Source organism: Pseudophryne corroboree, chromosome 7 (assembly GCF_028390025.1).
Source record: "Pseudophryne corroboree isolate aPseCor3 chromosome 7, aPseCor3.hap2, whole genome shotgun sequence".
NCBI lineage: Eukaryota > Metazoa > Chordata > Amphibia > Anura > Myobatrachidae > Pseudophryne > Pseudophryne corroboree.
The window spans coordinates 415,489,007-415,633,185 of record NC_086450.1 but is presented as its reverse complement, the minus strand read 5'-3'; the positions used below and the strand labels follow the sequence as shown (position 1 = coordinate 415,633,185).

The following is a 144,179-nucleotide window of genomic DNA, read 5'->3' as shown; positions in this document are numbered from 1 at the left end:
GAAAGCCAGACAGTTCTTTCTCTGCATTTAAAGAAGATGTCTTACAAATATTGGGATTCAACCAGGGCGACGGGACTGAAGATGACGGGGCATCAGGGAAAATTGACAAAGAAAACCTCCAGAGCGTCTCCCAGTACAAAAATGTGGATGCCTTCACCCGAATGGGGGCAGTCCTTCAACAGGCGCAGGCCCCACCAGGACCAGATCCTATCGAAGCCCTGAATTGCTAGATGGCAGACGTGATGCTTAGCCTGTCCCGGATGAGCCAGAGGCTAGAAGAACTCGGCAAAGAACCAAGTGGAGGCCGACGCAGAGAATGGCGTCAGGAGCGAAGTGGAAGAAACTGCCCTCGATGGGAGGTCGTGAGAGAGTCAGGCCGACGGCCTGCCGACCAGTTTGATTCACAGGGTCGGCCGATTTGTAGAGGTTGTCACCAGAGTGGACACATCAAAAGGAACTGCCCACTTGACCCTTTAAATGAGGGGACCCCGAAGCGAGGGACCGACCCTCGGGAGGAGAACCACTGACAAGTCCACCATCACGGGATTGGTGGCCCCAGTATGTTGGAGAGTGCCCCCATCTGAACATACCTATCAATGGGACCGAGATACCGGCTCTTTTGGATACTGGCTCACAAGTCTCTAACATCCAACTCATGGAGATCCTTCAGCGCTGGGATGAAGCTGCCATTGTGTCCCCACCCGATACATGGCTCCACCTGCTAGCCAGCAATGGACAACCCATCGCCTTTCAAGGCTACTGGGAAGCTGATGTGAAAGTAGGAAACGCCGCCTTAACCCACCAAGGATACCTCGTCACCACCGCGCCCAGTGCACACTTGCCACCCGTTATCCTGGGTATGAACATTTTGAGAAACAGTCCAGAGGAGCTAGTTGAATCCCTACGACACAAGATGAAGACAGCAGCCCCTATGGTACGAAAGACCCTGCAACAGACTGTCAAATTGCTAAAGGGCCAAAGGAAGTTTGTTGATGGTCAGGGTGAGATTGGTAAGGCCTGATACACTGACCGCCAACCTGTCCTACTGAAACCGAACTCCGAACAAGTGGTGTGGTGCAAAACGAGAATTGGTCCCGGGGGAAGAGACTACGAGGCTCTGGTGGAACCCTGTGACTGGGATGGACAACAGCCGTTCGCTGTGGCAAGGACACTAGCCAAAGTGGTACGCGGAAGGGTACCAGTCCGCCTCTTGAAGCCACACTCGTATGCCATCAGACTCTACAAGTACTGTCCTGTGGCGAAGGTCAGTTGGATCGACTTCCAAGACATCGTAGGACAGGGTGTAACCGCAGCTCAACAAGTGGCGGCAGTCGAAGAGACGTTGGCGACTAATGAAGAACCTCCATGGTGGGCCGAGATCCAGATCGGTCATGTTGACACCCCCACCGATAAACGAGACGGAGTACTGCAGATTGAGCAACGCAACGCTGCTGCATTCAGCCAACACCCTTCTGATTTTGGGCAAGCGGACAAAGTGTATCACCACATCCCCATGGGAACTACCCCTCCTATCAAGGAACGACACAGACCCCTTCCTCCAGCTATGTATCAGCCAGTGAGCAACATGATCGTGAAAATGAAAGATGCTGGAGTTATCCGTGAAAGCCATAGCCCCTGGGCCACCCCCTTGGTGATAGTTAAGAAGAAAGACGGTAGTCTACGTTTCTGCGTAGATTATCGCAAGCTCAACGCTGCAACCCACAAGGATGCTTACCCGCTCCCTCAAATCAAAGAGTCCCTGACAGCTCTAAAGACCGCAGCATACTTCTCTACACTGGACCTCACCAGCGGCTACTGGCAGGTCCAAATAGCCCCCAAAGACATCGAGAAGAAGGCTTTCACTACGCCAATGGGCTTATTCGAGTTTGAGAGGATGCCATTCGGGCTCTGCAACGCCCGGCCACCTTCCAGTGCATCATGGAGCACTGCCTCGGACACCGCAATTTCGAGATGGTCCTGTTGTACCTCAACGATGTGATAATCTTCTCGAAAAACTACGAGGACCATCTGCGACATTTGGAAGAAGTGTTCCAACAATTGACCAAATGCGGCCTGAAGCTTAAACCGAGCAAATGTCACCTGCTCAAGCCCAAAGTCCAGTATCTAGGGCATGTCGTCAGCGCAGAGGGCGTGATGCCTGATCCAGAGAAGATCAGAGTCGTTCAGGACTGGCCAGTCCCCAAGACCGTCAGAGATGTCCGAAGTTATTTAGGATTCGTGGGCTACTATAGACGCTTCATCAAACAATTTGCCACAGTATCGGCTCCATTGCACGAATTGCTCAGAGGCCAATCGGGTCATGATCGGAGAGGGTCATCTTTAGTGCATTGGGGGATGAACAACAGAGGGCCTTTCACCAGTTGAAGACGTCCTTAATTGAAGCCCCGTTATTGGCCTATCCTGATTACGAACAACCATTCCAAGTGCACACAGACTTTAGTCACTGAGGGCTAGGAGCCGTACTCTCCCAGATGCAGGATGGGCGTGAAAGAGTGATCGCATATGCCAGCCGGGGCCTCTGCAAGACTGAGCGGAATTGTGAAAACTACAGTGCCTTCAAGCTGGAGTTGCTCGCCCTCATCTGGGCCATCACCGAGAAGTTTAAACATTATCTAGCCACCACGCCGTTCGTCATCATGACGGATAATAACTCGCTGGCACTCCTGTATACTGCTAGGCTTGGAGCTCTTAAACAGAGATGGGTATCCCGACTGGCAAATTTCAAGTACACTGGCCCTCATTCCGAGTTGTTCGCTCGGTATTTTTCATCGCATCGCAATGAAAATCCGCTTAGTACGCATGCGCAATGTTCGCACTGCGACTGCGCCAAGTAACTTTGCTATGTAGAAAGTAATTTTACTCACGGCTTTTTCATCGCTCCGGCGATCGTAATGTGATTGACAGGAAATGGGTGTTACTGGGCGGAAACACGGCGTTTCAGGGGCGTGTGGCTGAAAACGCTACCGTTTCCGGAAAAAACGCAGGAGTGGCCGGAGAAACGGTGGGAGTGCCTGGGCGAACGCTGGGTGTGTTTGTGACGTCAACCAGGAACGACAAGCACTGAACTGATCGCACAGGCAGAGTAAGTCTGAAGCTACTCTGAAACTGCTAAGTAGTTAGTAATCGCAATATTGCGAATACATCGGTCGCAATTTTAAGAAGCTAAGATTCACTCCCAGTAGGCGGCGGCTTAGCGTGTGTAACTCTGCTAAATTCGCCTTGCGACCGATCAACTCGGAATGAGGGCCACTGTGTCCTATCGAAGTGGGAAGTCGAAGGGGAATGCCGACGCCCTCTCCCGATTACCCACCGTGGATGTCGCAGAGAAAGACAGAGATGTAGATGAGGACGTCAAAACCCCAGTGTTTAAAGCCTACCGAAAAGGACGAATGGTCACGTGAGACCCCCTATCAGTCACAGGAACTCCACTGTTGGGAAACACCCTACTTGATGCTCCCACAGTTGATTGGTGCGAGAGACAGTGAAAGAGCCCGATGCTGAGGGAACTCGTGGCCTTGGTGCATCAACCGCCAGTTAACCCGGATCCAACGGGCTGAAGCTGACCCGGAGCTGATCAAGTTGCTACGGCATAGGGAAAGCATTAACCTGGAAGGAGGTATCCTAGTGCGTACCAGTATAGATCCAAGTACTCACCAGCCAGTCACCGAGGTGATTGTCCCTAAATATCAAGCCACCCTTCTGCTCACAGCCTAACATGACAAATCGGGACACTTCGGCACCCAAAAGACTGAAGCCATCCTACGCACGTGGTATTTCTGGGTGGGCATGCGAGAAGATGTAGAAAGATGGTGCCGTGACTGTGTCCCATGTACAAAGAAAAGACAACCCGACGCTACTCAAAGGGATCCTCTGCATCCCATTAAGAGCCAACATCCACTACAGATCATTGCCCTGGACCATGTGAAATTGGAGTCGAGCACCAATGGGTATCTGTATGCCTTACGATAACGGGTCATTATAGCAATTTCTTAGTAGCCGTCCCGGCCAAAGATCTCACTGCTAAGCCCACTGCCGAACTGTTTTTGAAGCACTTTGCCAGACCCTACGGGTATCCAAACTGCATCTTGACCGACCAAGGCCCTGCCTTTGAGTCACAGTTGTTTCACGAACTTTGTTCCTACTACGGCTGTCGAAAAGCTCGGACAACAGCCTATCACCTGCAGGGGAATGGATTGTGCGAACAAGCTAACCAGACCCTCATCGGGATGCTCCGGAGCCTGGCGGCAGATGATCGCACCAAGTAGCCGACCATACTCCCTGAATTAACCTATCTCTACAACAACACTGAACATTGCTCTACAGGCTTCACGCTGTACTACCTCATGTTTGGCCAACGAGGCAAATTAACCCAGGACCTGGAATTGGCCCCTGCAGTGATCCCTCCCATCGACCCAAAGACCGACTGGGTCTGTGAGCATCAACAACAAATAAACTGCCCGGGAAATTGTAACAAAAAGAGTGGAGAATGCTCAACATCGCCAGGAGGTGAACTACAATGCCAATATCCGACCTGAACCATTGAAGACTGGAGACCTTGTCTGGAAGAAACGGAACCATCGCATCAGCAAGCTCGAAGCTATGTGGGAGAGTTGCCCGTACATCATGGTCAGTGTTTCTGTGGGCAAACGGTATACCTACGAGATCCGTAAGGGCCCAGAAGGTCCAGTCAGCGTTGTGCCGAGAGACCAACTCAAGCTCTGTACCGTAGAACTACCGACAAAGAGTGCAGACTCACCTGTGGCAGAGGGACAGGAGACCCTGGGGGGCATACCCTTGCACGATCCCATAGAGCTCTTAGTGTTTATGGGCGGTCTACCACCACTATGTTCAACACCATCTGTAGCTCCAGACCCGGTGTTTAACAGGCCTGTTGAAAGCCAGGATCGGCCTTGCTTAGTTACCACTCCTAGCGAGAGCAACATTTCTGTAGTCGAGACCAGAAGGTTGGGACGTAGCACAAAAGGCGTCCCGCCTTTAAGGTATAGAGAGTAAATTGTTAACTGTTTTCCAATGTATACCTGATTCGTTTGCACTTGCTTAATGTTATTTTTTTGAATTGAGAATGCTCATGTGAGAGACTTTGACTTACTACTAAACGCGTGAGGACACGCATTCTTCCACCAGGGAAATATGTGATACCCACGTTGGGGTACCCCTGCTTCATGCACCGCAGCCATAAGGGTAGCCAGCGCTGCCTGCACAGATTTATAGCGATTGGCACTGAGAGGGTTAACCCTCCCCCTAAAATCGGACACAAGGTCCCAGGGCAGTCCCGCCGTCATGTCCTGAGAGTGGGAAGTCCTGGACCCGCAGGATTGGACAGGAGCCGCGCGCCAAAGGGAGAGCGGGGAGGAGTAAGCCAGCAGGACGGGTGACGTGAGTGACAGAGGACCGCGATGTGAGGAGAAGCAGGAGAGCGCGCCCCGCCGCTACATGGTGAGAGAGGCCGGACACGCTGCCGCTTCACTGTTTACAGAAGGGAGATGCGTGGCGCTGCTGCTACCCAAGGCAATGTGAGAGAGGGAACACGCTGCGGGGGAAGAGCAGAGCGGCACAGTGGGAGCCGCCAGCCAGGGAGGAGCGGAGCACGTGAGGCTGCCGCTGATTACCGCCGCTGTGTGAGCACCGGACAGCAGTAGGAGTGCAGAGCAGCGCCAGACCAAAGGATTGGGGAGAGCACTGACAGCCACAGGTACTGCTATCTAAACAGTCTGCCAGCCCATGCATCCCCTTGTTCTGACAGAGGACATATTGCAGGGACACCAGAACTATACCCCAGCCCCATTGTGAAGTAGTGCCTCCGCAGTGGCAGCCTACAATTTGTGCCTGGTCTGCCGTTTTGCCACCTAAGACGCGCTGTACATCTTAACTGTGCTCTATAACCACAGAACCACCACAGTGCCTTGGCCAGTATAGTCATTACCCTGTTCAGGGCCGTTATATGGGCACACAACTATACATGGGCAGAGACACTGACCTTAACAGAGTATCTTTAATCCATCCGATTTGCCTTTTCGTGGATACAAATATCTTTCAGCACCGTTTTCATTGTTGCTGTGTTATATTACAAATAGTCCATCCTGCATACCTCCCTACAAATACTTACCTTACGTCCGCTGGCGTCTCCCCAGGAGTTCATTAGAAAAGTGCAGGTGTTCTTTTAAAATGAAGACACTGGCCTCAAACGCCAATTAAGGCGCAGGAACTGAACGTTACTGTATGAGGTGCAGCGCCACCCTATGGACAGCATAGGTAGTGCACCAAGATTACTGTCAGGACATTTCTTACTCTAAAATATTCAAAGTGGTTTGTTACATTTTAATGATTGCTGTTACACGTGATATATATGAATGTTTGAACAAGCCATTGCCTTTGAAATATATAAGCCGTAGTTGCTGTTATAGACATTAGAGGAATTGGGGTATTATAAGGATGTCTAACCTATGCAACTGTTTCCAACAAGAATTGAGTTACAGCGGTGACTGATAGCTTTCCGTTCAATAAATAGTTGTCACTGTCTCTCCGTGTGGTGGTCCTTGAGCATACTGTGTTTGGGTTATCCTCCCGGGGTCCTCCTTGTCCTTCTGTCCCAGCTATACAGGTGACGTGAAGAATAGCCACTGGTCTCGACATCGTTGAAGGGTGAATACGGCTGACCACGAACACGACTGAACTCCAGGTACGAACACACTCCACCAACTTTACCGTTACATCACAAATATACCAGCAATGGGACAAGTAACATGATGAACAATAGAAACGTCTTCACAGAACGTGATCTCCATCACAACGGGGTCATCTACCTTGCAGATAGAAGCAGTATCACCACTGAATGGATTGTTCATGGTCTACTCATGCTATCAAACACAAATAGGAATGTGCAGTAGATTGGAGTGCATGGTAACTAAAGGACTCATCATCAAATTCCAAGTGTATCATAGGTGGGAAGAAGGGTGGTAGCGGAAGTCACACGATTACTGCATTCGTACTGGTCACCTGGAGAGCTTACAGGAATTGCAGTAGTGGGAACAGACGAAAAATCTGGGAATTTAGGGTCTGAAACTTAGGGTCAAATTCAATTACCCATGGTAAATTAGCGTGGGTGAAAAGGGAGCCTCTGCCTTTAACGCCTGGGCTGTTCAATCCCTGCCTCTATTTCACCCAAAGCCCCTTGTTAACTCCCATCAACTTATTGTGTTAACGGGCGTTAACATGTGTTTACAGGGCGTTAACAGACAGAATCCATAAAAAATTTACGGATTCGCGTGTTAACATGCTCGCGGCACCCCCTAGTTATATGGGATTTTTTTCACGTCTGTTCAGATGCGTAAAATGTTCCCCGATAAGTGCTGCCGGTGGGCTCACTTCAGGGCTTATTGAATAGCACCAGGGCATAGGTGTTTCTACAATGGGTGCATGGGTCCAGGGGGGCGCACGGCGCACCCATATATTATACTTACCCCTCTGGAGTCCCGCGATGGCGGCCCTGCTGTGCGGGCACAAATCACTTGGAAAATGGCCACCGCTGCCATTTCCGAATGATTTGCGCATGCACACTGGAGGCTCCACAGGAACAAGGTATTATGCCAGAATCTACTGCTGCCAGAGAGGAGGGGGCCCGCAATGGAGGCTGCACACGGGTCCCCTCCTCTTTTAAAATGCACTTGCACCAGGGGAACAATTAGCCTGCAGGTAAATTACCCTCTTAATAGCAATTTGCAGAGTTAAAAAGAAAAAAAAAGTCTGTGCGATCTATTCGCAGTCATTTGCAAATCTCAACTCCCTCCCCTTGGCCGCAAGTCCCTCTTCTTGTCGTACTTGGGTTTTGGTTGCAGGCATGGCTTCATAACCAGTACAGAAGGTGATAAATATCGCAGCACACAAGAGAAATAGATTGAAGTTAGTGGCCCTCATTCCGAGTTGTTCGCTCGCAAGCTGCTTTTAGCAGCAGTGCACACGCTAAGCCGCCGCCTACTGGGAGTGAATCTTAGCTTAGCAGAATTGCGAACGAAAGATTCGCAATATTGCGAAAAGATTTCTCTGTGCAGTTTCTGAGTAGCTCGAGACTTACTCTTCCAGTGCGATCAGTTCAGTGCTTGTCGTTCCTGGTTTGACGTCACAAACACACCCAGCGTTCGGCCAGACACTCCCCCGTTTCTCCAGCCAGTCCCGCGTTTTTCCCAGAAACGGCAGCGTTTTTTCACACACTCCCATAAAACTGCCAGTTTCCGCCCAGAAACACCCACTTCCTGTCAATCACATTACGATCTCCAGAACGAAGAAAAAACCTTGTAATGCCGTGAGTAAAATACCTAACTGCATAGCAAATTTACTTGGCGCAGCCGCAGTGCGAACATTGCGCATGCGCAGTTAGCGGAAAATCGCTGCGATGCGAAAAAAATTAACGAGCGAACAACTCGGAATAAGGGCCATTGTCTGGAATTTGCAGCTAATAAGTACCCAAATGGCTTGGAGCATATGAATTGCTCAGAGAAGCACATGCAAATATTATTATTTATATATTTATTTATTGATTTATAATTTATTTTCAACAGTTATAAATGTATGCAGGCTTCGCCTTCAGCCTATTGTGCATGAATGAGTCTTTATACAATTGTTCCCGCACAGTGTAAAATTACTTTTTAAACACGGCTCCTGTGTCTTACTAAATTTGAATAAATGGGTGTGTTTTTCACATTTGTGACCAACCAATGTCGCAGTCATCATTAGCAGCTTCTCAGTCATCTCTATCAACGTCTACAGTTACACCTGGATCAGAGCTGATGCAAGCCAGACCCCTTCAGAATGCTCCGTTTGAGATGTTTCTGAGACCATGTTAGTCTCAGTTTGTGATGACAAGCCCACACCATGGCCGACTTTACTTTAGTTGCAACTGCACATCCACCTCCTGGTAATTCACACCCAATCCAGTTACATAAAAGCTAAAGCATAGTTGCCGACTTCCTGGCTGGCAGCCAGGTCAGCACAGCAGGGGGGGAGGGGGTGGCACTGCAAAGGTGGTGGTATGGGGAAAAGGCCTGCTATACAATGCAGAGATTACCGGCATTATACAGCACTAAATAAACCACCAATACATCTGAATGAGAGCACACATTCAAGAACAGAGAATGCAACACCTCATCTCTCAAAAGGGGAAGCCAACAGGTAGACAAAAGCAGCTGAAGAGGAAGTTTGGTCAATCCACAGCAACCAAACCTTTATAGTCACTGAACAGCCAGCCGGGAGAAAGGATATAGGCTGCTGTGGGATGTTTTAAGACAAGTGGTGAAGTTGAACATAACATAGGCTCAGCTGTTGAGAAGGGGTGTTGGAGTATAGCAACAGCTGTATGCTCATGATGACTTGAGAAGATATACTGGAAGGACAATAGGTGGCGCTGTGTCCTCACTATTGTGCAAGTGTACTCTATTATATATTCTTCCAGGTAATGTAGGGATGGCCATAAGTACCTTCCTCATCAATGGGCATTTTAGCTAGAATCATCGATGGTTAGAAACTATGCTACCTTTTATCATTGATGGTTCCCGCTATCGAATAACCAGCTTTGCTAGAGAAAGAGTCAGCTGGCAAAAGTTTCCTCTGCGCATCCACAGCTTGGAACCCCTGGCGGCTGGCTGTTGCTGTGCTCAGGCTGAGGAGGACGGTCACGAGATGGACCTCGTCTCAGTGGACTCGCCTATGCAGTTCTAAAGGCTTAACTTGTGCCAGGTCATTCCCTAAATGTTTCTTCAAGTTTTCAGTAACGCGTTTCTACACATCACTGAAGACTTCATCAGAGGCCTTTAGTGTTATTTCTCCAACCTCCCCATCATTTAAACTTACCTTTGAGACTAATCTCTCCACTAAAGCTTACTGCACCTCATTCTAACTATGCAGCTTCTGCATCCAACAACTTCCTCTTTTCTTTTAGAATGTGAGCCCTTGCAAGCAGGGCCCATTCCACTGTGTATTGTCTATGTAGTTAGGAAATCTGAGCACTCTATTTATGCAATTGTGTATATTTGTACAGTTTTGTGTTTATTATAGTTTGTATCCACCAGTAGCGGATTTTACCTATGACCTGCAGGACTGCAGCCTCCCCCCCCCCCCCCCCCCCCCCCCAGGTAAAATCCGCCACCCTGCTCAGTGAGCCAGATGCAGTCCGTGATACTACACTGGCTACACTGTGACTGGCAGTGACTTCCTATTGTCCCTTCGGGACTACCTGACCAGCCTGCGATTAGCAGAGAGCTGGCTTCCTGTAGGCAGCCACTCCCTGCCTTGTCAGCCCAAGGCGGCTTCTATGGGCGGCAGCTGATTCAGTCCATAGATACCGGAGTTTTGCGTATGTGCAGTATCGCTGCAGCTACTGCTCATGCACCGGTCTCGGCATCTGTTATCTACTACCATGATGGGACCCGGCTGGCGGTGGGAGCAAGCTGCGGGGCCAAAGCAGCAGGGACCTGGGAACACGTCCAGCGGCAGCCCCCCTTCCTCAATCAACGTAGGAGCCACCGCTGGTATCCACAAATATTTTTGTATGGTTCATTCCTATGTATGAACAAACGGAGTCCTTGAGATGCCATATAAATAAAATATAATATTATATTAATGTAATTCAGACACTTTTCATTTGATTTCAGCATTATTGCATTTCTTTGATTAAACTGTATATGTTATATTACCTTGAATCCCATACTGTAGATGATTTCACAAGGGCATCACTGGGGTCAGTGACACCTGGTGCACTATAAAGCCCTCCCAAGGGGGCAGACCGCACCCCCCTAGTGACGGCCCGGGAATTTACATACATACACACATGAATGTATTAAGTGATTATAAATAGTTTATTCCTAAACTACTGTAAACCTATTGTATGACTGTGCAGTATCTATAGACAAATAGACGTAATTAATGCACTCTCTTGAAATTAATCACAATCTATTCTGACCCACAATATATTAGTATAATAAATAAAATCACACCTTTTTACTAGGCTCAGTGGTGCAGAAAATGTGTTGATGGAGAAGCCAGTGGCTGGTTATGGAAGGAAATTGGTAACAGAATACAGGATTGGAAGGGAACTAAATCTGCCCTTGGGACAAAACTATTTGTGAAACTTCAGTTTAAAACAAACTATATTATGCAGCAAACGGTGCAGCTTATATTATATGTATCATCGTGAAGTCTTAAAGCAAACAAAAACATTGCTGAAATTTACTCATATCCTGCCCAGAAATCATTTACAGGAACAGTAAGGGCTCGAACACATGGATAACACAGAACACCAGCTAGTTACAAGCGCAGACAAAACCTTGCACTTTGTCCCCAGCATCGATGAACCCATCTCAAAGCTTTCCCGATGCATTACTGTGTATTTAAACAGAGCTCCCCTAGCGTACTTCATTATTGCTTCTAAACAATGCCTGTAACGTTGAAATTGGTGCAAACCAAAGTAAAGGGTACGCCAGTTAGATGGTGATATTCCATTCGCTAACATTAGTTGTTTAACTACTGCCATCAAAGTGCATTTAACTGGCTTTAACAATGTATGCTAAATTAAGGGATTATCCACGCGCTATGTGTGTTAGTGGTGCATTTTTCAAAAATATATAAACAATAAAAAAATAATAAATGAAAAAATAAAAAATAAAATAATAAAAATAAAAGATATTTGGATTAAATTCATTTTAAATTAAAAATAATTAAAAATAAATGCAGCTGTGAATATGAAAAAAAGAGGATAAGATAAAGTATACTGGGAGCAACAATAAAAAATAAATAAAAATATTTAAACCAAGATGAATTGCCTCAGTGTTTACAGCCCCTTAAGGGCGTTGTTAGGAGGTTTGTTTTTTTTGACACTGGGTGGGTATAGTACAACTTCCTGCTTATTTTAAAGTGCTGTCCCTGGCTTACCCTGTTACTGCTCCGTGTGCTTTATGCTTCAACCGGTTGAAGCATACAGCGCACGGAGCAGTAACCGGTCAGTATGAAAAAGTAGGGTAAGCCAGGGACAGCACTTTAAAATAAGCGGGACTCGTACTATACCCACCCAGTGTAAAATAAAAAAAACTCCTAACAACACCCTTAAGGGGCTGTAAACACCAAGGCAATTCATCTTGGTTTAAATATTTTTATTTATTTTTTATTGTTGTTTCCGTGTCCTTCTTTTCCACCATAACTTTTTCTTTGCTGCTCCCACTATACTTTATCTATCCTCTTTTTTCATATTCACTGCTGCATTTATTTTTAATTATTTAAAATTTTAAATTAATTTAATCCAAATATCTCATTTTCATTTTCATTATTACTTTCTCAAATTTTTATTTTTTTATGTTTTATTTTCATTTTATTTTTTTATTTATTATTTCTTTATTTTTTTTTATTGTTTATATTTTTTTCAAAAATGAACCACTAACACACATAGCGCTTGGATAATCCCTTCAGTAATCTGATCCCCCGATCACGAATCCTAGCAGCTCATCACAAGCGCAGCGGAATATGGTCGTTGGGTCGACAGTCTTTAGATCGACCACTGAAAGGTCGACATGCATTAGGTCGATAGGGTCAATAGGTCGACATAGTCATTAGGTCGACATGTACTAGGTTGACAGGTCAAAAGGTCGACATGAGTTTTTCAAATTTTTATTTTCTTCATTTTTTAGACTTTTTCATACTTGACGATCCATGTGGACTACGGTAACCTGTGCCGAGCACAGCGAGGCACTTTGCCTGAAGCATAACGGGCAAAGTGAGCCATGCGAGGAGACACGGTGCACTAATTGGGGTTCCCCGTCACTTTACGAAGAAAACGACACCAAAAAAAGTCCAAAAACTCATCTCGACCTTTTCACCCGTCGACCTAGTACACGTTGACCTGCCCATGTCGACCTTCAGTGGTCGACCTAATGACTGTCGACCTAAGTTGAGTCGACCCAACGACCCGTACCCAGCGCAGCCAGCTATTTAGCACCTTTTCAATGTGTCCATTTGTGCAAAATTTTTGGCATCACAGGATGCACATGTGCTGTAGCATTACAATTTTGTGGTTTTATGAGTGAGAAGCAGCGGCCGGGGGTAACCAGTCAGCACATATAAACACACATGTAACATACCTCACAACTTTTGCATTGAGGGAGTTGGGAATATTGCGCAGCGATCCGGAAAGGGGCATGGCCTCGGCCGTGGTCTCATCTGAGTGGGCGTGGTCACAGCAAAAGGACCGTTTTACAGCCTTTTGGGGGCGTGCCCAGCGCTGCCCGAGCAGATGGACAGCCCCTTGCTCCCCTTCCTGCACTGAATACATGCCGTGCGGGTTTGTACAGCATGCAGACCAGAGCGGCGGGTGATCAAAGGTTCCCCCAACTGCCCCCCCGCCCGTGGGACACTGCTGCCCGCAGGAGGGACAGCGGGACAGTGTCCGAATAGCGGGACTGTCCCACTGGAATCGGGACAGTTGGGAGGTATGATGTAATACTGGATGTAATACAGTATTGTGCTGGCTGCCTTACCCAGGAATCAGCAACCGCCGCTGTGTGTGTCAGGCACGGGAGATAGCACCAGTGTCGGACTGGAGTATGAAGGGCCCAACGGGGGAATTTAGTGGTAGGGGCCCATGTTTATGGGTGTGGCCAGTCTCAAGAGAGGGTGTGGCCAGCTGCCACAGAGGTTAGGCTAACCATTACAGAGTACATGCTCTGGGCCCCTTGATAAATATATACAGTAAATACTGTTAGTGCATGCATGATAATGTAGCAGATTAATAACAGCAATGCACTGTAGACTATACACCATAGTCCTGTGCAGTATAATGTAACATATGCAGTGCTCGAAATGGGCCGGTATACACCGGTATGGCATACCGGCACTTCGAACACTTAAGACCCTCGTCGCCGCCACAGCATTTCAAATTCAGCATTGTTCACTTGAACAGCGCTGAATTTGAACTGCTGTGGCGGCGGCGAGGGTCTCTGGAAGCAGCAGCCAATCAGCTGCAGGGAAGCGGACGATTTCAAATGGCACCGAATCGAAGGCCTCCTCTGCACCGCTGGCCGCTTCCCTCCAGGATCGTTACTGCCATGTGGGCAGATCCACCCACGATCGTGGAGAGTCTGCAGAGGAGCCAACAGCCGAGACCAGTGGAGGGGCCGGGAACTCTAGCCGCTGTACAGCAGCCAGGAGACATAAAGCTGGATGACTGCGGCGAGGAGAGACGCTGCCGGGACTGTGGCTCAGGTACTGCTGGAGAGCCTGCATGCAGCGGCGGTCAGCTGTGTTAGGGAAGCAGCCTCCCGGACTCAGCCAGGGTAGACGGTGGGAGTGGTGCGGGTGAGGAGGTCAGTGTGAATTTTGGCTCATGCTGGCTGGCATAATGTGAATTTTGTATTTTATCTCTCTCCACTTTATCACTGCCCAAGCCTTGATAAATCTGGGCCTATGTTTGGAACATTTAAGCTTGTAGCCCCCGTCAAGGGACCACATTTTTCTGCAAGTCCTATTCTATCACTCAGAATTATAAACATGGCAATTGCTATCACATTAGACTTATACATATTCGGGCTAATTGCGGTTGGATAGCAAATCGCAATCCAACCGGAATTATTACAATCACCCCGCACTTTCTTTCATGATTGACAGACAGAGTCGGTCGCCGGATGGGGAATGGGTGGGAACGCTCTGTTTCAAGGGTGTGTGTGTGTGTGTGGGTGGGGGGGGGGGGGGAGGCGGAGGACAGCACGATGGGCGGCCCCCAGCATGCTAGCAAAAGGATTGCAAATTCTGCCCAATATATGCTAACTGGTTTGAAGCTCAACTCCGAAGATCTGCCCTCACCATATATACAGATGAACCAGCCCTCAGCTTACAAGCTAATCATGGCCAACGCATGTGGTTTGCCGCGACTAACATACCCACGGATGTGCGCAGGCACTGCACACACCCCCGCGATCCATAGCATCTCATGGTGCATACACGCCTCGGGTCATAGGCTGCCGTAAATAATTGTAAACGTGGCAAATTCGCACCCTTGACTCGTTTGCGGGTAAGGTGAACGAGTGCTCATCTGTATTAGACACTCCAAGCTGTAACTAGTAAGCATGTGTTACTACTAATGTGATAGCAATTGCCATGTTTAGAATTCTGAGGGATACAGAAGGACTGACCAGGGAGACTTTGGTGCAGTTGGTGTGAGAGAGAGAGAGGGAGAGAGAGAGAGAGAGAGAGAGAGAGAGAGAGATAGATATGGGTGGGTTATATGGTTTCTGTGCAGGGTAAATACTGGCTGCTTTATTTTTACACTGCAATTTAGGTTTCATATTGAACACCCCCACCCAAATATAAGGGGCCAATCCTATTAACCCTTAATTGATATCGCAGGTGTGAGTGACCGCGGCAGCAGCCACAGTTTACGGCGACCCAAATTTGCACAAAAGTGTTCGCTGCCCCACAGGGATCCGCGCACTTTGGTGCAAACTCAGCAAAAAAAAACAGCCCACGAGATAGCATGCCATTGCCAACTTTAAACACCATGGCACATCGCACCCGTCGCAGGTAATAGGACATACTTACCTACTTTGTGGCTGCTCCATCCGGGAGGGAGCAGCCAGGTCACACAAGAGGGGGCGTGGAGGAGGCGGTACGGGGGCGTGGTGATGAGTTTGCACCATCATAGCCACGCCTCTGCTCTGTAATGCCCACAATATCGGTATTGCAGGGCAGGGGGCGGGGCTACGATGACGCGAATTAGCGCGATCGCATCATCACCCCGCCCCTTTTTTCTGTTTAACTGGCTGAAAGTGGTGGGGGGCGTGGGGAGCAGCGGGAGGAGAGCGTGGTGCGGCGGGGGGGGGGGGGGGGGGGGGGGCAAGCGGGATGCGGGAGACTTGCCCCCTTCCCCGGGGGGCCGGGAGTGCCACCCTAATTTCGGGTGCCTCCCGGCCTTTCCGGGAGAGTGAGCAAGTATGTAATAGGATCGACCCCTAAATCTCTCTGCACATGTTACATTTGCTCCAACTGCAGTGCAACATGGCTTTGCCCATTAGTGTGCTTTTTTGCTTTGCTAACAAACCTGAATCAGGCCTATGGATCCTCCTTGTGGCTCCCTCCCAGCTATCAGTCACCCCGTGTGACAGATCACCACCAGCTTAAATCAGGTGCGAACAAGGAAATCTGCATGTACTGGATACAAATGAGGAGGTCTGTATACAGAGTGTAGAATCACCAGCAGCAGGGAGGAAGATAAAGCTGCACTCTACTGTTACCGGCTGGACTCGTCTTTCACAAAGCTATTGGTGTTGCAGCTGCCAATAGGAATGGAGGGATCGCTGCAGGTATTGGAGATACCTGCTGCTGTCCCTCTGTCATACATTTGGGGGAAACTAAATATTTGCGGTTATCCCCCCCAAAACAGGTGTTTTTTGGGGAATAAGTTGCAAATATTTATTTACAAATGGACCCCATTAGCTTTTATATTATTTTGAACATCAAGTATTACATTTTATTTTGTAAAAATTTACAGTAACATCAGGTTGAACACTCATCTTATATAATAAAAGGCAAATGCTGCACCTCACCTTTATGGGGCCCTAACTGTGTGGAGTTTGTATATTCTCCCCATACTTGTGTGGGTTTCCTCCCACAATCCAAAAATATACAGTTAGGTTAATTGGCTCCCAACAAAATTATCCCTAGAATGAATGTGTGTGTGTGTACATGTGTTAGGGAATATAGAGTGTAAGCTCCACTGGGGCAGGGACTGATGTGAATGGGCAAATATTCTCTAAAAACCGCTGCGGAATATGTGTGCGCTATATAAATAACTGGTAGTAATAATAATAATAATAATAATAGGGGGAATTAAAGTATTTCTCTTACGTCCTAGAGGATGCTGGGGACTCCAAAAGGACCATGGGGTATAGACGGATCCGCAGGAGCCTGGGCACACTATAAAGACTTAAACTGGGTTTGTGCCCAGTCCAGGAGTGATGGGTCACACACTAGGGGAGCTCTACATAGTTTCTCTAAAAGACTTTATGTAAGGTTTATTATTTTCAGGGAGACCTGCTGGCTACAGGCTCCCTGCATCGTGGGAGTGAGGGGGGAGAAGCAGGATCTACTTCTTCTTAGTTTAAGGGCTCTGCTTCTTAGGCTACTGGACACCATTAGCTCCAGAGGGTTCGATCACTTGGTGCGCCTAGCTGCTTGTTCCTGGAGCCGCGCCGTCACCCCCCTCACAGAAGCCAGAAGAAAGAAGCCGGGTGAGTATTAGAAGAACAGAAGACTTCAGTGACGGCAGAAGACTTCAGTAACGGAGGTACAGCGGTCGCGCTGCGCTCCATGCTCCCACACACCAACGGCACTCGCAGGGTGCAGGGCGCTGGGGGGGGGGGGGGGCGCCCTGGGCCCTGTGAGTGCCATTGGTGTGTTACTGATGTTTTACTAAGTCTGGCTTTGAAAGCATTTTCGGTGCCTGGACACCGTGTCTCATTCCCCCGCCAGCATGTTAGAGTGCGCTACGCGCCATTGACCCCCCGCCGCTGGCTTACACGGGTGCAGGGCGCTGGGGGGAGCGGCCTGAGCAGCAAGTGACAGTTTCTTTATTTAGGGAGAAAATGTTTTACGTTGGCGCTGCCGGGGCCCCGTGTCCCAGACCCCCGCCAGCACGTTTTAGCGCACTGCGCGCCTTTTCTCCCCCGCTGCCGGCTTCCATGGGTGCAGGGCGCCCTGGGCAGCATATGTAGATATATATATATATCCAGTTATGAGCCCCGGGCGCCGCATGCGATTCCACCAGTCATAGCGGCGGTCGCGTGCCGCGCCAGTGCTCCCACACACACCAACGTTTACTTGGGTGCAGGGGGCAGGAGGGGCGCCTTGAACGGCAGTTTTTGATGGTATATAGTGTATTTACACTATGGGGGTCATTCAGAGTTGTTCGCTCTGTATTTTTCTTCGCATCGCATCGATTTTACGCAAACTGCGCATGCGCAATGTTCGCACTGCGACTGCGCCAAGTAAATTTGCTATGCAGTTAGGTATTTTACTCACGGCATTACGAGGTTTTTTCTTCGTTCTGGTGATCGTAGTGTGATTGACAGGAAGTGGGTGTTTCTGGGCGGAAACTGGCCGTTTTATGGGAGTGTGTGAAAAACCGCTTCCGTTTCTGGGAAAAACGCGGGAGTGGCTGGAGAAACGGAGGAGTGTCTGGGCGAACGCTGGGTGTGTTTATGACGTCAAACCAGGAACGACAAGCACTGAACTGATCGCAGATGCCGAGTAAGTTTGGAGCTACTCAGAAACTGCTAAGAAGTGTCTATTCGCAATTCTGCTAATCTATCGTTCGCAATTTTGATAAGCTAAGATTCACTCCCAGTAGGCGGCGGCTTAGCGTGTGCAAAGCTGCTAAAGCAGCTTGCGAGCGAACAACTCGGAATGACCACCAATATACGAGTCTAGCCTGTGTATTTAAGATAAGGGGCTGGAGCGCGCTGAGGGGGGCGGGGCTTAGCCCTCACACACACGGGAGTCAGCGCCATTTTCTCTCTGTCCCCGCCAACAAGGGGGGGGGGGGGGCGCACAGGTTTTAGTGTTATTTGGAATTTTATAACACTGGTTTATCCAGAGATAGTGTGGACTCATAATTGTGTGTATTTTATGTGTGCTCCCTGTCAGTTATACCCACTTAGTTCACTTGTGTCGACAGGCGTAAGTGTTCTGTCATAAACACCTATGGGGGTTACTGTCAGCATCGCCAACGTATGTGGGTATTTGATCAGGGCGGTAGTGGTATGCTTGTGAAAAGTAAATGCTATATGGGAGGTGCAGTAGTATGTGGGTGGCCCTGTCGGCACCAACATTTTTCACCGGGTGTACATAGGTATACTTCCCTCGGTCCCCTTGGGGTCGCAAGAATAAAATTTTGCCTGGTTACAAATCCCTGTTGTCAACGAATACTAAGGTTTTCTGTCGACTATATTGTTTCCTGGTAGATCCACAACTGGGGCATTCAGTACATGATCATACACGTTCAGAACACATTAATGTCACGGGGGACCCGAAGGCTCCGGACAATCCGCTTATATGTATGTTGTATATATATATATATAATTAGGATATGTGTGTATATGGGTATTACAATTTGTATTTCTCTAACGTCCTAGTGGATGCTGGAGACTCCGTAAGGACCATGGGGAATAGACGGGCTCCGCAGGAGACATGGGCACTTTAAGAAAGAATTTAGATTCTGGTGTGCTCTGGCTCCTCCCTCTATGTCCCTCCTCCAGACCTCAGTTTGAATCTGTGCCCGGACGAGCAGGGTGCTGTTCAGTGAGCTCTCCTGAGCTTGCTGTAAGAAAGTATTTTGTTAGGTTTTTTTTATTTTCAGGGAGCTCTGCTGGCAACAGACGCCCTGCATCGTGGGACTGATGGGGAGAGAAGCAGCCCTACTCTCTGCAGATAGGTCCTGCTTCTTAGGCTACTGGACACCATTAGCTCCAGAGGGATCGTACACAGGATCTCACCCTCGTCGTCCGATCCCGGAGCCGCGCCGCCGCCCCCCTCGCAGAGCCGGAAGACAGAAGCCGGGTGAAAGAAGCAAGAAGACTTCGAAATCGGCGGCAGAAGACTCCAGTCTTCACTGAGGTAGCGCACAGCACTGCAGCTGTGCGCCATTGCTCCCACACTACACCCACATACTCCGGTCACTGTAAGGGTGCAGGGCGCAGGGGGGGGGCGCCCTGGGCAGCTATTAGAGACATCTTTGGCAAAAGTTTGCATATATACAGTTGGGCACTGTATATATGTATGAGCCCCCGCCAAAAATTGTACATTAAAGCGGGACAGAAGCCCGCCGTCGAGGGGGCGGGGCTTCTTCCCCAGCACTCACCAGCGCCATGTTTTTTCTCCACAGCACCGCTGAGAGGAAGCTCTTCAGCCTCTCTCCTGCAGTTACACGGTAGAAGAGGGTAAAAAGAGAGGGGGGGGGGGGGGTACATAATTAGGCGCAAAAATCAATATAAACAGCAGCTACTGGGTTAACATTAAGTTACTGTGTTATTCCTGGGTTAATAGCGCTGGGGTGTGTGCTGGCATACTCTCTCTCTGTCTCTCCAAAGGGCCTTATGGGGGAATTGTCTTCAGATGAGCATTCCCTGAGTGTGTGGTATGTCGGTACGTGTGTGTCGACATGTCTGAGGTAAAAGGCTCCCCTAAGGAGGAGATGGAGCAAATGTGTGTGTGAGGGTGTCTCCGTCGACAACGCCGACACCTGTTTGGATATGTGTAATTAAGTGCTAAGGTGAATTTATTGCACAAAAGATTAGAGAACAGACAGGGAATCTACCCATGTTTGTCCCTATGTCGCAGAGACCTTCAGAGTCTCTCAATGATCACTATCCAAAATAATAGACACTGATATCGACACGGAGTCTGACTCCAGTGTCGACTACGATAATGCAAAGTTACAGCCAAAATGGCAGAAAAGTATTCAATATATGATTATTGTAATAAAAGATGATTTGCATATCACTGATGACTCATCTGTCCCTGACACAAGGGTACACATGTTTAAGGGGAAGAAAGTTGAGGTAAATTTCCCTCCTCTCATGATGAAAAAGAGCGGGAATCTCCAGACAAGAGACTGCAGTTTCCCACAAAGAATTCTCAGGGAGTATCCTTTCCCTACTAGGGCCAGGATACGATGGGAATCTTCCCCTAGGGTGTCACGTTTGCCCAAAAGGTAGCCCTGACGTAACAGCTATCCTCAGGGATCCTGCAGATAGCGTGCACATTCTGGTACACTACTCAGACCGGCGATTGTGTCGGCATGGGTTTATAGCGCTGTAGCAGCGTGGACAGGTACCTTATCAGCAGAGATTGAGACCCTAGTATGTATATGTATATGTATATATATATATATATATATATATATATATATATATATATAGAGAGAGAGAGAGAGAGAGAGAGAGAGAGAGAGAGAGAGAGAGAGAGAGAGAGAGAGAGAGAGAGATATTAAAGATGCTGTCTTAAGATTCTCTCTCTCTCTCTATATATATATATATATATATATATATATATAGAGAGAGAGAGAGAGAGAGAGAGAGAGAGAGAGATATTAAAGATGCTGTCTTAAGATTATATATATATATATATATATATATATATATATATATATATATATATATATATATAAACATGCCCAAAGAGACATTAGTCTACTGGGTTCTAGAGTCAAAGCTATGTCGATTTCTGCTTGACGTGTCCTGTAGAATATGCAATGGACAGATGATGCCGACTTAAGAGGCATATGGAAGGCTGAGGATTGTGTGGAGAAGGGTGCTCGGACCTGGTCTCCACAGCTATAGCTGGTAATTCTGATATTTTGCCTTATATTCCTGCACAGCCTAGAAAAGCACGACATTATCAAATGCAGCCTTTCGAACACAAAGAAACAAGAAAGTCCGAGGTGTGTCCTTTCTTGCCAGAGGAAAGAAGCTGCACAACACAGCTAGTTCCCAGGAACAGAAGTCCTCCCCGGCCTCTACAAAATCCACCGCATGTCGCTGGGGCTCCACAGGCGGAGCTAGGCCCGGTGGGGGCACGCCTTCGTAAGTTCAGCCACAAGTGGGTTCACTCCCTGTTGGATCCCTGGGCAATAGATATTGTGTCTCAGGGATACAAGCTGGACTTTGAGGAGATGCCCCCTCACCGACGGCCCTGCCAGCTTCCCCCCACGAGAGGGAAATAGTGTTAACTACAATTCACAAATTGTATCTTCAACAGGTGGTGATCAAGGTTCCCCTCCTTCAACAAGGAGGGGGTTATTATTCGACCATGTTGTAGTCCCGAAACCGGACGGTTCGGTCAGACCCATATTGAATTTAAAATCCCCGAACATATACCTGAAAAGGTTCAAGTTCAAGATGGAATCGCTAAGAGTGGTCATTGCAAGCCTGAAAGGGGGAGATTTTATGGTGTCTCTGGACATAAAGGATGCATACCTTCATGTCCCCATTTATCCACCTCATCAGGCGTACCTCAGAATTGCGGTACGGGATTGTCATTACCAATTTCAGACGTTGCCGTTTGGTCTCTCCACGGCCCCGAGAATATTCACCAAGGTAATGGCGGAAATGATTGTGCTCCTGCGGAAGCAAGGTGTCACTATTATCCCGTACTTGGACGATCTCCTCATAAAAGCGAGATCAAGAGAGCAGTTGCTGAACAGCGTATCACTTTCTCTGGAAGTGTAATGCCAACACGGCAGATTCGGAATTCAGGACTGGGTCCTGGTGACCATGGACGCTAGCCTCCGAGGGTGGGGAGCAGTCACACAGGGAAGAAATTTCCAAGGTCTGTGGTCAAGTCAAGAGACTTGCCTTCACATCAACAGCCTGGAACTAAGGGCCGTATACAGCGCCCTACGTCAAGCGGAGCACTTGCTTCGCGACCAACCGGTTCTGATTCAGTCAGACATCACCGCAGTGGCTCATGTGAACCGCCAAGGCGGCACAAGGAGCAGAGTGGCGATGGCAGAAGCCACCAGAATTCTTCGCTGGGCGGAGAATCACGTAAGCGCTCTGTCAGCAGTGTTCATCCCGGGAGTGGACAACTGGGAAGCAGACTTCCTCAGCAGACACGACCTCCACCCGGGAGTGTGGGGACTTCATCAGGAAGTCTTCACACAGATCACATATCGGTGGGAACTGCCACAGGTGGACATGATGGCATCCCACCTCAACAAAAAACTACAGAGGTATTGCGCCAGGTCAAGAGACCCTCAAGCAATAGCGGTAGACGCCCTGGTGACACCGTGGGTGTTCCAGTCAGTCTATGTATTTCCTCCTCTTCCTCTCATACCAAGGTGCTGAGGCTAATAAGAAAAAGAGGAGTGAGAACAATCCTCATTGTTCCAGGTTGGCCACGAAGGACCTGGTATCCAGATCTGCAAGAAATGCTCACAGAGGACCCGTGGCCTCTTCCTCTAAGACAGGACCTGTTGCAACAGGGGCCCTGTCTGTTCCAAGACTTACCGCGGCTGCGTTTGACGGCATGGCGGTTGAACGCCACATCCTAGCAGAAAAGGGCATTCCGGACGAGGTCATTCCTACGCTGATGAAGGCTAGGAAGGACGTGACAGCTAAACATTATCACCGTATATGGCGAAAATATGTTTCTTGGTGTGAGGCCAGGAATGCTCCTACAGAGGAATTCCAGCTGGGCCGTTTCCTCCACTTCCTACAGTCGGGAGTGAATTTGGGCCTGAAATTGGGCTCCATTAAGGTCCAGATTTCGGCCCTATCCATTTTCTTTCAAAAAGAGTTGGCTTCTCTACCAGAAGTTCAGACGTTTGTAAAGGGAGTGCTGCATATTCAGCCTCCTTTTGTGCCTCCAGTGGCACCTTGGGATCTTAACGTGGTGTTAAGTTTCCTGAAATCACACTGGTTTGAACCACTTAAAACGGTGGAGTTAAAATATCTCACGTGAATGGTGGTCATGCTATTAGCCTTGGCTTCGGCTAGGCGTGGGTCAGAATTAGCGGCTTTGTCACATAAAAGCCCCTATCTGGTTTTCCATATGGATAGAGCAGAATTGCGGACCCGTCCACAATTTCTGCCAAAAGTGGTGTCATCTTTTCATATGAACCAACCTATTGTGGTGCCTGTGGCTACTCGTGACTTGGAGGATTCCGAGTTACTGGATGTGGTCAGGGCTTTGAAGGTTTATGTAGCCAGAACGGCTAGAGTCAGGAAAACGGAGTCGCTGTTTATCCTGTATGCATCCAACAAGCTGGGTGCTTCTGCTTCAAAACAAACTATTGCTCGCTGGATCTGTAACACGATTCAGCAGGCTCAATCTGCGGCTGGATTGCCGCTGCCAAAATCAGTAAAAGCCCATTCCACTAGGAACGTGGGCTCTTCTTGGGCGGCTGCCCGAGGGGTCTCGACATTACATCTATGCCGAGCGGATACTTTGTCAGGTTCAAACACTTTTGCAAAGTTCTACAAGTTTGATACCCTGGCTGATGAGGACCTATTGTTGCTCAATCGGTGCTGCAGAGTCATCTGCACTCTCCCGCCCGTTTTGGGAGCTTTGGTATAATCCCCATGGTCCTTACGGAGTCCCCAGCATCCACTAGGACGTTAGAGAAAATAAGATTTTACTTACCGGTAAATTCTATTTCTCGTAATCCGTAGTGGATGCTGGGCGCCCGTCCCAAGTGCGGACTTCTTCTGCAATACTTGTATATAGTTATTGCTGCAATAAGGGCTATGTTATTGTTGCATCAGGGTTGAACTGATGCTCTGTTGTTGTTCATACTGTTGACTGGGTAAGTTTATCACAAGTTATACGGTGTGATTGGTGTGGCTGGTATGTATCTTGCCCTGGATTACCAAAATCCTTTCCTTGTACTGTCAGGATCTTCCGGGCACAGTTTCTCTAACTGAGGTCTGGAGGAGGGACATAGAGGGAGGAGCCAGAGCACACCAGAATCTAAATTCTTTCTTAAAGTGCCCATGTCTCCTGCGGAGCCCGTCTATTCCCCATGGTCATTACGGAGTCCCCAGCATCCACTACGGACTACGAGAAATAGATTTACCGGTAAGTAAAATCTTATTATTCATATTATGATTTATAATGAATACTGAAGTAATAGTATTCCTTCTCATGTGCTGGTCACTCTGTTGATACAGCTCTAGGTTGGCCATGACTCGCACCCTTTCCAGTCGTCCGAGGGTTTATTCTTTTCCGCCACGGATAGAATACTGTGATGGTCAACGCCTGGTCGACATGGGGCCCTATTTCAATGGATCGTATACAGGAAAGCAAAGTGATATTATATTTTTATGCTGTGGGCTTATTTACTTTGCATGCACATGAGGGAGTGTTTCTTTCAGTAAGACATCAGATAAATTTGCCCTAAAGAGACAAGGGAGGTTCCTCAAGTTGGTTCTTCTCTATAACATTGCGGCAGGCTGCCGTACGTATACAGGAAGGGTGTCCGGGGAATGCTGAGGCTGACTCCGAGAGTTACTGGACTGTTTCCCTGGGACGGTGTCCCGCTGTTTGGGGGAATGTCTCAGTTCAGTCAATCGGGGGATATTCCTGGTAAGTCTACCTTCGGGAGTTAGTTTCCCTCACAACGGTTGGTGACGCCTTCTTTTGTGGGATGCAGTCATTTTAATCGGTTAAATTCAGTTCTTTTTTCCTTTTCTGTACAGCCTGTGGAAGGAGAACAGGTAAGAGTTCTGCAGCCTTATTAGGTTCGCAGAAGAGGATGTCGGTTCTGTTTGCCGCATACACCGCATGTCGCAGAGTCTATATGATGGGACCCCGCTCCGGTGAGGACTCAGTTACTACTTCCACTTAGTCTGGGAATAGACTAGAACCGGTGAGTTATTTAGGGATTCCAAAGGGGGACATTCTGGAGTTACAGATGTTTCACCCCTTTGATTCTCTAATGGATTTTAGCGTTGCCCTTCTGAAAGGGGAGGTAGTACGTGACGCCATACAGAGCTGCGCCGGGTTCGGGATTTGTCCTCCTGTCCCGGTTAAATAAAAAAATAAAGTTTACCTGCATTGTTCTACGCATTCACCTTACCTGGAGGAAAGCCAGGATTGTCTTGGTTTTTTCACTGGAGTGATAGTAGTATGATGGTTTCTTTCAATAGTAAGAGCCATTGTTATTCTGTACTGAGTTGTTCGCCTGATTGAGGCGAAGTCAAGAAACAAGTGGTGCAAATCGTTGTTTCTCTCTGACTGTTCTTCAACACAGGGAAGGGCTGTTGTCCCCAACGACCGAGATGTCAGAGGTGGTGTCAGGGTTGATACGGAACGATTGAGGTTCGGTGTTTTCCGGTGGGAAGCAGTCTAAGGATCCTGAGTCGGATCAGATTTGCAGTGCCACTTCATCAGTGTGTTCCGTTGTTGAAGAAGTTATTTCACGGTAACTGTTGGGAATGTGGTCCGTGTTTCACCGACGTCGGAACCGGAATATATTTATAATGACCAGGATAACACTTCAGAGGTGTCTGCTCAGTTCTCACCTCCTGGAGGGATAAAGGTTTGGGATCCAGAATTAGATCCTGGTGTACATGTATGCAGATCTCTGAGGCTGGGGAGCAGTCCTTACATGGGAAGATTTCCAGAGAAAAAGGTCAAGCTGGGTAGCTTGTCTACAATAAGTTTCTTGAATTAAGATTTGTTTTCAACGAACATATTCTGCGTGATCTACCTGTGTTAATTTTGGCAGATGTCTTGACAGCAGTGGCGTCTGAAAGTCGCTAGGACGGAACAAGGAGTAAAGCGGCAACGGCAAAAGGCTGAAAAAGTTTTCTGCTGGGTGGAAAGACTAGTTAACGTTATATTAGCAGTCTTCGCTCCGTATGTCAATGACGGAGAAATAGATTTCCTCTACAGAAGCGCTCTCCATCTGGGAGAGATACTGACGTCATCGAGAAGTTTCACGGAAGTGACAGGTCTTTGAGGGATGCCTCATTAGGGCATATTGACGTCTCGCCTCAACAAGTGATCTCCGGAATATGGTTCCAGGTTAGGGGACACTCAAGCTATAGCAGTGGAAGCCCTCGTGGCACCTTGGGTGTTTTTAGTCGGCCTAGGTGTTCCATCCGCTTTCACTCTGCTGAAGGTGATAAACGTAAGTGGGTCGGAGGTTCCGGCGATCCTCATTGTTCCGATCTAGCTAAGGAGGGCTTGGTATCCAGTTCTTCAAGATTTATTCACAGAAGATCACGGGCCTCTTCCTTTAAGGGAGGAACTTTTACATCGAGATCGGGGCGTGTATCAGAACTTACCGCGGCTGCGTTTGACGGCATGGCAGTTGAACGACATATCTTAGTCCGAATGGGTATTCCCAGTGTGGTCATTTCCACCCTTCTTTAGACTACAAAGAAGTATCGACGAAGCCTTGCCGCAATATTTGGCGCAAGTATGTGTCTAGTGTGAATCTGAGAAGGTTCCTGCGGAAGATTTTCAGCTGAGTCGGTCTTTTCCATTCTTTGCAAGCAGGTGTGGATACAGGCCTAAAGTTTGGCTCCGTTTTAGGGCAATTTTTGGCCTTATAAACTTGTATTGGCTACCTTTCCGGAAGTTCCGACTTTCGTGAAAGGTGTATTACAAATCCAACCTCCGGTTGTCTCCCATGGGCACCGTGGGATCTTGACGTAGTGTTGCGTTTCTGGTGTTTTACTGTTTGGAACCTTTACTGTAGGTTGTGTTGAAATCTCTCTCTTGGAGAGTGGTCATGCTTTTGCATTTTGGGCGACTGCAAGGTGTTGTCGGAAGTGGCGGCTTGTCTCACAAGAGCCCTTTTTCTTTTCCAAGTGGATAGAATGAGAACTCGGTTAGTGATTCTTCGGAATAGGGCCTTCGGTGTTTTTCGAAAACCTGCCTATTTTGATGTCTGTGGTCACTTCTGCATTGGCTGTTTCAATGTCTCTCGATCTAGTCAGGGCTTTGAAGATTTATGTCGCCAATTGGGCTCAGTTTGGGGAAACAGAGGCTCTGTTTGTCCGGTATGCTCCCGGCGTGTTTGGGGCGCCTGCGTCTCTGCAGTCTGTTACACGCTGGATCTGTGATACTCTTCGGTGTGCTAGTTCTACGGCTGAGTTGCCATTACCGAAGTCGGGGGAGACGCATTCTACTAGGAAGATGAACTCTTATTGGGCGGATGCCTGAGGTGTCTCGGCGGGTTAAATTTGCCGAGCGGGTTTCAAACAACTTTGCTAAGCTATACAAGTTTGATACCCTGGATGATGGGGACCTCATGTTTGCTCAGTCGGTGCTGCAGAGTCGTCCGCACTCCCCCGCCCGTTCTGGAGCTTTGGTATAGACCCCATGGTCCTTTTGGAGTCCCCAGCATCCTCTAGGACGTAAGAGAAAATAGGATTTTAGTACATACCGGTAAATCCTTTTCTCCTAGTCCGTAGAGGATGCTCTGCGTCCGGCCCACTGCGGACTGTGTCTGCAGTTATTGATTTGGTTGCACTTTGTGGTGTTTCTTCTCTGTCAGGTTATTGCTGACGTTGTTCATACCATGACATGTGGTTTCTTCTTATTGGTTGGGTTGACACACAGGTTGTGTTACATATTATCTCAGCATATGGCTGTATGTTTTTCATACCGTGGGCTGGTATTCTGTTGAAGGCCATGTCTTGCGGTATATTTGTGGTGGGAGCTGGTATAACACTCACTGTGTTTAAATTATAAATTCTTTCTTCGAAATGTCCATCTCTCCTGGGCACAGTTTTCTAACTGAGGTCTGGAGGACGGGCATAGAGGGAGGAGCCAGTTCACACCCAGTTTAAGTCTTTATAGTGTGCCCAGGCTCCTGCGGATCCATCTATACCCCATGGTCCTTTTGGAGTCCCCAGCATCCTCTATGGACTAGGAGAAAAGGATTTACCGGTAGGTACTAAAAATCCTATTTTTGCACACCAGCAGCCACTAGATAGCGCCTAATGGAACAATTAAGGTGTTGCTCCGTTCGGGCGCCCACAGCCGCCACTGACATTACTGTTATTTTGAGGGTCTGGTTATGAGTATATTATAAATTACATTTTACACCCTTAAAAGCAAGTATGGACTTTTTTGTTGAATTTAATCAACATTAATTTGACTGGAAGCTATTAATTTGCAAGACACAAAGGGCCTGATCCTTAGTCGTACACAGAGGTGCAGACAGCTGTGCCTATTGGCAGTCTCCCATTTGCGAGTTTATTCAAATGCTGCTACAAACACCATCCCTGGTACACATCCATGTGGCTGAACCTGCAAGGACTGAGACGCCCACTTTTAGCGTCTGTGCACACTGTAATACCGATTGGCGCACCCTTATACGCCACTATAGTAACTTGCTCAGCCTATGACAGGTGCAGTGTCTTTGTCTGACCATGGCCTCCTAAGCCTACAGCTGTGCGTCTGTGAATGGGGCTGCTTGTATTGACACGGCCAAAACACTTCCATAATACGCCCACTGAACACCTCATTTTTTGCGTAATCTAGTAGCCACTTCCCAGTCACTACCCATCACTTTTCAGCTACATTTCTGTACGTAGACCCCTAAATCCATAAGCACTGCACTCAGAACTTGTCATCATTAGTCCTTCAGGATAAATGGTTGAGCCTCTGGAGTCTGGCAGACGGGTCACATGGTGGTAAACAGCTTCATGATCCTCTGCCTTATGAAACAAGATTGCAACCTGCCAAGGAGATTAGGCAGCAGTAAAAGTCCAAATAAGCGTGGAGGGGAAAAGTGGCCTGGATCACTCCCAAATCTACCTAAACTCTAACTAGGGTTTGGTGGTGGTTAGAGGAGGATCCAAACACCTTTTCCCATCAGCCTTGTCTCTCACATATGTTGCTCCTGCCATTTCCATTACTTACACCTTATAGGCAGGGGCGTAGCCAGAACTTTGTGGGCCCAATAGCAACATTTTGAAGGGCCCCCCGTCCCAATGCTTCTAGAGAGACACTTCTCTGCAGCAGTTGTTACTTTTATGCACTATAATAGTGCCCTAGTTAATTTTCTGAACCATAGTAGAGCTTTATTTAATGTTATGCCCCATAGTAGTGCCCTAGTTTTTTTATGAATCGTAGTAGTGCTCAAGTTCACCCTATGTTATATTTCAGAGCTGCCAGTACACATTATGCTGCACAGTACCCCCAATTCACATTATGATATATAGTGCTCCCCGTACAGTGCCCCGGTTCATATATTATAAAATTACAAAAATGCCCTCCAGTTCATATTATACCACACTACAATGAGCTAGTCAAGGGGCATACCTAGATATATTGCAGGCCCCAAGGAAGAAGATTGAAAGGACCCGTATGTACCACCCAATCACAAAAATGTATATAACACATGTAACTTTGACAGGGAAGGTGGGCCCCTCTCAGCTCTGGGCCCCACAGCAGCTGCACTGCCTGCACCTATGGTAGATACGCCCTTGCTTATAGGCTTCATCCATTGTACCCGTTTACTGGCTACTCCCACCCCTTCTCCAGAACCAGGGATTACTTACCAGGATAGACCAGTCAAGTGACAACCCACCACCTCATTCCTTCTCTGACACCTCTCCATCCTATACATGCTCCCAAACTGCATGACTGCGCCAAGGCACACTGGCCAGGGTGACTGAGAAAGGAATCGTGCCTGGAACCCATTGAATTCATAGGCAATATTCTCATGGACACAGCTTGGTTCCATCACATACTGTACTGCAGGTGTTCAACACACAATTCCATAATTGCCCACACTTCCAATTAGGAAATCCAAAGAAGAACATGCCCCTCATCCAACAAATTCAACTGTTCATGTCCCACCCATTTTGGGTGATGACACGCCTATTTCTCCAGTAGTCCCGTGAGGTGCTGTGAAAATCACAAACATTGTGATGCACATTGCAAGGAGGTGCAATGAGATTAGTATTGGGGACGGTGGGTGCTTCAGAGTTGACGGCAAATGGAATTGCGCAATGCATCTGAAAACAAAGTCGCATTTTTGTGGCCTGTTCCGAGATGGCTGCATATATAAATCTGCAACTGCCGCTCCTTCATGTATCTGGGTCAGATGCAGCTCTGGAATGTGTCTAAAACCACAGCTTCATTGGGTGTACGGAAAATGCTAAAAAGATTGCACTAAACCAGTGTTTCCCAAACCCAGACCTCACAGTCCAGACATTAGGAATATCCCTGCTTCACACATTGCCCCCTACTGCCAATCATATGCTGCCCTGCCAACTTGGCCCTGAGTCACGTGTACTGATGCCATCAGGGCACAAAGCTTATCCATTTGACACTTGTAGATAGGTACAGTAGACTTAGATTTTGCTGGGAATGAGTGTGTAGGAAATATGAAGAGAAATTGAAAGCCATTGGGTTAAGCTACACAAAATATGACGTCAAAGCGCCATCTGCAGGTCAGAACTGTAATAGCATACGGTATTTATTTGGCTTTAGTGTAGAAATGTGCAAATGTGCAAAGCAGCATACATACCCCGAACGTAATATTAACAGATGTATATAAATACTTGTCTTAGACTGAGGAACAGCAGAAGCAGGTATTTTGTAGGATGGTACCATTATTCATGAAAATGCTGCCTATCATTTCACCAAGAACCAAATTGGCAATTGGGTTGACAGGCTGCACTGCAGAACAGGATGATCTGATGTGCAGCTACTGCAATGTCTAGGGAACTAAAAGGTTGTAAACAATTTAGCAAGTAATTGTCTTTTTCTACTAACCATGGACATGTGACCTACACTTGTTCTACACAAAAGGGAAAACATTGGTGAAATAGGTGTTCGGTATATTGCAAAATGGTCACAATCTTGTTCCTCTTCTTGAAGCTGTTAGTGCTATTATGGGCTAGCTATAAGCTTTTGGTTTAGCAGCTGCTGTATTTTCTAATACATGTTTTCCATCTAAAACTCGAGTCCAGCCCAGGTAACCGAACACAGGTTTCAAGCCGTGTCACAGTGGCTTGAAACCCTGGTTTACACCGCAGGCAGGACCAGAGTTCGCGGCGGGTCTTCCCTCTGCTGGCACCTGGAAATTACATTTCCAAGTGCCGGATCACCATAAGGTTTTAACGGAAGATGGGTCAAATGACCCAGATCACCAGTTTACATGTGTGACCTTGGTAGCTATCCAGATTAGATTCCAGGGTAACTGGACCCGGATTATTTTTCAGGGACCCTTTTCTACTGAGCCACGACACAGGTAGCCTCAGCAAGAATCCGGGTTATTGCAGCAGTGGAAAATATACGTTCTGGTAAGAACTTACCGTTGATAATGGTATTTCTCCTAAGTCCACAGGATAACAATGGGATATGATGGAGCGACAGCGGATTGGCACCAAACAATCACAAGGTTTCAGACCGCCCAGGATGCAACGGGCCCATCCATATATCCCCGCCCACTGGCTAAGGCAAATCAGTTGGATTCCAAAGCATCTAGGCAGGAGCACCATGTAGAGCCCTAATCAGCGAGAAGAACACACATGCACACCCTTCCGTACAAGAAGGAAGAGGTTAGTGAGTAGCAAGTTCCTCAATTCAGGTGCGTCAGGGTGGGATCCCTGTGGAACCTGTGGATTTAGGAGACATACCGTTATCAACAGTAAGTTCTTACCATAACGTATATTTCTCCGTCAGGGTCCACAGGTTATCAACAGGATAACAATGGGATTTCCCAAAGCAATTTTAGTGGTGGGGAAGCTCCTGATTGGACAGGAGAACCTTACGCCCGAATTCAGCGTCATGAGAGGCAAATATCCAAACATAATGTCTAATGAAGGTGTTAATGGAAGACTCTGTGACTGCCTTACATATCTGTTCTGCTGAAGCACCATGTTGTGCTGCCTATGAAGAACCTACCTTACGAGTAGAGTAAACAGAGACATTAGCCGGAACAGGGAGATCCGCTTGAGAATATGCTTCCGAAATAGTCATTCAAAGCCCTGTAGGCAGAGTCTATTTATTAGTAGGCCATCTTCTCTTGTAAATACCATAGAAAATGGAGAGAATCTGTCTTTCTGATGGCACTGGTGCAATCCACAGATCCTTAATGCTCGGACTACGTTCCGCAACGCATCTCCCGCAGAAAGTCCCGATACCTGAAAAAAACGGGACTACAATTTCTTCATTAAGGTGGAATTTAGACACCACCTTAGGACGATACCCAGACCTAGTTCTGAGAACTGCTTTATCTGGATAAAAAACAAATCAGAAAGAGATTATGACAGCGCTCCTAAATCTGACACTCTTCTAGCTGATGCCATAGGCAGTAGAAAGAGAACTTTAGTTGTCAACCATTTAAGATCCACTTCATTAAGTGGTTCAAACGGAGCAACTTGAAGGGCTTTGAGGACTAGACTTAAGTCCCAAGGCACTGTAGGAGGAACAAAAGGAGGTTGAATGCGCAGCATTTCCTGGAAAAAATACGCACATCCTGTAAATTGGCAATCTTCTTTTGGAACCATACAGTCAATGATGATACTTAAACTCTCAAGGAAGCCACCTTCAAACCCTTATCCTGAAGGAAATCTAAGACCCTGGAAACTTGGAAAGATTTCGGGTCTATATTTCTTTCACTGCACCATGAATATAGGCCTACCATATTCGATGATAAATGCGAGCTGAGGAGGGTTTCCACACTCTGAGCATTGTTTGAATTACCTGTAGCAAGAATCCTCTTGACTTCAGGATAGAGATTAAGGGCCACACCGTCAACGATAGTCGATCCAGATGCCTGTGATAACAAGGACCCTGCATTTGTAGATCTGGACGTTGAGTGAGCAGAAGATGAGCATCCATCGACATTCTCTGCAGATCCGTGTACCAATGCCTTCTGGGTCAAGCCGGAGCTATTAGAATCACGGCACCCTTTGCTTCTTTTATTTTCCTCACCACCCTGTAAGGTCTGGAACTGAAAATGTTGCTGGAGGATGGTGAACCTTGAGATAACACTGATGGAACAGTGCTAGAGGAACCTGTAGGTAAGCATCCTGAGTATCCAGGGATACCATGTAAACTCCTGGCTCCATGCAAAAACTGTGGAGCGCAACGTCTCCATGTGAACCGTGGTACCCAAACTTATGTTTAGGATTTTGAGAATTGGGTGAAAGGATCCTTCTGAACCCAAACCCGGTTGGAGTAAAAACCCCTGTCCCTATTGTGCAGGGGTTACTGGAATGACTATTCCTGACAAAAGCAATTTCTGAACTGCTTTTTGCAAACCCTGTCCTTCGCCTCTACCCGAGACGGACTGGAACAGAAGAACCTTCGAGGAGGATGCTTCTAGAAGGGAAAGCATAACCTAGAGATACCGCTTCTTGCACCCAGGCATTTGTTTGTAGATTGCTACAAGATCTGTGCAAACTGAAGAAGTCGGCCCTCTATCCTTTTGGGGTCCCCAAGTAGGAGGCCCGCACCATCATGCTCATGGCTTATCCTCTGGTTTGGAAGCAGGCTCTCTAGTTGCCTTTGCTTCTTTGCCTTACCAAACTTATTGTATTGGGGCTGTTATGTTCCTTTATGACCGACAAGGCCGAAACCGGACCCCTAGGTTTGGGGTTATATGTGGAAGGAAACGTGACCTTCTTGGAGTCTGTTTCTGGCTCCAGAATATCTGTTAACTCCTTCCCAAACAGAAACTTCCAGCCAAAGGCAAAGTTTCCAGAACCTTCTTTGATTCTGAATTAGCTTTCCATGTATGTAAGCAAAACTGCTCTGCGAGCAGCTATTGTTAATGCTGATGCCTTAGAACAGGCATGTCAAACTCGTGGCCCTCCAGCTGTTGTTAAACTACAAGTGCCAGCATGCTTTACCAGCATACCTTCCACTGATCAGCTGGTAAAGCATGCTGGGACGTGTAGTTTCACAACAACTGGATGACCATGAGTTTGACATGCCTGCCCTAGAACATTAGTGTCCACATGAGCTACATGGGATTCTTGCTCCCTTGCAGGCGCTGAAAACCTGTCTTCCAGTACCACAGCCCAGTGTACCTACAGCACCTGGTATTCCAAGGTGGTCTCCCATCCAAGAACTAGCCAGGCCCAACACTGCTTAGCTTCCAAGATCTATTGAGATTGGGCCTATCCAGTGTGGTGTGGCTGTAGATTGCAAGGTGAAGTCATGGCTGGCCTTATGACTGCCCCAGACAGAGACAATATGGTTTTCAGAAAACCATCCCTCTTTTGACGTTGACAGCAAAGGCCATATAGATTGTCGCACTATCAATGATATGCGTATCTACTTTAAGCACTTCCTATTTTTAAACAGTCCACAGCTGGAAAAAGATATTTGGAATCCCATTTACTGGGAACTTATATTCCTTACTGGGTATAGTCCAAACCTTTTCCATGATTTCCATCAGCTGCTGGGGTCCCCCATGAGGCGGCCCTATTTTTTTGGGGGACGTTTAAACATATTCCTTATTTTTAACATAGGCGCTGCTGATCCTCTGAGGACAGAAAGGCCTTTACTGCTCTCATTAATTCAGCTATATTTACTGAGCTGATATCTTCTTCCTGTTCTTTTGTATGCTGAAGTAGAGTATGTAGAGCTTTCATCGTCTGATGAATCATCATGTGTAGCCTGTGCAGTTGATGATTTATTTACACTCAGTTCATCAGCTTGTTTTATTGGAGAAGCTGTTGGGGATACCGTAGGTAGAGAGCTGCATGTATGGGTTAATAATGAACCCTGTTCCTGGTATTGACGCTGTAGGAATTAACCTTTTAGCTATACTGGACAAGGTCTGTGCAAACATCGCCCAAGGGGGATCTATCTGTACTTGACGTACATCAGGTATCTACCTTGTATTATGCTGAAAAGCAAACCATTTTACACACAAACCATCCTATACCAGATCAGAGAGGATAACACCGTTTTTGCAAGACAACATGATATGAGTGTTGGTGTTACTGTAAGTGTACTCTATTTATCATGTCTAAGAGCGTCAAAAGTGATTAATCAGCACTTTCACAGTGTACTACACATTGAGGATCAGAAGACCAACTGACAAACATAAATAAAAGTCAGCAATCACACTAGCAGTCAGTCACATATTATATATTAGTCGTATGAGCACATTTTCAACTACAAATACATTTTAAAGTATGTAGGAGTACATATTACCGAATTCTGTTTTATACAGATCTTAACGTATTCAGACGCAATGCGAAGAACACCACAGTAATGTACAGACTCATATGCAATAGGCACTTTAGTGCTGTATTACCTGTACTCAGTCGAGTGGGATACAGGGAGACTCACCTCACTTCCAAGATCGATCAATACGTTAGCGAACGCTGAGTGGATCCAGACGCTACTAGTGTACACTGCCGCTTCGGAAACTTTTAGTGAACACAGACGCACTGTGCATACAGACGCACCAGCCATACAGACGCCTGTATTGCGACCGGGTCTCCTCGCGGTAGCGCTTAGTGAACACAGACGCAGCAGCCTATGCTGCGACGAGACCCCTCGTGGTAGCGTCTGAGACGGAAGTAAGGCAACAGTTCATGGCAGGAGACTCGTGGAAACTGGTCATGAACTGGGGGGAGGGGCGACCAGGAGAGTGTCTAACTCCCCGCCGCTGACATCAACCCTAGGGATCGCAGCCTCATACTATTGCTGGTGCCTTAGGATCCCTAAGGCCTAGCGCTGGAGCACCCGCAGTGGTGGCACGTCAGCTACTGTTTGGTAGTCTCCTTCCAATACAGTGCGGCTGTGTCCGTATGAACAGACTATGGGGAACCGATGCCTTACCTTCGCCCCGTGCTCCGGCCACAGCCTGGTAACGTCTGCTGGACCTGCTAGTATATCAGACACAGACACCCGCTGAGACAGCACTGTACACATGGGTAAGCGTTGTTGCGACCCGGCGGAGAGTTTTTGGAGCGGTTCTTTCCAATATGCGTATAAGACGCTGTTAAGAAAGATTGATCAAAAACATAGTAAGACTATAAAAATAAAATAAGAAAGCTTAGGGCTGCCATAGAACAGCAGCCCTCTGACCATGGTCCGGCTCCTGCCGCCCCAAACAAAAAACTGATTTGCCTGAGCCAGTGGGCGAGGATATATGGACGGGCCCGTTGCATCCTGGGAGGCCTGAAAGCTTGTGATCGTTTGGTGCCAATCCGCTGTGGCTCCATCATATCCCATCGTTATCCTATGGACCCTGCCGGAGAAAGGGGTATAATTGCACTGTTCACGTTTTCCTCTAGTTGTGCTCGGTTTTATAATTTTGGAGGGTTTGGAATAAAAGCAGTTATTTGAACTACAATTTCAACCAATAAAATACATAAAATTATTACTTTCAGTTGGGAGTAAATTGAGCTGGCAGGTGTAATGGTGGACCCTGAAGAGGACCCCACATGACCTGTAGGGGGAAAGGTGGACTAAATTTACAATGCATTTTTTCAAAGCCACTGTGCCCTAGGCGGTTTAGGCTGCTGGGTAATATTGTGTTTTTAGTTCATTTTATTGCCCCTTTAAATCCAGTTGTTGAAGACGTGGTGGCTTTGACCATGACAGGCCTGTCCAGGTGCCAATCTGTCCCAAGGGAGTAGCCCAATTTATAGACTTTGGTCAAGAGAGCGTATTTAAACATTTTTTTTTTACTTATCAGCACCCCCTACAGACTTAGGCATAGAACTACAATGTGTGTTACGTAAGCTGGAGCACATTTGGTACAGATATGGGTATGGGACGCAGGGTCGACACTAGAAATAGGTCAACGCAGCCATTAGGTCGACATGAACATGGTTTTCATGAAAAAATTTCAACATGAGTTTTCCATGTTTTTTTGGTGTTTTCTTCATAAAGTTACCGGGAACCCCAATTAGTATACAGTGTCCCCTCACATGGCTCGCTTCGCTCATCATGCTTTGGACATGCTGCGCTCGGCACAGGTTAACATTCCCAATCGTAGTACACATGGGTCATCAAGTATGAAAAATGTCAAAACATAAAAAAACAAACAAACAAAAAAAACTCATGTTGAACTATTTCTAGTGTTGACCTATTCACTGTCGACCTAATGGGTGTCTACCCAGAGTCCAGATACCACAGATATACAGGAGCATTCTATTTGCTTATGAAAGATCACAAAACTAAATTTGAACTTAACCCAAAAGTTTAGCTTCATCTATCCAACACTGTTCCTGATGTTTCTTGTTCATGGACAAATTTACTTCATGATAGTCTAGTTAATGGATACAATTGTTTAAAATTGCATATAGTTATGTTCAGTACTGTTGGGTACTCTTTACCATATTTTATTTTTCCAGTTTATCAGGGTTTTGTGACCAGGGCATTCGCCACTTTGTATACCAGCAAATACATTTTTTAATTTACTAATATATTTACCATATTTGTTTGATTATTTAACATCGTCTTATACTGTGCCAATTTCTTATTAATGTTTAATATAAACCAAACCAAACTGTTGGCTGCAAAAGTGGTAAAACATACGCATATTTAATTATTATATACATTAACATGACATCTGCCAATCACAGGAAGCCATCAACACCATAAAAGGAAGTTTCCAAATTTGCTCATCACTAATTTAGCACATGGCGTTAATTTCTGCCAGAATTGGAAATGTGCAGTGAATGCGGCAGGTGTTTGGACTGGAACTCCAGCAAACCAATCAGATTCCATACAGCCCTCCTATCCTAGCAGTGTCTAGGGCAGCGCCTGTGCTCTTCCAAAAGATTGTAACTCTTCATGCCTTGAAAACAGGCGATTAAGCGACCTATAAAAATAATGGTGGTTCCATGGTGCACCCACGGTTTACATGCAGCAGGGGCCAGCATTTTGTTGTAGTCCGTATCAATTTTTATTTACGTCACTTGTTAATACCCTAGATTAGAACTTATAACCAAGAACATTAGGTCAGCCCATAAGATGACTGCTTGTACTGTGTAGAGTGTTGATCGGTAGTTGCAAGACTCAACCTTTATACAGTATGTCCTCATTACATGGTAATATAATTTGCACATATAAATGTACACTGATGGCACAGTTATGTCTGGTGGCATAGTGGGAGGAAGGAAGGCAGATCAAGTTACACCTTTCATAAATTCTAATTGTGTTGATCCATAAGAAGGGAGCACAAAATGCCCAGTGAAACAATTGCCAATGTAGCCACACAGGATAGAAAAGAGAGGGGGGATATAAATGAGATAATATCCCTAAATTAAACCCCCTCCATAGCAGTGTTATCACAAGGAAAGCATCTCTTCCATTGTTAGTGCATCTGTATCGGGTGTGGATCATTAGGTCGACAATGTTTAGGTCGACAGGGTTGGAAGGTCGACATGTGCAAGGTCGACATGTGCTAGGTCGACATGAGTTTTTTGTCGTTTTTTTGGTGCCGTTTTCTTCATAGACTGACCGGGAACCCCAATTAGTGCACCGCGTCCCCTCGCATGGCTCGCCATGCTTCGGGCAACGTGCCTCGCTCTGTTACTGCGTCGCTTGGCACAGATTACCGTTCCAATTGTAGTCCACGTGGATCGTCAAGTATGAAAAAGTTCAAATAAAGAAAAAAAAGTGAAAAACTCATGTCGACCTTTTGACCTCTCGACCTAGCACATGTCGATCTTTTGACCTAGTCCGTGTCAATCTTCAGACCGGATCCCTCTGTATCACCATCGGATTTCTCTAACCTTATGGTAAAGAAACCCTTCCTATACCGATGAAAAACCTTGATCTCTGTTCTGAACCGTAAGAACTGCGGTTCTGCGCACCCTTATTTGGAAAGTACTTTACTCTTTAGTGGTATTACTATTCATGATCTTCCACATTTACTGCTTTACTCATTTACAATCTTTGGTGACGGGGAAACAAAACAAAAATAAAAAACTGTAAAAATATTTTCATTCCAGCTTAAATCATAGTCACAAAAAAAATATATGTTAAATTCATTGTCATTTATTTACAAGGGAAAAAAATGTACACCACTTTTTTTTTTTTGAGGTAGGGTTGCTTTTTTATGCTTACATAAAGAAATTTTTCAGACAAGGGGATATGATATTTGATTTTCTGCATAGTGCCAATCTACGATGGTATAAAAAACAATGGGCAGAAACCTTCCCAAAAAATGTACCTCTGGTTAAAAAAAAGTGCAAAAAAAAAAAAAGGCATCCAGAGCAGCATAAGCAGCGTTTGATAGAATGAGGACTTCTACTTTACAGTGTATTTACTTTCCAAAGCTTGGCCACCAGAGTCAAACTTCTTTTATTCCCCAGGATATGTGGCATATTGTAATACTGCAACATTCAGCTAGGAGTAGAGGTGCATGAAGCCTGCTTACAGTAGGTTTGCTTTGTAACTAACAAATGACGCAACATTCTTACAGATCCTTTAGAATTCGGGTCTCAGTTCCCGAGTCCCCAGCACTTTCCCTTTCTCACCTTTGAACGGATTACCTCATTATGCAGGTGGAAGATCGCTTCAGTGCAATATACATTATTTTATCCCATAAAGCCATTTCTAATGCTTTGCACCACAAATATAGGACTGTGCAGGTCAATGACATACCACCAGGATCGGCTGTAGGGAAAGCCCATATGTTCATATACAAAAAGATCAGGTGACACAAGCCTGATTACTTTATATTCATTAAAAAAAAAAACGTAATCAATGGTAAATGTCTCAACGGAAGCCTGTGGTCAACACAAAATAAAATGTACTTAACCGGGCATCATGATAGAACAAGATAATGCTTTTAACTTTCACATTACTGGGAAAAAATTATAAACAAATCTCTACACCATTTTCTGTGGCAGATATAATCTGCACAGTATTGAATACTCATCTGCCACACATCTGGATTATATATATATATATATATATATATATATATCTATCTCCTTTCCTATGGGCGGCACTCAGAGACTTGTAACAAACGAATAAGGTGAAAAAAAGATTTTGTTTTGTATTGAGTGGAGCAGATGGCTTCTGCTGGTAAGAGCTTATATGATAAGTTACCATACAGACTTGACAGTGCAAGTTGTTGAAGGTGTGAAGGGCTCCGGTCTTTGGAACGAAGGGTAACAAGTGCCCCAATTTAACAAATATCAACATAAAGGAGGCTAAAACGTAGAGGGATTTTTTTCACAGTACACTATTTTCCACCTAATTGATGGATAACTGCAAAATGCCCAGGAAATAAATAAAAAAAAGAAACCCAATTTCCAATGTGCACAACACACAGAGTTCTGTACAAAAACGTTCTTTATAAAGCTCTGATGTAAAAGTCATATAATCAATATATTAGGTGTGGCACAGTTTCCCATTATTTACACAGCAAGATTGTTTACATTACATGGAAAATAACAAATGAATACAGGTGATGTGGGGCAAGTTCTTCCCTGCTGTTTGTAGCCACCTTACATGGGTGTCGGAGGTTTGGCCTTTGCCTCATCTTTCTCAGTCTCTTTGTCTTTGCTCTTCTTGGATTTTTTCTTTTTGTGTTTGTGTTTCTGGCTCTTTTCAGTCTCTGATTCGTTACCGGTGTGCTTCTTATGTTTCTTGTGTTTCTTATGCTTCTTATGTTTCTTCTTTTCCTTCTTCCTTTTCTTGCGGTCTTGGCTGCCTGCTGAGCTGGCGCTACTGCTGAGAGAATCTTCTGGGCTGTGGCTACGACTGGCGGTTGGACTGCTTGGGGCAGTAGTGAGTAAGTTACTATTACCTGCTTCTGTAGTATCCATGGGTTCTGTGTCCTTGTTTTTGGTTTCCTGAGGGTCCTGTGCTAGAACGTCTTCCTGTTTAACGGAGGCCTCGCTGTCACTTTCGTTGTAATCGGGCACAAAGGAAGCTTCATCAGTCTCTCTGGTTAGGTCTGTAGAGAGCCGTGTTGAGCGGCTTTGAGGCACCTTAGTCTTTGTGGTATCCTTTTCACCAGCTTCCTTATCAGTTTTTGTATCTGGTGGGGAACGTTTGGAGTGTGGGGATTTTTTGTCACTCAAGTCTTCGCCAGTTTTTGATTTGGAGACAAGTTTCTCCCTTCCCCTTTCACTGCTTTTGTCAGAAGATGCTTGGTCTTTCCTTGGGCGTTTAGCATCCAATGGTTTTTTATCAGCCTTTGGTCTTCGCTCATGCCCAGGACTATGGCTGCTGCTCTTAGAGTCTCTTTTAACCTTTTTAGTGGTTTCACTAGATGTGTCTCTGAGTCTTACTTTGTGTGAACTAGAAGAGGAGTCTTTGTTCCTGATGGGAGACTCCTTTCTCCTCTCCTCTCTTCTCTTGGAACTTCCGTGTTCCCGGGTGTCATGCTCAGACTTTTTATCTTTGCTGTCATGCTCGGGTTTCTTCTCTTCGACCTTACTGTCATGTTTAGGCTTCTTATCTTTGTCTCGGTCATGCTCTTGTTTCCTTTCTCGATCTTTACTCTCATGCTCCTGCCTCCTTTCCCTGTCCTTGCTGTCATTCTCAGTCTTCTTGTCTCTATCGGACTCTTGCTTTTTGTCATGCTCGATCTTCTTCTCCTTTTCCCTGCTCTCATGTTCGATCTTTCTGTCCCTGTTGTCATGCTCTTGCTTCCTCTCTCTGCTTTCATGTTCCAGTTTTCGATCCTTATTGTCTGCATGATCAGACTTTTTCTCACGTGTAGGAGTGAAATCTTTGCTGGATGTGCCACGACCTGGCTCTGCCTTTTCAGATGTCCTCTCTTTAGAAGGCTGCTGGCTGCGTTCAGAATTGCTGTCAGTCTGGGAACTTCCTTTTCTTTTATCTGAAGCTTCCTTTTCAGTCGCTGGGCTATCCTTATCCTTTATTTTATTTTTGACTAGAGAGACAGATGTATCCTTTGTGGATTTGGCATGCTGTGTTGTACCCTCAATTGCCTGTTCCTTAATCGGTCTGGGTTTTTCCGAAGAAGCTGCATCTCTCTCTGGCAGAATTACAGTAGACATTGGTTTTGTTACAACACTCACTGGTTTCCCAGTATTAGGTGCTCCCTGCGATTTCTTGGTATTGGCATCGTCGTCAGACTCAAAATCATCCTTGTCCCACTTTGACTGCGGAACTTGAATCATTATAATGACATCTTCAGGAGGAGCTGTGCTGTCATTGTTGTACTCCTCGATTGTTTTAATAACTGTTCTCTTGATGTCTTGCTTTTCCTCAGCTTTGCGGACAGGGCTTCCACCGGTGGAGCTTGTGCTGTGTAAAGAGAAGTGTCAAAAATGAAAAAACAATAGAACACTTGCAGCTATAACATGATAGATGAAGTGACATTTCCCAAAGCTGTCATTACATGGAAATGCTTAGATCCGAGTTTCCCAAACTCCAGCAGTACAGTCCAGGTTTTCAGGATATCTATGCTTGAGCCCAGATGGTTAAAGCAAATAGACTGAGGTACTTATTAAGTCACATATGCTCAAGCATGGATATCCATAAACCTGGACTGTAATGGCGGAGTTTGGGAACCTCTGGCTTAGACAGTACAAATGCAACTAAACTATATTGAAAGCTTATTGTGTTATAAAGAACATTCCATGCACTCTAATAATAAGTTAAAAAAAATGTTCCTAATTTTATTGTAACCTCTTCCCACAATTTAACATTCAGAAAGGATATAGTTACGATCCTGGCGGTCAGAACACAGACGCTGGTATCCCGACCACCGAGAATGCAGACAGCTGCGCCAAGCCTATTCACACTCGTGGGTGTCCACGACACCCATAGAGTGGGAAAAGAACCTGCGGCAAGCTTTCTAGTGCTCAACCCACTGCCGGCATCCAGGGGTCTGTATTCTGTTTTCCGGGACCCCGAGCGCCGGCATTCTAATCCCGAACCATTCAGAAATGTCAAGACACATTGGTGGCTGCGCTCTCCTGTTCACATCACCACTGTTGGGGGGCCCTCACTATCAATGATAGGCAGGGGCTCCACTGAAATGGGCAGAACGGTTTGGCCTATCTACACAAACCTTGATGAAGATGAATTACATTTCTGAGTCGCATATTTGAAATGAATGTCTTAGTCATTCAAAAACAGTTGGGCTCTTATATAGTACACTTTACCGGTTTATAACAAGTGTACAATATACAAGTGTACAATGAATGTGAAACAAGCTTAAAAAGACCCACTGGATTTAAGGGCTTAAAGACAATGGCAGGCAAAACTAGAAAGAAAGAAAATAGTATTGGTTATCCTCTGACTGCTTCTGGTGCTTCCTCTTTTACCTGGCTAAAAAAGAAAAATGAAAACTTCCACTCATTCCATGAAAACAAATGGACTTGGTAATAAAGTATGAAAAATATTCTAAAAAGGGATATGTATCATCTTCCAGGTCCAGCACCATAGGTTTCAGTAACACTGCACGCTGTCCTATTTGTTAGTGACTCCATCACACCTTATAAGACAGTCTATCTTAGGATCAAGTTAAGGTACATGCAGTGAGAGAAGACACTGAATAGCTACTCTGAGAATCTTTCACACACCTCTTAAACCTGCTTTATGGTGTAAAACTCCTCTGGATAATATCGGCTTCTGCCACAAAATATATTCTGCAAATACAGCTTGACAGTACCCCCAACGCCTATCTCGCACTTCAGCGAGTGACCGACATGTTTATGTAAAGTGAGAATCAATTGAATAAGATTACCGATGCGTGGGGAGAATCAATTGAATAAGATTACCAATGCGTGGGAAAGTGATATAGATATACCTCCCAAAAGGCCCGGATTTATCAGCCCTTGGAGAGTGATAAATAGCATGGTGATAAAGTACCAACCAACTAGCTCCTGTCGTGTTTTTTTTTTTTTTTTTTCAAACATAGCCTGTGACATGATAGTAAGGAGCTGATTGGCTGGTACTTTATCATAGTTCTATTTATCACTCTCCAAGGCTTGATAAACGGGTGCCAGTTACTCCAGATAAGAGATGGTTTCCACTGAACATCATGGTATGAAACTAGCAACCTATTAGAGGATGCACTTCACTGAATCTTTACCTACAGAGAAGGACCTAACAGAACTGTTTATAAAACTATCTGAACCATCATGAGATTTTATCATCTATTTTTAAAGGAACCATATTAATGCCCCCAGCATCAGAGGGATTACATATAGTAAAGGGCCCCATACACTAGAATGATAATGCCCGATTTCATACGATTTCGGGCATTTGGGTGAAATCGGGCATTTTGTCTCCGATCCGATCTGATGCGCATTCCTGTGAGCGTCGGATGCTCCATATTAAACGTGATGAACTCGTGATATGTCGGACTCCGCAGGCATGGCTGGGATCGCCCAAGATATATATCGTATGCAAAAGGACAGCATACAATGTATCTTGGGTGATCGCCTGCGACATGTCAGACAGACATGTCGCAGTAGTGTATGGGGCCCTTAAGAATGAAACATGACCTATTTAAAGTATAGGAAATTGACATATCTTAGGAACAAAAGAGCAGTAAACCAACAAGCAAGGTAAGACGCAGACCAGGGCTAAGTGTAGGATAAAAATCACTATCCTGACGGTAAGCTGAGGTGAGTCACATGGAGTAAGGGAAGGTTAGTGCTCACTGAGCCAGTACGAAACAAATGGCAGGCACACAGACTCAGGAGTTGCTGGATGGCACAAGGAGACAACAGCTAGGAACTCTGGTGGCAGGGGATTTTGTAGAGATTTATTTTTATTCTTACAAGTTGTTTTTCTAATAATTTAAGATTTTTATTATTCAAGCTCAAGGCAACAGATTTTATTTTTCTTCTCTAATGGTACCAAACATGAAGCTTTTCTTACCTAGTATAGTCAACCAATGTGGAGCCAGAACCATCGGGAGCAGGAACTTTCTTTTTTAGTTTCCCTTTAACACGCTCTGGTTTGGTCTTCGTAATTACAGTAGGATCACTTTTCACCTGCGCTTCCTCTGACCCTCCAGCAACCTCAGTGTTTGTAATTTTCTTTCCACTTTCGCGATTCAGTTTAATTTTTTTCACAGCTGGTGCAGTGGTAGTAATTTTGTCCCTTTCTGGGACTCTTTCAGGTTTTGCAATCTCTGCCTCAGTCTTCGTTTTTGAAGAAGACAGCTTTGGAGTCTCAGTGGTCTCGGCTGTTGTATTTTTAACATTAGTCTTTTCCTGTTCCTTGTCTGTGATTTTATCATCAGCTTTTCGCTTGCGTTTTTCAGGCTTGGACTCCTCCGTTCTGGATTTTTCATCGGCCTTCTTCGACTTTTCATCTTTAATTGGCGGTTTGTCTTGCTTTGTGTCTTTTGGTTGATCTTTTTTGTTCTTATCATCCTTTGATTGTTTATTATCCTGATTGTCCTTCATTGTCTTAAGAGTGACTTTGCGTGGAAGCATGATGGATTTGTCCTCTTTTTGTGAAGTGGCATGTTTCACAGTCTCATTCTTTTGAGCCTCGTCATTGGCCTTCTTTAGAGTTGGTTCATGGCCTGCATGTTTCAGTTTATCTACTTCACCACTTACTTTTTCAACCTTGACTACTTTGGAGGAACTTTCCTTCTTCAGTTGGTTACTATCAGTTCTGCGTTTGGTCTTCTCAGATTTCACTCTGGGTTTTTCCCGTCTGTCCTTATCGGACAGAGGTTTGAGAGCAATGGACTCTGCATCCATGGGTTCGTCTCTCACTGGGGTGGCATCATCTTTACTTGTAGGTACAAATAGAGGTTCAAGCCTTTTGGCATCATCACCATGCAAGTCCCTATGTTTTCTAGATGTGTCGGGGCCAGCTTTAGACAAGCCTTCACTTTCCTCCCCTTTTCTTCTCTTGCGATGTTTCTTATGTTTGTTTGCTCTGGAGTCACTAGATGACATGAAAATTTCCTTTTCCTTTGATTTTCTAGAATCCTTCATTACATGAGTATCACGTGGCAACAGCTTCTCCTGATAACCACCAGCCACAGGTCGCATTCGAGGCATCAATGGTGGAGGATAATTGTCTCTATGGCCACGATTATAAGGGGAGTGTTCCCTGCGGGCCTGCTGTGGAAGACCAAATCGGTTCTCAGGGAAATTTTCCCTATTGATAGGTGACCTTTGTCTTGGCATAGTATTAATTGCACATCCTTTATAATACTTCTCACACCAGTCCCTGCAGTTTCGTTCCCACTCTCTGTAGGTTTCCTTTTCATAAGTATCTCTAAGATCAGGCTGTCGACCACCATACATAGCTTTGACTTCATATGGTGGGAATTCACGGTAGCGGTTGCAATATTCCCGCTCCCCCTCAACTTGTTGTTGAAGCAGTCTCTTATTGTTAGGGGAGGCTGGTCTGTACACCGGGGACCTAGATCGTGACTGAAGTCTCCTGTACGGAGACCTAGATCTGGAACGAGGATATCCGTGAGAGCGGGACCTAGAACGGTAAGCACGCCCTTTGCCATGGACTTTCTTCTGGTACGAAGGAGATCTTGAAAAAGACCGGGATCGCGATCTGCTGAAGGAACGAGAGTAGGAACGCGACCTCGAAGAACCTGATCTCGATTTGGAATATGAATAAGAACTTTTGGAGTAAGAGGATCCAGAGTAAGGAGATTTGGACCTTTGAACGACAACCGAAAAACAAGAGATTAATTAAAGAACATATAAAGAGCCATTTTATTTTTCTCAAATATAACGCCAAGTACACTGTTCTACTTTCTACCCATCGGTAAATCGTACTGTTTAGTCTGCTTATTTGTATCCAAGCATCTGTAATGCATATGACCAAACCTAAGGGGTAGATTTACTAAAGCTTCTACAAATGAACCAAATTCTAGCTACCATTTCTCTATTGCATCTTAGAAAAGGACAGACCGGCTATGACTGGTCGCTATGGGCAACACCACTTTTTTCTAAAGCTTTTTTAGAAGCTTTAGTATATCGCACACTATAAAATATGCAGCTGGGAACCATTTAATATTTTTTTCTTAGAGTTCTAAAAATGTTGGGGGGAAAAAAAACGATGTGAAAAATCCAATCCCTACTAGTCTGCTACACGCCGTACAGTATGAAGAGATGCTGAAATCCATCCTTCTCTCACCTAGAATATGATCTCTTCCGTTCTTTTTGAATTTTCTTGTATTCTAACAGTTCCTTAGCAAAATCGTTGGCAAATTCTTCGAGCTTAGATTTCTTTTTCTCTCTGAAAGACAACAATCCGACATGCACATTACATCTTTATCAATGGGCTACAGCTTTAGTAGATCCTAACACATTTTAGAACCTTAGAAACGTTTGCTTTTGTAATAAAAAAAAAAAAAAAAAGAACCTAGTGGTAACACTTCTTTTTTTAATCAATTTTCATCAAAGTCCAGTTAATCACTTACTCATCTTTCAAACGTCGCTGTTCTCTGTAAAACTCCTCTTTGGACAGAGGAGGTGCCAGTGATTGTGCTGGTAGTGCATTGGTGTGCGCTGCTTGAACTGCTGGAGACACCCAAGGAGCAGACACTGTAGCAGGAGCTGAAGGGAATCCTGGAGGTGGAACATTATAACCTGCAGCTGGTGGCTGTCCAGGAGGGAACTGTGGAGGGAACTGAGGTGGCGGGACACCAGGCGGCAATTGCATACCATGGGGTGGCGGTGGAGGAAACATTGGCGCTGGAGGAGGAACATACACTGGGCCTGTGGCTGCTAGTGAAGGCCCTTGGTTCCTCGGCGGTCGATCATTGTGTGGGTGGCGCCCACGGCTGTGACTATTACCAAAACAAGACAAAAAAAAAAGTTAAATACCATTAAATAACTCTTTGCCATCTGCAAACCAATAATATACATAAATTAAATGTGTAATGAAATTAAACTCAAGACATTTTACTTAAAACAATGGGATTGGCATTTACTCAACTGTATTGACATACTTGCATTAGAGGTTTGAGGAAAGTATTAAAAAAAAAAACCCTCTCTTTTTTAGATTCTTTTTTCTGTATGGGTCACTCAAAGTGACTACTTATTTATTTCATTTATTAACAGTTTCTTATATAGCGCAGCAAGTTCTATTGCGCTTTACTTCTATGTGACCAAAAAGATAAGAGTTTATAATATTATGGCAGAATTAAAACATTTACCCATCCCATCCCATATGAGGTCTTGGCCCGGCGGGTCTTGGAATATTGGCCCTCATAAGCGGAGCTGTGAAAACAATAAGGCTGTTAGTATAAAGACCTACCAGTGCAAAAATGCAAGACAATGACATCCAACATAGTAGCAGATATAGGTGTAAGAGAAAGACCACACTGTGGAAGACTCCTGACCAGTACTTACTTGGAGGGGGAAGGCAGTGAGTAACAGGCGGCATCTGCCCAAGCACTGGAACGTGGTAGCCCTAAAAAAGAAATATGCAATTCCACAATGATTTACATCAACTATCACAAGTCTCAATGACACAAAACACAAGATAAGGACTACGACACCCTGTTCTGGACTCAAGAATGCAAAGTGGGAGGCAACGAGTGAGCGGCACTACACCGGACACCACTAGGTGCAGTGATAGGGTAAGAGAACCTGACAGTGAACTTAGTGCGCCGTGCTTAGTAACCATCCACACGTTTTAGATTTTTCACAAATATAACATTACCATTATGCGTGTGTCAACAGCCTTTGTTTCTCTCTACGTTTTCTTGGTATATTTGGTCATTTACTGATTTCTATTTTCATTTTTTTATTCACTTATTTTATTATTTTACCGATATTCAATCATTTATTTTTATCACTGCATTGATCATCTGCATATACAATATTAACACACGTAATACACTTTTCACACCTCACAATTAGTGCTTCTAGTCTGTTTTTATGCAAGATAAAGACTCACTTTGTCCCCAATGAGAAGGTTGTTGGGCAGCGGTAAACCGCTCTGTGAGGTGACGGGAACAGAAGAGGCAGAACGGGAACTTTCACGCTTTTCCGGACTGTCATACGGGGAAAAAAAAGAAAAAGAAGACCGCAAAGGATAAATGTTTAGAACGATGAGAAACACATATAAGCAACAAAAGTAGACGAGCAATGAACAGGACTGGCACCTAAAGGAAAACTTAAAACATAGTCTCTTTAAAGAAACATAGAATTTGATGGCCGATCAGAACCACTTGGCCCATCTAGTTTGTCCATTTTTTATTTTTTAAATCTTTTAACCTCAACCCTGTTTGATCCTTAGTTCTTTGTAAGGCTATTCATATTCCTATCCCAAGCAAGTTTAAATTGCTCTACAGTCTTAGCCTCTACCACCTCTGATGGGAGGCTATGCCACTTATCCACTAACCTTTATGTGAAGTAATTTTACCTTAAATTTCCCCTGAACATGCCTCCCTCCAGGATCAGTGTATGCCCTCGTGTTCTACTACTTCTCTTCCTCTGAAGAGTGTTTCCCTCCTGGACTTTGATAAAACCCTTAATATATATGTAAGTTTCTATCATGTCCCCCCTTTTCCCTGCTCCAAACTATACGTTAAGATCTTTTAGTCTTTCTGGGTAAGTTGTGTGATGTAGGCCATGCACCATTTTAGTTGCCCTTCTTTGTATGCTCTTTAATGTATTTATATTCTTCTGGAGATATGAAAGTATGTGCCATCTACAATATGTAATCGAGGAAATAGAGCAGTATGAGAGAACACAATTTGGTTCAATATGCAAGTTTGTAAAAGCAGAGCTGTGGTCGTAGAATGTCAAACTGTTCAGTGTAATATATATATATATATATATATATATATATATAATTTTTATTTAAAGGAGTAGAAATAATTAAGGCTTGCGCTATGATTTGAATGCTTGGACTGGCTCAGATATTGTATGATGTACTGAAACTAATTACTGGAAGCAGTCTTATAGGTTCAACTAATTAAAAAAAAAAACGGAGCATCAATGCCCTGGAAATCAGTGACTGCTCAGTGCCAAGAAGTAGCCCCTAATGAATGTTTATCAGCACTGGCATAGTGCACAAAACAGATTACACAATAAATGCACCATCAATTCTACCAACAGGTTCCCTATCTGTAAATCCGCAAGCTGCAGCTGCTCTCAAAACTTACTGAAACACAGGCTCTGGCTTCTCCCTTTCCCTGTGGACAGGTAATGGTAGTGCTGGTGTAGGCTCTATAGGGGGCACAGACTGAGGTGGAGGATTGGCTTGTACTGTGCTGGGTGCAACTGGGTGGCTGGGAGCAGTACTTTGAGGGGTAGGAGTTGCAGCTGGTGCAATAGTCGTTGTAGTAGTGGGGGCAATAAGAGGATCTTGCTGGCGTGAGGTCAACGGCCGTGTTGGCTGCTGAGCACTGCGAGACGGTGGGGCCGCCTGCTGCCGTGGCTGAGGGGCAGATTGCTGTTTACGGATCCTCTTTGTATAACCGGTTTCATTCTTAAAGTTATTGACAGCCTAAAATAAACAATAAGAGATAAGTAATCTGTATTATCCTACATAGAGCATAGGTGAATAAAAAGAATTCATGAATGGTACAGCTAAGTGGAGAAACCATTTCCCCCCCCTATCTTGTAATTCTGGGATTCGGGATTGAAAAAAATCTCAATCATGGGGTTCCCAGGATTGAATTCTACAAAAATATCCTCTCTGCTTTTTTATTCCCAAAGATCCAAAATGATCCTTGTGAACTCCGATAATATAAATCTGCAAAGACGGGAAGCATTTAAGACTAATGGGAGACTAATTTAAAAGGAGCCAGAAACAGCAGTGCTCCCTCGCAAAGCGTGGTCACCGCGTGGTGTGCTCCCAGCAACTGCATCATAGGACTCCATCTATTCTACAAGCCTGAGAGATAATGCCGGAACCCCCCGTTCCCCTGCCCAATCAACAGTATGTTTTGAATCCTGTAAAACCTGAGATTTAAGGATTATCACCCTGGGTAATTTTGGGAATAAAGATAACCAGATGGTAATATAGACCTGTCTGCTGTCCAAAAGCAGCAATAATAAGATTTTACTTACCGATAAATCTATTTCTCGTAGTCCGTAGTGGATGCTGGGACTCCGTCAGGACCATGGGGAATAGCGGCTCCGCAGGAGACAGGGCACAAAATTTAAAAGTTTGACCACTAGGTGGTGTGTACTGGCTCCTCCCCCTATGACCCTCCTCCAAGCCTCAGTTAGGATACTGTGCCCGGACGAGCGTACACAATAAGGAAGGATTTTGAATCCCGGGTAAGACTCATACCAGCCACACCAATCACACCGTACAACTTGTGATCTGAACCCAGTTAACAGTATGACAAACGTAGGAGCCTCTGAACAGACGGCTCACAACAATAACAACCCGATTTTTTTGTAACAATAACTATGTACAAGTATTGCAGACAATCCGCACTTGGGATGGGCGCCCAGCATCCACTACGGACTACGAGAAATAGATTTATCGGTAAGTAAAATCTTATTTTCTCTGACGTCCTAGTGGATGCTGGGACTCCGTCAGGACCATGGGGATTATACCAAAGCTCCCAAACGGGCGGGAGAGTGCGGATGACTCTGCAGCACCGAATGAGAGAACTCCAGGTCCTCCTTAGCCAGGGTATCAAATTTGTAGAATTTTACAAACGTGTTCTCCCCTGACCACGTAGCTGCTCGGCAGAGTTGTAATGCCGAGACCCCTCGGGCAGCCGCCCAAGATGAGCCCACCTTCCTTGTGGAATGGGCCTTGACAGATTTAGGCTGTGGCAGGCCTGCCACAGAATGTGCAAGTTGAATTGTGCTACAAATCCAACGAGCAATCGTCTGCTTAGAAGCAGGAGCACCCAGCTTGTTGGGTGCATACAGTATAAACAGCGAGTCAGATTTTCTGACTCCAGCCGTCCTTGAAATATATATTTTCAATGCTCTGACAACGTCCAGCAACTTGGAATCCTCCAAATCGCTAGTAGCCGCAGGCACCACAATAGGCTGGTTCAGGTGAAACGCTGAAACCACCTTAGGCAGAAAGTGAGGACGCGTCCGCAGTTCTGCCCTGTCCGAATGGAAAATCAGATATGGGCTTTTATACGATAAAGCCGCCAATTCTGACACTCTCCTGGCTGAAGCCAGGGCCAGTAGCATGGTTACTTTCCATGTAAGATATTTCAAATCCACCGATTTGAGTGGCTCAAACCAATGGGATTTGAGAAAATCCAAAACTACATTAAGATCCCACGGTGCCACTGGGGGCACAACCGGGGGCTGTATATGTAGTACTCCTTTTACAAAAGTCTGGACTTCAGGAACTGAAGCCAATTCTTTCTGGAAGAAAATCGACAGGGCCGAAATTTGAACCTTAATGGACCCTAATTTGAGGCCCATAGACAATCCTGTTTGCAGGAAATGTAGGAATCGACCCAGTTGAAATTCCTCCGTCGGGGCCTTCCTGGCCTCACACCACGCAACATATTTTCTCCAAATGCGGTGATAATGTTGTGCAGTCACCTCCTTCCTGGCTTTTACCAGGGTAGGGATGACCTCTTCCGGAATGCCTTTTTCCCTTAGGATTCGGCGTTCAACCGCCATGCCGTCAAACGCAGCCGCGGTAAGTCTTGGAATAGACACGGTCCCTGCTGAAGCAGGTCCCGTCTTAGAGGTAGAGGCCACGGATCTTCCGTGAGCATCTCCTGAAGTTCCGGGTACCAAGTTCTTCTTGGCCAATCCGGAGCCACGAGTATCGTTCTTACTCCCCTTTGCCGTATAATTCTCAGTACTTTTGGTATGAGAGGCAGAGGAGGAAACACATACACTGACTGGTACACCCATGGTGTTACCAGAGCGTCTACAGCTATTGCCTGAGGGTCTCTTGACCTGGCGCAATACCTGTCCAGTTTTTTGTTGAGGCGGGACGCCATCATGTCCACCATTGGTCTTTCCCAATGGACCACAATCATGTGGAAGACTTCTGGATGAAGTCCCCACTCTCCCGGGTGCAGATCGTGTCTGCTGAGGAAGTCTGCTTCCCAGTTGTCCACTCCCGGGATGAACACAGCTGACAGTGCTAACACATGATTTTCTGCCCAGCGGAGAATCCTTGCAGCTTCTGCCATTGCCCTCCTGCTTCTTGTGCCGCCCTGTCTGTTTACGTGGGCGACTGCCGTGATGTTGTCCGACTGAATCAACACCGGCTGACCCTGAAGCAGAGGTTTTGCCAGGCTTAGAGCATTGTAGATTGCTCTTAGCTCCAGTATATTTATGTGAAGAGACGTCTCCAGGCTTGACCACACGCCCTGGAAGTTTCTTCCCTGTGTGACCGCTCCCCAGCCTCTCAGGCTGGCATCCGTGGTCACTAGGACCCAGTTCTGTATGCCGAATCTGCGGCCCTCTAACAGATGAGCACTCTGCAACCACCATAGCAGAGACCCTCTTGTCCTTGTGGACAATTTTATCCGCTGATGCATCTGCAGATGCGATCCGGACCATTTGTCCAGCAGATCCCACTGAAAAGTTCGTGCATGGAATCTGCCGAATGGAATCGCTTCGTAAGAAGCTACCATTTTTCCCAGGACTCTTGTGCATTGATGCACAGATACTTTTCCTGGTTTTAGGAGGTTCCTGACTAGATCGGATAACTCCCTGGCTTTCTCCTCCGGAAGAAATACCTTTTTCTGAACAGTGTCCAGAATCATCCCTAGGAACAACAGACGTGTCGTCGGGATCAGTTGGGATTTTGGAAAATTCAGAATCCACCCGTGTTGTTGGAGCACTACTTGGGTTAGTGCTACTCCGACCTCCAGCTGTTCTCTGGATCTTGCCCTTATCAGGAGATCGTCCAAGTAAGGGATAATTAAGACGCCTTCTCTTCGAAGAAGGATCATTTCGGCCATTACCTTGGTAAAGACCCGGGGTGCCGTGGACAATCCAAACGGCAGCGTCTGAAACTGATAATGACAGTTTTGGACCACGAACCTGAGGTACCCTTGGTGTGAAGGACAAATTGGAACATGAAGGTAAGCATCCTTGATGTCCAAGGACACCATAAAATCCCCTTCTTCCAGATTCACTATCACTGCTCTGAGTGACTCCATCTTGAACTTGAATTTTTGTATGTACAGGTTTAGGGATTTTAGATTTAGAATCGGTCTTACCGAGCCGTCCGGCTTCGGTACCACAAATAGCGTGGAGTAATACCCCTGTCCCTGTTGTAGGAGGGGTACCTTGACTATCACCTGCTGAGAATACAGCTTGTGAATGGCCTCCAATACCGTCGCCCTGTCGGAGGGAGACGTTGGCAAAGCAGACTTTAGGAAACGGCGAGGAGGGGACTTCTCGAATTCCAACCTGTAACCCTGAGATACTACCTGCAGGATCCAGGGGTCCACCTGTGAGTGAGCCCACTGTGCGCTGAAATGTTTGAGGCGACCCCCCACCGCCCCTGAGTCTGCTTGTAAGGTCCCAGCGTCATGCTGACGCCTTTGTAGAAGCCGGGGAGGGCTTCTGCTCCTGGGAAGGAGCTGCTTGTTGCAGTCTCTTACCCTTTCCTTTGCCTCGGGGCAAATAGGAATGTCCTTTTGCTCGTTTGTTCTTATAGGAACGAAAGGACTGCGGCTGAAAAGCCTGCGGCTTTTTCTGCTGGGAGGTGACCTGGGGTAAAAAGGTGGATTTTCCGGCCGTTGCCGTGGCCACCAGATCCGATAGACCGACCCCAAATAATTCCTCCCCCTTATACGGCAATACTTCCATATGTCGTTTGGAATCCGCATCACCTGACCACTGGCGCGTCCATAAACTTCTTCTGGCAGATATGGACATCGCACTTACTCTTGATGCCAGAGTGCAAATATCTCTCTGTGCATCTCGCATATAAAGAAATGCATCCTTTAACTGCTCTATAGTCCGTAAAATACTGTCCCTATCCAGGGTCTCAATATTTTCAGACAGTGACTCCGACCAAGCCACGCCAGCACTGCACATCCAGGCTGAGGCGATTGCTGGTCTCAGTATAACACCCGTATGTGTGTATATACTTTTTTATGTATACTCCAGCCTCCTATCAGCTGGATCCTTGAGGGCGGCCGTATCAGGAGACGGTAACGCCACTTGCTTTGATAAGCGTGTGAGCGCCTTATACACCCTAGGAGGTGTTTCCCAGCGCGCCCTAACCTCTGGCGGGAAAGGGTATAATGCCAATAACTTCTTTGAAATTAGCAGTTTTCTATCTGGGGTAACCCACGCTTCATCACACACTTCATTCAGTTCCTCTGATTCAGGAAAAACTATCGGTAGTTTTTTCACACCCCACATAATACCCCTTTTTGTGGTACTTGCAGTATCAGAGATATGCAAAGCCTCCTTCATTGCCGTGATCATATAACGTGTGGCCCTACTGGAAAATACGTTTGTTTCTTCACCGTCGACACTGGATTCAGTGTCAGTGTCTGGGTCTGTGTCGACCGACTGAGGTAAAGGGCGTTTTACAGCCCCTGACGGTGTCTGAGACGCCTGGACAGGTACTAACTGGTTTGCCGGCTGTCTCATGTCGTCAACCGACTTTTGTAGCGTGCTGACACTATCCCGTAATTCCATAAACAAAGCCATCCATTCTGGTGTCGACTCCCTAGGGGGTGACATCACCATTACAGGCAATTGCTCCGCCTCCACGCCAACATCGTCCTCATACATGTCGACACACACGTACCGACACACAGCAGACACACACGGAATGCTCTGATAGAAGACAGGACCCCACTAGCCCTTTGGGGAGACAGAGGGAGAGTTTGCCAGCACACACCCAAGCGCTATAAATATATATAGGGACAACCTTAATAAGTGTGTTCCCTTTATAGCAGCTCAAATATTATAAATATCGCCAATAAGTGCCCCCCCTCTCTGTTTTTACCCTGTTTCTGTAGTGCAGTGCAGGGGAGAGTCCTGGGAGACTTCCTCGCAGCGGAGCTGGGCAGGAAAATGACGCTGTGTGCTGAGGAGAATAGGCCCCGCCCCCTTTTCGGCGGGCTTCTTCTCCCGTTTTTTTTGGAACCTGGCAGGGGTTAAATACATCCATATAGCCCCAGGGGCTATATGTGATATATTTTAGCCAGAATAGGTATATTACATTGCTGCCCAGGGCGCCCCCCCCAGCGCCGTGCACCCTCAGTGACCGCTGGTGTGAAGTGTGCGGAGAGCAATGGCGCACAGCTGCAGTGCTGTGCGCTACATCATGAAGACTGAGACGTCTTCTGCCGCCGGTTTCTGGACCTCTTCTCTATTCGGCATCTGCAAGGGGGTCGGCGGCGCGGCTCCGGTGACCCATCCAGGCTGTACCTGTGATCGTCCCTCTGGAGCTAGTGTCCAGTAGCCTAAGAAGCAAATCCATCTTGCAAGCAGGTGAGTTCACTTCTTCTCCCCTAAGTCCCTCGTTGCAGTGAGCCTGTTGCCAGCAGGACTCACTGAAAATAAAAAACCTAACAAACTTTTTCTAAGCAGCTCTTTAGGAGAGCCACCTAGATTGCACCCTGCTCGGACGGGCACAAAAACCTAACTGAGGCTTGGAGGAGGGTCATAGGGGGAGGAGCCAGTACACACCACCTAGTGGTCAAACTTTTAAATTTTGTGCCCCGTCTCCTGCGGAGCCGCTATTCCCCATGGTCCTGACGGAGTCCCAGCATCCACTAGGACGTCAGAGAAATATAATAATGTAAAGTGACTCATCAGGCTATGTTAACAACCGCAACTGGAAGAGAACCACAATCATTAATTTGTACACTTTTCGGATTAACTTGTCCTGCTTCCCCTTTGTAGTAATATTTAGGCTGAAGTATAATCTCATAGGAAATGTGGAAGGGATGGATAATGAGAGGCGGCAGAAGTGTCAGCAGTAACAAAAGTTTGCTCCTATCGTGCACAGAGGTATATATATGTATGTAAATATGTATAAGTGTCTTGAAATACCTGGCGTAAGAATTTGTTGGCGATTAAGGCATCTGGCGAGACGTCATTCTGATGACAAGTGGGGCACGTGTGCTCATCAGATTCTAGTAACGCTGTGCGGATACCTAGAGGAAAAACAATTGCAACAAGTTGGTATTGCCAAAATGAGTTGGAGGACATCCTACTAATCACTACTTCAATAGGTGAAAGGACTGCACTTGCTGCTTTCATACATTGGTATATTCAATTAAAGTCGGATCCTCTCCGACGGAGAGGATCTGGAACTTCACTATTTAATAGCGGCCCATTTCCCCTCCCATTCCAACCATTCATTTCCGCCATCTCTTATGGGCAAAAATGAATGGTCGAAAACTGACCGTTTTCAAACGCGGCAGGGTCGAAAACACATGTTTTTCGACTTGTCGGAATTTCTGACAGGACAGAAGAACGGCACTTCAATTGAATACTGAAGTGTCGGAAAGTTCCGATTATCAGCGGAAAATGCCTGACGGAACTACCAACCGTAACTGAATACTCCCCATAGTGTGTACCATCAAGAACCAGTAACACTGCGGCTAGAGACCTGCTGTCCTAAATGGCCACAGAAGAGTCCTGCATTTCTCCTGCATCATACTTTTGCGCACATAAAGAACTTAGGGGTACATTTAGTAAGCAGTGATAAGAGTGGAGGAGTGAGCCAGTGGAGAAGTTGCCCATGGCAACCAATCAGCACTGAAGTAACATCTATAATTTGCATACTATAAAATGATCCAGAGCTGCTGATTGGTTGATGGAAAAATTTCTCCCACTGGCTCACTTCTCCGCTCTCATCACTGCTTAGTAAATGTTCCCCTTATTCTGGACTACGTAACTTTCTGACCAACAAGGACTACAGAGCTAGTTACAAAAGACTGGATTATAATTTTGCCATATGGGTACAGCTGGAGTTTAGAGGTCTTGTATTCGTCTCAGAACATAGGGACAATCAGGAGGCACCGTATTATGAAACATGGCTAAGGTAAGACTGTGTATAGAAACTGGGACAGACACCCACAGACTCTGGTCAGCCATAATGTGGACACTTTAAAGGTATGGGGAAGGACGTAATGAAGTACGAATTCGGTGGGCATGCGGGATGCCAGCCGTACTCTGTTTTTTTTTTAAAGGGACAATTATGTCCGAGGCATGGTTTAAGCCTTGTACACGATTGCCCCTTTAAAAAACCCGCTAGAGTATGGCTGGCATCCCGCACAGCCCCAAACTCAGACTTTAATACATCTCGGCCCTGGAGCTGATAAAGTGTGTCCAAAATACTCACATTCATCACAGTAGCTGTTGCCACAACAGGGAATAACAACTGCGTCATTCATCATGTCTTTACAAATCATGCATAGCAGCTCGTCTGGGATAGGATCTTCCTCTTCGGAAGAGGAGGACGGGTCCTCGGGAAGAAAAGGGGGCTTTTCCTTCTTTCCCATAGCATATGCCACACTGCAATACAAACAAAAGGAAAAATGTAAGAGCTTATATATAGGTGCTGGTGCTCCTTAGTGATAGGCTCTGAGTGGGACACCTACGCATCAATGGTTGGTATGGCGTATTTTCCAGTGTTTGTAAGCATGGCTCCCTTCATATTGGGATCCTCAACTTCAACCATGAAGCTGCGAGGGATTCCGGTGCTCTTCTTTATCCTGGGAACAGACTCAAAACTTTTGTCCTGGATGGAGGGAGAAACATTGGGGATTGATGAGAAATCCTCAGCAAGAACATAGACATGCAATAATGAATATATATATTCCTACAAAAGCGGAATTAGGGGAACACCACTGACAGAACACAGGCCAGGTCTTCTTAGAAAAATAAATGGACTTCCTTAGAGAAGATGTAAATTGGCTTAAGCTAATTCTACAGATGATGGGGACACTGACAGAGGCCACAGTAAGGTACTATACAAATTAATATTTGAAAGATGCCCATTAACAAGATTGTGACCATGTTCTACAACAGATATACAATCTCCTAACTGAACCGACCTCTCACCTGCACACAATCTGGGTACAGAAACCAGTGAATATTTGCTGTAATATTTACTGTAAAATACCCCAGTGATACAAAGGGTTCCTAGTGATTCTGGCTGCCTCCTCTCTGAGCAGTCATCGGATGCTAGCTAAGGCAGAGAGCTATCAAGGCTTGTCTACTTTAGAAAGATATCCACCCTCAACTTAGAAGATAGCAGCCAGCAGTGCCACAGTAAACGCTCACTAGACCACATGCGACAGCCACATAGACTTCCTGTCCATAGCAGCATCACAGCAGAGTCCCAGCCTTCAGTGCAGAGTGGGAAAAGGAGGTCTCTTGGATGTAACAAAGGGGTAAAGGGCAAAAGAAATTCACCCACCTGTCACCTAAAATGAGCACGAGAATAGGGGTGTGCATTGCAATAAAATGAGCATTTAAAATAAATTACATGACATCTTTTCACACCAGACATGATAATCTCGCATGTCACGGTGTCTGAGGACTGCGCTAAAAGAAGTCACACTATTACACTGTGTAACGGCTTCCTTTCCTGCACATACTTCAGAATACAGCACACTATACACGTTGTAGCACCACTGTTATTAACTTGCAGAAGGAGAGCTGAACCAAAGAGTTGATAAAATAAATTTGCAAGCCAGTTAACTTTCCTGATGACCTGTAGTGGGAAAACGTATCAGTCTCTATGCAGCCTCAATGTTAACATTTCCAGCCAAAGTATTTATAGTCAGAGATAGCTGGGGATAGCCCCCACAGAGGATATGAAATGAAGATCCTCTACCCACAGACGCAGCACCAGATCATCTGCGTGAACATCAGTCATCTGAGCAACCCTCAGAATGGGCAGTGTTTTCATGCAGTGAAGGACAGTGTAGCTGCATTAAAGGATACGGCCACTGGCAGCGACTAGTCCCTGTTTTCTGGAACACTGCCAAAGCCCGCTCCCCAGCATGTCATTCATGCTGTGGCTTAGGGGGCACTGCAATTGTCGCCGCAGACACAGCTCTCAGAGGGGTCTGTTCATGAAACAGTGAAAAGAGTGGAGAAGTGAGCCTGTGGAGAAGTTGCCCATGGCAACCAATCAGCTGCTCCGTACAATTGTTTAGTATGCAAATTATAAATGTTACTTCAATGCTGATTGGTTGCCATGGGCAACTTCTCCACCGGCTTGCTTCTCCACACTTTTCACTGCTTCATGAATAGACCCCTAAACATCAGAGATGTACCCAAACCATCAGGTTTCCGTATCTCTCACAATCTGGCCAATTGAATCGGATGACCTAACTTGATATATATCAGGCCGTCTGTCATTTTAAGATTGCCGTATTGTTTAGGTGTGTTACCCAGCTTTAGGTTGCTGACCTGTATGGACGTGCTAAATGTCTGGACACTAGTCATGCCTCCCATGAAGTTGAACACTCTCCATTTAAGTGAGAATAAGTGACAGGAATGCGGAGGGAGGAGATATGGGAAAAACTAAGAAACATAGGATTTGATGGCAGATAAGAACCATTTGGTCCATCTAGTCTGCCCTTTTAGAGTGTGGTTATTAGGACTAGGGGTAAGAGTTGAATTAGGGGTTTGGTTTGGGTATTAAGTGTCAAGATGGAAACAAACTATAAGATTATCTGTCCAACCTGGTTGGTTGGAAAGAAAATCTGGTCATGTCTGGGAGCAAATGACAATCAACAATTTGCTCCCACACACTGGAAAATAGACAAAAATGGTGACTCAACAAAATGGTTAAATCAATCTGATTGAACTTATTTTTTATCTGAACAACAGTTTTTGTCCATTTACCAAATGGTTGTCATTTACTCACAGACATGACCAGATTTTCCTTCCAACCACCCAGATTTGACAGATAATCTTATGGGTATCCAACTTCAGGGTCTGTTTGGACTAAAGGAAAGGATTGTTTTTTTTGCAAATAATTTTTATTAAACAATTTTCAATAATACATAATACTGAAAATGTAACATGCAAAAGAAAAAAATATCCCAGAGGGTATCGTATACAAATTTTGGCAACCTGTTCTAAGTATGGTGTTTTAGGGTATTAGTAGAGTATTAGTGTTTGGTATTAGGACTAATAAGCATTTTACTTAAATAGCACACTTTCTCTCCAATTGGACTTGAGTCGCTTAAGGGTGAGGTTTAAAGTATTAGTGTTCAGGTATTAAGATCAAGGGCGAGGGTTAGGGTATTAGTGGTCCGGTATAAAGATTAAGGGTACAGGTATTAGTGGTCAGGTATAAGGATTAAGGGTATTAGTGTTCGGGAATCAGAATTAAGGGTGAGGGTTAAAGTATTAGTGTTCGAGTATTAATCTCCGGCTGAGAAGCGCCAGCAAACTGAGAAGTTGGCAGGGAAAGAGAACACTTTTGCAACAGACTACAGCCGACACTATAACTCTAAAAGTACGAAATAAACATTGTGGAAATAGAAGTATACGACATTACGGACAGGTAAGCACTGCAAGCAAACACTGTAATGCCCACAGCAATGTATACATTTACCCGGAAACAAGTGAAAATAATGCAAGACAAAAAATTAAAGAGAGACAGTCACCATCATCCACGGAACAGGATTTATGTGACTTTCAGTCTGGTACTTACTGTGAGCAATGACTTGTCTGAGACATACACACTTACCCCATTTGTAGGACAGTTCTTAATGTAGTGACCGGGCTTTAAACAGCGATAACAAGTATAAGATGGAGGCGGGGGGCCTAGCGGTTTCTTCATATAGCTGAGAAAGTTAGAAAGGAAACCTTGGTTATCAGAGCCCACACAACTGCGCCAGCCGAGAGGACATTGGGTGAATGACATGGGGGTGACTTACTTTACAGGGTCATATTCGTGGCCAGACTGAGAGATCATTGCTTTGATTTTGTCCTCTTCAGATGCATTGGCTTCAACCAGATTGGGGGTCTGTTTAATAGGTAATTGTTTGGGGGAGGGGGAGAGAGATTAGTCAAATCAGCAATGAAGACGTAGAAGGTCCAAACACAAACAGGCACTCACACATTCAATGCTATTGTATGCCACCAATGCCCGCTCTTCCGTCCTGGACGAGAGTTGTGATCAGGAGTGAGACACTCTGGTTCCTACAACCATTGGATAGGATGGAACATAACTTAACCCCTACAGGACTGTTAGCAATACAAGGGTTTGCAAACATTTAGGCCATGTTTATACCTGATTAACGAAACGAAATAAAGCATGATGATGATCAAAATCTCAAAGTGTGGCCACATTCCGTTGGGTAACATGCAAGAGTTACATGGCCAAGCACATCCAGGTAGGGAGGAGCCACAAAATGGTTCATTGTCAGTGTAACCTGCAATACACCTACCCTACTAACTGGAACATGTAGACGTGTGCGGTACAGCTTTGTGGCACTCTTAAAATAGTCTCTGACTAGCTAACTAGTATCTGTGGCAAAAACCTCAGCTTTCAGACTTCTAACCAATATTTTACTGTACTTCTAACTAACAGATTTAGGGGGAGATGTACTAAGCAGTGATAAAAGTGGAGAAGTGAGCCAGTGGAGAAGTTGCCCATGGCAACCAATCAGCTGCTCCGTATACATTTATAGTATGCAAATTATAAATGTTACATCAATGCTGATTGGTTGCCATGGGCAACTTCTCCACTTTTCTAACTGCTTAGTACATCCCCCCCCATAGGCCCAGATTTACCAAGCACTGGAGAGTGAACAATTGCATGGTTACACTTAACTGATGATTTTTCCCTTCAAAAGCGTTAACATTGTTTTTTAAAATTTATTTTATTTAATAAAGTTGAAAAAGTATTTTTAAAAATATTTAAACATTATATTATGCACATCTGCAGAACGGATCTCCTCGTCAAAAACGGAGGGACAGTGTAGGACGACGCAGTTGCATGAAATCTGACCATGCCAGTTAAGTAGTTATTAAGTACCAACCAATCAGCTCCTGTCATTTTTCGAACACAGCCTGTAACATGGCAGTTATGGGCCCTACACACTGACAGATAACACTGAACGATAGAAACTCATTCATTTCATTCAGTGTGTAGGGACCAATGATGAACGATGCGCGGCCCCGCGCTCGATCATCGTTGGTGCCGGGTCGCTTATGCATGCAGGCCAATATAGACAATCTCGTCCATATTAGTATGCACTGCTATGGAGCCAGGGGGAGTGAAGAAACTTCACTCCCCCCCTGCCATCCGTATCCGCCGTCAGGCAGCTTGTCGGCGGATCGCCAAATAAGTAGGCTGCATTAGGCGCTGGTTGGTACTTTTTCACCATGCAATTTATCACTCTCTAAGGCTTGATTACATTTGCCTTATAGAAATAAATTTTATATAACGCAAAACATAAATAAAACAAATAAAATAACTGACTACATTGAGGTAAATACAAATACAACAGAAAACTTGCATAAGTGTTAAGTGAAAAATATAGCTCTGTACAATGGGAATATAAAATCTAGCCTAGACCTGTAAGCTTCCTGTTCCACTTGCTGAAAGTGAAAGGTGCTAGCATTCTAAATGCATTGCATTCGTGGAAGGGGGGGGCACAAGTCAATAAGCCTTGTAGTTTCGTAGTAGCCGTGTGGGTCATGTCTGGGCCTGATATATAGGTACGGATCGTCGCTCATCTTTGCACAGAAAACAGCATGTTATTCAGGTAATCTCAGCTTTGAGCTCCTACACGTAAAAAAATGAGACTACTACGGAACCCGGCAAAACACCAGTGTATCTTCAATGTTGCAAAGAGATAAATAAATCAAAATGAGCATGCTCTGAAATTCTATTTTAAGCAACGCCACGTGTCATTCACTGCACGCAGATCTCTGTACTGCTAACATACGACATACCGCAAAGCTACTGGCAGCAGTGAAGTTACAGCGCTTAAAACAAGAAACTGATCCACATCACTGAAGCGTCTGCAGCGGTGCAGTTTGTTGTTTGTAATATGCGGTCATAGACTTCTCGCTCCCTAAGTTTGTTGTAATTATAATTCCGTGTTTGACAATGCTATAACAGTCTTAACTGTGGAATTTATAAAAGCAGGTATAAACATGGACTAATTCAGAGCTAGAACGGTGGCTTCACCAATCATTGCACTTGCTGGACAGGATTTGTAGCAGAAAAACAAAAGACATTTTCCTGCGGTTTGTAAAACCAACAAGGATTTAAAACGGCAACTGCTACAGTGTAGTTGGGCCCGGCATTCACTCACAAAACAAGCAAACTGTTGAAATCTTTAGTTTTTTTTGTTTTTTTTTATTACAAAACAACAAAAATGAAAAATCAAGATTTACATGGCTGTTAAAGTCAAATTTATAAGACCATTATCTCAATTGCAGCTGCACGTTATCATACAAAACATACCATTTTAATCATCTGGCATGAACACTAACAGGCATAAATAAGAAACATTTGAAGTGCATTAATCAGGTCATGATATACAGCAACAAGACAACATGAGGAACCGCCAGTTGCAAAGAGCACATTAATTAAAAAAAGAAAAAAAGGATACAGTCAACTACCACAAATGTATTTTGCAAAAATAAATAAGAGTTTTTGGCCATTATGCAATATTCACCTTTGGCACAATTTCAGGTAAACATTTCAGCATTAAGGATTTGGCACTAGAACTACATTTCGTAGCCACGTTTGGCGAGTAGCGATAAAAATGAGATGACATGTGTCCATTAAGACTCATCACAAGAAAAGGTTGAAGTCCATACCATTAAACGATAAATGCTATCCCAACATTCTCTTCTTGGCTTTTTGTTTTTGTTTTATTTCTTCAAATCACGGAAAAAAAAAAAAAAATTAGATGAGCGTAAAAACTCATCGTCTTCTTGTGAAGAAGGCTTCAGCGTGGGATCCTCTTGAGAGTGAGCGGTTATTAGGTAGAAGCATATAGGGAACTCCGAGCATTCTTTCCGTCTCCCACAACTGGGGGGGTTTATCTCAGTTTAACATGGAGCATCATTTACATTGCAAGAATGAAATTATTTTATCAGCCAAAATTGAGCAGATCTAAAAGGATATACATGTATCTTACAATGAAAGGACATCTTAGCGTGTTATGATCTGTATACATATACCTTAGCAAGCTGGGCCAGAGAAAGAGATGCAGAAGCGTCATCAATCTGTTCATAGAAAATTAAATGAAAATGTTCAAGTATTAAAATCAAAAAAGCAGCAATTTCAATAAACACAGTTTTAAAATAACACAACCCCAAAAGTCATTATGGTGACATGGTTTACATGAATAAGCAATAACATACAATAGTTCATTTACATACAGTCAGTAATTACTTACTTTACAATAACAAATAAAAATCATTTAACACCCTTTGGGTTTTTAGGATATAGGATTAGCTTTAGTGCGATGACTAAATAAACGTCAACCTATACAGGTATAAGGCTCCTCAGAATGGGTTTTCTTTTGGTTGAGAACAGCAAAATAAAGATTTACATTGTGTATAACACGTTTAATTCAATATAGATAGTATCCTAGTTCATACTGTAATGCATGTATTTTTATTGCAGAGAAGAAGTACAACTGCCACAGGGTCATGGATAGAAAAGGTACACATACACTATAACAGAGATCTATGCAAAAATGGAATTTGGAGTAACTCGTTGGGCGCTGAAAGTTTTTGGTGCTGCCTTGGACACACTGAGGGGTTTCCCTTACCCCCAAATGAAACAGATATGAGAATGTATGATAGAGTGACCTGGGCGCCCCCTTTCAGTGGCTGGGCGCAGAAGTAATTACTGATGATTCACTTTTTTAACCCGTATAATCAGTAAATATCTCAAAATGAATGTCATCCAATTATAGCCAAGGCTATTGGACATCCACACTTCCGGATCCAGGACGTTTGCGGATAGACTTCCACTGGTAAGCTTAGGAGCCAGAGCAGGGTGAAGTCTGGACCACCCTGCCGTATATACCACCTGCGGCTCCTTTGCTACCCTATGGGTACGATTTCATTCTGAGTTTGGGACATTTGTCCTTAGAAATATTTTATGCATGTTTGTTTTATCTCATTGTATTAAATTTATTGTCATTTTTATAATTGGATGACATTCATTTTGAGATATTTACTGATTATACGGGATAAAAAAGTGAATCAGTAATTACTTCTGCACCCAGCCACTGAAAGGGGGCGCCCAGGTCACTCTATCATACATTCTCATAACTATAACAGAGATAGTTATGCATAATACAGCGTTAATGAGATCAGTATAAAAAGCAAATGGTGGGGCTTGTTTGGCATTGGAAAAGTGGTATTCAATTATCGCGCCTGATCTCCATATCGCGGGGGAGGGGCGCGATATTCAATTGAGCCCATTATTGTACACATAGAGGTTGGGTTTAGCAACGTAAAGCGGCTAAACCCAACCAAAGTGCTGGGCCCGATCGCGAATAGTGCCATTTGGGCACCCAATCGGGTCACTTTATCGTGCATTTCCGCTCACCACCCCCCTGGGGGTTGTGAGCTGAAACGCAGATGGTGGCAGTCATCGCGCCCGAACAGAGATACAATTGAATAGCTCTGTTTGAGCGCCATCTACTGACTGCCAGTGGAACAACATTTGAATTCCACCCTATGAGTACAGTGACTAAACAGACAGTCAGGCAACAATATCACGACATGGTTATAATGCTGAAAGCATTTTAAATGTGCAAGTATTATAGCATTAACGATGCTTTACTTGTAACATTCTCATGGCCGCATGGTCACTGTATACATGATTTGGTGGTGGTGGGGGGAATAAATGGTTTATCGTGTCGCGCTAATTAATGGATGCATGACAGCGCAATTCAATTGTTGCTCCGCTCTGTTGCACATATTTCTACTCGCAGCCTGATGAGGTGGCGAACAGAGAATGTGCACACACACTGACTTGGTACTCCAAATGGATGTTTGGGCACAGTAACAGGACTTCAGACTGGTTTAGCCGCTTCACGCTAATAAACCCGGTAAAATGGAGCGAAACCTGCACGATAATTAACTGGCGCTGAAAACAATTGAATTTCTCCATCGGGCACACATTGTTGCAGTGTATAAACCTCCCCCCCCCCCCCCTCCCCTCCCAAGACTACATACCACAGAAATATAAGACAGGTGCAACGGTAACTGTAAAATACATTTCAGTGCAATGATCTTTAAATTTGGGTCACTGGTGAGACTAGGATTCTGTATTCATATTATAGTCATTATAAACTGGGGTTTCAACTTTTATATTGCATTTAACCAACCCCCTTCCCTTTCAGAACAGGATATTTTGGTGTGGTAGGAGGGGCCTCCTTTGCCGCTGAATCACCGGGAACACACAAAGCCTATGGCTGACTCGCCGCAGTGCTGTTAATGAAACGAACTGGAGGGCGACAAGCATAAGTGCCAGCGGTATGATGATGCATTGACTCTAAATATCCATACCAAATATTTTTAATGGGGAGGATGCCTGGTCAGATTTTATATTAATGTAGGGAAAACCTCTCTAAAGCAAACCGTGCATAATTGTTATGGACACCTGGCAGATGGCTGGGAATTGAAGTAATTGGCCAAGTTAATAATTTACAACCAGTCCGCCTAAAAATAAAATGAGCAATACTGCAATTCACCAGCTTAAATCAGATCTGCATCGTAAAATATTACATATACCATGTAGGATGTAAACGGTAACTTATGAGATTGGTCAAAAATCAACAAATAATCGAATAGAACATTTCCTATATGTAACGAAACGGTGAACACCTCAAATCTGGCAAAATCTTATGTTGTTTTTATACCAGATATAGGGGATTCTCCCTATTAATTACCCACAGGATCAGATGCTCATCATCGGTTATCACTACAAGCTACTTCTAGCGCATATCTAAGAACAGCAGTGTAACCACCGCCACCGGCTGTCCTCCTATGCCATCGCCATGCAGTATCCAGAAAAAGTGCTTTATTATTCAAATAAAAGCATTTTATCTACTTAAAACTATATAAAAATAAAGGTTTCTTTTTTTATTTTTCTATTTACCGGATCTGCACCTGGAAGCCAAGGACCAGACTCCAGGTTCAGCGCACGTGACATGGCAACACCAGGCCACGCATGCTAATTAAGTATCCCGACTGGTCCGCTAAGTAGTAAGTCAGGAAAGGCCAAGTACCCCTAACAAGTTCATGTTTTCCAGTCCACTGTGGAAAGTATCAGCAGTGAATGCAGCTAAGAGATTAATTTATTTAAAATGCCAGCTCCCTGTAAGTCACCATCATCACCCCACAGTCTTGAACTTGTGCCAGTGTCCCCCTAGTGGCTGACAGAAAAACATGAAATGTCACACTTGACCAACCACCCCTGCAGTAAGTCACTTACGGTTGCCGGCTAGTATAGACAATGAAAGATCTCTCTTATCATGACTATTTGTAAATCAGCCTCTAAAGAGACCACAAAACCAATTTAATTAGTAGATATGCAGAGGTGTCCTCAATACAGCTAGCATCAATACGCTACGCAGTATGAGATGCCTGGTGTGAGTGCGCCAACAGGTCCAATGCAATCTGCTAGCGCAGGAGTCTAGCCGAAAATGCGTCTTACGGTGGGGTTCCCCCTTTGCCGATATATTGGCCGTTCTATTGAATGGCCGATATATTGCGGGTCCGTCGGCCAGTGTGTACGGGCGATATGTCCGAACTTAGTTGTTCACAGGCCTATCGCATCGGCCCCGCAGCACAGCTGACGGCCAATATATATACAGATATATTGGCGCATTGCTGTGGGTGTACGGGCGACCAGCCGGCCGCCCGTACACATGCTGCGGCGGCTGGCAGCGATTGACAGCTGAACTGGACGGGCGTGTGTACACGCCCGCCCAGTTCATGACGTCAGTCCCTGATGGATCGGGCAGTGTGTATGCACAGCACACTGCCCGATCCGTCCATAGATAGATAGATATATCTGCAGATCAATTGATCGGCAGATCTATCAGTGTGTACCCACCTTTAGTCGCAACGCAATGCGACTAGTACGCACAAAAAAACGTCACTGATTAATTTGATGTATGACACTTGTATATTGCGTGTGGCTGAGTATGTATATGGAGCAGAACAGACCTTGTATTGGATAAAAGCTGTGGCTGCTACACTGTAGCACTTCATATGTGCTAGATGAGCACCTAGTGTTCCCCCTCCCGGGCCGCCCGACGGCGGGCATCCGCACTGTGCGATATCACTAATGATATCACACAGTGACATCATGCTGCGGCCGGCCAGAGCATGTAGTTTTGGACGATGAGTCCAAATTGAGCTGCATGCATGACCAACACAGAGGGTCGTTAACGACCCATTGCGCATCACTAGGCGGCTGCGGTATACACACTTAACGATAAAGTAAACGTTGCTCAGTATGGGTCAAAATGTGCAATGTTAATTGTCAAGTGACTCGGTCGCACACAGATATTATCAAATAATTAGCGCAGTCTCCTCGTGCGGCCTAGTAGCATTGCTGTGCGACTAAGATGCATTTTTTTCGCCCTAAGAAAGAAAGAAAGAAAAAAACCCACCGGGTGCTAGAATATTCTCATATGACCAGGCGTGCCAAGCGGGGCTGTTTGGTGTGCCTGCAGCAAACATGCATGAAGACACATCTGTACATACGTTTGTTTGAAATCTATAGGGGGTATTCAATTAAAAGTGATATCCCGCCAAAAATCCAGATGGTGCCCAGCTGCACATATTGGCCATTTACCGTAGTGTCGTCACCACACTTCTATAGGTTGTCTGGTACAATGTGCCGTTCTAGAATGGCATATCGTGTCTCAAGCTTTGAATTGAATTCCACAAATAGAATACAATTACAATACAAAAGCTAAACAAAGAAACTAAGGGAAAAGCTAATTAAAAGATAAAAAAAAAAAAAAAAAAAAAAAAAAAAAAGGCAGAGCTAAATGTTAAAAAAAATAAAAATCAATAAAACTCCTTCAGACAGGACAATCATGCCTTTATAAAGGCTACACAGGATCACACGTCTCTCTTAGAGGACGGAAATGAAGGACGCTAAATGATTGGACTTTGCCTGAATTGTACATTTTCTTCCCAGATGAATTACATATAAAATCATAAGCACATCACGAAAGACTGCTTTCACCGACAAACATCTTCACCTTTGGTCCATGTCACCTGTAACTTGTACTAAAATACACTGCGTTGTATTATGGCATATAGGCAGGGGTAATTTTCACTGCAGTTGGATAGGGCTTATAAGCAACACAGTGCAAGGAAAAATCTGCCTAGATGGAATGTACAAAATAACTACATATAAGTACTGCAATAAAATACTGTGCAAGTGTGTGTATGTGTCAGTCACACATGCTCAGTTCCTCTGCACCAGCCAAGCTAGTAGGACTGACAATATACCTGTTACTAGAGGACCTGCATAGTAATTACACTACAAGCCTCGCTGTGGCATGTTCCGGTATTCTATCAGCGTGACCTTGGAAAGCAGATGACGCATTTAACAGAATCCTGGGACATGCTGCAGGGGTGCTGCTGTGGTTTGGACATTGTGGCATGTGTCAGCTTACAGCGGCTTCATGTGGCAAAGAGGAGACTGGAGCATGGAAGAGACTCTTACTTGTTCTTCTGTTTAGCACAGCTGCACCTGTGTACTTAATAGGAGGGGGGCTTATTCACCTGAAATTTAAAAAGTGGTCTGCAGTGGGGAAAAAGTGGGCATTTGCTACCTACAAGTAGGCCCTATAAATAGGAGGCAGTCAAATGACCGCCTCTCGGGATCCCGGCGGTCAGGTCACGACGCCAGAATCCCGATACCAGCTGAAATACCGGCAGTCGGAGTCTTGACCGCAGGTTGGTTACCCCTCTTGGGTGGTCAGAGGGGAAAAGAAACCTGTGGCCACCAGGCCCGAAGCATGGCGAGCGCAGCGAGAGGACACGCTGTGCTCGCCGCGTCGGTCTCCTGACCGCCGGGATCTCGTACCGATTCCCTCTAACTGTAAATAAAAAGTTGTGAGACTTATTGTATAAGGTTATCGTGAAAACATTAAATCTGACCAGTCTTGGTGGATGGTGTCTCTTTTCTAAAGTCGGATACTTTCATTTAGGTCCTAGATTGTGGTTTTTATATGGTGGCTACTGCAGGAGCAAGAAAAAGAAAAGAAAACTACTGGAGATACAGTTTGAAAGAAAACTTAAAGAACTATATTTTAAGCCAACCCCTAGCAAACCATTAGAGTTCTCTGGGGCAGATGTATTAAGCCTGAACAAGTCACAAAGCAGTGATAAGTGGAAGGTGATAACGCACCAAATCAATCATTACGGGAGGCAGTCAATTTACCGGCTGTCGGGATCCCGACTGTCAGGATACAGTCGCTGGAATCCCGACACCCGGTGAAATACTGGCAGTCAGAATCCCGACTGCCGGCTAGAATCCCCACTTGGGTGGTGGTCCACGCTACCACCCGAGGGGGAATATAACCCTGTGGCGACCAAAGGTCACCACAGGGTCTGAGGCGTGGCAAGCTCACGAGGGCACGCTGCACTCACCACCGGTATCCTGACCGCCTGGACATCATACTGATCCCATCATTACGGGTTTGAAAAAATGACAGGAGCTGATTGGCTGGTGCATTATCACCTCTCACTTATCACTGCTTTATCACTTCTCCAGGATTAATTCATCCAGGCTGACACAGCCTCTAATCCAAAAGCGAAAGATGATCCAATAATCATGGCTCTGCTTGTCTGTAGGAACAGGGTGTTGGCTAAAAATACACTTTGGGTAGGGTTAGACTTGGATATTAGAATAATAGCAAACTTTTTTTTTTTTTAGGGTTTCTTCTCTTTTTAGAACTCAACAGTATCCAACAACCCCCCCCCCCCCCCAACGAAAACGTCCTAATGGGATCTTTTAGGGTTTCTTCTCTTTATAGAACTCAACAGTATCCAACACCCCCCCCCCCCCCCCCCCCCCAACGAAAACGTCCTAATGGGATCTTAAGTGACCGACGTGACCTAATAGGATCTTAATGAAACATTATTAATATTTAATTGTGTTATTAAACTTTGTAGAGGCTTACATTATTGTTCTTTAATGAAAGATAGAAGGGGATATTAGTTGGGTGGGAAGCTGATGTAATTTTATCAGGGGGGTCGGATGTACTAACGCTACATTTCACAGATCAATAAATATTGAAAAAAAATTGCCCTTAGTATGGTACGGAGAGGTGGCAGCATGCTCTTCATTACAATAGGACTAGCAGCGTTCCACGACACTGTACAATGTCTATACAGTCTCAAACAGTTGACATCTTAAACACATAAGAAACCTTTCAAGGAAATACATTGGGGGGGGGGGGATCCAATTACTCACGATGAAGTCATGAAGCGAGTAATTACAGCTATATGCCGCATTTGCACTCGTAGATTTTTGTTTGAGCCCCATAGGACTGCGAGCAAAAATGTGCAAGTCTAGCACTAGAAGGGGCCACGAGAGAGGCAAAATTTGGTGCAGCATTTATACACAGCCGCAACTTGCACCCTTAGCAAAATGTTTGTGGGTAATTGGATTCCCCCCCCCCCCAATTGGGCAGTTTTCAATTGTTCCGTGGAAAGCCATCAAAGCAATTCAATTGTTCTCGCCCCTGGGCATGTGCGTGTCCAGAAGTGACTGTTAAGGTACTGCTTTGGGTGCCCAAATAGCAGATTTAGCGCACATTTTAGCTCGCGCCTTGGTAGGCTGCAAGCTGAAATATGTCGCCCCCCCCCCCCCCCCCCAGATATTTGCGTACAGACAATTGAATTGCCACATTGTGTCAGCTGATAAATGCAACATTGTTTACGCTCAAGAACATCTTGGCGCACACATACATCAACGATTGTAGAGAGATAAAGTACCAACTCATTCAGCTCCTGTCATTTTAAAGGCTGTAACTGAAAAAAATGACTGGAATTGATTGGTACTTTATCACACTCCAAGCGTTGATGCATACGCCCCCTTGTAACAACTGTTCTAGGGGTCTACTGGCTGTGTTACGAAATGGATACATTTTCGGATCTCTGGGTCAATTTTTAATGTGAATTAATAGCACAGATTCTAGTTCATGAAGCAGTGTAAGAACACAATAAATTAACAGAACAGCAGATGCAACTTAGCAATAACACTCAAATGCAATACACATTTCAAAGGAACACAAACGGCTAAAATAAATTGTAATTTTATTTAAAAAAAACACATGTGACTCATTTTATACACATGCTAACAAAACTAAAAATGCAAATTATTGTAGGGAACAGAGCTGTATAGGAAGGTTCAAATACTTGCAAAGCAATGCAAATACAATAGCCACTCAGATAACAGGTTAATTCAAACTTGAATTTTGGACAATTGGTACAGCAAATGATTTGCGTATTACATCATATGAGCAACACAACTTGTATCCTCCTGGGCATGAAACGGAGTGTTAGTGAAAAGTACTAGCAGTAAGATTAAAAAAAAAAAAAAAAACACATTAAGAGGAAATCAGGATCACAAATAAACAAAGGTCAATTATTCCAAACGTTCCGTCAGCAGCATTTGGGAATGATAGGAGAACATTTGACAGAAGATGGAATGAGGTAATGGCAGTATGTCAGGGCTATACTTCTAGCCAACAGTCCCTTTTATGTATCATGCCCCCAATCATCTGAAATGCAGCGTTTCCCTGCTAGGGGCCATACAGTTTGGGAAAACGGAACAGATGCTTTCTCCTAGTCATTAGTCTGCAGAGAGGATGTGAAGCAGCGCTGTGGATTCAATCAGTTTGTTACAGCAGGGAGCATGCCTCGCAGCTGCTGGGCTCCTAACCCCCCGGGACTCTGCTAACTGGGTAGATGGGGGAATGTTACGTACACATTACTGTAAATGCCTCTAACGGAGGAATCTGATGGTTCCCGGTTAGGCTTCGGAACTGCTCAGTAAATTGGAAATGCAAACTCAGGCTTGGTTTAAATGTCAGATTAATACACTCCCATGTAAAGAGGGGAATAAATGGCTCTACAAGCCTTGCTGCATACATTCTTTAAATTGACAAGAACTGCAATACAGTCATGTTTCTGCTATGGCTTCTAGGTCATAAACAGGCATCCATGTTGTTACTGTGAATGGGTAAAAGGAAGGGGTGCAAGACTCTGCTGCATCCAGCTCACAGTAGATAACTTGGGTCCAGATTTATCAAGCCTTGGAGAGTGATAAACTGCACAGTGATAAAGTACCAGCCATTCCGCTCCTAACGGCCATGTTACAAGCTGTGGGGCAGATGTATTAAGCCTGGAGAAGGCATAAAGAAGTGATAAAGAAGTGATAAATGCAACGTGATAATGCACCAGCCAATCAGCTGCAATATGTAAATCGACAGTTATGAGCCGATTGGCTGGTGCGTTATCACCTTGCACTTAGCACTGCTTTATCACTTCTTTTTGCCTTCTCCAGGCTTAACACATCTGCCCCAGTGTTTGAAAAAATTGAGTTTGGCGCCGATTGTTGACATTATCACCGTGCTATTCATCACTCTCCAAGACTTGATAAATCTGGGCCTTGATTTCAATTTGCAACTCATACGGAGTTAAGGGGGCTATAACAGTGAGGTTCTCTTTCATGCTTGAATACTGCATATACAGTACATTTAAGATTAACAGAGATTCCACACACAAGATGTGCACTGTGCCTGACGTAACAAGATGTCCAGTAAGCACTGACTAAAGAGGTAAGTCAGTGAGACATCAGGGTAAGTATAACCATGCTACAAGAACTGTGATGTGTGCAGGAAACAGACCAGCAACCATGTGTCCCTGTCATCTCCGCTGAGTGCAGAAGCAGCACAATACGGGCCTATCATTCTTTCTGCTAAGTGTGTACATTTATCCATGCGTCTGTGGCAAACGTTATTGCTGAGGAAAGACCCAAATATTCCTGCCCTAGTGATAGAATAAGGGGACAATTCATTTAGCAGAGGTGGACGTGAGGGGACTGTATTCTGGCCATTTCTTCAGATGCACTTGTTTTACCTCCTAACCCATACAGATGGGCAGGAAAATGTGCATTGTTGGCTACCAGACTTCTATGTGATGTTTGCAATTTTCTATATATATTTAGCTAATGACTGAGCAATAGCAGAGCACCAGGTTCTTACAAATGTTGCGAAATAAATATATCTGCAAAGGCACTTTGTGCAGACTAAATAATGAATTTAATTCTTGTATTAAAAGGTCTGATCTTCATGGGAAAACCTATCTTTGGTTTTAAATCAGAGCATAGTTTGAGAGCAACATTAACATTAACATGACTTGTTAGGTGCGGTTTGTATTGATATGTAAATAAATGTAAAACATCTTAATGGGAAAGGAGCAAAATTAACGGCTCATTCAGCTGACAATCATGTGACTCGGAACTCGTCAGTGTACATAAAATAAAACCGTTTTTGTACATAACATATTTAGTATATAGCATAAGTACACAACACCCTTATGAATAGCACAATGCCATCGCATTGTAGGCAATAACAAGGCTGACAATTAGGGGGGATTGTAAAAAAAACAAAAACAGAGTGAACTCTGGTACTTTGAACGAGAAGCCGTTCTAGCTAGAAAGCGCTAGCACTCATGGTTTCCGAGTGTAAGCACTCCAGTGGACAGGGGACTTCAATGTGTCAGCACAGGAGCACAAGTGATCTGAACACAGGGGCATGCTCAATTTAGACCAGTACTTACTGCCACCTTTTAGCAGCCAGGTTAAGTGCCCGTCAATTACTGGCTGCTATAAGCCCAGAGGGCGCACTTAATACAGAGTTCTGCATGTACCTGAGGAGGTTATGAACAGAAACCTGTATTAAGTGCAACCTTGGGGCTTACTGTGCGCGGTAACAGGAAAGCCCCATGCACTTAACCAAAAAATGTATGCCTTATTATGCGTTAACCGTGGGATATGTGGCTTACTGCGGGATATAATTGAATAGTTCATGGTACTTAACTCGGGAGATAAATGCCCGGTGTACATCCCATGCCTAACTGAATAGGACAATGGGTGTTATCTAGCTAGAAACCCACTATAGCTCAAAGCACAAATACAACACCACTCAAACATCGGGATGTAGTCATGTGACCGGCGGTCAGAACACCGCCGGTCACATTACCAACGATGGGATCCCGAACACTTGAACGCCCGACAGTCGGCATGCCTACTAACAGGGACGAATTCTCCTCCCCCATATCGGCATTCTAAACCATGGGATCCCAAGCTCTGGTCACCCATACCCGACCCCAAATATCTACACCTGGGCTTTCCAAACTCAGCCCACAGGCGCCCCCCCAGCAGTTTAAGTTTTAAGGATATCCATGCTCGAGAGACCAAATGGTCAAATCAAAGTGAATAAAGTACTAAGGAGACCTTTGCTTCAACAGATGCTTAAAGGCCCATACTGTTAGGGGTAGCATTTGTAGACAAGATAATAGTCTATAAACACTTACAGATGTTTACATCAAGGTAAAATATTTTGTTGCAATGTGATGTGCCGTTCATCCACTTCTCAAGTGTTGCCTCGCACCCCTTAGAAGTACGCAGGCAATTCTGGAGGTTCCGTAAAACTGGATGATGCGTGCTCAGCAGCACATCAGTAACTGAACTGCATAGAGTATTAGATGCAAACTTAAGTCTCTGGAGCTGGTGCTTTTTTTATTCCCCACCTGTTAGAGATTAATATGCCCTAAATACCCTAAAAAGTTTCTCTATACAATATTGCATGTATAGATATTCTATAATTCTACCGAACACCAACATACAGTTAGCCTGTCTGCATATGGTGCCGATGTTCCAACATGGAATACACTGAAATCTAATCAATGTGATTAAGTAATTTTTCTAATTGTGGTTTTGTTGTAGTCTAAGAAGGTAATGCAATTAGTATCAGTAGCCTCAAGGTGCCGGGGATGTGACCTTTTCCATCAACAGCGCAGATGTTTCTTCACACCCTAAAGAGGAGCGAAGCAAAATCTGCATCTACCTGCTGGAAAGATAGGACTAGACTGCATGGCTTACATCAAACCAGGGAACAGTATCTGAATGGTGAGGTGTATGTAAAAGAGTTATACAAAACATACTGCAAGAAAACATTTCATATAGAGAAAGGCAAGTCACGATTAAATGCACACCTTTAAAACATAGCACATATGCGAAAAACACAAAGCCAGGTGTAATTATAAACATCCCTTTCCCATGAAGAGCAAAAATTGATTTTGTTTTACGTTGTGAAACACAATACTTTATTGCAGTATACAATACAATAAGACCTATACAAAACAGATCTCGTAGTGAAACAGAACATGACAGCATGTTCACAAGTGACCGATCATACAGACGGTACAAGGTCCTGTATAACAGGAAATCATTTACCATTCAATATAAAATACAGTGTAAGGAGGAGCACACTTTCACACAAAGTGCAAATTAGGAGCAGTGGGCAAAAATACATAGTATATACAATTCACAGGTTTAACAGAACCACAAAGAGAGAGAGCAGGTTTTGTGCCTGTGGTGTAAATGCTGGAGTTAAGAGGTATAAGGAAAAGGGTGATTGTGGGTTTACATACTGCTTTTGATGGTCCACTCACTGGCTCGGCACGACTTCTAGAATGTAAATGAGGAAACACAAAAATAAAAATCAATTAGTATTTCTCAAGACAGAATAACCAGACGCTAAAACAGAGAACGCCTGAGTAAGCCATTAGAGTAGCATGCAGTTCACAAGTGGGCAACCTGTCTCTCTAGCAACTGTGGAATTGCAACAGGCTGCCAGGGTACAATGGGATATTTACTTACAACAGGGTGCCCACCTTTGATGCGCAGGGTTTCATGCCTTTGTTGACCAAATTAATCTCTTATTACTGTGCCGATGTGATAACGATACATTTCCACTGCAACCCGTTTAAGGTGCATACACACTTGGCGTTTTTGCCCAGCGATGATCATGAACATCGATGGCTGGAAAATAACTCCGTGCATACACAATGAGCTATTTTTCTGTGCCCAGCGATGTTCAAGGGGGAGGGGGTCGAGTTTGAGCTCAAAATGGCAAAAGTGAGCTACTTTGAGCTCAAAATCGCCCAGTGTATATGGGCCTTTACGGCTATTGTATTCAGGAGGCATATTTAGGATCACACACAATCTCTGCCAGCTGAACTATACAGTAATTATTTCAATGATACCAAGTAGGTTTATGCAAACAGATGGAATGGAAAAATGTTATATCACTCACAGAAACAGACGTTGGCTTACTACTAGAAACATGACAGATTGTGATACTGAAACGTCTGTGTAACAGTGTGGCTATAATGTGTTACACTGGAACTTACATGACATATGTTTTGGTTGCAGTTCTCACTCCTCCAATGGGAATTCTCCGGACAATGACAGATGAGTTCTTGGGAATAAGGGCCGTTTCATCAGTGTACTCTACAGTGGGCAGAGAAAAGAAAGCTGCAGGTTAGACCTTTCCAACACAGATTTTACATGAAAATCTTAAAGATATAAACAAGTTGGCAGGTGACCATTTTATATACTCTACACAATCTTTCAAAACTTATGTAGATCATTTCTATATACAAGCTTCCCTCTTTATAACACCAAGTACACCCTCCACACACACACAAGTGCATTCAAATGAAATATAACAGGTCTCAGCCACCGCAATACAACTCGATGTTTAGTTTAAAGATGGCAGCATCAATACATTGCGCTGTAATACTGAATTAAAAAAAGGGGGAAAAAATAGAAAAATCCTCATGCTATTGTGCACTATGGGGTAGTGATTCAATTGTTTTCTGTCGCAGCTACCACTACAGGGCGTAAAAGGAGCAATTCAAATGCTGCGCTGTTTAGAACCCTGTTAGCCATGGGGAAGACATTTCTTCACGCAGCCTTCTTAGGTGCGAGTAGAACTGGGTGCAAAGGCCAAAGTTTGGGTGCCCTAACCACTGCTTTAGATGGCTAAACCCGCTGCGTCAATACTAATGGTGCACAAACGGAGCAACAATTGAATTGCTCCATCAGGAGTCTATTCGTATGGAGTTTGGCTTATCTAATGGAATACATGACAACTTGCACCTCTTCGAACGTAAAGCAGGTATCAATGCCACTCCCTCCACAATTTCCACTCAGAACAGAGTTCTGTGTTAAAGCAGTGGATGAGACGAATAGAGCAGGGAAAGTAAATGGGTGTTCATATATCAAACTCCGCCCCAAAACTAAATTGTTACAGATAGCAAAGTGCTAACAATCAAACGATGACAACTTATCACCAGCGGCTGTTACTGCCAGGGGTCCAATGGAGCAATTCAATTGTTGCTCCGTTTGGGGGAAAAAAAACATTAATTGAATAACGCCACCCGATCTCCCATCACTTAAATGGGATATCAGGCGCACATAAAACAATTGAATCGCCCCCATTGACTTCTGCCTGCTTCCCGATCTGAGAACTGGAACAGACAAACCCATTTTGCATTTACAAATGAAAAAACAGTATTCGTAGTGTTTCGGAAATAGACATTACTATGGAAAGATTTGTAACAAAGGCAACATTGCAATTAAGTCCACTTGGGAAAAAAACCTCATAACAATTAGCAGGTATCTCATCCCTTGAGACATGTGAAACACATGCAGCTATTACAAAGGTTACAAAAGTGCACAAGAAGCACCTTTCTCTGGTCTCAATACAATGTCACCTAGCCAGGAAAACATACAAATCATTTATCCTTACATTCATGTATTTAGTTGCTAGAGATTAAATTGCCATAAAATGTGCCTTATGCACTCCAAATACTGGGTGGTAAATGGGACCACAAAGGATGAAAACCAAACACCACCACTCAAAAGTATTTATTCAAGCTTCCTCTTTGAGAAAAGTTAAAGCCACAATGCCATTGGCATAAAAACTAAACAAAACACAAAGGATGCCTATAAGAATAATGTAGGTATTTACATTTTCCCTTTGGTTTTATTTCTTCAGTTTGCCATTAATGACTGAGTCTACCAAGGCAACCACAGTCACATGACATGCCTGCATCTGGCAGCCATACTGGGGTCGATTCTATTCGGCAACTTAAGAATAGCGCCGGGAATTAGCTCCCGACGCTATTCAATTCAGCTGCTAGCGACCCGCAATTGTCAGGAATTCTTCTCTCATCCCCGGGGGATGAGAGAAGAAACCCGACAAAAGTGCTGCCGCGCGGCCGGCGCGAGGCTGATTCTGTCGGGAATCAGCATCGCCGCGGGTAGTTAAGTCGGAGATTGCCCGTTCTCCCGACAAAACTACCTGTTAAGTCGGCGAGAACGGGACATCGCCGACTTAACTGGAGCTGAATTGAATAGCGTCGGGAGCTAATTCCCGACGCTATTCTTAAGTTGCCGAATAGAATCGACCCCACTGAGATTATGAATAGGAGTTAATGATTTGTAGGGCAGCTATTATACATGAGAGGGGAAAAAACAAAGGGCTTGATTCAATACGAGTTGGGATTAAGGGGCAGATGTATTAACCTGGAGAAGGCATAAGGAAGTGATAAGCCAGTGATAAATGCAAGGTGATAAATGCACCAGCCAATCAGCTCCAATATGTAAATTAACAGTTAGGAGCTGATTGGCCGGGGCATTTATCACTGGTTTATCACTTCCTTATGCCTTCTCCAGGTTAATACATCTGCCCCTAAGTTCCTGAGGCTATTCAATTCAGTGCGCAGTAACAGCAGACGGTGGGATTTCTTCACACACCCCTGAGAGGTGCGCACAGAAGTGCGGTAAGTGCTGGTGCAATGCTGATTTCGGCCTTCGAGGCGGAATCTGCATAACGCCAGGCACGCAAGTCAGAAAGTGCCTGTTCTCCCAACAAAACTACCCCGTTCAGTTTGGGAAACCTGGCATTCTCAGACTTACCATTGCGCCAAAATGAATAACCCCGGTGCTATTCAACGCGCGTTGTATTGAATCAAGCAAAAGTATTTAAGGTGCAACTTAAAAGATAAACACCCCATATGGATTGCAACGTTAATATGGATCTCCATAATCAAGCGCAGGATTTTTGACGCAATTGTTACGTTTAGAATGTAAGCTCTCACGAGCAGGGCCCTCAACCCCTCATGTGCTTATCCTTCTCTTACTTAAACCTTCTTCGGAGACACCTAACCCCACGGTTTTCTGCCGCCCTTATACTCATATGTCAGTGTCGTCTGCTGCTGTAGCTATGGTCATTTACTCTGTACTTGTCCTATATTGAGGGGTATGCAATTAGCTCCGGTAATGTCGGAGCTATTGATTTCGCCCTCTCTCTCTGTTCAATTGAAGCAGTTTTCGTTGTTTAAAAAAAAAAAAAAAAAAAATAGTGAAAAGGCACCGGCAAAAACGGTCCATGTAGTGCAGGGGAGAAAACATGTAGATTCACCAAGCCACATGTTTATCGCTCCTGCTGAATTTTTCATCTAGGCAAAAAAGAAAACAGCCCTGCTATTGAATATGGGGACTCCCCATTCGCTCTAAAAATAGCGAAAGCTCAGTTTTTTCGCCAAAGCAATAAAAAAGGACCTAATTGATAACCCCCATTGCCTTCAACTGTAAGTCACTATTTTCCTGTTTGATTATTTTGTTCATGTACTCAGTAATTGGGCGCTGCAGATACCTTGTGGCGCCATATAAAGGATGATAATAATAATGGCATCAGGGTAGCAAGCGTTTAACACAAATTAAAAAAAATAATTTCTAACGATATTCAAAAGAACTTGTTTCAATGGGCTCGATTCGACTCAAGTGTGAATTGAATAGTGCCCGGAAGGAGCTCCCGCAGCTATTCAATTCATTCTTTTTGAGGGGTGCGAGCAGAAATCCGACAAAACCACTAGTGCGATGCTGTTTTCTGACCTGAGCGCGGCAGAAACAGCATCACGCCAGGCTCTAGTCAGAGAATGCCGATTGCCAAAACTAAACCATGTTTAAAAGGCGTATGAACCAGCATTCTCTTACATACAGATGTAGCCACGCTCCATCATAAAACGTGCACTGCTGGCGCAGCTAAGCAATCCGGCACCTAGCCGCACCAGCCCACAAAGACGCTCCTATTCAAATGAATGGGGCGTTTTTGCGTCTGTTACGCATGCACGCCCCAGACGTGAATGCCAGGATATGGCTAGGTGCGGATGTAGCCAGAATGAATGTGGCTACATCTGTAATAGCACACTCAACTGAACAGCCCCAGAAGCTCCTGCCGGCGCTATTCAATTAACGCTGAATTTAATAGAGTCCCTTAAAACAAAGCTGATCAAAAACATACTAATTATTCTCTACTCGCCATCTATATGTAAACCTCATGCAGAAGCCAGCCTTTTACTATTAAATCAAGTTAGTACAATTTATAGTCACTTGTGCACCAAAAGGTTTGCACCCTACTGACAACAGGAGGATAATATCATTTCTGCTGCAGTTCATATCAGAATCTGGTATCCTATCCCTTGTTTTCACTTTGTGTGTATCCAACTTAATTATACAACTGTGACATATTACCCTAAAAACGGCAACAAGGAACAAACACGTGGAGGACACAACACAATTTCATCACATATGATCTGACTGCATTAATTTGGGATTGCATAAATGTAAACCCATCTACAATAAGATCACATTGGGGTCGATTCAATTCGGCAACTTATGAATAGTGATGGGAATTAGCTCCCGTCGCTATTCAATTCAGCTCCAGTTAAGTCGGCGATGGCCCGTTCACGCCGACTAAACAGGTTGAATTGTCGGGAGAACGGGCATTCTCCGACTTAACTCCCCGGCGCGAGGCTGATTCCCGACAGAATCAGCCTCGCGCCGGCCGCGAGGCAGCACTTTTGTCGGGTTTCTTCTCTCATCCCCCGGGGATGAGAGAAGAATTCCCGGCAATTGCGGGTAACTAGCAGCTGAATTGAATAGCGTCGGGAGCTAATTCACGGCACTATTCATAAGTTGCTGAATTGAATCGACCCCATTAAGGTCAATTCTATTCAGCGACAGTTGAATAGCGCCGGGAGTTAGCTCACGGCACTATTCAATACAGCGCCAAGTGACACCAATTGTCAGGAATTCTTCTCTCATCCCCCGGGGGATGAGAGAGGAAATACGACAAAAGTGCTGTTACGCGGCCGGCGCGAGGCTGATTCTGTCGGGAATAACATGAGCTGAATTGAATAGCGACGGGAGCTAACTCCCGGCGCTATTCAACTGTCGCTGAATAGAATTGACCCCATTGTAGCGAGTGTTGTGAACACAATTCTCCAGTGCAGTCAGTTCAAAATAAAATGTTATGGGCCCTACACACTGGAAGATAAAATGCACAATATGAACATTCTCGTTCATTAATGAACGAGAACGTTCATATCGTGCAGTGTGTAGGCACCAACGATTAACGATGCACGGCCCCACGCTCGTTAATCGTTGGTGCCCCGTCGCTTACGCATGAAGGCCAATATGGACGAGATTGTCCATATTAGCATGCAGTGCTATTGTGACGGGGGGAGTGAAGAAACTTCACCCCCCGTCACCGGGTCGCCCGTATCCACCGTTGGATCGGTAAGTGTGTAGGGCCCTTTAATGATGTGGTAATATTAATATCTATTACAGGTTGAGTCACCCATATTCAAAAATCTGATATTCAAATATTTTGCGGGCACGACCAAGATAGTGACACCTTTGCTCTCTGATGCTTCATTGCACACAAACTGTGTCATGCACAAAATTATTAAAATATTGTATAAAATTACCTTTAGGCTATGTGCATAAGGTGTATATGAAAAATAAAGTCATTCTGTGTTCAGACTCTGGTCCCACCCCCAGATATACCATATGATACATAAATATTCCAAAACACAGAAAAATCCAAAATAGTGCTGGTCACAAGCATTTTGGGTATAGGATATTCAACCTGTATATGCAAGTCTGATGGTGTAAGGGGGATTAGACCAAGAAGTACTGCTGGCATGACCTGGATAAACCAGTCTAAAGTCCTGCTTTGGACGTACTAACTACTGTTTGGATGCCCAAAGTGCCGAGTTTGCACACATTTTTTATCGCACCTCAGGAGGAAAAAAAAAAAAAAGTGACATCTGAGGCTGCTGGGTGCCCAAACCACTGAACAACTGAATAGCTGCTGTCGGGCATCATTTATTGGCGGATGCAATAAAAACAATTGAATTTCCCCCATAGAGAACTTAAATAGTGTTCAATTTTTGATTGTACCGGCTTTCAATAGACCTAGAGGGAGTTGTATCAAAACTTGGAGAGAGAAAATAGTAACATTCTAGCAGCTGTCATTTTTCTAGCACAAGATGACAGAAGCTACTTGGTTAGTAATTTACCTCCAGCCAAGGTTCGATACATTTCCCCCATATAAACACAAATGCAAAACCAGCTACTCTATAAAATATAGAAAGAACAGTGAATCCAATATCACGATTCCCAGATGATGACCTCTCAGTGTCCTATTCAGTAACATGACGAGATCAGCAAACATGGGCCTGAATCCCATGTGCCTCATATCAGTAGCCATGAACTGCTTTATCAACTCAAAGCATACCAATGGTAAACATAATGGGTCAAATAAGTCTACATCCTGGTAACACACAAACACCATAATCTATAATTTAGCCTGGTACACACTGGTGATTCATCTGCGTTTATGCAATCTCAAAACTCCATGAATCACGCCCAATTAGTGACACTAGCAGTGTCAATAAACAAGCCAGCTTTTCAGCATAGTTCCTAATTGGGAAGTGCATACGTTGTGGACATTTTAACAGTAAACACCCAACGACGATTAAAGCTTTTAATCTTTGTTATTAAAAAAATATATATTGACAAGTGGCTACACCAAATTTACTACCGTGGTTAGGCCTTGATTACAGATACAAATAAATTGGACCAAACAGACAATAACTGATCAGAAGAGCTACGACTCAACATAAAGGGGTCACTTTAATTAGGGGTGAACTGCTGCCAATGGCTAATCACAATGGCACACTAATTGTCCCCAAAACCATGGATTTTACTTCAAACCCCCCCCCCCCCCCCCCCAATAGCTATATATATTTAATTACCAGTATGTATTCTTGGGGCTACCATAAGAGCAGCATAGGTGTGCACTGCGGGCATCGGCCGTAACTGAATAAACCCTTATGTTTATCTTACAGGAGCAAGGGTATATAAATTACCATTCTTACCTATAGAAAACATCTATGGGGTCAATTCAAATCAGTGCAGGTTGAATAGTGTCAGGAATTAGCTCCCAGTGCTATTCAATTCAGCGCAATGAGACGGCCATGAGGATTTCTTCTCGCACCCTCTTTGGGGGTGCGAGCAGAAATCTGACAAAAGTACTGGCGCATTGCTGTTTTTCTGCCCTTAGCGCAGCTGAACCAGCATCACGCCGGGCACTTTAGTCGGAGAATGACTGTTCTCGCAACAAAACACCCCGTTAAGTCTGCGAGAATCGGCCTTCTCTGACATAACAGCATGCTGAATTGAACTGACCCATAAGTTAGCTCCTAGCACATCCTGGCCCTCCAGGACTTTATGGTGGCCTCTTACGTACTATCCAGTCAGGAGCAAGCAAGCAACCAGAAGAGGGCTATTTCTCTCAGGGGCTGGAGGGCGCCCACCCAGCACAACCAACCTGGGCCCAGTGCTAACCACAAGGCAGCCCAGATACACAGAACACCCTGCCTGGTCCCAGTGCCCACCACAAGGCAGCCCAGATACACAGAACACCCTGCCTGGTCCCAGTGCCAACCACAAGGCAGCCCAGATACACAGAACACCCTGCCTGGGCCCAGTGCTACCCACAAGGCAGCCCAGATAAACAGAACACCCTGCCTGGGCCCAGTGCTAACCACAAGGCAGCCCAGATACATGTGAGCGGCCATTACCTTCCTGGGTCTGCGCGTTGGTGATCTGCAGGTCGCAGTCCGCAGCCTTCAGCCTCTCCCGCCCCATGATCTGCTTCTTCAGGTCGGCCAGGGAGATGTGCAGGCCATCGAAGGTCACCGTGTCGTAGTTGAGCTTGGAGGAGAACTTGTAGTGCACACACGACATGTTCCCAGCAGCAGCTGCAGCAGTGCTAGGAGGGGGATGGGAGCACACACAGGCCGCACACAGCACACACACAGGCCGCACACACACAGCAGCGGCTCAGGGAGCCGGGAGAGGGGCCATGGGGGTGTCCTCCCTCCCACACCCCGGGGCCTCCGCACAGTCCCAATGTCCCAGAGTCCGTGCTCAGTCCGCACTCAGTCCTCACACAGGTCCCTGCTCGCCGCTTCCACGCTGCTGTCCTCCCGCTGCTCCGGCTCCGCTCCTAGGCCGCGGCGTGACAGACACAATGGGCCCGGGCCTCCGGCGCTGTACACTGCTGCACGGCCCACGCTGCGTCCCTGTGGTACGAAATCCAATCCCGAAACCCGCGGCCGGCACCGGTGCTCCGTCTCCTCCTCCTCACGGCACCGGGCGGCCTGACGACACGGACGGTTCCTGTCGCTCTATCGTTCGATCTCGCTCTCTCTGTTCACGGGGTTTCCAGGCAGTTTCGGCGAGGGCGACGCACGTACGAGCGTGCGCGATCTCGTTGGGAGAAAGAGAGAAGGAAGGGGCGGAAACCAGGGGAGCGCGTCACGTGACGAGCCAGGCAGGCTCGCGCGCGCGTCCCCGGCAGCTTTAACCGTTGGCAGCCCAGCTGGCAGAATAGGAGTTCTCATTCAAAATGCGTCCAGGGGTTCTTTCATATGTATTGGTGGGGGAGAGATAAAGTACCAGCCAATCAGGTCCTGCCATGTTACAGGCTGTGTTTGAAAAAATGAGCTGGATGGTTGGTTGGTTCTTTATCTATGTCCACTTTATCTCTCTCCAAGGGTTAATACATAGACCACTTTAATTAAATCTTGGCCTCCATACATCTGAAATATATTGGGGTAATGCCCCGATCCAACCATTTTCACTCAAGATCCGTGCTTGCTGATCATCGCTGGCTGATTGGCGAAAGCGGCATCTCGGGAAGTGTGTGGGAGCCATATTTCCAAGCTTTGATAAATCAGAATCAGCTTTATTGGTCAGGTATACTTGTGTATACTAGAATTTGTCTTCGGTTTTCTATACAACAGCCAAGTAGGTAACAGATAAACAGGCGGGGGAGGGGCGGGCAAGTAAATTCAGACAGATAGGTATACCGTAGGGCAGTGTTTCCCAACCACGGTCCTCAAGGCACACTAACAGTCCTGGTTTTAGTGATATCCAGGCTTGAACACAGGTGACTTAATTAGTACCTCAGTTATTTTGATTTAACCATCTGCTGAAGCCTGGATATAGCTAAAACCTGCACTGTTGGTGTGCCTTGAGGACCGCGGTTGGGAATGCCTGCCGTAGGGACACAAGTGAGTTACATGTATGTCTAGTCAGTCAATGCTCAGGAGTTCAGCAGGCGGACCGCTTGGGGAAAGAAACTTTTGAGGCTTCTGGTGGACCCGGCGGTGATGGCCCTGTAACGCCTGCCTGAAGGAAGCAAGTTAAACATGCTGTGGCCGGGGTGTAGCTGGTCCTTTACTATCTTCGTTGCCCGCTTTTTAGCTCTGGACAGGTACAGGTCCTGGACTGAGGGAAGGTCGGCCTGATGATCTTCTCTGCGGTTCTGACCACCTTTTGGAGCCTGCATCTGTCCCTCGCGCTGGCGGAGCCGTACCATACTAGTATCGAGGAGCACAGTACCGACTCCACAATCGCGGAGTAGAAGAGGAGCAGAAGCTTCTGTAGGATGTTGAACTTCTGTAGTTGCCTGAGGAAGAACAACCTCTGTTGCGCTTTCCCAACAGTGGTGTCAGCATTGGACCCCCATTTAAGGTCCTGGGAGATTGTGGTCCCTAGGAACTTGAATGAGTCCACTAGTGATACCACACTGTCAGCAATCGTTAGCGGAGATGCACTAGCTGACTTCTTCCTGAAGTCCACTATCATCTCAACAGTTTTGAGGGGGGTTGAACTCAAGGTTGTTGTGGCTGCACCACTGGGCCAACCGGTCTAATTCCCATCTGTAGGCTGATTGGTCCCGTCCTTGATGAGGCCGATGACGGTGGTGTCATCAGCAAATTTGATGATCTTTACAGATTGCGCCTCTGAGGTGCAGTCATTTGTGTACAGGGAGAAGAGCAGGGGTGAGAGGACACAGCCCTGAGGGGCCCCTGTACTATTGGTCCGCGATTGAGAGGTGAATTCCCCCGCTTTCACCACCTGTGTCCTATCTGTCAGGAAGTCTACTATCCAGGAACAGGTAGCTTCAGGGACCCCTAGGCGAAGTCATTTGGGGTGGAGGATGCTGGGGCTGATTGTATTGAAGGCCGAGCTGAAATCGTCAAACAGGACCCTTGCGTAGGTACCGGGAATGTCTAGGTGCTGTAGAATGTAGTGCAGGCCCAGCTTGACTGCATCCTTGACACACCGATTCGATCGATAGGTGAACTATAGGGGGTCCAGTTGGGGGCCAGTCACAGTTTTCAGGTGATTCAAAAGCAGACGCTCGAACGTTTACATGACCACAGACGTCAGTGCTATCGGCCTGTAGTCGTTCAGGTTCGTGATAGAGGGTTTCTTGGGGACCGGGACAATAGTGGACCTTTTGAGGCAGGAAGAGACTTTCTGTAGCTCCAGCAATTTGTTGAAGATCTTGGTGAATATGGGGGCGAGCTGACCCACTCATGCTCTCAGGGCAGATGGTGACACTCCGTCAGGACCCGGAGCTTTCCTGGATTTGGCCCTTTTGAACAGTGCCTCCACCTCTTCTTGGGCGACTTGCCCATATCCATGACAATGAAATGGAATGAAAATAATATTGGCCAGATGTAATGCAGTGCGAGATGGCCGGAGATTCCAGCCGAACTCGTACGGGGGTGTGTTTTTTTTTTTTTTTTTAAAGCGGCAACCATTTACAAAGCAAAACCAACCTGGTTTTACCTTGTAAATGATTGCCGCTTTAAAAAAAACAAAAACGTATAAGTTCCGTCGGAATCTCGAAGCTCCAGCTGACTCGCACTGCATTACATCCGGCTCCATATGTTAGGTGCCGCGGTCCGCGGCGCCGATCGGTCTGCTTCCGAGCGACGCTCACGGCCGCCGCACCTCCCTCCCTGCCCGCCCGGCGCCTAGCAACGCCAGGACGCCGTGCGTACTGTAGCCGCCGGGTCCCTGGCAACGCTAGGACGCCGGGCGTCCTCAGCCGCTGGGTCCATAGCAACGGGGACGCCATTGGCGGACCATGTTCCCCGTTGCCAGATAGGATTGATTAGTTGCTCGTGCAGCAGGGCAGCTGCACGGCAACTAGTAATTAGGGTCTGGGGGCTGGTCTTGCTGGCCCTCCTGTCATTGGCCAGCAGGGTCTTTTTATGGGAGCCAGCACACTGCAGCCTCGCCGGTGATAGCTTCCTGTATGCTGTTCCTGCCTTGCAACGTCTGTTCCTGGTCAGCTGTATCTGGTCGATCCTGCTCCCTGTGCTCCTGAGTTCTGGAGTTCTGAAGCCGGTCCTGGGAATCCTTCCTGTCCAAGTGAACCTGTTGCGGTCATCTGGTGGTTCTCGCTTGTTGGAGTTCTCTCCCGGTTTCGTGAGTAGCGGCTTCTGCCGCATGTTGCGGCCTAGGCCGCTTAGTTCTTGTTTTACTTTTGTATTGGTGGTTTTTGCGGAGGTTTCCGCTTTTCACTGTCCTCCCCGGAACTCGGCGGTGCCGTGTGGGGGAGTGGACAGTGGTATCTTTTGTTGTTCTTTTCCTTTGGAGGCGTGCCGCACATATATTTAGTTTTAGGGTAGTAAGTAGCCCCTAGCTTCTGTTTGCTTTAGTTAGAGGTCCCCTTGTTATTATCCTGTCTCGGTTCACGCCTTGTCTCACTCTAAGACCTGGGGGCATCGGAGTTGGGCAGACCTAATCCGCCCTTCAAACGCGGCTGCCGTGGGCCCAAGAAACCATAGTCACTCAGGCGTGAACTGACCACATGGGTAAAACAACGGAGGTAGGGTGCTAGGGGCTATTCCTGTACCATCCCTTATTTCAGCGTCACGTCCTGGTGCTCTGGACTCTCTACACAAACATCTCTCCAGTTCTGAGCATCAGGAACGTAACATTATCACCGGCCCAAAAACAAACAAACAAAAAAAAAGAATAATATTAAGAGTTATTTGTTTTTGGTGGGCCTTGAAATTCGGCCTCATGAATCCGGCAGTATTAGGACCGAATCCCAGACAGCTTTTGGCCAACCAGAGTCAGGAACTAACTCAGATGGTTCAGGATCTTACTCTTCAGGTGAGATCGCAGGAAGATCTTTTGCGAGCCTCCCCGAGTATGATTCCAGGACCAAAGATGCACCTTCCTGACCGTTTTTTCAGGTAACCGAAAGGATTTTTTTAATTTCAAGGAAGCTTGTAAGCTTTATTTTCGTTTAAGGCCCCGATCCTCTGGTACTGAGTCTCAACGGGTCGGGATTGTGATGTCTTTACTACAAGGCGATCCGCAAACCTGGGCTTTTGGGCTAAAAGCCGATGATGTTGCCTTGCTATCTGTAGATGCCTTTTTTAAGTCTTTAGGCCTTTTGTACGATGACCCTGATAGAGAAGCGTCGGCTGAGAGCCACTTGCGTGCACTTAAGCAAGGGAAAAATCCAGCAAAGGCGTATTGTACCGAGTGTCGCCGTTGGTCGAACGACTGTGGCTGGAATGACCCGGCCCTGCGCAGTCAGTTTCGCCTCGGTTTGTCTGAAGTTATTAAAGACAGTCTCCTGCAGTACCCCGCTCCAGAGACTTTAGACAAACTCATGGAGCTTGCTATTAAAATTGATCGTCGTCTCCGGGAGCGGAGGGCTGAAAGAGGAGCTAGTTTCAGGCCTAGTCCATGTGTGTATACTTTCCCTGAGGACGTCGAGGAGCCCATGCAAATGGGTCTCTCCCGGCTGTCCCCAGAGGAAAGAACCAGAAGGCTAAATTCTGGTCTTTGCTTGTATTGTGGTGGCAAAGGACATATCGCACGTAATTGCCCGAATTAGCAGGGAAACGCTCTGACCCAGTGAATTGTGAGGGGGTTCACTTGGGTCTGCAGTTGATCTCCTCTAATGATTCCTTATTAGTTCCTTTAAAAATTTCCTTTGGTAGCCTCAGTTCGTTGGTGTCGGCCTTCGTCGACAGTGGAGCTGCTGGAAATTTCATGGATCTTGGTTGGGCTCAAGCTTTGGGCGTTCCACAGATACATTTGGATAAACGTATCACCATGCACAGCTTGGATGGTGGTCCACTTTCTAATGGGGTAATCACTCACCGCACACCTCCAGTACAACTGACAGTGGGGGCCCTACATTCAGAGAAAATCGAATTTTACCTTACCCATTGTCCGGCTGTCCCCGTAGTTTTGGGTCACCCCTGGCTTGCCTTTCATAATCCCACCATAGATTGGCGGTCTGGGGAGATTTCCCGATGGGGTCCCTTTTGTGTTAAGGAATGTATTTCCCGTCCAGTCCGGTTTGCGGCAGTCACCGCAGAACTTATTCCTTTGGAATATCAGGACTTTGCCAACGTTTTCTCCAAGGGTAATGCGGATATTCTGCCTCCTCATCGGTCCTATGACTGCGCTATCGACTTAGTTCCCGGTGCCTCTTTGCCTAAGGGGAGACTATATGCCCTGTCTGGGCCGGAAACTACGGCAATGAATGATTATGTACAGGAGAGCCTAAAAAAAGGCTTCATTAGGCCCTTGAAATCTCCATTGAGTGCAGGGTTCTTTTTTGTTGAGAAAAAGATGGGTCGCTCAGACCATGTATTGATTATCGGGCTCTGAATAAAATTTCTGTTAAAAACACCTACCCTTTGCCACTGATTTCAGTACTGTTTGATCAGCTCCGGACTGCCGTTATCTTTTCCAAGATCGATCTTAGAGGGGCTTACAATCTCATCCGAATAAAATCTGGGGATGAGTGGAAGACGGCTTTCAGCACACAGTCGGGACATTATGAATACCTGGTGATGCCGTTTGGGCTGTCTAATGCTCCTGCTGTATTTCAAGATCTCATTAACGACGTCCTTCGCGACTTTCTAGGAAAGTTCGTAGTCGTTTATTTAGACGACATTTTGATTTACTCTGAGTCTTTTGAACAACATATTACCCATGTGCGACTGGTCCTTCAGAAGTTACAGGAAAATCATTTATACGCCAGACTGGAGAAATGTGATTTCCACATCACAGAAGTGTCCTTCCTGGGGTATATTATTTCTCCTAAGGGGTTTTTCATGGAACCAAAAAAACTCCAGGCCATCCTAAATTGGGCACAACCCACGAACTTAAAAGCAATTCAGCGCTTTTTAGGGTTTGCAAATTACTATAGGCGTTTTATTCATACCTTCTCAGATTTGGTTGCTCCTATTGTGGCATTGACTAAAAAAGGAGCGGATCCTTCCAATTGGTCGCCTGAAGCCAAGTCTGCCTTTCTGGCCTTAAAGCAGGCCTTTGTCTCAGCTCCAGTACTCAGACACCCTAACCCGGATCTCCCATTTATTGTCGAGGTAGATGCCTCAGAGGTTGGAGTGGGGGCTATCCTTTCTCAGGAAGACCCGGAGTCTCAGGAATTACACCCATGTGCCTTCATGTCCAAAAAATTCTCCTCCGCAGAATCCAACTATGATGTTGGTAATCGAGAATTGTTGGCAGTTAAATGGGCTTTCGAGGAGTGGAGGCACTGGCTGGAAGGAGCAAGGCATACCATTACGGTGTTTACTGACCACAAGAACCTGCAGTATATTGAGTCAGCTAAACGGCTTAATGCTCGACAGGCACGTTGGGCGCTGTTTTTTTACTCGTTTCAGGTTTATTATCACCTTCAGGCCCGGTTCCAAGAATACAAAAGCCGATGCCCTGTCACGTTGTTTTCTTCCGGTTCACAATAACCACCCGGCTACTACCCCCATAGTCCCATCGTCTGTCATCCGGGCTGGCCTCACACAGGATTTATTTACACAGCTAGTCCAGCTTCAGCAGCAGGCTCCCAAAGTCACTCCTGCAGATCGTCTCTTCGTCCCTGAATTTCTGAGAGGCACTGTTCTAGCTGAGTTTCATGATAATAAGGTTTCTGGTCATCCGGGTATCACTAAGACCTTGGAGTTAATCTCTCGCTCAGTGTGGTGGCCTAATCTTTCTAAAGATGTAAGGGAATTTGTCCGTTCCTGTCAGGTTTGTGCTCAGTACAAGGTATCTCGATCGTTGCCGGTCGGGCAACTCATGCCTTTAGCCGTTCCTCTCAGGCCATGGTCACATATATCCATGGATTTCGTGGTGGACCTTCCTCTTTCAGCTGGATTTCGAGTCATTTGGGTGGTAGTAGACCGTTTTACTAAGATGGCCCACTTCATTGCTCTCCCCCGATTACCCTCTGCTCAAGGGTTGGCAGTTTTATTTCTCCGCCATGTGTTCAGGCTCCATGGTTTACCCAGGGATATTGTCTCTGATCGGGGACCGCAATTCATCGCCCGTTTCTGGAAACGTTTTTGTGCCTCATTAAATATGAAACTCTCTTTAACATCTGGGTACCATCCACAGTCTAACGGACAAACTGAACGTGTTAATCAGTCGTTAAAACAGTATTTACGGCTATATTCGGCCAAACTTCAGAATGATTGGTCTGAATTTCTTCCTTTGGCCGAGTTTGCCTATAATAACTTTTGTCATTCTTCCACCAAGGAGTCTCCATTCTTTTCGGTCTTGGGCTTTCATCCTAGAGCCAATTGTTTTTACCCTCATTTTGCAGTCTCCTCGTTGACCTTAACTTCCCGTCTGTTATGAACCACAGGTAGTGGTTCATTCCTATTTTATGTTTATAAAGTTGTCTTGCATGCCAGGATTTCCCGTTGCTCTGTTTTAGAATACTCTTGTCTGCTGCCGCTGGTGGGTCTGTGTAATTGCAGCTTGTTCCCATGTGTTCAGCCTCACCTGGCTGCTAATTGTATCTTGTCAGTTTGGAGTCATGCTAGAGGGCAGCTGCACGAGATTATTAATTAGGCCTCTCTGTTATATGCTGGCTGACTGCAATTCACAGATGCTGGTGATATTTCTTGGTTTTCAGTCTGCGTTCCTGCCCTGAGGTCCAGTGGCTTTGCCTATCCCTGGTCAAGTTCCTGGTTTCCTGGTGTCCACCGGTCTGTCGTTTGGGATTCTGCCTGTCCTCCAGTTCTGAGAGTGTGTGTCGGCATCATTGAGGGTTCCTGTCCGTTTGCCAGTATTCGTACCGGTTCCGTGAGTAGCGGCTCTGCCGCGTCCGTTGGCCTAGGCCGCTGTATTTCATTATTGTTTCTGTCCCTGGTGTTTTGCAGAGGATTCTGCTTATGCTGTCACCGCCGGTACACAAAGGTATTGTGTCGGCGTGTGATCAGCATTTCCTTTGTTGTTATTTTCCTTTGGCGGTTTCTCCGCACATACTTTAGGTTTTTAGTTAGCTTGTAGCCCCTGGCCTGTTTGCTTAGTTAGAGGGCCTCTTGTTATCATCCTGTGCTTAGGATTTCCCTTTGTCTCTCACTAAGACCGGGGGGCATCGGAGTTGGGTAGACATAATCCGCCCTTCAAACGCGGCTGCCAAGGGCTCAAGAAACCATAGTCTCGCAAGGGATTTCTGACAGCACGGGTGAGACAACAGAGTTAGGGCGCCAGGGGCTATTCCCTTTCCATTCCCCTTTCCCAGCGTTACGTCCTGGTGCTCTGGACTCACTTCATGAACATCTCCCTTGTTCTGAGCACCAGGAACCTAACATTATCACCAGCCATACCACAAAAAAGAAATAAAACTTTTTTTTCTTTTTTGGCCCAGTCCAGTGTCTAGTCTAGAATCCAGTCCTGTCTAGAATTCAGTGTGCAGAATCCAATCCGGTGTTTAGAATCCAGTCTTGTCTAGAATTCAGTGTGCAGAATCCAATCCGGTGTTTAGAATCCAGTCCTGTCTAGAATTCAGTGTGCAGAATCCAGTCCGGTGTTTAGAATCCAGTCCGGTGTTTAAAAAAAAAAAGTCTTGTTTTGTTTAGCAAAAATTTAGTCTTGCCTTGTCTTGTCTTGTCTTGTCTAGTTTTAAATCCTCCTATGTCTACTATGCAAGCCCTGCAGGCATCTCTCGCAGCCCTGAACTCTGTTTTCAGTGCTTTGAGATCAGAGCGACTAGAAGTTTTGCAGCAATCCCTAAAGCAACTGCAAAACCTTCTGACTAAAATCTTGCTCATCTTGCCAGAAGTCGTTGAGAGTACATCTATCTCTAAAGAGACTCTTGTTCACAGTATGGTGACAAGAGAATCCTCTGGTTTAATTGAAGAGAAAAGGTTTAAAAGTTTTCTGCGGCCCAGGCTCTCAGAAGAGGAGCGTCTGCGTCGCAGAAACTTAAACTTGTGCCTATATTGTGGGGGTTTAGGCCACTATCTGCAGACCTGTGAGTTGCGCAAGCCAAAGTGTGGTGACGAGTCTTGCCCTCTGGCCAAGTTGAGTCAGGATACAAGACCTACTCCTGTCTCTACTGTGGCAGAGGTACTTGTCACACAACCCACACTAAAAAGCTCTCTGTCCTATAATTGGGGTCCTTGGGCAAGGGAGCCCCATTATAGATTCAGGAATCAAAAGAGAATGTTTCTCTCCTCTCTTGAGGTTCCTGTGGAAGCGAAGTTGCAAGTCCCTGGAGTGGTGCCCGATGCCCAGGTTCCTGGAGTGGTGCCCGATGCCCAGGTTCCTGGAGTGGTGCCCGATGCCCAGGTTCCTGGAGTGGTGCCCGTAGCCCAGGGTCCTGGAGTGGTGCCCGTAGCCCAGGGTCCTGGAGTGGTGCCCGTAGCCCAGGGTCCTGGAGTGGTGCCCGTAGCCCAGGGTCCTGGAGTGGTTCCCGTAGCCCAGGGTCCTGGAGTGGTGCCCGTAGCTCAGGATCTTGGTGCGGTACCCGATGCCCAGAGTGCTGGTGCGGTACCCGATGCCCAGAGTGCTGGTGCGGTACCCGATGCCCAGAGTGCTGGTGCGGTACCCGATGCCCAGAGTGCTGGTGCGGTACCCGATGCCCAGAGTGCTGGTGCGGTACCCGATGCCCAAGCTTATAGAGGGACATCAAATATTGTAGTTCAGGTGTCCATACCAGAAGGGGTCTCAGAAGCTGTTACCCCAGGTAGGGACTTGAAGAGCGCAACCCTAGAAAGGGTCTCTAAAACCATAGTTCTTGAAGGGAACTCGAGAAGCAAAACCCCAGAAGGGATCTTTGAAGTAATATCCCCAAGTGGGGTCTCGAGAGACGCAGCCCCAAAGAAGGGTCTAGAAGTCGCTTCCCCAGGAAAGAACTTAAGAAGCACAGCATTAGTGGAGGATCTGAACGTTATTGCTTCAGCAAAAGTCCCGGAAGTCATAGTCCCGGGAGAACTTTCGATAATTATCGACTCAAAGAGGGAGGCCGATGGCCCGGTCCCAGTAAAAGAATCCGAGGTGCTGACCCCAGCGGGGTTCCCGGAGGCCACTGCCCCAGCGGGGTTCCCGGAGGCCACTGCCCCAGCGGGGTTCCCGGAGGCCACTGCCCCAGCGGGGTTCCCGGAAGTCACTGCCCCAGCGGGGTTCCCGGAAGTCACTGCCCCGGGTGGGGTTCAGAAAGTCACTGCCCCGGGTGGGGTTCAGAAAGTCACTGCCCCGGGTGGGGTTCAGAAAGTCACTGCCCCGGGTGGGGTTCAGAGAGTCACTGCCCCGGGTGGGGTTCAGAGAGTCTCAGCCTCGAGTAAGGTCAATAGTGACCAGGTCCTAGCAAAGCACTCCAGTCAGTCAGATGAGAAGGAAACACATCCTGACTCTGATATCTCAACATCCATAACCTTTGATGGGGACTTAGCCCAATTTCTGGCGCTTTTCAAACACTATTACACTATTATGTTGTCTAGACCATTTCTGGGCATCACTTCAGAAAACCTTGGGCTCTATCTGATTTATTCTTTTAGAGGAGAGCCTTTTGAGTGGGCGACCAGCCTAATGAAAGCTGAAGATCCCATTCTTCAGGATCCCCTAGCATTCTGTGATGCAATTATTAAAAGATATGGTTCCAAAGAAATTGGTTCAGGTTCCTCTAAGTCACCCGTCTTGTCTGCTGAGAGTCCACCAAATACTGTAAACTCGGCACAAGAGTCCCAGCCCGTTGTTTTGACTGCAGGATGTGCTTTTCTGACTTCTTCTTCTAATAATAGTACTTTACCAGAAAGTTCAGCTCCCAAGGGTAAGAGACCTGTCTCTGATTTGAACGCAGCCTTGCTGGGTGGTACCATCAGTTCAGACAATGTTTGGGGAATTACCTTGGTCAGACCTAAAGAGCTTTGTAAAAAGAAGAAGAAGAAAAATAAATAATTTTTGACTCTTGCCTTGATAAAAATAAAAAATAAAAAAAGATTTTTTTTCCCCTTGTCTTGTGTCCAGTGGCCACCATCAAGGGGAGGGCACTGTTACAAGTTGTTGCTACAGCTTGTTTTTTGTTTTCTTGTCTGTTAGACCAGTGTGTCAGGTTTTTTTTTTTTTTTTTATCCCTTGTTCTGGATAGTCTGAATTTTGGGGTCTTTTGACCCCTCCTCAAGGGGGGGTAATGTTATGAGCCACGGCTGTGGCTCATTCCTGTTTTGCATTTTTGTTCTGTATTTTATGTTATACTTCTGTTTATGTTCCCCGTGGGTGTCATGGGGTGCTCGGAGCTCACCCTTAAGGAGGGGATACTGTTATGAACCACAGGTAGTGGTTCATTCCTATTTTATGTTTATAAAGTTGTCTTGCATGCCAGGATTTCCCGTTGCTCTGTTTTAGAATACTCTTGTCTGCTGCCGCTGGTGGGTCTGTGTAATTGCAGCTTGTTCCCATGTGTTCAGCCTCACCTGGCTGCTAATTGTATCTTGTCAGTTTGGAGTCATGCTAGAGGGCAGCTGCACGAGATTATTAATTAGGCCTCTCTGTTATATGCTGGCTGACTGCAATTCACAGATGCTGGTGATATTTCTTGGTTTTCAGTCTGCTTGAAGTCTGACCTGGTTCCTGCCAGTCCCTGAGCTCCTGTATAGCAGTGTCTGACTAGCTGCTTCCTGTGTTGATTCCTGTGTCAGTCCCTGTGTCGATTCCTGTGTCTGATCCCGTGTCCTGCTGTGAGGCGTTCCTGCCCTGAGGTCCAGTGGCTTTGCCTATCCCTGGTCAAGTTCCTGGTTTCCTGGTGTCCACCGGTCTGTCGTTTGGGATTCTGCCTGTCCTCCAGTTCTGAGAGTGTGTGTCGGCATCATTGAGGGTTCCTGTCCGTTTGCCAGTATTCGTACCGGTTCCGTGAGTAGCGGCTCTGCCGCGTCCGTTGGCCTAGGCCGCTGTATTTCATTATTGTTTCTGTCCCTGGTGTTTTGCAGAGGATTCTGCTTATGCTGTCACCGCCGGTACACAAAGGTATTGTGTCGGCGTGTGATCAGCATTTCCTTTGTTGTTATTTTCCTTTGGCGGTTTCTCCGCACATACTTTAGGTTTTTAGTTAGCTTGTAGCCCCTGGCCTGTTTGCTTAGTTAGAGGGCCTATTGTTATCATCCTGTCTCGGATTTCCCTTTGTCTCTCACTAAGACCGGGGGGCATCGGAGTTGGGTAGACATAATCCGCCCTTCAAACGCGGCTGCCAAGGGCTCAAGAAACCATAGTCTCGCAAGGGATTTCTGACAGCACGGGTGAGACAACAGAGTTAGGGCGCCAGGGGCTATTCCCTTTCCATTCCCCTTTCCCAGCGTTACGTCCTGGTGCTCTGGACTCACTTCATGAACATCTCCCTTGTTCTGAGCACCAGGAACCTAACATTATCACCAGCCATACCACAAAAAAGAAATAAAACTTTTTTTTCTTTTTTGGCCCAGTCCAGTGTCTAGTCTAGAATCCAGTCCTGTCTAGAATTCAGTGTGCAGAATCCAATCCGGTGTTTAGAATCCAGTCTTGTCTAGAATTCAGTGTGCAGAATCCAATCCGGTGTTTAGAATCCAGTCCTGTCTAGAATTCAGTGTGCAGAATCCAGTCCGGTGTTTAGAATCCAGTCCGGTGTTTAAAAAAAAAAAGTCTTGTTTTGTTTAGCAAAAATTTAGTCTTGCCTTGTCTTGTCTTGTCTTGTCTAGTTTTAAATCCTCCTATGTCTACTATGCAAGCCCTGCAGGCATCTCTCGCAGCCCTGAACTCTGTTTTCAGTGCTTTGAGATCAGAGCGACTAGAAGTTTTGCAGCAATCCCTAAAGCAACTGCAAAACCTTCTGACTAAAATCTTGCTCATCTTGCCAGAAGTCGTTGAGAGTACATCTATCTCTAAAGAGACTCTTGTTCACAGTATGGTGACAAGAGAATCCTCTGGTTTAATTGAAGAGAAAAGGTTTAAAAGTTTTCTGCGGCCCAGGCTCTCAGAAGAGGAGCGTCTGCGTCGCAGAAACTTAAACTTGTGCCTATATTGTGGGGGTTTAGGCCACTATCTGCAGACCTGTGAGTTGCGCAAGCCAAAGTGTGGTGACGAGTCTTGCCCTCTGGCCAAGTTGAGTCAGGATACAAGACCTACTCCTGTCTCTACTGTGGCAGAGGTACTTGTCACACAACCCACACTAAAAAGCTCTCTGTCCTATAATTGGGGTCCTTGGGCAAGGGAGCCCCATTATAGATTCAGGAATCAAAAGAGAATGTTTCTCTCCTCTCTTGAGGTTCCTGTGGAAGCGAAGTTGCAAGTCCCTGGAGTGGTGCCCGATGCCCAGGTTCCTGGAGTGGTGCCCGATGCCCAGGTTCCTGGAGTGGTGCCCGATGCCCAGGTTCCTGGAGTGGTGCCCGTAGCCCAGGGTCCTGGAGTGGTGCCCGTAGCCCAGGGTCCTGGAGTGGTGCCCGTAGCCCAGGGTCCTGGAGTGGTGCCCGTAGCCCAGGGTCCTGGAGTGGTTCCCGTAGCCCAGGGTCCTGGAGTGGTGCCCGTAGCTCAGGATCTTGGTGCGGTACCCGATGCCCAGAGTGCTGGTGCGGTACCCGATGCCCAGAGTGCTGGTGCGGTACCCGATGCCCAGAGTGCTGGTGCGGTACCCGATGCCCAGAGTGCTGGTGCGGTACCCGATGCCCAGAGTGCTGGTGCGGTACCCGATGCCCAAGCTTATAGAGGGACATCAAATATTGTAGTTCAGGTGTCCATACCAGAAGGGGTCTCAGAAGCTGTTACCCCAGGTAGGGACTTGAAGAGCGCAACCCTAGAAAGGGTCTCTAAAACCATAGTTCTTGAAGGGAACTCGAGAAGCAAAACCCCAGAAGGGATCTTTGAAGTAATATCCCCAAGTGGGGTCTCGAGAGACGCAGCCCCAAAGAAGGGTCTAGAAGTCGCTTCCCCAGGAAAGAACTTAAGAAGCACAGCATTAGTGGAGGATCTGAACGTTATTGCTTCAGCAAAAGTCCCGGAAGTCATAGTCCCGGGAGAACTTTCGATAATTATCGACTCAAAGAGGGAGGCCGATGGCCCGGTCCCAGTAAAAGAATCCGAGGTGCTGACCCCAGCGGGGTTCCCGGAGGCCACTGCCCCAGCGGGGTTCCCGGAGGCCACTGCCCCAGCGGGGTTCCCGGAGGCCACTGCCCCAGCGGGGTTCCCGGAAGTCACTGCCCCAGCGGGGTTCCCGGAAGTCACTGCCCCGGGTGGGGTTCAGAAAGTCACTGCCCCGGGTGGGGTTCAGAAAGTCACTGCCCCGGGTGGGGTTCAGAAAGTCACTGCCCCGGGTGGGGTTCAGAGAGTCACTGCCCCGGGTGGGGTTCAGAGAGTCTCAGCCTCGAGTAAGGTCAATAGTGACCAGGTCCTAGCAAAGCACTCCAGTCAGTCAGATGAGAAGGAAACACATCCTGACTCTGATATCTCAACATCCATAACCTTTGATGGGGACTTAGCCCAATTTCTGGCGCTTTTCAAACACTATTACACTATTATGTTGTCTAGACCATTTCTGGGCATCACTTCAGAAAACCTTGGGCTCTATCTGATTTATTCTTTTAGAGGAGAGCCTTTTGAGTGGGCGACCAGCCTAATGAAAGCTGAAGATCCCATTCTTCAGGATCCCCTAGCATTCTGTGATGCAATTATTAAAAGATATGGTTCCAAAGAAATTGGTTCAGGTTCCTCTAAGTCACCCGTCTTGTCTGCTGAGAGTCCACCAAATACTGTAAACTCGGCACAAGAGTCCCAGCCCGTTGTTTTGACTGCAGGATGTGCTTTTCTGACTTCTTCTTCTAATAATAGTACTTTACCAGAAAGTTCAGCTCCCAAGGGTAAGAGACCTGTCTCTGATTTGAACGCAGCCTTGCTGGGTGGTACCATCAGTTCAGACAATGTTTGGGGAATTACCTTGGTCAGACCTAAAGAGCTTTGTAAAAAGAAGAAGAAGAAAAATAAATAATTTTTGACTCTTGCCTTGATAAAAATAAAAAATAAAAAAAGATTTTTTTTCCCCTTGTCTTGTGTCCAGTGGCCACCATCAAGGGGAGGGCACTGTTACAAGTTGTTGCTACAGCTTGTTTTTTGTTTTCTTGTCTGTTAGACCAGTGTGTCAGGTTTTTTTTTTTTTTTTTATCCCTTGTTCTGGATAGTCTGAATTTTGGGGTCTTTTGACCCCTCCTCAAGGGGGGGTAATGTTATGAGCCACGGCTGTGGCTCATTCCTGTTTTGCATTTTTGTTCTGTATTTTATGTTATACTTCTGTTTATGTTCCCCGTGGGTGTCATGGGGTGCTCGGAGCTCACCCTTAAGGAGGGGATACTGTTATGAACCACAGGTAGTGGTTCATTCCTATTTTATGTTTATAAAGTTGTCTTGCATGCCAGGATTTCCCGTTGCTCTGTTTTAGAATACTCTTGTCTGCTGCCGCTGGTGGGTCTGTGTAATTGCAGCTTGTTCCCATGTGTTCAGCCTCACCTGGCTGCTAATTGTATCTTGTCAGTTTGGAGTCATGCTAGAGGGCAGCTGCACGAGATTATTAATTAGGCCTCTCTGTTATATGCTGGCTGACTGCAATTCACAGATGCTGGTGATATTTCTTGGTTTTCAGTCTGCTTGAAGTCTGACCTGGTTCCTGCCAGTCCCTGAGCTCCTGTATAGCAGTGTCTGACTAGCTGCTTCCTGTGTTGATTCCTGTGTCAGTCCCTGTGTCGATTCCTGTGTCTGATCCCGTGTCCTGCTGTGAGGCGTTCCTGCCCTGAGGTCCAGTGGCTTTGCCTATCCCTGGTCAAGTTCCTGGTTTCCTGGTGTCCACCGGTCTGTCGTTTGGGATTCTGCCTGTCCTCCAGTTCTGAGAGTGTGTGTCGGCATCATTGAGGGTTCCTGTCCGTTTGCCAGTATTCGTACCGGTTCCGTGAGTAGCGGCTCTGCCGCGTCCGTTGGCCTAGGCCGCTGTATTTCATTATTGTTTCTGTCCCTGGTGTTTTGCAGAGGATTCTGCTTATGCTGTCACCGCCGGTACACAAAGGTATTGTGTCGGCGTGTGATCAGCATTTCCTTTGTTGTTATTTTCCTTTGGCGGTTTCTCCGCACATACTTTAGGTTTTTAGTTAGCTTGTAGCCCCTGGCCTGTTTGCTTAGTTAGAGGGCCTATTGTTATCATCCTGTCTCGGATTTCCCTTTGTCTCTCACTAAGACCGGGGGGCATCGGAGTTGGGTAGACATAATCCGCCCTTCAAACGCGGCTGCCAAGGGCTCAAGAAACCATAGTCTCGCAAGGGATTTCTGACAGCACGGGTGAGACAACAGAGTTAGGGCGCCAGGGGCTATTCCCTTTCCATTCCCCTTTCCCAGCGTTACGTCCTGGTGCTCTGGACTCACTTCATGAGCATCTCCCTTGTTCTGAGCACCAGGAACCTAACACCGTCTCAGAATGATTTGGAAAAAGATGCACTTTGCCCTTAAGAAGGCTGCCTTCCGAGAAAAAAAAAATTCTGATAGGTTCCGACGCCCATGCACTTTTAAGGTGGGAGATAAGGTGTGGTTGTCAACCCGCAACATCAAGCTCCGACAACCCTCGGCTAGATTGGGACCCAAATTTATTGGACTGTTCCTTATCGTTAAGAAGGTCAACCCAGTTGCTTTTCGGCTACGCTTGCCTAAATCACTCAAAATTGGCAATACTTTTCACTGTTCCCTTCTGAAGCAGTATTTTTCTTCCAGGAGATTCCCTCGGAAGACTTCCCAGGGTAGACCTCCGGTGGATGTTCAGGGGCAACAAGCGTTCTTGGTGGAGAAGGTTTTAGATTCCAAAGTTTCTCGGGCCGGCTTTATTTTTTGGTTCACTGGAAACGCTATGGCCCGGAAGAAAGGTCTTGGGTCCTGGATAACGATTTACATGCCCCTAAATTTAAGAGATTATTCTTTCAGGAATTTCCTCAGAAACCCGGCTTTAGGGGTTCTTTAACCCCTCCTCAAGGGGGGGGGGGTACTGTTAGGTGCCGCGGTCCGCGGCGCCGCTCGGTCTGCTTCCGAGCGACGCTCACGGCCGCCGCACCTCCCTCCCTGCCCGCCCGGCACCTAGCAACGCCAGGACGCCGTGCGCACTGTAGCCGCTGGGTCCCTGGCAATGCTAGGACGCCGGGCGTCCTCAGCCGCTGGGTCCATAGCAACGGGGATGCCATTGGCGGACCGCGTTCCCCGTTGCCAGATAGGATTGATTAGTTGCTCGTGCAGCAGGGCAGCTGCACGGCAACTAGTAATTAGGGTCTGGGGAGTGGTCTTGCTGGCCCTCCTGTCATTGGCCAGCAGGGTCTTTTTATGGGAGTCAGCACACTGCAGCCTCGCAGGTGATAGCTTCCTGTATGCTGTTCCTGCCTTGCAACGTCTGTTCCTGGTCAGCTGTATCTGGTCGATCCTGCTCCCTGTGCTCCTGAGTTCTGAAGTTCTGAAGCCGGTCCTGGGAATCCTTCCTGTCCAAGTGAACCTGTTGCAGTCATCTGGGGGTTCTCGCTTGTTGGGGTTCTCTCCCAGTTTTGTGAGTAGCGGCTTCTGCCGCATGTTGCGGCCTAGACCACTTAGTCCTTGTTTTACTTTTGTATTGGTGGTTTTTGCGGAGGTTTCCGCTTTTCACTGTCCTCCCCGGAACTCGGCGGTGCCGTGTGGGGGAGTGGACAGTGGTATCTTTTGTTGTTCTTTTCCTTTGGCGGCGTGCCGCACATATATTTAGTTTTAGGGTAGTTAGTAGCCCCTAGCTTCTGTTGCTTTAGTTAGAGGTCCCCTTGTTATTATCCTGTCTCGGTTCACGCCTTGTCTCACTCTAAGACCTGGGGGCATCGGAGTTGGGCAGACCTAATCCGCCCTTCAAACGCGGCTGCCGTGGGCCCAAGAAACCATAGTCACTCAGGCGTGAACTGACCACACGGGTAAAACAACGGAGGTAGGGTGCTAGGGGCTATTCCCGTACCATCCCTTATTTCAGCGTCACGTCCTGGTGCTCTGGACTCTCTACACAAACATCTCTCCAGTTCTGAGCATCGTGACAGGGCATCGGCTTTTGTACCTGTGCGGGGGAGGGGTCAGAGCCAGACATGAGGGGCGGACTAGCCCTGTACTGGGCGTCCCCCTGCATGTCTGTGAAAGTGATCGTAGATGTGCTAAATTTAGCACATCTACGATCAAGTCTGAATTACCCCCATAGCCATTGTGGTCCTATACAGAAATTGATGAGACCTGGTTAGTCTTTATCCTGTAATTCTTCAATGCTAATTACGACATTTCCAATTGCTTCTGGGAGTGTAATATTTCCACTTCGCAGATCTGCAGCTATCCTCGCCGTTTCAGCACCTGTGTTTTAAGCAACGGATTTGCTAAATGGCTAGCTTCAGTATTAGGTGCAGAAGCTCCCGTATTCCGCAGTTTTAATCATTGGACTCCGTATCTTTGACGACTTTGAAGCACGCCTTCAGTTCCCCTCGGAACGACCAGTATTATCTGTCTGTAACCCCCAGCCTAAACAGTTTGCCACCTATAGTGTCATTATTACCACTAAGATTTTGCAAAGTACGATTGAGAGCTAAAAAATATGACACCCTTTCCAGCTGTAATATTTGTCTCATGTTTGCAAAGTAGGGAAGCTTACTCACTTACATGCTCTGCCAAATTACAGATTTGGTTTAGAGCAGGGCTGGCCAAACCGGTCCTCGAGATCTACCAACATTTCATGTTTTCCAGTCCTCCTGGAGATCTGTAGAATTGTCAGTTAGGAATGAATGCAGCACATCTTAATTAGTAATTACTACACCTGAGCACCAATTAGGTGGTCTGGAAAATGTGAACTGTTGGTAGATCTTGAGGACTGGTTTGGCCAGCTCTGGTTTAGAGGCTCAGTCGATGATCCTGGCAGGTCTGTAGGGAGGGATGTGCCCAGGGCCCTGGGTGGCGGCACCATCTCTGCACACGGCCCTGAATCTGACTAGTACAGTCCAAAGGATACTCCGGACACACACCCTGCAGTGTGTAGATCTGTGACAGGCTCCAGATGTTACAGTGTGACATTATCCTGTAGCAACCAGCTCCTGTCACCTCTTGACGATACTGGGCATGCTCCCGGAGTGATGTAACGGGAGGATGCTTCCCCCTAGGCCACGCCCACTCCGTGATGGCATCGGGGAACTCCTGTGATGGCATCGGGGAACTCCTGTGATGCCGTGCCCCTTTATCTTTGGTTACTCCCCTTTTTGAATGTGCGCTCCGAGGGGGTACTATTGGCCGCATCAGGTGCCCCTGACCCCTGTGCCACCACTACATACAGATGTGTCCTCTTATATTGTTGCTCGCGATGCGTTTGCATCGCGGGCTGAGTGGCGTGGTGTTGCATATGGTAGCATGCTCCCGCTACCCCCGTGCAGCACATCCAGCCGATGGCGGGGAAGGTAGCGCAGACCATTGCTCCTGCTACCTATAATTCTAACATGCTCAAGAGAAGCTCATTAATATTTTCCATTAATTACATTTTTCATTTTTTTATTTTATTTTATATAGAATAACGCCTCTTTCAAAGGGAAGGTCATCTGGTATCATTTTTTTATATTTTATCCACATGTTCAGTGAATCAACCACAACTGTAAAGTAAAATCGCAAATACGTCTCCTAATTTGAATGGAGTCTAAGAAAGTTGAGCTTTTTGCAAAGTATCAATTCTAATGGTTGTCGCCTCCCTGCAATCCAGGCCTCTGATGCTTTTCACAAGTTTCACCATTGTTTTTAAATGATGTGGGACCTTAAACCTGTATGTAATTACATCCTTAAAGAAATAATAGGCCTAATTCAGACCTGATCGCAGCAGCAAAATTGTTCTCTAATGAGCAAAACCATGTCGCACTGCAGGTGGTGCAGATATAACATGTGCAGAGAGAGTTAGATTTTGGTGGGTTATTTTGTTTCTGTGCAGGGTAAATACTGACTGCTTAATTTTTACACTGCAATTTAGATTAGTTTAAACACACCCCACCCAAATCTAACTCTTATTGCACATGCTACATCTGCCCCACCTGCAGTGCACATGGGGGTTAATTCAGAGTTGATCGCAGCAGCAAATTTGTTAGCAGTTGGGCAAAACCATGGGGGGTCATTCCGAGTTGTTCGCTCTGTAAAAATCTTCGCATCGCAGCGATTTTCCGCTTAATGCGCATGCACAATGTCCGCACTGCGACTGCGCCATGTAAATTTGCTATGCACGTAGGAATTTTACTCACGGCTTTTTTATCGTTCTGGCGATCGTAATGTGATTGACAGGAAATGGGTGTTACTGGGCGGAAACAGGCCGTTTTATGGGCGTGTTGGAAAAAACGCTACCGTTTCCGAAAAAAACGCAGGAGTGGCCGGAGAAACGGGGGAGTGTCTGGGCGAACGCTGGGTGTGTTTGTGACGTCAAACCAGGAACGACAAGCAGTGAAATGATCGCAGATGCCGAGTAAGTCTGAAGCTACTCAGAAACTGCTACAAGGTGTGTAATCGCAATATTGCGAATACATCGTTCGCAATTTTAAGATGCTAAGATTCACTCCCAGTAGGCGGCGGCTTAGCGTGAGTAAATCTGCTAAAATTCACTTGCGAGCGAACAACTCGGAATGACCCCCCATGTGCATTGCAGGTGTGATAGATATAACATTTGCAGAGAGAGCTACAATAGATTTGGGTGGGTTATATTGTTTCTGTGCAAGGTAAATACGGGCTGCTTTATTTTTATACTGCAATTTAGATTTCAGTTTGAACACACCCCACCCAAATCTAACTCTCTCTGCACATGTTATATATCTGCCCCACCTGCACTGCACATGGTGCCTAATTCAGACCTGATCACTCGCTAGGGGTTTTTTGCACTGCTGCAAGTAGATAGTCGCCGCCCACAGGGGAGTGTATTTTTTCTTTGCAAGTGTGCAGTCGCATGTGCAGCCGAGCGGTACAAAAAAGTTTTGTGCAGTTTCTGAGTTGCCCAGAACTTACTCAGCCGCAGCGAACACTTCAACATGTTAGGTTCCGGAATTGACGTCAGACACCCGCCCTGCAAACGCTTGGACACGCCTGCGTTTTTCCAAACACTCCCAGAAAACGGTCAGTTGCCACCCACAGATGCCTTCTTCCTGTCAATCTGCTTGCGATCGGCTGTGCGAATGGATTCTTCATACAATCCATCGCACAGCAACGATCCTTTGTACCCGTGCGATGCGCCTGCGCATTTCCGTGCATACGTATGCACAGTTATGACCTGACCGCAGTGCAGCAAAAAGACATTGCATGCGATCAGGTCTGAATGACCCCCTAGGTTTTGCCCAACTGCTAACAAATGTGCTGCTGCAATCAACTCTGGATTACCACCATGGTTTTGCCCATTAGAGAATAATTTTGCTGCTACGATCAGGTCTGAATTAGGCCCAGTGTCCACCGGACCTAGTACATCTGTGGGATTTTGTACGCAGATACTGGGCCTAATTCATGTTTGTACACACATGCCTACGCAGCTGCGATTTTTAAGGCTCAAACTTCTGCTAATCATCGCAAGTGAAGCTGCCGCCCAGAAAACTGTATAGACGGCCATCGGAACCATTGCAAAGTCCTCAGCAACTGTGTACACATATGCAGCATCGATGCAGGAACGAGGAACATCTACTCATCGAGTAGGTCTATGGCTACGCAGACTGGTTGCAGCAGTAGCGGGACTGGCACCATGTTTCTCTACATACTGATAGCAGCTGAAGTCAGATACACTCCCCTAAAACGGCCGTGACACGTCTACGTTTCTGTCACCACTCCCAGTTACCTCCCCCAAATGGCTCCTTCCAGTCAATCACTCTGCGATGAAATCCTCACTGCGAGCACGATCGCAAAGGCACCTTGGTATGTGCGCAATCTGAGAATAACCGCTGGACAGAGGGGATGATTCAGACCTGATCGCTGGGCTGCTAAAATTGGTGTCCTGCGATCAAATAGTCGCCGCCCAAGGGGAGTGTATATTCGCCATGCAAGTGTGCGATCGTATATGTATGCCGAGCTGCTGCGTATATGGAATGATTTTTCCACTGTGTGCAGTGTGCACGCAGCCCAGGACTTACTCCTCCAGTGTGATGAGAACAGGCTGATCGGGGCCGGAGCTTACGTCACATACGTGCCCTGAAAACGCGTGGGAATGCCTGCGTTTTCCCTGACACTCCCTGAAAATGGGCAGTTACCACCCACAAACGGCCTCTTCCTGTCAATTAGCATGTGAATGGCTGTGCGATTGGAATTTTCGCACCAGCCTGTCGCTGACCGGCGATGCATGTTGGTGTTTACTGACGCGCGTGCGCATTGCGGTGCATACGCATGCACAGTCTATTGCTGATCAATCGCTGTGCGAAAACGCACAGCAGCGCTCAGGTCTGAATCGGGCCCAGAGTACTGATACCATTACCCATACCTCCCAACTGCATTACGTCACTGTCATTGGGGGACAGTGTACCGTGCTGGTAGCATTATCTCAATGTCACCGGGGGAAGGAGGGGGACAGAGTACTGATACCACTACCTCACTGTCATGAGGGGGGGAGGGGGGGATTTGGTGGGGTCGTCAGAGTAGGACTGGCCAACGACCATCTGGACACAGTGTATTGTACTGATACCATTACCTCACAGTCATAGAAGGGGGGGAGGCAGAGCACTGTACGGATACCTTTACCTCACAGTTCCAGAGGCGGGGCAAAGTACTGTACTGATACCATTACCTCACAGCATATTTGCCTACAGAGGAGAGGTGAAGCAAGCGGGCGGCAGCATGGGGTGGGGCGAGGCTAACAGTGTCGTTAATACTATGAGTAAATGGGGACATTAGTCCCCTTCAACAGCTGGCTTGGGCCTGGTGGAGGGGTTTGGTGGAAGGGCCCAGGTAATTAGTACCCACTCCGTCCCATCCCTCTGCGACACTGTTCTTTTCTCTAACGTCCTAGTAGATGCTGGGGACTCCGTAAGGACCATGGGGAATAGACGGGCTCCGCAGGAGACTGGGCACTCTAAGAAAGATTTAGTACTACTGGTGTGCACTGGCTCCTCCCTCTATGCCCCTCCTCCAGACCTCAGTTAGAATCTGTGCCCGGCCAGAGCTGGGTGCTTTTAGTGGGCTCTCCTGAGCTTGCTAATAAGAAAGTATTTAAGTTAGGTTTTTTATTTTCAGAGAGCTTCTGCTGACAACAGACTCTCTGCTACGAGGGACTGAGGGGAGAGAAGCAAACCTACTAACTGCGGCTAGGTTGCGCTTCTTAGGCTACTGGACACCATTAGCTCCAGAGGGTTCGAACACAGGATCTTAACCTTGGTCGTCCGTTCCCGGAGCCGCGCCGCCGTCCCCCTCGCAGAGCCAGAAGACAGAAGCCGGCAGAAGCAAGAAGACATCGAAATCGGCGGCAGAAGACTCCTGTCTTCACATGAGGTAGCGCACAGCACTGCAGCTGTGCGCCATTGCTCCCACACTAACCCACACACTCCGGTCACTGTAGGGTGCAGGGCGCAGAGGGGGGCGCCCTGGGCAGCAATTAAGTACCTCCTGGCAAAAGCAGCATATATACAGTTGGACACTGTTATATGCATGAGCCCCCGCCATTAATTTTACACAAAATCGCGGGAGAAGCCCGCCGCTGAGGGGGCGGGGCCTTCTTCCTCAGCACTCACCAGCGCCATTTTCTCTCCACAGCTCCGCTGAGAGGAATCTCCCCAGGCTCTCCCCTGCACGATAGAGAGGGTGAAAAAGAGAGGGGGGCACATAAATTTGGCGTAAAAACAATATATACAGCAGCTACTGGGTTAACACTAAGTTACTGTGTGATTCCTGGGTCATATAGCGCTGGGGTGTGTGTTGGCATACTCTCTCTCTGTCTCTCCAAAGGGCCTTATGGGGGAATTGTCTTCAAATAGAGCATCCCCTGTGTGTGTGGGTGTCGGTACGTGTGTGTCGACATGTCTGAGGTAAAAGGCTCCCCTAAGGAGGAGATAGAGCAAATATGTGTGTGAGAGGGTGTCTCCGTCGACAACGCCGACACCTGTTTGGATATGTGTAAGTGCTGAGGTGAATTTATTGCACAAAAGATTAGAGAACAGACAGGAAATCTACCCATGTCTGTCCCTGTGTCACAGAGACCTTCAGAGTCTCACAATGCTCACTATCCAAAATAATAAACACTGCTATCGACACGGAGTTTGACTCCAGTGTCGACTACGATAATGCAAAGTTACAGCCAAGATGGTTGAAAGGTATTCAATATATGATTATTGTAATAAAAGATGATTTGCATATCACTGATGACTCATTTGTCCCTGACACAAGGGTACACATGTTAAGGGGAAGAAAGCTGAGGTAAATTTCCCTCCTCTCATGAGGAAAAAGAGCGGAAATCTCCAGACAAGAGACTGCAGCTTCCCACAAAAATTTCTCAGGCAGTATCCTTTCCCCACTAGGGCCAGGATGTGTTGGGAATCTTCCCCTAGGGTGTCCTGTTTGCACAGAAGGTAGCACTAGCTATTCTCAGGGATCCTGCAGATAGCGTGCACATTCTAGTATACTACTCAGACCGGCGATTGTGTCGGCATGGGTTTATAGCGCTGTGGCAGTGTGGACAGGTACCTTATCAGCAGAGATTGAGACCCTAGTAGGCATATATATATATATATATATATGTATATATAGAGATATATATATATCGCGTGTGGCCCGGCACTCTCAGCATAATAGGATTACTCCGTCTGTTGCCTTCCGTTATTAGGAGAGCATAGCAACTCCCCAAATATACCAATCTTGAACGGCGGCACTCAGAACAAAAGAGACATGACACTGCAAGTTGTTGCCAACGTTTCAAAGCAGACAGCTTTTTCATGCCCTGACGAAAAAGCTGTCTGCTTTGAAACGTTGGCAACAACTTGCAGTGTCATGTCTCTTTTGTTCTGAGTGCCGCCGTTCAAGATTGAGATATATATATATATATATTAAAGATGCTGTCTTAAGTGATAGGTATATATATATATATATATATAAAACATGCCCAAAGAGACATGAGTATACTGGGCCCTAGAGTCAAAGCTATGTCGTTTTCTGCTTGACGTGTCCTGTAGAATATGCAATGGACAGATGATGCCGACTTAAGAGGCATGTGGAAGGCTGAGGATTGTGTGGAGAAGGGTTCTCGGACCTGGTCTACACAGCTATAGCTGGTAATACTGATATTTTGCCTTATATTCCTGCACAGCCTAGGAAAGCACGACATTATCAAATGCAGCCTTTCGAATAAAGAAACAAGAAAGTCCGAGGTGCGTCCTTTCTTGCAAGAGGCGGGGGCACAGGAAAGAAGCTGCACAACACAGCTAGTTCCCAGGAACAGAAGTCCTCCCCGGCCTCTACAAAAATCCACCGCAAGGCGGAGCTAGGCCCAGTGGGGGCACGCCTTCGTCAGTTCAGCCACTAGTGGGTTCACTCCCTATTAGATCCCTGGGCAATAGATATTGTGTCTCAGGGATACAAGCTGGACTTTGAGAAGATGCCCCCTCACCGACGGCCCTGCCGGCTTCCCCCCACGAGAGGGAAACAGTGTTAACTGCAATTCATAAATTGTATCTTCAACAGGTGGTGGTCAAGGTTCCCCTCCCTCAACAAGGAGGGGGTTATTATTCGACCATGTTGTAGTCCCGAAACCAGACGGTTCGGTCGGACCCATATTGAATTTAAAATCCCTGAACATATACCTGAAAGGGTTCAAGTTCAAGATGGAATAGCTAAGAGCAGTTATTGCAAGCCTGAAAGGGGGAGATTTTATGGTGACTCGGGACATAAAGCATGCATACCTTCATGTCCCCATTTATCCACCTCATCAGGCGTACCTCAGAATTGCGGTACGGGATGGTCATTACCAATTTCAGACGTTGCCGTTTGGTCTCTCCACGGCCTTGAGAATATTCACCAAGGTAATGGCGGAAATGATTGTGCTCCTGCGGAAGCAAGGTGTCACTATTGTCACGTACTTGGACGATCTCCTCATAAAAGCGAGATCAAGAGAGCAGTTGCTGAACAGCGTATCACTTTCTCTGGAAGTGAAACGGCAACACGGCTGGATTCTATATATTCCAAAGTCGCAGTTGGTTCCTACAGCTCATCTGCCTCTCCTAGGCATGATCCTAGACACAGACCAGAAAAGGGTTTATCTCCCGATAGAGAGAGCTCAGAAGCTCGTGACACTGGTCAGGAATCTATTAAAACCAAAACAGGTGTCAGTGCATCACTGCACTCGAGTCCTAGGAAGGAGGGTGGCATAATTCGAGGCCATTCCCTTCGGCAGGTTCCATACGAGGACCTTCCAATGGGACTTACTGGACAAGTGGTCCGGATCACATCTTCGGATGCATCGGTTAATCACCCTATCCCCCAGAGCCAGGGTGTCTCTCCTGTGGTGACTGCAGAGTGCTCACCTTCTCGAAGGTCGCAGATTCGGCATTCAGGACTGGGTCCTGGTGACCACGGATGCAAGCCTCCGAGGGTGGGGGGCAGTCACACAGGAAGAAATTTCCAAGGGCTGTGGTCAAGGCAGGAGACTTGCCTTCACATCAATATCCTGGAACTAAGGGCCATATACAACGCCCTAAGTCAAGCGGAGACCCTGCTTCGCGACCAACCGGTTCTGATCCAGTCAGACCGCAGTGGCTCATGTAAACCGCCAAGGCGGCACAAGGAGCAGGGTGGCGATGGTAGAAGCCACCATAATTCTTCGCTGGGCGGAGAATCACGTAAGCGCACTGTCAGCAGTGTTCATTCCGGGAGTGGACAACTGGGAAGCAGACTTCCTCAGCAGGCACGACCTCCACCCGGGAGAGTGGGGACTTCATCAGGAAGTCTTCACGCAGATTGCAAATCGATGGGAACTGCCACAGGTGGACATGATGGCGTCCCGCCTCAACAAAAAGTTAAAAAGGTATTGCGCCAGGTCAAGGGACCCTCAGGCGATAGCTGTGGACGCACTAGTAACACCGTGGGTGTTCCAGTCGGTCTATGTGTTTCCTCCTCTTCCTCTCATACCAAAGGTGCTGAGAATTGTAAGAAAAAGAGGAGTGAGAACAATACTCATTGTTCCGGATTGGCCAAGAAGGACTTGGTACCCGGGACTGCAAGAAATGCTCACAGAGGACCCGTGGCCTCTGCCTCTCAGACAGGACCTGTTGCAACAAGGGCCCTGTCTGTTTCAAGACTTACCGTGGCTGCGTTTGACGGCATGGCGGTTGAACGCCGGATCCTAGAGGAAAAAGGCATTCCGGATGAAGTTATTCCTACGCTGATAAAGGCTAGAAAGGACGTGACAGCAAAGCATTATCACCGTATATGGCGAAAATATGTTGCTTGGTGTGAGGCCAGGAAGGCCCCTACAGAGGAATTCCAGCTGGGTCGATTCCTGCATTTCCTACAGTCAGGAGTGACTATGGGTCTAAAATTAGGGTCCATAAAGGTCCAGATTTCGGCCCTATCCATTTTCTTTCAAAAAGAACTGGCTTCACTGCCTGAGGTTCAGACGTTTGTTATTCAGCCTGCTTTTGTGCCACCGGTGGCACCTTGGGATCTTAACGTGGTGTTGGGTTTCCTGAAATCCCACTGGTTTGAGCCACTTAAGACTGTGGAGTTAAAGTATCTCACGTGGAAAGTGGTCATGCTGTTGGCCTTAGCTTTGGCTAGGCGTGTGTCAGAATTGGCGGCTTTGTCATGTAAAAGCCCCTATCTAGTTTTCCATATGGACAGGGCAGAATTGCGGACTCGTCCGCAATTTCTGCCAAAGGTGGTGTCATCTTTTCATTTGAACCACCCTATTGTGGTGCCTGCGGCTACTTGTGACTTGGAGGATTCCAAGCTGTTTGACGTAGTCCGGGCTTTGAAGATTTAGGTAACCGGAACGGTTGGAGTCAGGAAGACTGACTCGCTGTTTATCCTGTATGCATCCAACAAGCTGGGTGCTCCTGCTTCAAAGCAAACTATTGCTCGCTGGATCTGTAACACGATTCAGCAGGCTCATTCTGCGGCTGGATTGCCGCATCTAAAATCAGTGAAAGCCCATTCCACAAGGAAGGTGGGCTCTTCTTGGGCGGCTGCCCGAGGGGTCTCGGCATTACAGCTTTGCCGAGCTGCTACTTGGTCGGGTTCAAACACCTTTGCAAAATTCTACAAGTTTGATACCCTGGCTGAGGAGGACCTTGTGTTTGCCCATTTGGTGCTGCAGAGTCATCCGCACTCTCCCGCCCGTTTGGGAGCTTTGGTATAATCCCCATGGTCCTTACGGAGTCCCCAGCATTCACTAGGACGTTAGAGAAAATAAGATTTTACTCACCGGTAAATCTATTTCTCGTAGTCCGTAGTGGATGCTGGGCGCCCGTCCCAAGTGCGGACTTTCTGCAATACGTGTATATAGTTATTGCTTAATAAAGGGTTATGTTATGTTAGCATCCATTGGTTGATGCTCTGTTGTTTGTTCATACTGTTAACTGGGCAAGTTTATCACAAGTTGTACGGTGTGATTGGTGTGGCTGGTATGAGTCTTACCCTGGGTTCCAAAATCCTTTCCTTGTAATGTCAGCTCGGCCGGGCACAGTTTCCTTAACTGAGGTCTGGAGGAGGGGCATAGAGGGAGGAGCCAGTGCACACCAGTAGTACTAAATCTTTCTTAGAGTGCCCAGTCTCCTGCGGAGCCTGTCTATTCCCCATGGTCCTTACGGAGTCCCCAGCATCCACTACGGACTACGAGAAATAGATTTACCGGTGAGTAAAATCTTATTTTTTTGTACACTGAAATGGACAAAAAAGAGGGATAACATTTAAATTTAAAGTCGACATTTCATCTTGCTTGGGTTACCTGCTTGTCATTCCAACACAGCTTGAGCACGCCCTTTGTTCACATATTTGCATATATATTTAATTGATTTCACTGATCCACAATCACAGTCCTGAATGGATGACAATCCTTTTATGAATGTTTTCCAGAAAGATGATTATATAGTATGACCCATTTGTTGTCAATTATTGTCTCCTGATAGTCTTATTTTAATTTGGGTGTTCAATGCAGTGGTGAATCCACCCTCATCTGGCTTACACCTTTTATAAATTGGATAACTGTCTTCCCTGGTCTGTGCCTCATTTATAGACATATGTGTATGTTTCTTGGAGCACTTGTTGTCCTTCATTCACGGATCCAATTCATCACAGAAAGCATGCAACATATGACCCGTTCAGTAGCGGCTCTTGCCACGGGCAAGCAGGCTTTTTGCCCAGAACGCCGCTACCCTGAGGGCGCCGCTGTGGCAAAAGCCGCTACTAATCTACCCTCCCTCCCCGCTACCCGGCTGCAGCGAGCACCGTGTGCACTCGCTGCAGCCGGCGTCGCTGACTGACGCTAGAGGTCAAAATTGACCCCTAGTGTCAGTGCGGCTCTGCTATGGGAGAGACGTCATGGCGTCTCTCCCATACAGAGGAGCCGGCGCCTGGAGACAGCAGCAGCAGCAGCGGTCCGGAAGCAGGAGCGAGGCTGGTAAGTTTTGTGTTTTTTTTTTTTAGGGTTTCAAAGCGGCGCTACTACAGGGGGCACTACTACTGGGGGCACTACTACAGGGGGCACAGCTACAAGGGGCACAGCTACTGGGGGCAGATCTACAGGGGGCACATATTGGTGGCACTGCTACAGGGGTAACAGCTACTGGGGCACAGCTACAAGGGGCACAGCTACAGGGGGCACTACTACAGGGGGCACTACTACAGGGGGCACTGCTACAAGGGGCACAGCTACAAGGGGCACAACTACAGGGGGCACTGCTACAGGGGGAACAGCTACTGGGGCAAATTAACTGGGGGCACAGCTGCTGGGGGCACAACTACTGGGGAGCACAAGTACAGGGGGCACAACTAATGGGGGCACAGCTACTGGGGCAAATCTACAGGGGGACACAACTACTGGGGACACAACTACAGAGGGCACATACTGGGGGCACTGCTACAGGGTGCAAATCAACTGGGGGCACAGCTTCTGGGGGCACTGCTACTGGGGGCACAGCTACAAGGGGCACAACTACAGGGGGCACTACTAAAGGGGGCACTGCTACAGGGGGAACAGCTACTGGGGGGAAATTAACTGGGGGCACAGCTGCTGGGGGTACAGCTACTGGGGGCACAACTAATGGGGGCACAGCCACAGCGGGGCACAAGTACAGGGGGATAACTGTGGGCACACCCCTTCCCTATGAAGAAACCACGCCAAAAAGAAAGGTGTCCAAAAATCTGACTTTTGGTGATCAAATGCATTAATTTCATTAACTTTTGGCGCAAAAGACATGCCAATATATTATGCCTGTCATGGATGTCTGTTTTTGCAAATCTGTGTCAGCAGCTAGGGTCTAGTTGAAGCTGAAACAGGATGCTATGATAAGACTTCTCACCTAGGAAACACCAATACTGGAGTAGCACTGGTAACAGGGAAGGTCACGGTGAAGATACCAGGTTCCAAATCACTCAGGCATGGTGGCAGTTGAAAAACCAACAGTGGTTTATTCAACAGAATGGGTTATAAACAGTTCAGCACACATCTGTAATCCAATTCCACACGACAATTCCCACTACAAACTCATGACAGAACATCACTTCTTTAGGGGGGTACACACTAGAGCTGAGCGATCTATCACAGACCGCTCAGCACACATCTCTCCCCCCGCTCAGCACTCAGTGCGATGTGTGCCTAGCAAGAGGACGGACGGACGGACTGGGGGGGGGCGCTCACTTCATACAGCGCTGAAGTGAGCGATCCGCTAGATTGAGCCTGCATGCAGGCTAAATCTAGCACCGACATTGCTATCGCTGGGGGCATACACACGAGAGATCCCTGCTTAAGATTTTAAGCAGGGTTCTCTCCGTGTGTACCCCCTTTAGTCAAGGAGCATAGAAATCTCTCCTCCAGCTCTCTGGTTATCTTTACTTATACCCCCAGAAGCTTCATATTGCAGGGATGTGTGTGATTTCTTTGTCTTAAGGGGGGTACACACGGAGCGATAATCTAAGCAATCTGACTAGATTGCTTAGATTCTCAGCAAGATCGCTCCGTGTGTAGCCCTAACAGCGATAGCGATGCGCAGCCCCGCGGTTCGCTCAGCACACATCTCTCCAGCATCGGGTCGCTCAGCACACATCTCTCGGTTCGCTCAGCGGTTCGCTCAGCACACATCTGAGCGGTTCGCTCAGCACACATCTCTGCAGCATCGGGCCGTGAGTACTGGCCTTTAGGATCTTACAGCATTGGAATACAATACATATTCTAATCAAGGTGATTACATCAGCCAGATAGCCACTCTGTCTGGTAAGCTCACTGTGGGACAATAGGGAGTAAGCAAAAAGGGACAATAGTACCTTATATGACTCACCCTTTGAGTGTCCACTGTGCTGTTAGTAAACAATAGGAAAGTAGGTCTAATGGGCCCTACACACTCGACGACTCGCCGCCGAGCTGCCCGACGGCCGTCGGACGACTCGGCGCGCGCGGGGGGGGGGGGGGGGGGTGTTTCGGGTGACGGGGTTAGGGGAGTTTCTTCACTCCCCCCGTCACCCGGCTCCATAGCCCTGCATGCTAATATGGACCATTGTCCATATTGGCCTGCAGGTATGATCGAGCCGGCACCAATGATGAACAAGTGCGGGGCCACGCATCGTTCATCGTTGGTGCCTACATACTGAACGATATGAACGAGTTCTCGTTCATGAATGAACAAGAACGTTCATATCGTTCAGTAAAATCTTTAAGTGTGTAGGGCCTATAACATGAATACATTATCTAAAGCAGGGTTATGGTTGTTGTTATAATTATTATAATACTGTAGCAGTGGACATATAGCAGCAGCGTATACCACTGTGACTGCCTGGTCACTGGAATGACTGATGGACAGGACACTACTGCTGCTGGCGCTGCTGTTGTTGCTGCTGGGAGGCGATCATCATCCCAGAGGGGAAGTCGGAAAACCACTTGTACTACTTCAACTAAGCAACTGACTGTCCAACAGTCCTTTGCGAGGAAGATGAAATATCACAGCAGTCATCCTGTTGCAAAGCGGATAACTGAGGCCTTGGCAGCTGTGTTGGTGTTAGACGTGCGTCCGGTATCCGGCGTTAGTTCACAGGGATTTAGAGAATTTCTTGAGGTAGTGTGTCCCCGGTACCAAATACCATCTAGGTTCCACTTCTCTAGGCAGGCGATAGCGAGATTTTACCAATTAATATCAGTGATTTATAATTAATTATTAATTACAAAGATCTTGCCAAATGATTCCAGTGATTTTGTCATTTTCTTCCAGTGATTTGGACCAATAATACCATTGATTAGAACGAATAATTCCTGTGATATTGAGGTGTTTGTGTCGCTTAGCTTAGCCGTCCAGCGACCACAGTGCACCTCTTTTTCTCTTTTCTTTACATCATGTGCTGTTTGGGGACTATTTTTTTAAGTGCCACCCTGTCTAACACTGCAGTGCCACTCCTAGATGGGCCAGGTGTTTGTGTCGGCCACTTGGGTCGCTTAGCTTAGTCATCCAGCGACCTTGGTACAAATTTTAGGACAAAAAATAATATTGTGAGGTGTGAGGTGTTCAGAATAGACTGGAAATGAGTGGAAATTATGGTTATTGAGGTTAATAATACTATAGGATCAAAATTACCCCCAAATTCTATGATTTAAGCTGTTTTTGAAAAAAAACACCCGAATCCAACAAAAAATTTTCAGGGAGGTTTTGCCAAAACGCGTCCGAATCCAAAACACGGCCGCGGAACCGAATCCAAAACCAAAACCCGAAAAATTTCCGGTGCACATCTCTAATTATAATAATAATAACAACAACCACAAGTCCCTTACAGTGTTGTTGTGTTGTGCTGCATCAGGCCAGTGGTAGTGTCCTGGCCCTCAGTCATTCCTGTGCTGCATATTGTCTTATATAACTCCCAAAAAGTAATGGAGAACAAAAATTTGGAGGATAGAATAGGGAAAGATCAAGAACCACTTCCTCCTAGTGCTGAAGCTGCTGCCACTAGCCATGACATAGACGATGAAATGCCATCAACGTCATCTGCCAAGGCCGATGCCCAATGTGATAGTAGAGGGCATGTAAAATCCAAAAAGCCAAAGTTCAGTAAAAAGAACCAAAAAAAGAAATTTAAATCGTCTGAGGAGAAACATAAACTTGCCAATACGACATTTACGACACGGAGTGGCAAGGAACGGCTGAGGCCCTGGCCTATGTTCATGGCTAGTGGTTCAGCTTCATATGACGATGGAAGCCCTCATCCTCCCGCTAGAAAAATTAAAAGAGTTAAGCTGGAAAGAGCACAGAAAAAAACTGTGCGTTCTGAGATGGTATCACAAATCCCCAAGGAGAGTCCAAGTGTGTCAGCGGTTGCAATGCCTGACCTTCCCAACACTGGACCGGAAGGGGTGGCCCCTTCCACCATTTGCACGCCCCCTGCAAATGCTGGAAGGAGCACCCACAGTCCAGTTCCTGATATTGAAATTGAAGATGTCACTGTTGAAGTACACCAGAATGAGGATATGGGTGTTGCTGGTGCTGAGGAGGAAGTTGACGATGAGGATTCTGATGGTGATGTGGTTTGTTTAAGTCAGGCACCGGGGGAGACACCTGTTGTCCATGGGATGAAGAAGCCCATTGTGATGCCTGGGCAAACTACCAAAAAAGCCACCTCTTCGGTGTGGAATTATTTCTCCACAAATCCGGACAACAGGTGTCAAGCCATCTGTTGCCTCTGTCAATCTGTGATAAGTAGGGGTAAGGATGTTAACCACCTAGGAACATCCTCCCTTATACGTCACCTGCAGTGCATTCATCATAAGTCAGTGTCAAGTTGTGAAACTTTGGGTAAGAGCGTAAGCACTCCACCGACACCTAAATCCCTTCCTCCTCCTGTACCCAAGCTCCTGCAAGCCACACCACCAACTCCCTCAACGTCAACTTCCTCCTCAGTCAGGAACATCAGTAGTCCTACAGGTCATGTCACTGTCAAGACTGAGGAGTCCCCTCCTAACCGGGATTCCTCCGGAGGATCCTTGAGTGGTACGCCTGCTGCTGCTGCCGCTGCTGTTGTTGCTGCTGGGAGTCGATCGTCATCCCAGAGGGGAAGTCGGAAGACAACTTGTACTACTTCCAGTAAGCAATTGACTGTCCAACAGTCCTTTGTGAGGAAGACGAAATATGACAGCAGTCATCCTTTTGCAAAGCGGATAACTGAGGCCTTGACAGCTATCTTGGTGTTAGACGTGCGTCCGGTATCCGCCATTAGTTCAGTGGGACTTAGAGAATTGTTTGAGGTACTGTGTCCCCGGTATCAAATCCCATCTAGGTTCCACTTCTCTAGGAAGGAGATACCGAGAATGTACACAGACGTCAGAAAAAGAGTCACCAGTGTCCTGCAAAATGCGATTGTATCCAGTTTCCACTTAACCACGGACATGTGGACAAGCGGAACAGGGCAGACTAAGGACTATATGACTGTGACAGCCCACTGGGAAGATGTATTGCCTTGCGCAGCAACAACAACAGCAGCAGCATCTCGCAAACGCCAGCTCGTTCCTATGCAGGCTACGCTATGTATCACCGCTTTCCGTAAGAGGCACACAGCTGACAACCTCTTACCGAAACTGAGGAACATCATTGCAGAATGGCTTACCCCAATTGGACTCTCCTAGGGATTTGTGATATCAGACAACACCACCAATATTGTGCGTGCATTACATCTGGGCAAATTCCAGCATGTCCCATGTTTTGCGCATACAATTAATTTGGTGGTGTAGATTTTTTTTTTAAATGACAGGGGTGTGCAGGAAATGCTGTCGGTGGCCCGAAAAATTGCATGCCACGGCGTGCCGAAGACTGGAGCACCAGCAACCACTCCTGAACCTGCCCTGCTATCAACTGAAGCAAGAGGTAGTAACGAGGTGGAATTCAAAACTCTATATGCTTCAGAGGATGGAGGAGCAGCAAAAGGCCTATACATCCACCTACGATATAGGCAAAGGAGGGGTAATGCACCTGACTCAAGCGCAGTGGAGAATGATTTCCGTCTTGTACAAGGTTCTCCAACCCTTCGAACTTGCCAAACGTGAAGTCAGTTCAGACACTGCCAGCTTGAGTCAGGTCATTCCCCTCATCAGGCTTTTGCAGAAGCAGCTGGAGAAATTGAAGGAGGAGCTAAGACAGTGCGAATCTGCAAAGTATGTGGGACTTGTGGATGGAGCCCTTCATTTGCTTTGCCAGAATTCAAGGGTGGTCAATCTGTTGAAATCAGAGCACTACATTTTGGCCAACGTGCTCAATCCTAGGTTTAAAGCCTAAGTTGTATCTCTCTTTCCAGCAGACACAAGTGTGCAGAGGTGCAAAGACCTGCTGGTTAGTAAATTGTCAACTCAAGCGGAACGTGACCCGTCAACAGCTCGTCCTTCAATTTCTCCCGCCACTGGGGCTGCAAGGAAAAGGATAAGATTTCCTAGCCCACCCACTGGCGGTGATGCAGGGCAGTCAGGAGCGAAAGCTGACATCTGGTCCGGACTGAAGGACCCGCCAACGATTACTGACATGTCTACTGTCACTGCATATGATTCTGTCACCATTGAAAGAATGGTGGAGGATTATATGAGTGACAGCATCCAAGTAGGCATGTCAGACAGTCAGTATGTATACTGGCAGGAAAAAGATGCAATTTGGATGCCCTTGCACAAACTGGCTTTATTTTACCTAAGTTGCCCCCCCTTCTGTGTGTACTCTGAAAGAGTGTTTAGTGCAGCCGGTAACCTTGTCAGCGATCGGCGTAAGACGTTACTTCCACTAAATGTGGAGAAGATGATGTTCATCAAAATTAATTATAAATTCCTCCGGGAAGACCTTTACCAGCAATTGCCTCCAGAAAGTACACAGGGACTTGTGATGGTGGATTCCAGTGGGGACGAATTAATACTCTGTGAGAAGGAGGATGTACACAGTGAAAGGTGTGAGGAAACGGAGGATGAGGATGAGGTTGACATCTTGCCTCTGTAGAGCCAGTTTATGCAAGGAGAGATTGATTGCTTCTTTTTTGGTGGGAGCCCAAACAAACCAGTCATTTCAGCCACAGTCATGTGGCAGACCCTGTTGCTGAAATGATTGGTTTGTTAAAGTGTGCATGTCCTGTTTATACAACATAAGGGTGGGTGGGAGGGCCCAAGGACAATTCCATCTTGCACCTCTTTTTCTTCTTTGCATCATGTGCTGTTTGGGGACTAGTTTTTTTAAGTGCCAACCTGTCTGTAACTCAGTGACGTGCGGTGAGGTCATTGGCTGGGGAGGCACTGAGATATATATATGTATATATATACACACACACACAGTGGTCGAGGTGGAAATTTTGAAGTGGGGGCAGAGCCGGCCCTAACCAATATGATGCCCTAGGCAAGATTTTGTCTGATGCCCCTTAGCACCACCGGTATTTCCGCCTCTGACCCTGTACCCCTTTCCCAGCACCATCACACCTCACCCATAGCAGTCCTCATTTTGGTGTTCCTATCCCCTATATTTAAAATAGGAACAGTGTGCACATTCGGCGCGCAGCTCAAAGAGGGATGTGTTTTTGCTTGCAAGGGGCATGGGCACACAATAGTACCCTCAATTCAAATTATGCCAAACAGTAGTGCAACTTTATTCCCATTTTATTATGCAATAGTGTCCCTTATTCACGTTACATCACATAGTAGTACCAATATACAATATATACGTTACTCCACACAGTAATGCCCTTTATTCACATTACACCACACTGAATTGCTCCTTATTGACATTACACCCCATCATATTGCTCTTTATTCACATTAGACCACACAGTAGTGCCCTTTCTATACATTATGCCACACATTAGAGTACTTTATACACATAATGCCACACATTAGTAATGGATTTATACACATAATACCACACAGTAATGCCCCCTCACACATATGACACACATTATTAATGTCCTTATAAACATAGTGCGCCTTACACATTATGACAACCTTTATTAATGCCCTTATACACATAATGTCCCTTACACATATGCTGCACATTATTAATGCATTTATACACATGACACGCATAATGCCTCTTATGCCGAACACTACTGCACAATCAACCTACCTGCACACAGCACTAACATGGACGCTAACACTGTGACCTCTGCCTCTGCTTGGATACAGATGTGTCCTCATACATCTTGCCTCAACGCGCCATGCAGCAGGAGATGCCTTGTGTGTGTTAGCTGGCAGCTCTCCTAACGTCGGGCACCTTTTTTTATGAAAATGCATCATATTTGCATTTCTGTATGGCTAGGATGTACAAGCATCTTCTGCTGATTAAAATGATATGCAGCATGCCTATATACTGTGTGCGATCTGCATACAAAATGCTACACACAGAATATAGGCATGCCGCATATCATTTTAATCAGCAGAAGCTGCTGGTGCCCCTAGGCATACCAAATGCCCTAGGCATTTGCCTAGTTTGCCTATGCCTAGGGCCGGCTCTGAGTGGGGGTGTGCAAAGGTTAAGGCTGCAATTATGCGCGCGCTCCAGAAAGGGGGCATGGTCACCCAAAAGGGGGCATGTCCAGTGTAGTAGAACCCCTTATAGTATCTAGTACTGGTGCCCCTTTCACCTTATAGCAGACGGTACGAGCTGAAATTCACATTATAGCACACTGAATGAGCCGACATTCACATTGTAGCACACTGAGTGAGCCGAAATTCACATTGTAGCACACTGAATGAGCCGAAATTCACATTATAGCACAGTGAATGAGCCGAAATTCACATTATAGCACACTGAATGAGCCGAAATTCACATTGTAGCACACTGAATGAGCCGAAATTCACATTATAGCACAGTGAATGAGCCGGAATTCACATTGTAGCACACTGAATGAGCCGAAATTCACATTGTAGCACACTGAATGAGCCGAAATTCACATTGTAGCACACTGAATGAGCCGAAATTCACATTGTAGCACACTGAATGAGCCGAAATTCACATTGTAGCACACTGAATGAGCCGAAATTCACATTGTAGCACACTGAATGAGCCGAAATTCACATTATAGCACACTGAATGAGCCGAAATTCACATTGTAGCACACTGAATGAGCCGAAATTCACATTATAGCACAGTGAATGAGCCGGAATTCACATTGTAGCACACTGAATGAGCCAAAATTCACATTATAGCACACTGAATGAGCCGAAACTCACATTGTAGCACACTGAATGAGCCGAAATTCACATTGTAGCACACTGAATGAGCTGAAACTCACATTGTAGCACACTGAATGGGCCGAAATTCACATTGTAGCACACTGAATGAGACGAAATTCACATTGTAGCACACTGAATGAGCTGAAATTGTGACAGCAGAGACAGCCAGAGTGACGACAGGGAGAGAGAGAGTGACAACAGGGAGAGAGAGAGTGACGACAGGGAGAGAGAGTGACGACAGGGAGAGAGTAACGACAGTGACAGCAGGGAGAGAGTGACGACAGGGAGAGAGAGTAACGACAGGGAGAGAGAGTAACAACAGGGAGAACAGGAGAGAGAGAGTGACAACAGGGAGAGAGAGTAACGACAGGGAGAGAGTGACGACAGGGAGAGAGAGTAACGACAGGGAGAGAGAGTGGCGACATGGAGAGAGAGTGACGACAGTGACAGCAGGGAGAGAGAGAGAGAATGACGACAGTGACAGCAGGGGGAGAGAGAGAGTGACGACAGTGACAGCCGGCAACAGAATTATTGGGGCCCGGTACACGAACATCTCTGGGGCCCCCTTAACTCTCCATGACCCCCCCCCCCACACACACACACTTTTATAGCGTGGCTTTACAAATAAATAAATATATACATATATATATATATATATATATATATACTGTACGGTACACACAGTAAAGGTACACAGACATGCATACAGTACGTATATTCATACATATATGTACACATACATATACAAGTATTTACAAACACAAATTACTGTATGTATATATATATATATATATATATATACATACACACATACATACATACATACATACATACATACATACAGGGCCAGCACAGCGTCATGCTGGCAACGCTTCACGGACCGCTAGGATCAGACCAAGTTACGGGGTGACTTATCAGGGAATGGGTCACAGCTAGGGTCATGTACACCCCACTACTGCCACCTTCCCCAGCTCTTTAGTAGTCACCGGGAGGCTTTCAGAGGACAAACCACCTCCCTTTACACATTCGCTCCCCTCAGAGGGACTGTCCAAGCTGCCCACTGCCTGCCCTTTTAGCAGGTTTAATTGCTTTCAATGGCAATTAGTCTGAGGAAAGATCTTCACTAGCCCCTGGCTTTCCTCTCACAGTGACTGTGAGTCCGAATCCACCTCCCGGCCTATCTAACATAAGGGAGCCGCACCACAGACCCACCTCTGTCCAATTGTGGGCACCACATAGAGGCCGCAGTCTGGCACATAGTTCCGCCTCCATCAGTCCCGGACACTCAGACTCAGAGTCTCTGAGTCACAGCTTTACACAGCAGCCATCGGCGGGACTCCAGTAACGCAGTCCATCTCCTTCAGCGGCACCTCAGAACTCTCTCAAATGGTGTGCGGCAGCATCACCCTTTTATCTCCTCTCCTCTGGGTCCTGTGCTTTACGCCAGCCGCGTAGTGATGTGCAACGCGTGCAGGGGGTGAGTGCTCCTGCACAAATTGCGATCGCTATGAGGAGTACTGTCCTACGAATGATGCCGGCACACAGTGATCACTGGGCCCCCCCTGAACGTCGGGGCCCGGCACAGGTGTCCCCATTGACCCCCTTGTCGCCGGGCCCCACTGGCTCCGGAGCTGCCGCTACTGTAGTGACAGCTCTACGGTAACTGGTCCCCGGCCCCGCCTCCGCTTCACCATGCCGCGTGATTGGACCAGTGGATCCAGCACTGGATCCGCTGTCCAATCACATCAGCCTCGCTGACAGGGGCGGGTTTCCCCTGTCAACGAGGCACTTGCAAAAGTGCCGCTTTCCGCTCAGTTTTTAATGGGCTTTTTCAGCCCTGCGTGTTGCCCCGCCCCCGCTCCCGCCCCCCGCTTTAACCTGTCCGTATTGTACACGGGAGGCACTGCTATCAGTGCCTCCCAAACCACTTGTAATTACTGAAATGGTTAGGATAATATAAAGAAATGACTTATAACACAGAATATGTGTCATAAATATTTTCTTTATATTATTTTAATCATTAAAGACAGGGGAGGCACTGCCTCCCCTGCCTCCCCTGACTGCACGTCCCTGCTGTAACTGCAGTGCCACTCCTAAATGGGCCAGGTGTTTGTGCCGCACACTTGTGTCGCTTAGCTTGGCCATCCAGCTACCTCATTGCACCTCTTTTTCTTCTTTGCATCATGTGCTCTTTGGGGCCTATTTTTTAAATCTGCCATCCTGTCTGCCACTGCAGTGCCACTCCTAGATGGGCCAGGTGTTTGTGCAGCACACTTGTGTCGCTTAGCTTGGCCATCCAGCTACCTAATTGCACCTCTTTTTCTTCTTTGCATCATAGTTTTTGAATAGTGCCATCTTGTCTGCAACTGCAGTGCCACTCCTAGATGGGCCAGGTGTTTGTGCTGCACACTGTCGCTTAGCTTAGTTATACCTTGGTGCAACTTTTAGGCCTAAAAACAATATTGTGAGGTGTGAGGTGTGCAGAATAGACTGGAAATTAGTGGAAATGATTGTTATTGAGGTTAATAATACCATAGGAGCAAAATTACCCCCAAATTCTGTGATTTTAGCTGTTTTTATGTTTTTTCCCCTCAAAAATCATCCAGATCCAAAACCAAAACCAGAACACGAAAGGGTGGTTTTGGCAAAACCAGGCCAAAACCAAAACACGAAAGTGAAAGTAGAACCAAAACCAAAACCAAAACACGAAAAGTGCTTGCCGCACATTTCTAGTTTAAACACAATGGTGGTCATTCCGAGTTGTTCGCTCGCTAGCAATTTTTAGCAGCAGTGCAAACGCTATGCCGCCGCCCACTGGGAGTATATTTTAGCTTAGCAGAAGTGCAAACGAATGGATCACAGAGCTGCTACAAAAGATTTTTGTGTAGTTTCAGAGTAGCTCAAAACCTACTCAGCGCTTGCGATCACTTCAGACCATTCAGTTCCTGATTTGACATCACAAGCCCGCCTAGCGTTTGGCCAGCCACGCCTGCGTTTCCCCAGCCAGGCCTGTGTTTTTATCTGGCACGCCTGCGTTTTTCTGCACACTCCCTGAAAACGGTCAGTTACCACCCAGAAACGCCCACTTCATGTCAATCACTCTGCGGCAAGCAGAGCCTGTGCAAAACTACATCGTTCGTTTGAGCCCATACGTCGCGCGTGCGCATTGCGCCGCATACGTATGCGCAGAACTGACGATTTTTTGCCTGATCGCTGCGCAGCGAACAAATTCAGCTAGCAAACAACTCGGAATGACCACCAATATTGGGTGAGCAGCAATGGACATGTTATGGAGAATGAACAAACAGGCGAATTGGATGTATACGGATATGGGTATAAAAAGTATATATTTCACATGGGAAATGAGGCATAGCTATATTAATTGTCACAGATCTAATTTTCTCACATTCCTCTCCCACTTTTTAGACCCAATGTCCCGGCAAGTTGTAGGTAAAGTCCTTAATGTCCAAGCGAGGCTATTGGGACAATCCAGAAAGTCTTTTCTTAGGTTTGGTGAGAGGGTGATTAGCATTTCAGAAGTTCCTCCACCACTTTTAAGCCCTGTGCCTGGGCAGAACAAACTAGCTGGCACTTTAACCCCACCTGGGTCAAAAGGACTGAGGGCCATGTTTCCTAAAGAGTCTAATGACTGTCCTTTTGGGTCTGGTGGAATTATGATTAGCAACAGTGGTTGAAGTGGAAATTTTGAAGTGGGGGTCTGCAAAAGTCAAGGACGCAATTAAGCTCCAGAAAATGGGGCGTGGTCACCCAAAAGGGGGCGTGCCCCGTGTAGGAGAAACCCTTTTACTATCTAGCACTGGTTGCCCTTTCATCTTATAGCACACGGTACGAGCCGAAATTCACATTATAGCACACTGGTGGTCATTCCGAGTTGTTCGCTAGCTGTTTTCGGTCGTTGTGCAGCGATCAGGCAAAAAATCTGCAATTCTGCGCATGCGTATGTGTGGCGCAATGCGCACGCACAACGTACTTTCACAACAGCCGATGCAGTTTCACACAAGGTCTAGCGACGCTTTTCAATCGCACTGCTGGCCGCAGAGTGATTGACAGGAAGTGGGTGTTTCTGGGAGGTAACTGACCGTTTTCGGGGAGTATGTGAAAAAATGCAGGCGTGTCACATACAAACGCAGGCGTGCCTGGGGAAACGCAGGCGTGGCTGGCCGAACGGAGGGCGTGTTCGTGACGTCAAAACAGGAACTAAATAGTCTGCAGTGATCGCAAGCTAGGAGTAAGTCTGGAGCTACGTTTGCACTTCTGCTAAGCTAAGATACACTCCCAGAGGGCGGCGGCTTAGCGTTTGCACGGCTGCTAAAAGAAGCTAGCGAGCGAACAACTCGGAATGAGGGCCATGGTACGAGCTGAAATTCACATTATAGCACACGGTACAAGCCGAAATTCACATTATAGCACATGGGCCCTCATTCCGAGTTGTTCGCTCGGTAAAAATCTTCGCATCGCAGCGATTTTCCGCTTAATGCGCATGCGCAATGTTCGCACAGCAACTGCGCCAAGTAAATTTGCTATGCAGTTAGGAATTTTACTCACGGCTTTTTCATCGTTCTGGCGATCGTAATGTGATTGACAGGAAATGGGTGTTACTGGGCGGAAACAGGCCGTTTTATGGGCGTGTGGGAAAAAACGCTACCGTTTCCGGAAAAAACGCAGGAGTGGCCGGAGAAACGGAGGAGTGTCTGGGCGAACGCTGGGTGTGTTTGTGACGTCAAACCAGGAACGACAAGCACTGAACTGATCGCAGATGCCGAGTAAGTCTGAAGCTACTCAGAAACTGCTACGAGGTGTGTAATCGCAATATTGCGAATACATCGTTCGCAATTTTAAGATGCTAAGATTCACTCCCAGTAGGCGGCGGCTTAGCGTGAGCAACTCTGCTAAAATCATCTTGCGAGCGAACAACTCGGAATGACCCCCATGGTACGAGCCGAAATTCACATTATAGCACACTGAATGAGCTGAAATTCACATTATAGCACCCTGAATGAGCTGAAATTCACATTGTAGCACAATGAATGAGCCGAAATTCACATTGTAGCACACTGAATGAGCCGAAATTCACATTGTAGCACATTGGATGAGCCGAAATTCACATTGTAGCACACTGAATGAGACGAAATTCACATTGTAGCACACTGAATGAGCTGAAATTCACATTGTAGCACACTGAATGAGCCGAAATTCACATTGTAGCACACTGAATGAGCCGAAACTCACATTGTAGCACACTGAATGAGCCGAAATTCACATTATAGCACACTGAATGAGCCGAAATTCACATTATAGCACACTGAATGAGCCGAAATTCACATTGTAGCACACTGAATGAGCCGAAATTCACATTGTAGCACACTGAATGAGCCAAAATTCACATTATAGCACACTTAATGAGCTGAAATTCACATTATAGCACACTGAATAAGCCGAAATTCACATTGTAGCACACTGAATGAGCCAAAATTCAGTTTATAGCACACTGAATGAGCCGAAATTCACATTGTAGCACACTGAATGAGCCGAAAATTAACATTGTACCACACTGAATGAGCCAAAATTCACATTGTAGCACACTGAATGAGCCAAAATTCACATTGTAGCACACTGAATGAGCCGAAAATTCACATTGTAGCACACTGAATCAGCTGAAATTCACATTATAGCACACTGAATGAGCCGAAATTCACATTATAGCACACTGAATGAGCCAAAATTCACATTATAGCACACTGAATGAGCTGAAATTGTGACAGCAGGGACAGCCAGAGTGACAGCAGGGACAGGGAGAGAGAGAAAGTGACGACGGGGAGAGAGAGTAACGACAGAGAGTAACGACAGGGAGAGAGAGTAACGACAGGGAGAGAGAGAGTAACGACAGTGACAGCAGGGAGAGAGAGAGTGACGACAGTGACAGCAGGGAGAGAGAGAGTGACAGTAGGGACAGGGACAATAACGACAGGGAGAGAGGGTGACAGCAGGGGAACATTACCTGACTGTGGTCGGCTGAGGCACCCATGGGCAGCGGCGGTGATAAGGAGGCCTTTGGAGTGGTGAGGTCCCTCTGACCGCCATTTGTTGCGAGTGAGCGGCTGGGGGCGGTGATCGGTGGGTGGCGGTGAGCGGTGGGCGGTTGGCCAGGGGCGTAAGTTAATACCAGATGCCCGGAGGCGAAAAAGATCATATCCCCCCCCCCCCCCCCACTTCGGCCTAGTTCAGGTATACACACAAAGCCACATATACACACATACACACACTTACATATATAAAAATACACACCCAGCCACATTTACACACAGCCATATACACACACACACACACACACACACACACACACACACACACACACACACACACACACACACACACACACATTATACCACTTATACACACACATATAGCCACATATCTACATCTACATACTCAGTCACACATTCGCAGCCACATTTACACACACACACACACACACACACACACACACACACACACTGTCCCCACACTGACACTCTGGGAGCCGGCCATCCGTGGTCCGGAAGACTGAGCTGGACAGCTGCGCTGTCAGGGGGGTGGGAGCCGAGCAGCCGTGGGGTGTCATGCGGGAGCCGAGCAGCCGGGCTGGCGGCGGAGGGCGGTGAGCGGCTGGCGGCAGCGGCTGTGAGCTAGTACAGCGCTCTACACAGCCACCGGCCACCGAGCAGGGACGGGAGGACAATGTGCAGCAGGATGGCCACTTCCCGTGCCTCCTGCTGCACTTCATTTCTGGGTCAGTGGAAGAAGTGGAGGTATACCATACCGCCGTATACCGCCCAACTTCGACCACTGATTAGCAACCCACAATTGCTCTGTTCTTCACCAGATACCCAATTATATGTCCCTGGTAGCAAATAACTCTGGACCCAATACATACTTGTAAATGCCTGTACCTCCCCCACTCGTTCCGTGGTCTCCCACAAGAGAACAAACAAATAGTGGGATGCTGGCTGAGAGCAGTTTCCCTCCTGGTGGTGCATTACATCCCTCGCCTCTGGCACTTCAGGAGTGGGTATTTTATCCATGTGTCCCAAACATAAATTTGACAGTTACATAAGGACGGGCACATGCTGGTGCTCGGCCATGGCTCCAGGTACAGTGTGGGGCTCTCCTTCCCCCTCCCCGGATTGCATGCCCAAAATCTGCCCAATGGCAGTAACATGTTGAGGCTCCTGCCCTATTGCCAAAGGCAACTTGAGCTTAGAGTGCAGGTAAGTAGCAAAATCCAACAATTTGTCTCTTAACTCTTCCCCCTCAAAAGCCACTTCCACTTTCCCTCAGGTAATTCCCCATGTGGCTGCAGAGAAACTGACAGGACTGACTGATCCCTGTTCAGGTCTTCTCCCTCAAAGCTAATTCCTCCTCCCCCAAACGCAACACTGGGAATGGCTCAGTAGCCAGGACTGGTAAGGGCTCGGAGTTCCCTTGGAGGTTCTGTTGCTCGAGTGGTGGTAGTGTAACCATGGCGACTTCTCCCTCAATGTCTCGCTGGCACTCTGCAATGGTTTCTGTATCCTCCAAGCCCGCAAATGGGCAGTTGTATCACAGCTCAAGCTGGTCACAGTGTTTCACTGCGACATTCCCCTAGGGAGGAGAGAACGGGTTGCAGACAGTGCTTCCTTGCATCCACCTGGTCAAGGTTGGCCTTCTCCAGTGTAACATACTGGGCAGACAGCTCATAGTACTCTCTCACTAAGTCCTCATCTTCCATCTCAGCAAAAGGGAAGTTGTAGTGCAGTTCCTCCTGGATTTTCCTGGATTGTGGGCACTGCTTTCTTCACTTCAGTGCTAACCACCTTCTGTATAAAACACTGGGTAGCTTCCTCCCTTGGGTATGGAGGAGGCTGTTGCAGATGGTGCCTTTCAGCATCCACCCTGCAACACTGGTCTTACCATGCTGGAGTATCCAGGGACCCCCGATCCAATGCCACTTCCTCTGGCTCTGTCCAGGAAGACAATTTACTCTGGATTTGCCCTTTTGTCTGTATATTGTATTCTTTGTGTCATTTTGGCCACTGTGGTGATCACTTCCTCCCTGAATTCCACAAACTCTGGCTCCCCCAGCAGATTCCATGTGGCTGCTTCACTTCTGCAGTGCATGAACACATTCCCCAGATGACACAGTTTGTCCTGTATGCTGGATACTCTCCACCTGCTGATTACCCACTGAGCTTCATTCCAGTACTTCCAAATGTACTACATTTTGGTAACTATAAATAACATATCCGGCTTCCCAGCCTGCCAATATGCTGACAAACCACTGCCCTGGTTCCATTACTGGTCCCCTCCGCTGGGTCCTGGACCATATCCTCCTCTTCCTCCTCATCACAAGGGTGCTCCAAGTTGCATTGAGCCAATTTTCCAATTAAGGACCCCTTGGTATCCACTGCATTGATCAAAAATGTTCTTGCATGACACAGTTCTTGCAGGACTCCCTTTTTGCTGTGTTTGTTGCATGGTGCTGCTGCCTCCATTCTGCTGTAATATCTTGCATCCGTGCTTGTAACCTGAGTGATCCCTCTGCTTGCCACCAAATGTGAAGATACAATGTTACAAATCACTCAGGCACAGTGGTAGATGAAAAAACAGTGGTTTATTGGACATAATGGATTATAAACAGCTCAGCACACCTCTGTAATCAAATTCCACATGACAATTCCCACCACAAACCCCTGGCAGAACATTACTTCTTAGTCAAGGAGCAAAGAAATCTCTCCTCCAGCTCTGGGGGTATAAGTAGAGATAGTTTATACCCCCAGAAGCTTCATATTGCAGGGGTGTGTGTGACTTCTTTGTCTTAAGGATCTTACAGCATTGGAATACAATACATATTCTAATCAAGGTGATTACATCAGCCAGAGAGCCACCATGTCTGGTCAACTCACTGTTGGACAATAGGGAGTAAACAAAAAGGGACAATGGTACCTTATATGACTCACCCTTTGAGTGTCCACTGTGCTGTTCGTAAATAAAAGGAAACCCAGACTCAGAATCAGTTTATTGGCAAGTATATCAGTACAAAATATACAATACACAAGGAATTGGTTTCCGATAGTTACAGTTCCCATACAGTATATGATATTACAAAAAAGAAAAACATAAAGGAAGAAGAACATGTGACATATGACTAGAATACACAAGTAGAGATCTGAATATGAGAGTAATGCTAAGCGAATGTCGAGTTGAACAGTTTACTTGAGGAAAGAAGCTGTTCCTGTGTCTAGCAGTTTGCGCTAGTTGCAAGCAGTACCGTCTGCTAGATGGTAGCAGTCGGAACATATCGTGAGCAGGATGAGAATGGTCGTCGATAATCCTCCCCGCCCTCTTCATAACCCTTGCCCGATAGATATCCTCGGCTGCTGGAAGATTTGTCCCTATGATTTTTTCAGCAGACCCTACAATCCACTGCAACCTATTTTTGTCGTGGATTGAGGCAGGGCCAAATGAGGAGCAGAGGACGGATTGAATGATTGACGAGTAGAAGAGGATTAGAAGTTCTTGATGCAGTTTGAACTTCCTAAGCTGATGTAGGAGGTACAGTCTCTGCTGGGCTTTCCCCAGAATTCCCTCGATGTTAGACTTCCACTTAAGATCATTGGAGATTGTGGAGCCCAGGAATCGGAAGGTTTCCACCACAGATACTACATTGTCTGCAATTGTGAGTGGGGTGAGTGGAGGGGGGGTGTTTCCTGAAGTCGACAATCATTTCAACCAGAAACTAGGTCTAACATGAATACATTATCCAAAGGGCAACAGATAACATTAAATAATTGCATATATTAACAATATTAAGATTGATTTAAACACAATGGCCCTCATTCCGAGTCGTTCGCTCGGTAATTTTCATCGCATCGCAGTGAAATTCCGCTTAGTACGCATGCGCAATATTCGCACTGCGACTGCGCCAAGTAATTTTACAATGAAGATAGTATTTTTACTCACGGCTTTTTCTTCGCTCCGGCGAACGTAGTGTGATTGACAGGAAATGGGTGTTACTGAGCGGAAACACTGCGTTTTAGGGGCGTGTGGATAAAAACGCTACCGTTTCCGGAAAAAACGCAGGAGTGGCCGGAGAAACGGGGGAGTGTCTGGGCGAACGCTGGGTGTGTTTATGACGTCAAACCAGGAACGACAAGCACTGAACTGATCGCAGATGCCGAGTAAGTCTGAAGCTACTCTGAAACTGCTAAGTAGTTTGTAATCGCAATATTGCGAATACATCGGTCGCAATTTTAAGAAGCTAAGATACACTCCCAGTAGGCGTAGGCTTAGCGTGAGCAACTCTGCTAAATTCGCCTTGCGAGCGATCAACTCGGAATGAGGGCCAATATTGGGTGAGCAGCAATGGACATGTTATGGGGAATGAACAAACAGACGAATTGAATGTATATGGATATGGGAATAAAAAGTACATATTTGACATGGAAAATGAGACATAGCTATATTACTTGTCACAAACCTCATTTCCTCACAGTCACTTATACCAGGAACTGGTCCAAATTACAGAACTGGAATCCAAAGTATAGCAACCTGGAACCAATCGTGGAGAGCTCAACTCTAGAACTTGATCCCAGTAATATGGAGCTGGAACCCACTACTGGAAACATAGGAGCATATGGCCAATGGAAACTCAGGAATGGATAAGCAAAAACTGGAGAAAAAAAGTCTACACTCTTATCTGAAATCAGGAGCAAGGAACTCAGGATTGTACACTGAATGCAGGCTTGGAATCTGCACACAGAACTGGAATTGGAACCTAAAATGCATATACCCAGAACTCAGAGACCAGACACCTGCAACCGATGGTGTGCTAGGAGATCCAGAGGCTGGTATTTGGAGAAAGCTGAACAATGGCTGAGACCAGGTGTAGATGGTAATGCAGAAAACTTGCTGGAGCTCAGATGCTTTCCAGGAGTACAGGCAACACAGCAGAGCAGGAGATACAGGTACAGAGCAAAAACAACTAGAACCTGAAGCCAGGGAGAATCTTTTCATAGAAGTGAATTGTTCTGGCAATGAATAGATTACTGGAGCAGGTTTAAATGGGGTGCTTATAAAGCCCACTGGTAGATAGAGTCATGTGAGCACAACTCTAGATCCGATTGGGCTGGAATGTTCAGCTGACAGGAATCCAGTATGACCGCAACCATTGTTTGTGTACAATGGAGGGACAGCACTTGAGGAACACCATGGATGTCCAAGAGAAGTGTGGGCAACCAACGAAGTGACAGTGCCGGATAGGATAAATGGTGCTAAGACCCCGATGTGTGACAATGCCAGTTATAGTGAGTCTAGGGTCTTTGTACCAAGCCTTGGAGAGAGATAAAGTGGACGGAGATAAAGTACCAGCCAATCAGGTCCTATCTGCCATGTTACAGGCTGTATTTGAAAAATGACAGAAGCTGGTTAATTGGTTATCTCTGCACTTTATCTCTCCCCAAGGCTTAGTACATATTCCCCTCTGTCCTTTATATAAGCTTTCTTGAATTTTAGGAATGAAGGTCTTCCCTAATTTCGTACATAAATCATTGCATCCTGTAAGTACTTACGCATTGGCCCACTTACATATGACTATGGCAATATAATACACTGGCCTTCTTTTTGTGTATTTCTATCTGCTGCAATAGATATTTGTGGCCCCAGCGTGTAGTCTGGTTTAAGTGAATATATATGGTGGGTATGGTATTCATTGGTGGATTTATTTTTTTTAAAGGTATTTTTTGTGGTGGCATGGATCTGTTGAATATTTTATATATAAACCTCCTCTTGGGAATAGTAAAGGCTATTGTAGAGGGATAAAAGAATCTCTGGTTCTCCATGATCCGCTATAAACTTTGATCTCTTTTTTCTCGGTTTTGTGCAGGACCCTCTCTGGGTTTGGCATGTTCTCTATGCTGCATGGCATTTTTTGTCAGATTAGTATCTCTGGCCAAACTGTGCTCTAAACACACCAATTACAGTTTACTACTCAGCTGAGTCACATCTGTAGCTTCAATCACTGTGTGTGCTGCTAACTACAGAGTAGGTCTTGTTCTGTTCCTGTTCTAGTTAAGTCCTGATTTCTTATCAAGTCTTAAGGGCCCTACACACATGCCGATTTGTGTTAAAGATATGAACGATCTCGTTCATAAATGAACGAGAACTCGTTCATATCTTTCAGTGTAGAGGCTCCAGCGATGAGCGATGCGCGGCCCCGCGCTCGTTCATCGCTGGTCCCCCGTCGGCTGTGCATGCAGGCCAATATGGACGATCTCGTCCATATTTGCCTGCACTTCAATGGAGCCGCGTGACGGGGGGAGTGAAGAAACATCACTCCCCCATCACTGCCCCCCCGCCGCCGGGTCGCCCGTCGGCCGTATTCGCCGTCGGGCAGCTCGGCGGCGGATCGGCCAATGTGTAGGGCCTATTACTTTGTTGTCTTTAACACATGCTGCCAGATACCTGCTGAAGGACAGGGAACCAGCATGTCAATATGGTTTATTAGGGAATCACTTTTTGTTTTATTTATTTGTTTTCCTTTAGCATCTCAAGGTGGACAATGGCCCTCATTCCTGCCCGATCGCACGTTGCACTTCCTCGCAGCAGTGCGATCTGGTCTGGCACACGCATCGTTGGCCGGCGCCGGGCCACGACGCTGACAGCGGAGAAAGGGGTCGCAGCGGCGACCACAAGAAGATTAACTGCAGGAAGGCGTTCCGGGGTGTCAACTGACCATTGAAGGCCATTTTGGGGGAGTGGTAAGAGAAATGCAGACGTGTCCAGGCGAACGGAGGGCGGATATCTGACGTCAAAGCCGAGCCCATCATCGCTGGATCCGTCGCACAGGGTAAGTATGTCCAGGGCTAGTCTTGATTTGTGAGAAACTTTTTTAGCATAGCAGGGCTGCACAAGCGAACGCAGCCCTGCTATGCTAAAATACACTCCCCCATAGGCGGAGATTAGTTTATCGCACTAGCAGCAAAAAGTTGCTTGGTGCGATCAACTCGGAATGAGGGCCAATATCTTATTATTTTGCAAGGCAGATGAATATGGTATCCAGACTCTGGGTCGACACCCATTAGGTCGACACTAGAAATAGGTAGACGTGGCCATTAGGTCGACACGAACAAGGGCGACATGCAAAAAGGTCAACATGAGTTTTTCACTTTTTTTTAACTTTATCATACTTTCCGATCCACGTGGACTACGATTGGGAACGGTAACCTGTGCCGAGCGCAGTGGTAGCGGAGCAAGGCACCTTGCCCGAATCATGGCGCGTGAAGCGAGCCATGCGAGAGGACACAGTGCACTAATTAGGGTTCCACTTTACGAAGAAAACGACACCATTTTTTTTAAAACTCATGTCGACATTGTTCATGTCGACCCAATGGCCGTGTCGACCTATTTCTAGTGTCGACCTAGCCACTGTCGACCAATATGTGTCGACCTAATGGGTGTCGACCCTGAGTCCCATACCCGATGAATATATATAGATAAATATATTGTGAAAGAAATCACATAAACAGAGTAAAATCCAGCACTCTTTATTTCCACCTCAGGCAGGATACAGCTTCTCATGCAGGTTTTAGCAGGTCAGGAAGTTCTTACAACAGCAGTATAACATTCCAGGTACTGGTAATCACGCAGTGCCAGGGCACATTCCAAATGACTCCTAACGTAACTTCAGAACACGTAACTTCAGAACCCCCAAGCTATCGCCTGGCCACTTGCTGGCACTGTCGGACTGGAGCGTGAAGGGCCCACCGGGAGAATGCAATGGAAGGGGCTCATGTTTATAGGTGTGGCCAGTCTACAGAAGGGGTGTGGCCAACCACCACATTGGTTTGTCTGACCATTAGAGAGTTCTGATAACTATATAAAGCAAGTACTGCTAATGCAAGTATGATAATATACCAGATTAATAACAGCAATGCACTGCAGATGTTATGATTCCAGCACTCTGGTCTGAGGAGATCTTTTGCGAGGACCGGAGCACTGGAACGAAATGCTGGGGAAGGGAGCGGGAATGGAAAATAGCCCCTGGCGCCCTAACTCCGTTGTCTCGCCCGTGCTGTCAGAAATCCCCTGCGAGACTATGGTTGCTTGAGCCCATGGCAGCCGCGTTTGAAGGGCGGATTATGTCTGCCCAACTCCGATGCCCCCTCAGGTCTTAATGGGAGACAAAGGGAAATCCGAGACAGGGTGATAACAAGGGGCCCTCTGACTAAACAACCAGGCCAGGGGCTACAAGAAACTAAAAACTAGAATATGTGCGGAAAAACCGCCAGGGAAAAGGACAACCAAAATATCCACTTGTCTACTCTCCTACCCGGCACCGCCGAGTTCCGGAGAGGACTTGTGGAAGCGGAACCCTCCGCAAATGCTCCGAAACCGAATATAAAGAAAAAGCAGCTGAGCCGCAACGTACGGCAGAGCCGTAACTCACGAACACCACACGATATTCTCTGGTGATCGTTGAGGACAACAGGGGACCAAACGACTTCTTGGGATGAGATGACAACTCCAAGATACGGAACTTCTGAGGACAGGAATAACCGGATACAGCAGGACAGGAACAGACGTTCAGCAAACCAAGGCAGCATGCAGGAAGCTATTACCGGCGTCTGTGTGCAGCACTGGGCAGGTATTTAGCAGGGAGTCCTCCAATCAGCTGTTCAGAGCCTGATTGGTATTAATGCCGTGCAGCTGCCTTGCTGCACGGCCAGAAGACAAGTGTGTGTGCAATTAGACCCTGCAACGGGGAACGCGGTCCGCCCGTGGCGTCCCCGTTGCTAGGGTCCGTGCGGCTCAGCGCGCCCGGCGTCTAGCGTTGCCAGGAAGCCGGCGGCTGAACGCGCACGGCGTCCCTAGTTGCTAGGCGCCGGGCCGCGCGGACATTGCGGACCCCGGCGCCTAACAGTACCCCCCCCTTGAGGAGGGGTCAAGGAACCCCTAAAGCCAGGTTTCTGAGGAAATTCCCGAAAAAATGCCCTCTTGAGCCTAGGGGCATGAAGATCCTTATCCAGGACCCAAGACCTTTCCTCCGGACCATAGCCTTTCCAGTGAACTAAAAAATAAAGCTGACCCCGGGACAATTTGGAATCAAGAACTTTCTCTACCAAGAACTCCTGTTGTCCCTGTACATCCACTGGAGATCTACCCTGAAAGATCCTCCGAGGAAATCTACTGGAAGAAACGTATTGTTTCAACAGGGAACAGTGAAACGTATTTCCAATCTTGAGAGATCTTGGTAAACGTAGCCGAAAGGCAACTGGGTTGACTCTTTTAATAATAAGAAATGGTTCAATAAATTTGGGTCCCAGTCTAGCCGAGGATTGTCGAAGCCTGATGTTGCGAGTTGACAACCACACCTTATCTCCCACCTTAAAAGTGCAAGGACGTCGGAGCCTGTCAGAAAATTTCTTCTCTCGAAAGGCCGCTTTTCTGAGAGCAAGGTGCACTTTTTTCCAAATTGCTCTGAGATGGGAGGTTAAAGTCAGCGAGGAGATTGGAGAATGATGAAAAAAAGAATTAGCTCTGGGGTGAAAACCAAAAACTGAAAAGAAAGGAGACTCTTTAGTGGAGGAATGACAAGAATTATTGTAAGCAAATTCAGCCAAAGGAAGAAACTCGGACCAATCATTCTGGAGTTTGTCTGAATACAAGCGCAGATATTGTTTCAATGACTGGTTAACTCGTTCGGTTTGCCCGTTGGATTGTGGGTGGTGACAATGCTAAATTCCTTTGTCGTATAAACAACCCTTTATGAAGCTAAGAACACTGTACGCTGTTTACTTAAGAAGTACCGTAATGGTACGCTATCTGCGTAGCGATCGCTCAGCCGTAGGCGAGACGCTCAAGCGTCACGTTCGCTCACGGCCCAGTGATCACAGGACACGTTATTGGTTATGTCTAGGGGAATGATTCGCTGTAGCGTAGCATACGCTCGAGACCACGAGGAGGTCACCAGCGATGCAGACGCTTACAACACTATACCTTTATGTTAAAACCTTATACCAATGAAATACACGGAATACCTTAATGTGAGTACAGGGTGTAAGTGCAACCTTGTGTAACCTGACTATCTACAAAGCTGCTTGAGCGTCACCGACGCTCAAGTGAACACTTAACACTATAGAAAATACACAGATACTGGTTTAGGTTCCAAGGCCTATTAACTGTATTATATCTAATATACTTGTAAAAGGGGATAACAGTACAAATGATACACTACAATATAACAGAGACTTCCTAACCACAGAACTAAACAATAAATACAAAAAGACAATACTACACTGACCTAAATGCAATACAATACAATACTATCTAATACAATACAATACTAGCCTAGTCTAGGGGAGATATGAGAGAACAGAACAGAGAGAGAGAGAGAGAGAGAGAGAGAGAGAGAGAGATGAGATGAGAGAAATTGGCTCACAGAAAGACAATGATTACGGAGAGAAACTTACGCACAAAGGGTATGATCGCCTGCGCCTCGATATCCAGCTCCCGGCTATCAGCAGATAACCGTTGATGAGAGAGTGAGAGCTGGATGTGGTCGGCCTGCCTATTTATGCCCCACACACAATGCAATCTCCTGGTCCTACAATCCCATTGTCCATTGGCCGAAGGAATTCGGCCCTGCATCATAACAAAAGGTCATAGGGTGATTCATACAGGTGGGCTGTGACGATTTCCAACAGCTCAGGTGGGTGGGAAACTGGGTTTCCCGCCGCATACCTGAGTATGTGTAAATAATAGAAATGGACATAAACTTCTTATGTCCATAACTATTCGCACGAGCGATTAATACGCTCCAAACCAACACCGGAATATTGCTAATTAAATACTCTTCCGATGGGTACCAAACACTGCTGTATGATTCCTGTTAGACCCTTTGTACGATATAAAGAGGGATTCCTCAGCTCTGGGACATTGTATTTTAACCAAACTTTCAGAATCTATCAAAGGGACCATGATCTATAAACTACATTAATTGTGAACATTTGTAACGAATGAGTCGCACGCTACGACTACATAAACTCTACCGTAAATACGCATACCGCGCCTGCGAGTGCACGTTATTGCGGGTATGCGAATCCACGGGAGAGCGCATGCACGCGCAGCGCGGACCAGTGTGCGGTGCAAATATGGCAACGTGCATTGAGACATTTTTCTGACTTTGACAGTCCACCCTTTGGCAGTCAATAATAACTGCCACAAAACATTTAAGGAGAAAAATGTAAGTCAGGGGTTAATTGATTTCCATGGTTGGGTAGGGGAGGAGAGAGGAGAAGGTGTGAAGAGGGTATGACCTAGTGAGAAAGCAGAAGCATGTGTGTATGAATCCATGTTTGGGGGGTCATGTATCGTCGTGCCGTACGTGTTGTAAATCAAGCTTCGAGGTATTGCGAAGTATACATTTGAATTCCTTCTTATCCTGTGGTACAGGTCTGTGGATGGGCTGTCAAACTCTACCGAGCTCATTTCGGCTGTGGTTGTAACAAAATGGGGATGCACATTTTAGTTGATGATGCATGAATGGGGGAGGTATGTGGTTGCTGATATCTGTGCCTGTATTCCCTATCGTCTATGTGTGTCGTTACCTGAGGGTTGTAGAGATGAAGATAAAGAACACTTACGAAAAATGCAATGATATTCTATGTCAGGGAAATGTACATCTGTCGTCGAAGTTGTTTTCGGTATCTGTTGAGAGTCGTCTTCTTTGCGCTGTATTGCTCCTTAGGCATGAGCAAATAGCTTTGTCTGAGCCATCAGATTTACAAAAATGTTGGGCTAGCGTGAGTTTAAAGATACTAGGGAAACTGGGGATCCATGGCAAAGTTCATCAAGTGTCCATATTTAAAGTTGTCAAATCTTCTTCTTTGGTGCTTGTCTGTTGTCTGTATACATCTCGTCTCGTCAGCTTCCTCGTCCAAGGGGGTCTTTGTATCTTGGAGAAAAGCAGAAAAACAGGTGAAAGAAACGGACCGTATAATCGCATTTTCATCACATTCTGGTTTCTATCATTGGGTCATAAATCAAATCCAGGTTAATTACAGTTTCCTCACTCCTCAAGCTCATCACTTTTGTACTTTGTTTGCACCTCATTAAAGCCTGCCCGCATCTAAATATCAATCCAATCGATATAACGACACCCAAGATACATAGTAGAAACTTTCCAACATCCATTATGACTCCTTGAGCCCAATCTCCTAAACCGGAGAACCAATTTCGCGGGTTCAACCATGACACCCAACCAGTCAGCTCATTACCTACAGCAGCAAGGGTGAGATTGTGTTTTCGACGAAATTCCCACTTCAATTGGAGAATATCGTCCATCTTTTGGTCTATGACCTCTACCGGATCCTCGGTGCTATTTGTGATATACGTGCAACACTTTATGCCGTACTGTGTTGCCAATGTAACACAATATCCGCCTGTTACTGCTGTAAGATAATTAAGAACCATCCTATGCTGAACTAGTTCTGTTTTATAAGCTTGAAGTTCTCTTCCAGTGTATCTAAACGTGTCATCATACATTTCAGTGATATTATCTAACAAATTGGCGAGTGCGGAAATGTATCTATAATTCATCACTCCCCGAGCGGTACGAGTGAAATCTAACGCTACCAGAACCTGAATCCCGGTGGATTCATGGATAAGATCAGAGGCCGGATGCTCTAACCTTTCTGACAGTTGTCTTTTAACTCGGTGCTCGTAATGAGTGTGAGTATAAGGAGCTTGGGCACCACGGTGTATGTCCTTCATTTTGTCATGTGTAACAGTCATCACTTCAGGCAATACTTTTCCAATATAACACAATCCTTCAGAGTTTGGGGCAAGCCATTTG

At 46.4% G+C, this 144,179-nt stretch overlaps 1 protein-coding gene and 1 pseudogene across 4 annotated transcripts; both read right to left on the bottom strand.

Annotated features, from left to right (window-relative positions):
- Positions 1-34,574: 34,574 nt before the first annotated feature.
- On the bottom strand, positions 34,575-34,693 carry LOC134946157 (5S ribosomal RNA; annotated as a pseudogene).
- A 5,114-nt stretch (positions 34,694-39,807) lies between these two features.
- RBBP6 (RB binding protein 6, ubiquitin ligase) lies at positions 39,808-87,222 on the bottom strand. 4 transcript variants are annotated; one of them, XM_063934747.1, is made up of 17 exons: positions 86,403-87,222; positions 78,813-78,912; positions 78,051-78,087; positions 65,514-65,558; positions 62,246-62,334; positions 62,056-62,152; positions 58,943-59,082; positions 58,684-58,856; positions 57,387-57,490; positions 50,570-50,913; positions 49,357-49,453; positions 48,807-48,867; positions 48,611-48,674; positions 47,873-48,241; positions 47,587-47,688; positions 45,343-47,106; positions 39,808-42,753 (listed from the first exon to the last, which is right to left on the bottom strand). In XM_063934747.1, the coding sequence occupies exons 1-17, from the start codon at positions 86,566-86,568 to the stop codon at positions 40,980-40,982; spliced, it is 5,526 nt and encodes a 1,841-aa protein (XP_063790817.1). In that variant the 5' UTR covers positions 86,569-87,222; the 3' UTR covers positions 39,808-40,979. The 4 variants fall into 4 exon arrangements, with proteins under 4 accessions (XP_063790817.1, XP_063790819.1, XP_063790820.1 ...); XM_063934749.1 differs by lacking the exons at positions 39,808-42,753; positions 45,343-47,106; positions 47,587-47,688; ... (8 more) ...; positions 62,056-62,152; positions 62,246-62,334 and adding an exon at positions 64,695-65,361 and having other exon boundaries at positions 86,403-87,213; XM_063934750.1 differs by lacking the exons at positions 39,808-42,753; positions 45,343-47,106; positions 47,587-47,688; ... (8 more) ...; positions 62,056-62,152; positions 62,246-62,334 and having other exon boundaries at positions 65,269-65,558; positions 86,403-87,210.
- Between the last annotated feature and the right edge of the window lie 56,957 nt (positions 87,223-144,179).

Bases quoted from the DNA above. Each gene is read 5' to 3' on its own strand.
- RBBP6 (XM_063934747.1), bottom strand. From the start codon at position 86,568: ATGTCGTGTGTGCACTACAAGTTCTCCTCCAAGCTCAACTACGACACG. The intron at 78,913-86,402 runs GTAATGGCCGCT...TGCCCACTGTAG, and splicing joins CAACGCGCAGACCCAGGAAG to AGTACACTGATGAAACGGCC. The intron at 62,153-62,245 runs GTAAGTCACCCC...TAACTTTCTCAG, and splicing joins CACGAATATGACCCTGTAAA to CTATATGAAGAAACCGCTAG.